The 144,179-nt window shown below is 35.8% G+C and overlaps 8 protein-coding genes and 1 pseudogene across 10 annotated transcripts; 6 read left to right on the plus strand and 3 right to left on the minus strand.

The window, feature by feature from the left end:
• The first annotated feature begins 1,564 nt into the window (after window positions 1-1,564).
• LOC143542429 (WAT1-related protein At5g40240-like) lies at window positions 1,565-21,529 on the plus strand. Its single transcript, XM_077035016.1, has 7 exons — window positions 1,565-1,803; window positions 2,123-2,188; window positions 5,252-5,365; window positions 12,490-12,691; window positions 12,785-12,943; window positions 20,213-20,364; window positions 21,269-21,529. Exons 1-7 carry the CDS (start codon window positions 1,598-1,600, stop codon window positions 21,420-21,422), a joined length of 1,053 nt encoding a protein of 350 aa, XP_076891131.1. The 5' UTR covers window positions 1,565-1,597; the 3' UTR covers window positions 21,423-21,529.
• A 3,912-nt stretch (window positions 21,530-25,441) lies between these two features.
• Window positions 25,442-38,485, plus strand: LOC143542430 (WAT1-related protein At5g40240-like; annotated as a pseudogene). Its single transcript, XR_013136900.1, has 7 exons — window positions 25,442-25,646; window positions 25,722-25,788; window positions 36,230-36,343; window positions 36,480-36,678; window positions 36,760-36,918; window positions 37,179-37,329; window positions 38,284-38,485. The product of XR_013136900.1 is annotated as a WAT1-related protein At5g40240-like (transcript).
• Window positions 38,486-45,445: 6,960 nt separating this feature from the next.
• LOC143542422 (uncharacterized) lies at window positions 45,446-47,567 on the plus strand. The gene is made up of 5 exons (XM_077035010.1): window positions 45,446-45,665; window positions 45,768-45,964; window positions 46,063-46,161; window positions 47,002-47,448; window positions 47,553-47,567. The coding sequence occupies exons 1-5, from the start codon at window positions 45,566-45,568 to the stop codon at window positions 47,565-47,567; spliced, it is 858 nt and encodes a 285-aa protein (XP_076891125.1). The 5' UTR covers window positions 45,446-45,565.
• On the plus strand, window positions 47,498-49,401 carry LOC143542404 (uncharacterized). The gene is made up of 3 exons (XM_077034995.1): window positions 47,498-48,503; window positions 48,883-48,955; window positions 49,232-49,401. The coding sequence occupies exons 1-3, from the start codon at window positions 47,569-47,571 to the stop codon at window positions 49,397-49,399; spliced, it is 1,176 nt and encodes a 391-aa protein (XP_076891110.1). The 5' UTR covers window positions 47,498-47,568; the 3' UTR covers window positions 49,400-49,401.
• An 11,863-nt stretch (window positions 49,402-61,264) lies between these two features.
• Window positions 61,265-64,722, minus strand: LOC143542405 (adenylosuccinate synthetase, chloroplastic-like). Its single transcript, XM_077034996.1, has 4 exons — window positions 64,459-64,722; window positions 63,414-64,106; window positions 62,155-62,466; window positions 61,265-61,531 (listed from the first exon to the last, which is right to left on the minus strand). Exons 1-4 carry the CDS (start codon window positions 64,720-64,722, stop codon window positions 61,361-61,363), a joined length of 1,440 nt encoding a protein of 479 aa, XP_076891111.1. The 3' UTR covers window positions 61,265-61,360.
• Window positions 64,723-67,578: 2,856 nt separating this feature from the next.
• LOC143542431 (uncharacterized) lies at window positions 67,579-70,979 on the minus strand. 2 transcript variants are annotated; one of them, XR_013136901.1, is made up of 6 exons: window positions 70,902-70,979; window positions 70,570-70,821; window positions 70,269-70,349; window positions 69,928-70,159; window positions 68,984-69,082; window positions 67,579-67,648 (listed from the first exon to the last, which is right to left on the minus strand). XR_013136901.1 is itself a non-coding variant. In XM_077035017.1 (4 exons), the coding sequence occupies exons 1-4, from the start codon at window positions 70,961-70,963 to the stop codon at window positions 69,982-69,984; spliced, it is 573 nt and encodes a 190-aa protein (XP_076891132.1). In that variant the 5' UTR covers window positions 70,964-70,979; the 3' UTR covers window positions 69,794-69,981. The 2 variants fall into 2 exon arrangements, 1 of the variants encoding a protein (XP_076891132.1); XM_077035017.1 differs by lacking the exons at window positions 67,579-67,648; window positions 68,984-69,082 and having other exon boundaries at window positions 69,794-70,159.
• A 23,178-nt stretch (window positions 70,980-94,157) lies between these two features.
• On the minus strand, window positions 94,158-106,333 carry LOC143542432 (uncharacterized). The gene is made up of 14 exons (XM_077035018.1): window positions 105,973-106,333; window positions 105,791-105,884; window positions 104,642-104,828; window positions 103,807-104,065; window positions 100,453-100,656; window positions 100,286-100,372; window positions 99,165-99,299; window positions 98,967-99,080; window positions 98,646-98,893; window positions 97,898-97,978; window positions 97,572-97,803; window positions 95,613-95,711; window positions 95,197-95,382; window positions 94,158-94,272 (listed from the first exon to the last, which is right to left on the minus strand). Exons 1-14 carry the CDS (start codon window positions 106,300-106,302, stop codon window positions 94,174-94,176), a joined length of 2,355 nt encoding a protein of 784 aa, XP_076891133.1. The 5' UTR covers window positions 106,303-106,333; the 3' UTR covers window positions 94,158-94,173.
• A 26,608-nt stretch (window positions 106,334-132,941) lies between these two features.
• LOC143542406 (zinc finger A20 and AN1 domain-containing stress-associated protein 4-like) lies at window positions 132,942-136,895 on the plus strand. Its single transcript, XM_077034997.1, has 2 exons — window positions 132,942-133,126; window positions 136,260-136,895. Exon 2 carries the CDS (start codon window positions 136,271-136,273, stop codon window positions 136,754-136,756), a length of 486 nt encoding a protein of 161 aa, XP_076891112.1. The 5' UTR covers window positions 132,942-133,126; window positions 136,260-136,270; the 3' UTR covers window positions 136,757-136,895.
• Window positions 136,896-139,080: 2,185 nt separating this feature from the next.
• Window positions 139,081-142,052, plus strand: LOC143542407 (chaperone protein dnaJ 6-like). Its single transcript, XM_077034998.1, has 7 exons — window positions 139,081-139,142; window positions 139,206-139,304; window positions 140,219-140,323; window positions 141,003-141,062; window positions 141,145-141,334; window positions 141,512-141,602; window positions 141,709-142,052. The coding sequence occupies exons 1-7, from the start codon at window positions 139,086-139,088 to the stop codon at window positions 141,911-141,913; spliced, it is 807 nt and encodes a 268-aa protein (XP_076891113.1). The 5' UTR covers window positions 139,081-139,085; the 3' UTR covers window positions 141,914-142,052.
• The last annotated feature ends 2,127 nt before the right edge of the window (window positions 142,053-144,179 follow it).

Here is a 144,179-nt window from a genome sequence, read left to right on the forward strand (position 1 = left end):
TGACAAAGATTTCAACAGTGAGTGTGTGATTGTGCTGAATAAGAAGTCGACTTTCTATACATGCTCGTACATAACTTTGAGTTTATTTAATTGTAAACTATAATACAGTTGGTCAAAAGAAAATTATTTGCTAATACAAATCGAATGCTCAAAGAATTGTGTATGAGGCTCAAGTTGGAGTGATTAATTCAAATGTAACATCTTGAAATTTTCGGGACAAAAATGTCAATTACAAAAGTCAAGGGATTAAATATGGAAATTCTGAAAATCTGGGCCCTTCGCCCTACGCGAAGGAATCAACACAAAACGCAAGAATGGGTGGTGTTGCGCTACATGAAAATCCCACCCACTCAATCTTCGCACTACGCGAAGTAGTCGCGAAGTCAGCATGACACGTGCCCAACCACGTGTCAACACATGACAGGCCACGTGTTACCACAGGTCTAGGTGTCAACACACTAGGCCTAATGGGAGGCGTCGCGCTACGCGATGGCCAACCTAAGTTTCCGTCGCGATACGCAACAGAATAAAAATATTCAATGGCGGTTAGTTTGTCCTTCACGCTACGCGAAGAAACACAAAATTTGCCTATAAAAGGGCGGCCATGGGTTGAAATCCATTCATCCCAAAACACTTCATTATACTCACACTTAACCTAGAAGTGCGTGCCACGTCCCGACGATCCGACTCACTCGTTTTCTTGAGGTACGTGCAAGTGGTAGAATTTATGTTGGTTTATTCCTTTCTAAATACCCGCCGATAAGTAGGAGTGCTACTCGTGTAAAGCCTAGGCAGTTTTATAAAGTATCCATACAAGATAGGGGTCCTGCCCGATTATTTGATTATATATGGCTTATACTCTAGTCAGGGATATAGCTCATACATTGATCAGATATAAGTTAAATATTGTTTTTATAAGACAATGACACTTTATTAAAAACGATACGCACAGTGTATGGTTTAGTTGTAGGTGAAAACCTATTTTTAAATCCGGAATTTTGTGAAATTTTACCTAAATTTATATATATATGTTCACGCATGTCAAGATGCTATAAAAAATTATAGTTTTTAAAAATTAATATTTTTTAAAATTGCAACCCCACCACGACTACATACATTGCCATCTCCACTGTAATGAACCACCCTAGTGGATCACACAACCGAGGCGTTGGGTTCCACAACGTGGCTGAACACCACCTCAGCCGATGCATAAATCACGCATTCCGCATTCATTGGTATTAGGCCAGTTAGTTCGCAGGGACTGTTAGATTAATTGTGTTATTTGTTCGCAAAATACTATATATAAAGAAAATAAAGTATAAATTTCTTTAAGACAATTGAATTTTTATTTACAAATTTTGTGAATTAATATCATTGTCAAGAGGATAAGATGAAAAATCAATGTAAAAGTTGGTGAGCGATTATACCCTTCTATCATTGTCAAGGTTACAAGTTTGGGTAAGTTCATGCACCGTGTTAATAATGAAGGGCATATATGTAAAATCACAAACATAAGCAAGGTGAGTTGTTATAATTAGTATTTAGTCACTACCATATCATTTTCAGGATACCCAACAGAAACAAACAAAGAGAGAGAATGGGCATGGAAGAGGGAGGTAAATTGATCTATAAAGATGTATTACCATTTGCAGGGATGGTGATGGTGGAGTGCATGCTTGTAGGTGGTAACACACTCTACAAATCAGCAAGCGTCGAAGCCATAATAAACTCTTATGTGTTCACCTTCTATGTCTTCCTCATTGGCTTCATCTTCATCTTGCCCTGCATCTTTATCCTGCATAGGTATTCATCAGATTCAAGCTTATAATAATATTTAATAAACAAACTAAAGGTTTTTGACTGGATTATTGGTTTCAAAGACCATCCCCAGTTGGGGGGGCCGTAGAGTGATGAAAAGGGAAAATCCTTCTAACGGCGGAGGCGGACCTGTCCTTGTGATACGGGTCAACTGCCCATGTGAGAAAAAAACTCGTAATAGTATTATAGTGTAGATCATAACGATAGTTAACAGAGAAAGTTTCTGATCCTTGTGAATATATAGCGATGGTTTGATTGGTGTTTTAAATTTAATTAACATTATTTTTGGCATGTTTGGTTGCAGAAGGACAAGTGTCCCACCCATCAAACTCTCAGTCGCTGGGAAAATATTTGTGCTTAGTGTGGTCATGTAAGTTTTTTCTAATCTTATCTTATCTTATCTTATCTTACTATATATTAAAGCAAAACTACGTGGACACTTGGTACCGTTTTAGCCTGTCTGCATAGGATGGCGTATAGACTCTTATCAATTTTAATAATTATTTAATTATGTAATTTAAATTAGAATTAAAATTACATATATTTTAATATGTTTCTTTGTTTGTCATTCCATCCATAATTAGCTAGCTAATAATATGGATGTAATCTCTATTTTTAATTAGTTATAGCTTACTAATTTATGCTACTAAATAGCCAAATTAGAAAATCGAAAGCTATTTCATCATTAAAACAATCAATATTGATAAGTTATTTCTTCATTTTCAAGCTTCTTCACAAAATATTATCAAACATAATGGGCTTTCATATATTTTTGTAAAATGCAATTTCATATATTACCCGACCAATAACTTCTATTATACTATATGATTCATTATATTTTGTAACTTAATGTTTTTTCAATATTATATTTTAATTGCTTATACAAATTATTACGTCTAACGATTATGTGCTATTCTAATCTTATACGTCTAATATTAAATTTACTATCAAATACGTTAAATTGTTAAATAGTGAACCTGCAATTTTGAATAATTTTCTATCCATCCAACTTATTCTAATTATAAAAAAAAGTCATAATATTTATGTAAAATCGTCTTCACATATATAATTTTATATTTATTCAAATTAACAATCATATATTCTTACTTTTACCTGACGAATTTATTAATTTTCATCCGTGTAGTACACGGCTCACTAACCTAGTTTATTGAATATTTTAGCTTTATTATATATAGTTTTTGATAGACATATTGTTAGTGTATATATATATATATATTTGTTATTTTCCAAATAACTATTGAATACTATAAAGGATTTGGTGGGTGATAAGACATTTTCGCATGTGTTACATAATTTAGTGCCTTCTCTTCATTTTTTTGTCAAATTGATCGTGTTTTATTAATTTGCATCCGCGTGTGATGCTTTGAATATTTGTGTTTTATTATAGACTAGTTTTAGAGTCCGTATCATACATGGGATAATTTAAATTATAAAATTATAAGTAAAATAAATAATTATATAGCGTATATGAAAAAAAAATGTATTACATCTATACTTATATTTATACAATGTGTAAATAAATTGATTTTATTTATATCACAAAATGATTTTTTTAACGAACTTAATAAAAAAAAAATACCTGTGCAAAATCGTACCCGAGAATGCTTCTTTCTATTGAAAAAAATTCATTCTGGGTGTTATATATGTATAATTGAAAGAATTTTGGGAATGAACTAGTTTCGAAAATAAAATTTTCATACGGTAGTAGTTTTAACCACTCAGCCTTAATACAAAAGAGGTGTTACCTTTATTGATATATTTATCAATTTATCATCCATCAAAGGAAAGTATGATATTAAATTGTAGCAATAGATGTTTTTCAAAAACTATGTTTTTCTGAGCTACACCATAAAAAAGATTTTGATAAGTTTCAGAGAGCTTATCGACTTTGTCATAATGACAACATAAAAAATAACATGTTAACCCATTCAATTTTGTGAATATTTTGTTTCATTTGAGCATAGTTTTCCATAACATGGTTCCATGCAACGTTCAGATCACCATTGAAGGAAAAATTATTATTGACATAAATATTTCAAAATTGATAAAAGTTAGAAGTATTGATAGGCATGGGGATGGCAAGTCGAAAGTGTTCGCAATCTTTTCTTAAATTTTAATAGTTGAGGGAAAAATAGTCAACTTGCCAAATCCCGAACATTTAGATTATTTTAAAAAATGCTCTTAAAAATAAAATTGAAACCCGAATCATGTTTAAAATTCTAACTTTCATACTTTTGACATTTTAAAGTTAACACTTTGAATCCATAACAAATTTGACGATAAATCTGTTTTGCATTCTCAAACTTTTAAAAATACTCAAAATTTTCATTTTTGACCCGTAACAAATTTTGACCAAAATGTGTTAACTTGTACTAAACAATTTATTTACCAACTTTTAACCCATAAAATCAAATTTAACGTCCACAAAAAACCCGAAACAATTTTCATTTGAGGAGCATGATTTGTTGTTGATTTTTGGAATTCATCAAGTATTTTGAAATATATAGTAAAATAATATGTTAATATTTATATTTATAAAAATATATAGATATTATATAAATATAGTGTAAAAGGAAAGCGAATAATTATTGGTTTATTACATATATTAGAGTATATTTGTTTTGGAGGGAAAAAAATTGTAAGAATTAATCAAAACATGACAAGTGTTCACATTTATTTTATTTTATTAAAATAGGTAGATTTCAGCAGCTATGTTATTTATTTATTATAAGTTGTGCCAATTGGGGTTGATAAAAGACGTGATTAGTGGGGACACCAATGAAGTGAATTTCTAAATCTGAGTAACTGATCAAAAGATAATCAAATTGACCAAGTTTTTGAAATTTTTTTTATACAAGATGTGTTAATAAATTATGTTGTACTTTCGTTAATAAAGTATTAGATAATGTTTTTGAATTGTGTTTAATCATTAAAATACATATTGTTTTTAATAAAAATACATATAATTTAAAACAAAAAAAGAATTTCGGGTCTAACGGGGTGTTGGGCCTGTGGCCGTCGACCACCCTGCCACCCCAAGGGCCAGCCCTGGTAATAGTCAACCCACAAAGACCTGTATAATGCTTGAGTCATGTGTCTAACACGATTTTCATGTTTGTATTCTAGTTGGACCCACCAGTCCATTAACGTGAAGTCGTGAACTGTTTAACACCTCTAGCGAAGTTCATGAACAGTGACTAGGGTAATTTAGTTGGCCATGAATAAAATATATTTTGGTCAGTTTTTCTTAACTCTTAAAAAAATTTGGGTTTTCGTCTTTTGGTAATTGTTAACCCACTTTGACGTTCCAAAGGGACAAAAAGTTAACTCACATACCATAACAAAATGTCAAAATGTGTTGTCTTCCATGATTGTTAAGATATGAAAATAAGGATGCAATTTCATATGACAGGTACTTATCACAAGTATGCGGATATATTGGTCTCGAGTATGGTTCTCCAACTTTGTCATCGATCATGAGTAACCTATCACCTGCTTTTACCTTCGTGCTTGCATTCTTTTTCAGGTTATCTTCTCAATCATTGTTCTTCAACTAACGGCTAATTGGTTAAGACGTATTTGGGCTCAAATTTGCAATTTAGAATCAAATTCTTTTTTTTAATGGCCAACGAATCTTTCAAATGGGCTATTGACTAAGGGGTGTTTGGGATTGTTTATTTTCATCAACTTATAACTTATAAACTTTTTAAAAAGTAATAAGGTGTTTGGAATTACTTATATTGTGAGAAGAAAAGTTTCATAAGTTACACTTTTGTAACTTATTAACTTAATGAAAAGTTATAAGAAGTTAAAATAAGGAATCCCAAACACCCCCTAAATTCATCATATTGGGATACACTCGTCTTTCGATCCGGGGAAAACCCTCACTTAAAGCAAACGCCTGTGAACACTCGTCCAAAGGCATGATAGTGCGGGAACTAAAATCCGTTCAGTTCAATGATCTGACTAGTGAACGTCACTTGCTCGTCTAGTATCTCATCATCACCTGTGTCATTAAAACTAAATGATTAGGGCAGGAATCGGACCTGGATCACATAAAATATTAAGTGTCTCCCTTACCACTTCACCACTAGCTCAATGACAATTTAGAATCAAATACTAATTTATGATTTTAGATTTGGTTTGAATTCAACTGATATATAAATTCTTTTTATTGTACATTTACTTTTTGAAAGATGTGTTTGTAAACCTATTTTCCTGTGCTTTAGCAATAAGCACGAAGTTACAAACTTACATCTTGTTACCTTATTTTAAATTTTATCGTTTAATTAAGAGGAATTGAAAATAAATAATTTCACCTTTTGTGTATTCGCTGATAATAATCAAACCTTTAAAAAACATTACCAACAGTCCTATCTTTCAATTATTTTTGTCTCAATGGTCCCCTGTTAAAAAATACTTAACGTCGTTAAGTTTTTTTTCCCTAGTTTCAAAACGATGTCTTACGGCTTTTGATCGGAAGAACGATACGAGTCAAATGATGTAAAACTTATCTTAAAATGGTGATTCAAATGGCTTGATTTTTGTTAATTGGAAATTCAAGCTCCCAAAGTGAAACATTGTTTTGTCATTTGGATCACCGTTTCGACATAAGTTTTACATCAGTTGACTCGTATCTTTCTTCCGATCAAAAGCCCTAAAACATCGATTTGAAACTAGGAAAAAACTTAACGATGTTAAGTATTTTTTAACGAATGACCATTGTGACAAAAATAGTTGAAATGTGGATCCATTCGTAGTGATTTTTAAAAATAGAATTATTATCGACTAATACACAAAAGATGAGATTATTTATTTTTAATTTGACTTTAATTAATTGTAACTTGCATGTTGCCTTATAGATTTTGATAATATGAAATGTTTTATTAGTTTCAAATATTTGTTTTGTTAAAAAATAGGACAACTATATATTTCTCTTTCCTAAAATGATTCAGTGGCGGATCCAGAAAATTTTCTTGCAGGGGTCGGAAAACTTTTGTGTCAGTAGTCAGTTGCTTATCGCTATATAAATTTTTCTTCGGTCCGGTTCGGTTGTACGGGTCAGATCAAATCGGTATATAATTTCTTTTTCGATCCACTTTGGTCGTTTAAGTCGGGTTAAATATGGTCAGGTCATATAAAAAAAAAGATAATCACACAACATATTATATTACCATATAACAAAAAAAATACAGGATACGTTAATAGTTATGCATAATTAAAATACAATATATTTATGGTTGTTTTCTATGAGTTTTTATTTTTTGGTATCTAATTATAACATCATTCGTTCAATATTCATATATTAAAAAAAATATAAAAGCAAAACAAATGCTTATTAAAAGTTAATTAATCATATACGAAATAAACGGATAAGTAATTTTGGGCAAAAAAACGTGCTGACTTTTATTATATATTAGGTTATAATTTATAAGTAAACTAACTTAGAAATAATTAAATGTTTTGTTGACATCTTCTTACTAATATATTAAAGCAAAATCATGTGTCCACATGGCATTCATCTAGGTTGTCCACATAGGATGCCACGTAATCAATTGCCTTTTATATTTTATCCATCTCATTAATATTTAAATTAAATTCTAAATTCACAAAATATTATTGAAATCAAATCAATTCTTTACTTGAGACTTTATATCATTATTTAATTATCTTCTTATATTGGAAACACCTGAATGTAACTTATAAATGATTCTAATATATATATATACACATACGTGTGTGTGTGTTGAAATCTCGAATCAGTCTATATTCTATAATAAATTATCATTTTTATATATAATTACAAAAATAACTAAATTGTTATACTTATAAATCAAATTAACATAATTGTAAAACAAATAATGGTTGCAAAAATAAAAATACGTTTTTGCCTTAAGTCCTTAACTTATGCATATTTACTCATAAATTGAAACTGTTGACTCTTATTTTTCTTTAATTTATGCTTATTAGTCTTAAAATCAAATTATGTTTCAAATAATTTCTATGTTTACCAAGTTTAACAAAAATAAACTGCTAATTATATCACTATATAAGATTACACGATCAGAACACATTCTTCATCAATTCCATCATTTCTATTGATGTCAGAAGCTACTAAGTGCAAGTACGTAAGTTCTTCAGCCAATTTTTTAAGCATTTAATGATTAGTTATTCAATATGAAATACCAATTAATTCTTATAGTAATCGTTTCATCATTTTAATAGGTAAATGGAGAATCAAAAACATCATAGTGTTTAATGAAATGGACATACTTTGAATCACACCAAGTTGAAGAAATTTGAAAATTAATGGTTAATCACCATTTAGTGAAAAATAAAGACAATACTTTGTTTTTTTTTGTTGTGTTTTTTAATTTGAGAGTTTCTTTTTTTTCTAGGTGAATGTCATATGTACACATTGTATTGCTTTAATAGATTAGTAAGATTAAATAAAAAATGATATTTTTTACAGTTGTTTGTTTTCATTTATAGCTTTTATAAGTTTGTTAATAATCTTTTGATAGAAAAACAACTTTTGGTTCAATATTATCACAACTTAGTGTAATGTTAATCTTTTAACCCCTAATATTATAAGTCTAAATAAAATGGTTATCATGACTTTAAAATTGTAACCCCTAAACTTTATTATGAGTTTAAACTCCTAACCACAAGTTTACATGTTTAATATTTTAATAAATTTTTTAATTTTTCTTTAATGTTTTTTTGTTAAATAGTGTTTGGAAATTATTTATATAAATTTGAAATTATATAGTGTTAGGGCAGATTTGGGTTCATGTATTTTGTAGGAATTGAAAATGGAATTGATAAACATTCCATCTATAATTGTGTTTGATTGTTAAGTGAAGGTATTTAAATGAGAAATCTTTCCTTCAATTAAAGGAATTCACTTTCCTTCTAATATGTGATGGAATTATAAACATTCTACTGGAACATGGTATGAATGTTTTTATTTCTAAAATAAATCAAACATGAAGGTTTGGTTTGCAACTTCAAATTGATAGTGTATAAATAATTAAATATATCAAAAACTTATAAATATAAGCTATTATATAAAATAATTGAATTTACGTATTACATATAATATTTTTTTTACTTTATTATATTTTATACCGTGTGTAACACGGGCTCTAACCTAGTTATCATTATATTCACATATCCTATTCAATTTTGGTAATATAATGGGCTGTGAAAGAGAGTTAGTAAATGGCCATGACATCCTTAAAATGTTAAATTAGGTTATCTTCTTTCTTTTCTTCTTTAACTGCAACATGAGAATACTTCTTTGCATCGGTTGCTGAAAATTATGGTTGGTTTACTCTTTTCTTTTCATCTCAAGTTCTCTTTGTTGGTGGTCGTTCTCAAATCCATAGGGGTTGGCGTCAAATTTTCATAGGGATCAATCGAAATTTTAACACATATATACCACTAAAAAAATTTTCTCACAAGGGTCAGCCGACCCCCGTACCACTAATGTAGCTACGCCACTGAAATGATTAATTACATATTTATCCAAGCCAAAAATCAATTACATATTTTCTTAATCTCATTTCTTCTTCTTAAAGCATATCTTAAATCTTAGATATATATAAACGAAATCTTTAAAAGCTCTCTGGTTGCTCCTCACATTCTCTCAAGTCACCAGATTGTTTTATTTGTAAATGAAGCATTCTCATGTTTTTGACCCGAATTCACGGGTATGTGTCTCACCAAACCCAGATAGCCCTTAAATGAGTTATAACATCTAATTAAATTAAAAAAAAAATATTCTCACAAAATACTTGATATGAAAATCCTATAAAATAGGGATGTACTAAAACTTAATATCCGCTTAAAAAGATATTATTTATAATTAAGAAACAATTTTATAGTAAAAAAATAAGCGAGTCATAGATCTCACCAAACCCAGATAGCTTTTATACCGGATAATAACATCTCATCTATTTGTGAACCGCTTTCATTATCAAATCCTAAGTATACTATTAACTTCCTTACAATAAATAAAATAAAACCCCATAAAAATATATAAATATTAGGGATATACTAAAACTTAATATCCGGTTAAAAAAAGATATTGTTTATAATTAAGAAACAATTTGTTGTAAAAAAAAATAAACGGTCATGGGTCTCACCAAACCTAGATAGCTTTTAAACCGGATAATAGATCTCATTTATTTGTGAAACCCTTTCATTATCAAATCCTAAGTATATTATTAACTTACTTACAATAAATAAAATAAAAATCTTAAAAAATATTTAAATATTAGAAACGAATAATGTACCCGTAATACGGGGAATAAATGCTAGTATTATATAAAATTAAATTATTAAATGGCTATTATAATTTATACCCTTATTTTTATAACATATTTTTACGGACCTCGAGCACGTTTAATCGGTGCCGGATGCAGCAACCAGTTTCAGATGCGTTACTGGTGCTGGACATGTTTACCGGCTTCGAATGTGTTAACTAGCGTAGAGACATAGCCGGCGTATAACGCATTAATCGGCATAAGACACTTTGCCTGATTCGGACGCATTAATCAGCGTCGGACACGTTAACCAGCATTGGATGCGTTACCATCGTAACCAAACTCGAACATGCATTCAAAGTAGGATGTGTTACTGAACGTATGTTGATGTTGGTTACGCGTCTGGCACCAATAACCGACTAAACGTCCAACACTAGTTAACGTGTTTAACGCCGGTTAATGCGTTCGAATCTGGCAACGTGTCAGACACGGTGTGTCACCCTCAAATTTTGACTAATATGGTTTTACCTTGAGATGCATGAGATACCATGATCTAGCCACGTGCCATATTGAGCAGCCATTTAATAATGAAAAGTTATCATTTAATTTTACCCACTTATAATGAGAAAATACAATTACAATATGATTTGCATTTGCGGAAGCATAAACCAAGCATAAATTTTAAAGCACGAGGGCACAACTAGGTGCCCAAATATAACAATTCATGAAAAATCCTAAGCTATTTTTGGATGCTTAATGGAATCCATGCAACCATGATTCATCCTAACTTCTGATGTGCACCTTAGTGTCTTGAGAAAGACATGAAGTGATAACATAATGGTTGATGAGTTCATAGGTTTATAAATAAAACAGAGTCGTGTCAACATGCAGATATTGTAAACAAAGTTTTATACTAGTTAATTACTCTAGATATCATGATACAATAGCGTGGGGTTTCATCGCGATTGAAGCTGACATGTGTTTGTTTGTGTGCCTCCCACCAAGTCTTACCAGGCAATGTGTGTAGGTCAATGTTACACCTATTCAACCTCGAGTTGAGTTAGCGTGACTAAAGCGGGTGAGGTTTGTCAAACCTAGTATTACTACTCGATAGGGGTGTCCAAAATACCCGAACCCGATTAACCCGACCCGACCCAAACAAGCAAATTCGGGTTGGGTTAAATAGGGTCGAGTTAACCCAAGTTGTTAATAGGGTCGGGTTTCGGGTTCATTTTTGAAAAAAGAAAGTCAAGTTTCGGGTTAACTCGAATAACCCAATTAGCGTTGATACTTAATTTTAAATATAATGATTTAAAGGTGAAATAAACACTATAAAGACAATAATGTAAGCTTTATAGAGGAGTTATTTATTCTATTTGTTCATAAACCGTTCGGCAGAAATTTCATTTAATTAAATGAACGAACATGAACACATGTTCATTCGTTCATGTATGTTTGTGAACGTTCCTTCATGATCGTTCATTTAAGTTTGTTTACGTTCGTTCATGTTCATTTACATATTAATAGAAAATTGTTAAATATTATTTGCATTTAGTAATTATATCACCCTAATATGTTTTATATTTGTTTGTTTGTGCTTATTTAAGTGCGTTCATGTATGCTCGTTAATGTATGTTTGTGTTCGTTAATGTATGTACATATATGTTCCTTCATGCTCGTTTATCTTTGTTTAATTATATTAATTTATGTTCGTGAACTCTTCGTTTGATTTTAAATGAACGAGCATAAACGAACAGGAACATGTTTAGTTTTTAACTAACGAACATGAACACAAATATTTGTTCGATTAAGTGTTCGTGCTCGTTAAAAGTTGGACGTGCCTTAGTTCATGTTCGTTTACAAGTCTATATATGTAATTATAAGATAATTGCTTGTAAAAGAAATTGAAAATTGAGTGGAATGAGAAATTTTGCAACCTACAAATATTTTAGAAGATGGATTAGGAATGCTTTTAGAAAGGGAAAATATTTAATTAACTTTTTAGTTTTGATAAATATGTAATTGATGAGCTTAGCAAGAAGAAATATGTAAAAACCCTTAAAAGTTTGAACATTTTCTAGTAATGGTAACGCATAAGAAATTATAATTTAAGGTTTAATGTATCTTCACTATTAATTTGAATCGAATTAACACGAAATCAAATGGTTTTTTTTTTAATATAGTTTGAATGCAAATCATATTCAGATCTTACTTCAAAATTCAGAATTTGAATAAATTGATTCGATTAACCCGAAATTTTATACAATGAATACTCATTGATATTACTAATGAGTCCAATTATAAAAAAATGATGATATTAAATGCCTTGATAAAAGAATTTAGCAAGCTTGAGGATCATCATATTATTTGCATTTGTTAGGATGGAGAAGGTTCATCTTCGAAGCTATACGAGTCAGGCGAAAGTAATAGGAACAATATTATCGATATCAGGAGCGATTATAGCAACAATTTATACTGGTCCATCACTTTTATCGACGACCTCAGTGAATATGGATTGGATTATTGGAGGGATTTTACTTGCAGGTCAATATTTTCTGCTTTCTTTCGCACTAGTTGCCCAGGTACTTAGTAGACTTGCACCATATATTACGGTTCAAAACGATGAATATTGTATATGTTTTCGGAAAAGATGAGCATTGTTAAAACCTTTGCAGGCAAAGATTTTGGTAGAGTACTCAGTGGACCTCATAGTAGTGTTTGTGTTCGGCGTAAGTGGACTGTTTGTAGCTGGACTTGGAGCGTTAATCATGGCAAGAGATGTAGAAGCTTGGAAACTAAGGCTTGATGTTGTTTTGGTCACTATACTCTACATGGTAAGATATATACCACGTATGTAATCTTCATGAAAAAAAGGAAAGAAAAAAGAAATCTCCAAACCACTAATTTGAAAGAAAATCTCCAAAAATAACCTGACCAAATTCTTCTCAAAATAGTTAATGACTTTTTGTTTATAAAAATAACTAGTTTTAGAGCCCGTGTTACACACGGAATAATTCAAATTATAAGTAAAATAAATAATTAAATAGCGTATATGAAAAAAATGTATTACATTTATGCTTGTATCTATATAATGCGTACATAAATTGATTTTATTTATATCATAAAATGATTTTTTTTAAATGAACTTAATAAAAAAGTCCGTGCAAAATCGTACCCGAGAATGCTTCTTTCTATTGAAAAATTCATTCTCGGTGTCATATATGTATAATTAAAAGAATTTTGGTTATGAACCAATTTCGAAAATAAGACTTTTCATACGATAATAGTTCTAACCACTCAACCTAAATACAAAAGAGGCGTTACAATTATTGATATATTTATCAATTTACCACCCATCAAAGAAAAGTAGGATATTAAATTGTAACAATGGATGTTCTTCAAGAACTATGTTTTTCTGAGCTACACCATAAAAAGGATTTTGATAAGTTTCAGAGGGTTTCTCGACTTTGTCATAATGACAACATAAAAAATAACATGTTAACCCATTCAATTTTGTGAATATTTTGTTTCATTTGAGCATAGTTTTGCGTGACATGCTTCCCATACAACGTTTTGATCACAATTGAAGGAAAAATTAATGCTGACATATATAAATATTTGAAATTTGATAAAAGTTAGAAGCATTGATTAGCATTGGGGTGACATGTCGAAAGTGTTGCAATCTTTTCTTAAGTTTTAATAGTTGAGGGAAAAATAGTCAATTTGCCAAATCCCGAACCTTTTGATTATTTTAAAAAATGCCCTTAAAAATAAACTTGAATCCCGAATCATGTTTAAAATTCTAACTTTCATACTTTTGACATTTTAAATTCAACACTTTGAACCCATAACAAATTTGACGATAAATCTATTTTGCATTCTCAAACTTTTTAAAATACTCAAAATTTTTATTTTTGACCCGTAAATAAATTTTGACCTAAATGTATTTAACTTGTAACAAACAATCAATTTTCCAATTTTTGACCCATAAAATCAAATTTAACTTCCACAAAAAACCCGTAACAATTTTCATTTGAGAAACATGATTTGTTGTTGATTTTTGGAATTCACCAAGTATTTGAAATATATAGTAGAATAATATGTTAATATTTATACTTATAAAAATATATAGATATTATATAAATATAGTGTAAAAGGAAAGTGAATAATTATTGATTTATTATATATATTAAGATATATTAATTTTGGAGGGAAAAAATTGTAAGAATTAATCAAAACATGACAAGTGTCCCAATTTATTTTATTTTATTAGAATAGGTAGATGATATCTAAAATACCTAACCGAAGGTTGAAAAGTAAGTTTGTTTGGTAGAGAAGACACTAGTGTCGTTGGCATAGGATTACAGACAAAAAAAAAAACTTACGTCCACACAATATCCAATTAGCATGTTACACATTACACCTGGACTGACTCTACTATAATGGATGGAGCTGACACACACCCTAGCCGGCCACAAAGGAACTAAAACAGAACCGACCTGTTGGGAATTACCGAACCGGTTTCGGTGAGTCCGGCCAAACCGGGAGTTCGAGTCATAGTCAAACTTGTTCTAATATTAAGGAATAAATAAACATGTTGGTCTATCTATTTAAGTATATTAGATAAAGATAGTTTGTGTTTGAGTTTGAGTAGAATTAGGAGTCATCTAGTTCTTCTAAATACTCACCTCTGTAATCAGTTTTTTGATGTAGATTTTCTGATTAATAATATTGCAAGTTGGCATACGTTCTGTGTTTTCTGCTGCGTTTCTGATTACCGATTCACCACTTGAATTGGTATCAGAGCTTAGTTCTGATCAAGACCTGTTGCTGTGGAGATTCAACAAAGGAGACGTCCGAAGTTGGGTTAAGAGGATAGCTGCGGTGTGACTAGGGTTTATAGTCACGTTCTTGATTCAGAGTCACCAACACCAAAGTCTTTTAATCAGAAGTACAGTCGAACAAGAAGAAGGCCAGACATGGTTCAATTGAGTTCTGGTTCGACATCGAGAGCGGTTAATGACGGTGGGACGTTGGCCCTTCATTGCCCGACGTTAAACTCGATTAATTACACCGTGTGGGCTATGAAGATGAGGGCGATTTTTAATGTACATGGGGGTTTGGGATACGATTGATCCCGGATCTCAAGATGCCAAACAGAATAGTTTGGTTGTTGCTCTCTTATTTCAAGCTATTCCCGAAGATCAAGCTATTCCCGAAGATCAGGTTATGCAAGTCAGGAACATGGCTACAACCAAGGAGATGTGGGCGGCACTTAAAACTTGTCACATGGGTGCTGATCTAGTGAGAGAGGCTAGGTTACAAACCCTAACTCAAGAACTTGACAACATGAGAATGAATGAGACAGGAACTATTGACGAATATTCCAACAGGTTGTCCGGTGTTGCTTCAAGATCTACATCACTTGGTGAGGTTGTGGATGAGACGAAGCTCATCAAGAAGTTTCTTACTAGCCTTCCCCGAAGGTATATTCACATTGTTGCTTCAATTGAACAAACTGTTAATTTGAAGGAAATTGGGTATGAAGATATGGTCGGTCGATTGAAGGCTTACGAGGAACGAATCGGTAACGAAGAACTACATGCGGACGGGAGGCTAATGTTTGGCAGGTCCGACTTGTATAATAACCGAAAAAGTGATAATGTTCGGGGTCGAGGACGAGGTAGTTATGGGAACCGGGGTCGTGGACGTGGTAGGTTGGGTAGTCAAGATCGAGGGCGGGTTAATAACGAGGCAGGTTCAAGCTCAGGAACAACCAAGCCTAAGAAAGATCGGTCCAAGGTGCAATGTTACTGATTCGACCAGCTCGGACACTTCGCGTCAGCGTGTCTGGACCAAAAACCACCAAAAAAATAGGAGGCGAACGTAGTTGAAACCGAAAAAGCCGACGGGGTCGTTTATATGCATGAAACGGTCCACTTGAACGAGGAGCGTTTAAGACTGGATCGATATGAAAACCACACCAAGATGGAAGACGTTTGGTATTTGAATAATGGGGCTAGTAATCATATGACGGGAAATCATGGGTTTTTCTCGGAGTTGAACGAACGGATAACCGGTAAAGTTAGGTTCGGTGACGGGTCGTGTGTTGAGATTAAGGGGAAATGGTCGATACTTTTCCAAGAAAAATTAGGTGAACAAAGGTTAATGACTGAAATATATTACATACCGGAACTGAAAAGTAATATAATCAGTCTTGGACAAGTAAATGAGTCGGGGTGCGATGTTTAGATGAAGAATGAGTTCCTAACGATGCACGACACCGAGGGTCGGTTATTGATGAAAGTAGCAAGAACGAGTAACCGACTTTACAAGATAAAGTTGAAGGCTGGAAGCCCGGTTTGCTTAATGACGGTGATTGAGAAAGATACGTGGAGGTGGCATGCACGTCTTGGTCATATCAGTTTTAACAAACTAAATTCCATGGTGAAAAAGCAGATGGTGCACGGGTTGCCAAATATCCAACATGGAGAGAACTTATGTGAGTCGTGTTTGGTGGGAAAGCAAACGAGAAACGCTTTCCAGAACGCAACCTCGTATCGAGCTACTCGGGTTCTAGAACTAATACACGGTGATTTATGTGGACCGATAACACCAACAACACTCGGAGGTAACAAGTATATTTTTGTTTTAATTGATGATTTTTCACGGTATATATGGATAATCTTGTTGAAGGAAAAGAGTGATGCGTTCGACAAGTTCAAGAAATTTAAGGCGCTTGTCGAAAAAGAAACCGAGAAGACGATCAAAACACTCCGAACCGATAGGGGAGGAGAATTCACTTCACACGAGTTTCGAGGTTTTTGTGAAGATAATGGGGTCATTCGGCATCTCACTGCGCCATATACGCCTCAATAGAATGGCGTGGTGGAGCGTCGAAATCGGACTCTTATGGAGATGACGCGGAGCATAATGAAAGCATTACAGGTTCCTAATTATTTGTGGGGGGAAGCTACCCGTCACGCAACGTACCTAATAAATCGGGTACCAACCCGAGCTTTAATCAATCAAACGCCGTATGAGAAGTTAAATGGAAGAAAACCGAGTGTGAAGCATATAAAAGTATTTGGGTGTATGGCATATGCTAAAGTTGAAGCTACGCATCTAAAGAAGTTAGACGATCGCTCAATATCGCTAGTTCATCTCGGAACCGAACCGGGCTCAAAGGCGTATCGTTTGTACAACCCGAGAACTAGAAAAATTCATGTTAGTCGGGACGTGATTTTTAATGAAGGAGCTGGCTGGAACTGGAATGAACTGGTTGAAAGAAACGAGAGTGATCCGGGTATGTTCACGTATGTGTGGGCAGATTTGGTGCATTCTGGACTTGGATTGATAAATCCTACTAGGAATGAGCCTAGTATTGACAGTAGCCCGTCAAGTTCATAAAGGGGCTCAGAATTTGCTGAGAATGGCAACACAAGTCAGACAATAAATTCTGATTCAAGCCCACAAAGTGCAGCACCTGAAAAAGCCCACTTTGGGCAGCCTACGGACCAAATTGAGCAGTCAACTGGGCAGTCAAAGGACCCGGTAACAGCCTCAAATCAGGTCCGAGCTCAAACCGAAATTCGCAGATCTGAGCGAGTTCACATTTTACCCCGAAAACTAGATGATTATGTACTACACGTTGATATCGACTATGATGAACTTTGGTTTACAACCGATGATGAGCCAAATTGTTATGACGAAGCGAGAAAGAAGAGCGAGTGGATGAAGGCTATGCGAGCTGATATTGACTCCATCGTGAAGAACGAAACTTGGAGGCTTGTTGAGCCACTGAATGGTATTAAAGTTATAAGGGTAAAATGGGTATTCAAGGTTAAAAGAAATTCAGATGGTACAATAAATAAGCACAAGGCCCGTTTGGTGGCGAAAGGGTATGTTCAGCAGCACGGGATTGATTTCGATGAGGTATTTGCACCCGTGGCCCGCATCGAGACCATTCGCTTATTGATTGCTTTATCGACTGCCAACGAATGGGAAATTCATCATCTAGACGTGAAAACTGCGTTTTTACACGGTGAGTTAAAAGAAGATGTGTACGTGTCTCAACCAGAAGGCTTTGAAAAACAGGGTGAGGAATAGAAGGTTTATAAGTTGTTTAAAGCCTTGCACGGGTTAAGACAAGCACCGAGAGCTTGGAATACCAAGTTGGATCAGATTTTAAAGGATATGAAGTTCGTTCGTTGCTCAAAAGAACAGTCGGTGTACCGCAAGATAAGTGGAAAACATTTACTAATCGTTGCTGTTTATGTTGATGATTTATTTGTAACAGGCACGAGCTTGAGCATTATTAACGAGTTCAAGAAAGGAATGGCGTCTAAGTTCGAGATGTCAGACCTCGGAAAATTAACATATTACCTCGGAATCGAGGTTTCACAAGAGCAAGGTGGAATTAAAATTAAGCGAGGAAGATTTTGGCTCAAACCGGGATTGAACCGAGTAACTCGACTCTCGTTCCTATGGAGTCCGGGTTGCAGTTTTCGAAAGCTGAAGATGAAGTCGAGATCGACCCAACCGAATACCGAAAAGTTGTCAGCTGCCTTAGGTATTTACTTCACACCCGAACCGATCTCGCATACTTGGTTGGGGTGGTAAGTTGGTACATGCAAAGTCCACGAGAGCCTCACGGGTCAGTTATAAAACAGATTATGAGGTATGTAAAAGGAACTGTTGGGTTCGGGATTAATTATGAACGAGGAGGAACGAAGAGGTTTGTTGGTTTTTGTGATAGTAGTCGTAATATTGACCCGGATGACGGTCGAAGCACGTCGGGACATATATTTTATTTTAGAAACAAGCCGGTTTCATGGTGTTCGCAGAAGCAAGGAACCGTGGCACTCTCGTCTTGTGAGGCCGAGTATATGGCTGCTACAGAAGCAGCGTGTCAGGCAGTATGGTTTCGCGAGTTACTAAGTGAGCTATTGGGTGAACTGCCTCAAAGAGTAAATCTTTACATTGACAATACCTCGGCTATTGCACTTGTTAAGAATCCCGTGTTCCACAAAAGGACTAAGCATATAAAGTCTCATTATCATTTTATTCGAGAATGTTATGAAGCCGAAGAAGTAGATGTTGTTCACGTCAGCAGAAAAGAACAACGAGCTGATATACTAACAAAGGCACTAGCAAAGATCAAGTTCAAGGAAATGAGAGATTTACTTGGAATTGAAGAACTCCCGAATACGGTTCAGAAATTCAGGGGGTGAATGTTGGGAATTACCGAACCGGTTTCGGTGAGTCGGGCCAAACCGGGAGTTCGAGTCATAGTCAAACTCATTCTAATATTAAGGAATAAATAAACATGTTGGTTTATCTATTTAAGTATATTAGATAAAGATAGTTTGTGTTTGAGTTTGAGTAGTATTATGAGTCGTCTAGTTCTTATAAATACTCATCTCTGTAATCAGTTTTTTGATGTAGATTTTCTGATTAATAATATTGCAAGTTGGCATACGTTCTGTGTTTTCTGCTGCGTTTCTGATTACCGATTCACCACTTGACGACCCTTGTGTAGTCGATAAGTCAACTCTCTCCAACCTATGGCATAGTCAGCTGTCGTGTAGCCGAATAGTTGGTAATCCAACTCTCCCCTAGTCTTGGTGGAGTTGGCTTTTCTCTGTAGTTGAGAATATATATTAGTCTGGTACAAGTAAGTTATTGATAGGATATTGTGGGGACCGATATTTTTTTATGTGCTACTTGGCCTCCTCAGTCAAAAGAGCTTAGTTATCAACATCCATTTGGGTCTTTTGTGTTTTCTTATTTTTTAAATTTTAGAAGGTCATTACCTATTTTGAGAAGAAGATTTTTGATCAACTCTATTGAAATTTTCCCTTACATCAAAATGTTTTGTTTAGTTTCACTGTTCTTTTTATTTTGATTTGTAGTTTAAAAATATATATATATATATATATATATATATATATATATATATATATATATTCTACCATAAAGAAACAAAATTGATCGTGAACATCGCTAAATTGTATCTTTATAAATTATAAGTCACTTTACACATGAGTTATTTGAAGAAAGATGTAAGAATGAATATTACTGTACCTGTAACATGTGTGCAGGGGTTCTCTTCTGGATTCTTTAATGTTGTTTTACAAATTTGGGTGTTGCGATTGAAAGGTCCAGTGTATGTTGCCATGTTCAAGCCGTTAACAATTATTATAGCGGTGATTATGGGTATCTTAATTCTTGGTGATTCACTGCATCTTGGAAGGTTATTCATCTTCATCTTCATCTTATTTTCATTCACTAACGCAAATTTACAACTTATCTGTAAACGTTTTGTGGAGTTGATTATTGGTGGTAGGTGGTGTGTTAAACATAATTGAATGTTTTTTTCAATTCCTTTTTTAAAGGAAAATTATATTTTATTAGTCATATATTTTTATAATTGACCAGTAATAAGTTTACCTTAGAAAATTGTTGTCAATGGTCTCACTTTTCATGCTTCATTGAAGCCTTGTTTGGGCTTAAAATCGAAAGGAGGATACAAGTTGAAAGGAAGATACAAGTCGATTGATGCAAAACTTATCTTGAAACGATGCTTCAAACGACTTATTTTGTTAATTGGAAGTTTAAATACCCAAATTGAAGCACCGTTTCGTCTTTTGAGACACAGTTTCGAGATAAGTTTTGCAGCAATAAACCCGTATCCTACTTTTGATTAAAATCGTAAAACATCTGTTTAAAATTCAAAAAGCCTTAACGAAGTTATGGCTTTTTTTAATGAAGGCTCAATAAAAACAAATAATTGGTGATTCTGTGGTGAAACTATTTTCGACTAACCTAAAAAAGATGAGATCAATAAATTGTAACTGTCACTTTTAAAACGATCACCGACTCACCGTGCTGTTTTTAAGTTATGCATAAATTTGATGAACATATATAATAAAAAATAGATCAATGGGTCAAGATTGGGAAATTGGGAGTTGTACCCACGTGAGAACTGTTAAACATAAATATTCGTTAAATAATACAATAGAATATTTCATATTCACTACAAATATAAAAAGTAATTATTTGAAACTTGACTTAAAAAATCATTTGACAAATAGAACGGGGCCGGGTTTGTGTAACGTGCTGAATTTGTTATATTGTCTTCATGTGGTGTGGTGTAGTGTTTTGGGGGGCTGCATAATCACAATAGGATTTTATGGGGTCGTTTGGGGAAAGGCCAAAGAGGACTACGAAGATGGATTCCCTGCTCGAACCACAACCGAACCCCTGCTCGGACCGCATGATGTTTTGGAAGAAGGTTCACAAATTTCCTAACCCACTTAACCTCATGAAACCGTTGTTTTGAAACATACATTGCAATATAGTTTTTCTTTTTAAATATAGTTATTATAAGCCATGATTTTGAGTACAATCTTTTAACATTGGGTAACTTTGTTTACGAGTGCCACGACGGAAACGTTCTTCACACTATACTAAGGGCGCGATGAGTAGTCTTGGGGTTGGCTCGGGGAGGTCTTGAGATGGCCGAGAACACCACCCCATGTCTCTTGCGCCCGACAAAAAACATCCTGATTCGGGGTCACCGTGTCGATTATCCCGAACCACTAATTTGGATATCAATAGTAATTTGTTCAAGCAGTCATTTAAGAAAAACAAAATATTTTTTTACCTATAAATTTAAGTAAACATTCAACACTTTTTAACACAAAAAATCCAATCATCGCTTCTTTATTCATCCAGAACTCCGACAACTCTATCAAAATTCCATTCTTTCTTTCACCAACAAATGGCTCCTAGAGTATGACCAATAGGGTGGATCGATGATGACGAAGTGGCTTAGGCAACTACTTTGATGGATGTGTCTGATTACAAGGCAATGCTAGAGAACCAGTTTTGGGCAGAAGTTTTAGTGGTGTTTCAACAGAATGTCGGTGGACCAACCGCACGAAGCACAAAATCTTTTCAAAGTGAAAGGATTTGAAATTCAATATTATAAAATTCAACCAACTATACAACAATGCACTTAATGGGCGAACGAGGGCGGAAGCATTTCCTGAGGCACTTTGTGAGTACATAAACCCTATACTAACTACGGATTCAATCACATCGTGGCGTGGGAGGTTCTTAAAAATCTGCATATCTTAAAATCAGTTCAGTATCAATTTTTAGCTTTGTGGTCCCGATCAACATCACGATTCCAACACCGATGACTCAGATACTGATGATTAATTTAACTTTTTGTAAAAGTTCAGTATTTTAATTTATGTTTTATGGTATTTCTGTTAAGTTCTAAATGATAGCAATTGTTTTATTTGGTTTATGAATCTTAAAGCTTCGAAAATAGTGTTAATTTAGTTTTTATTTTACTTTTTTGTAAATTTAATTACATAAAATGGGTGAATTTGGGTGAAAAAATAATCATCACTGGGCTAGAAAGAATGAAAGATGGAGTGGGGTGGATTGAAAAATTTGATGTGACGTCCACATGAAGGAGAGAGATGATGAAAGATGGTTTAAGGTGCATTGATACTCTCACCGCTTGTTATTTGCTAACAAAATTATTGTTTTGGTTAAATCAATGGCCCCTTACGAGTGACGAATCATCGACAAACACCAGCAATTCCGAGTTTCTTAGTTTTTGAGAACATGCATCCGTAACCAACGAACTAAAAATGAAGCACTAGATCAATAATTGGTTAAACTGGAAAGAATTTTGTGATGGATTGAAAACGCCTAAGCACGACATGAAAGCATCGATAAATGTTCTACAAGGTTAAAAATTGCGTATGGACTTAATAGCCGGGTTCAGCGTGGTACGTATAAATCAAGTGATATTTTGATAAAGAAGGGGATAAGTTGGATATAATATGTCATGCATTTATCAAAATTTCAATCTTAAAAGTTCATATAATCACAGTTTACAGTGATAATGTACACATCGTTGAGAGAAACTGCAGAACTTTTAGAAGAAGAATTTTTGAAATACCTTGGCATGATGTGATTATTACTCGACCTATAGTTTGAGTATATGTGTAATTATATGTTTATCAATCCATCAAATTACATATAAAAGAAGTTGAGACATTTTACTAAATAAAAGATTCATTCTTTAAGAACGTTAAAGGATGCCCAGCAATGCGCTCTAATATCATTTCCTACCTGAATATGAACTATTATTAGTTCTGAAATACCACAATTAAATGCAGAAGTGCATTATATCGTATTGTTAGCTATATATAATTATTATTTTCTTTATTTATATTTATCCGCACGTGTCCGGTTAGGAGACATCGGAATGCGTTAAAACATATATTTCAGGTATGAAAGATATGTGTTTATATTTTACTAACCCATCAAAACGAGTTTTGTTAGTCTTGTCATGTAGAGAAAAACAATAGGGTATCAATAAAATAGTATATGGTTACGAGATGACACAAAAGAAGTTTTCACGTGAATGGACAAAGATCATGCAACATTATTCAACTTAACAATTCGTATGTCAAGAGACGAAGACACAAATGATTGAGTACAAAAGTTTTGAAGCTTTCACAGAAGATCGATATTTACCATTTTAGTGGTATATAAATCAGGGAGAGACAATACACGCTGCACTCTTTTTCCCTTAGGTTTTGTCCCATTTGGTTTTCCTAGCAAGGCTTTTAATGAGGCAGCATATCCAAGCGTATTAAGTTGATAACTAAGGGAGGAGTGTTATAAATATATTAAATATTATTATTATCAACACCTAATATAAATTAGATTCCTCCTCAAATTTTCCCTTCCTGTAAATACCTCATTGTATCTCATGGTGATATACACATAATCAATGAAGTTTCTCTCTTTCTCATATTCTTTGGCTATTAGGCTTGTTTCACAACATTTAGATTTTTTAAATATTTTTATATAAGTAAAAAGTTATTCTTATAGACTAGTGTGTATATATGTTGACCCTCCATTTAAATGTTTCTGGTTCCATCACCTATTACACTCAGCAAACATGTCGTATTAGTCATGCGTTTGGTTATGATTTGGGTAAGGGAATGTCATATTTTCAGAATTTTAAATTTCGTGTATAAGAAAATGATTATCTTTCAGAAAGTACTCAAGTAGATAGATCATGATTAATTGATTACCAATCAGAGACACCCGGATGGATAAACTCTGTTGAAAACAAAAGCATACGTGGAGATGGACACAAACGTAAAACATTAAAGCCAAAAATGCACGACAAAATACAATATATAAAGTTAATAGAAGAAATAGTAACATGTAACATGATTTCACCAATAACCAATTGTCAAAACTCAAAAGTATAAAGCTACATAGTCAGCATTAAGGAGTTGGTGAGCTATTATCTTAATATATCCCCTTCAGAAGCAAATATTATTATATTTGTCACATTTTAGAGAAAAGAGGCAAGCTCATGCACTATCATGTGGTGGTAGGTGGACTCACACAGCAATCCTTGATGTACGAAAGTCAAACGTTTCCAACTTCCTCAATGGCTTCATCTTTGACTGCTTAGCCTTTTCGTGCTATACGTATACCATTAAGCTACTAATTCCATATTAAACCCTTCAAACTTGAACCCACCAAATTATATATACGCACTGAAACATATCGATCGGTTTGAAATCTATACGTTTTCAGTGCAAACTGAGAGTCGAATACATAACCGGTTCATCAGGGCTGGAACCCTTTGATATCATCATATAAAATGGCTGGATTTTGGGGAGTGATCTGACATTCAATTTTAAGAAAAAGAAATAATAACGTTCATTCATTAAATTGAATTTTAATGAAATTTGGCTCAATCTTTTTAATAAAAGATTGGGCCAAAAAATTGTGAAAATATTTAACTTGAGACCTTTCATATGCATTTTCAACTGATTTATAAAAATGCTGGTGTTGATTTAAATTGATTTTCAATACAAAGGGTCTATTTATTATTTTTATTTATGTAATTATTTATTTATTCTGTAAGAAGTTATTATATGTTTTCAATAGAACTTTAACTTTCTTTTTGAACCATTTATTTTCTTACAATTAACCTATATATATTATGGTTATGAGTCTGTTTAAGGTGTGGAACTAGTAAACACAATAAAAGGCAAGTTCAAGTCGTTTTAGGTTGTCCACATGGCCCACCAAGCCAGGCTTGCTGCACATAACTCCAAAGGGGACCATAACACTATTCGGAACACGTAGTCTAAGTTGAAGGACTGGTTTTGCAATTTCACCGAAATTGAATTGTCGTTGTAAACCAATAAATCACCAACATAATAAGAATAAAATAGGTGGGTTCTTCCAATATAATAAAGAGAGACAAGAGAATGGGAGTTGAAGAGGGAAGGAACTTAATTTATAAAGATGTATTGCCATTTGCAGGGATGTTGATGATTGAATTCATGCTTGTAGGTGGTAACACTCTTTACAAATCAGCAAGTGCTGAAGTCATAATAAACTCTTATGTTTTCACCTTCTATGTCTTCCTCGTTGGCTTCGTCTTCCTCCTGCCATGCCTCTTTGTCCTGCACAGGTACGTATTTCTTCGGATTGATTAATGCTAATTTCTTATATTATATTTGTCTGATTTTTGGTTGTTTGATTGCTGAAGCACAAGCATCCCACCCATCAAGATCTCTTTTGCTGGGAAAATATTTATCCTTAGTTTCCTCATGTAAGTCAATTACTAATATTTTCAAACTAAGAGTCGGGTTGATGGGTTCAAATCAGTAGCACGCTTAAATGCTTTACCTGAACAATACCAATACTTTTTACTTTGGTAAAACCCGTCACTCTTAATTAGTTACCCGCAAATTAAAAAATTGTGTACCCTGAAAACAATCCATTGTGCTATATTTTGCGATCTTTTGTATCTTTTTTTATATATCAATGCGTTTTTTGTTTATTTTCGTCATTGTGTCTTTTTTTCTTTGTGTCTTTTTTTTAACAAGAAAGACGTGAAAGACATTTTAGTCTTTTTTACCTTTTTCGTTTTTAATTTATATTTTTAATTTTGCTTCTTTTTATCGTTTTTCTTGAATTTCTTTTAAGGTTTTTTATAGACTACAAATCCATTTCATACTTTTTTTATTTTTATCTTCATTTGTATTTCAATCTTTTTCTTTTTATGATAAATTCAAGCTTCCGTCGTTCATTTTTATTTTATACTGAAGAGGTATGTACCCGCCTCAACACCGAGCAAGGCGGGTCAACCCACAAGATATAGACAAGAGGCTTGAAATCAAGACATTACGAAGGCACAAAGCAAAAACCTATGCGCATGGCGCATATCACATACGCTCAGGCATCATATGCCCAGGCACCACACATGCTCAGGCATCATATGCCCAGGCACCACATATGCTCACGCATCACATATGCTCACGCATCACATATGCTCACGCACATCACATCTGCGCGTGGCGCATCCGCGCGTGGCGCATATCACATGCTTGTGCATATCACATCTGCGCATGAAACATCTGCGCGTGAGAATAAAGAGAAGACCTCGCGCATCCTCAGGATAGGCGCATATCATACATGCACATAATCAACCTCGCCCTTATCCAAATCAGGATTAGGGCAACCTTGATTGTGCACGTCAGACAACCTTCCAGAAGGTATCTTTTTAAGGAATAAGAATATGCTGATGTTGACAGCTGCCAAATGAAAGGTGGACAACTCAGCATAACCCATGTGCTACCACGTGATTATAACCAATGAGAAAGCACCAGGTGTCCCAGAGGACACGTGGCGCAGAGCAATTGGAGGAGGCCAACAAGGCTGAGCCCAATCAGTGGAAACCCTAGCACTATAAATACAGCATCAACACCACAAGGAGAGACATTCATTCACATTCAATCATATTCAATTACATTCACTCACAGATAGTTACAGTCAGTAACATACACAATCACATCCAATTACAGAGTATTCAGCTATTAAGCAATACTCTCCAGATTTCCTTACTCTGATAACATTATTATCTTCTCCCACAAATACTTATTCTCACACCGGAGTGTTACCCCAAAGAGGACCCCTCTGTCCCTTTCTGAGGGGTAAGTTGACGGTGCTGTTCATTTTGTAGGTGGAAGAACACAGATCCAAGAAAACCATCGGTGAAATAGTATAATCACACCCGAGGAAAGTAGATCGTCTACCAGCGAGTCGATCCACGTCTCTTCATATACCAACTTGTAGCTTTTGAACTTAAATTATTAAATTACAATAATTATCTATTATTTATAATATATTTTTCTCTCTCTATCTTTCTTTTGTGTCGTTTTCTTTTAATCTTTTTATCTTATACTTCTTTAAATTCAAGTAAAAGTAACTAAGATCATTCATAAAGGGTATGTCACTAAGTTCTCAATACTATAAATGGTTAAGAGCGGTAAAAAGATAGAATAATACTGTTTATAAGTAAATTAGAGAACCATTGTTTATCATTTATAGGACAGAATTACAGGAATGGTTTTTTATCTTTCATCCAAATTTCACTCGTTGTCCTTGATTTTCAAAATTGATCTTTTTTGTCCTTTACGTTTCAAAATCATTTAGCATTTGTCCTTTTCGGCTAACCCAGTTAAAAATCCTCGTTAAGACAGATTATGTGCCTTGCACATGAGGGCAAATTAGTTATTTTACCTATTAAATTAAAAAATGTTTTAATAAATAAACAAAAACAATAAAAAAACTAAAAATATATATTTAATTAATTTATCTCTCTCCTCCTTCTTCTTCCTCCTCAACCAATCTTCGGCAGCTACCACCGCCACCGTCCCCACCTGCTACCACCACCAGCCCCCACCAATCACCACCACACCGTCACTGTCGTTTAGCATCGCACCCACCAAACTTCCCGTCTCCAAATCCAAAATCGTACAACCACCGTCACAACTTTAAACCATCGGTGCCGCCACTCATGAAACCACCCATTAGATGTTACCATCGTTGACAATTTCCTAAAATCCCGCCGGACCAATCATCTCCATTTCTCTCTTTACTCTTTGCCCGGAATCATGGCTGCCGGAAATCATAGGTCTACGAGTAGTGAGTTCCGACGAAACCTCCGGCTCCGGTGACGAGTACGGAGAAGCCGTTGGGTCTACGTGGCATTGAGGAGAGGCGGACTTGTTTTTCCCAGGAGGCGGCGGTGCCGTAGAAGGCGAACGAGAGGATGTTGGAGGTGAGGGGGGCGGTGGTTGGTGGAACCGGTGGTGACGTAGGCGGGCGGAGGGTGGTGGTTGAAGGTGAAGAATATGAAGAGGAGGGCGAATAAGAGGGTGAAGCTTGGCTAATTACAAAATATGTTGCTATATTAAGATTATAGATCGTTGTTTTCCCGGCGGGAGACGGGCTGATGGTGGCTGTCAGTTTTGTCGGAGAAGACGGCGGCGGTGGTCGTCGGAGAACTTGGTGGTGGCCGGAAAGCTTGGCTATAGAGGAAGAAGAAGAAGAAGGGGGAGAAGAGAGAGAGAGAGAGTATAATTATATATTAAATTTTATATTGTTTTTGTTTATTTATTAAAATATTATTTTAATTTAATAGGTAAAATAACCAGTTTGCCCTCATGTGCAAGGCACGTGACCTGACTTAACGAGAAAATCTAACCGGGTTAGGCGAAAAGGACAAACACTGTTGGATTTTGAAACATAAAGAACAAAAAAGATCAATTTCGAAGATCAGAGACAGCGAGTGAAATTTGGGTGAAAGATAAAGAACAATTTCTGTAATTCTGTCTCATTTATAGTTTTTTAATATTTGTTGAAATTGGTTATGAGTGGTGAAAGAAAAAACGTAATAATAAAAATATAAAAAAGTATTATTTAATTAAAGATAAGGGAGAAAAGGTTAGGGGTGTTCAAGGTCTGGTTTTCTTGGTTTTTCGACCAAACCGTGAACCAAACCGTTAGGAACGGTTTTATTTTTTGTAAACCAAAACCAAACCGTTGAACTCTTAAACCAAACCAAACCAAACCGTTAGTAACGGTTTGGTTTCACGGTTTAGCCTCGTTAGGCTTTTATACAAGATGTCCAAAATAACCTATACTTAATGAATTCAAAAGGAACATAGATGATTTCAACATTGATCACATAAAACAAAATCTATGACCATAAACAATTTACAAGGATTCTATAATATAAACATATGAGATTACTATGTTGGAAACCTGCAAATTAAAAAAAAAACAGAAAAGGTCTATTTACTAGTACATTAAGAATTGAGAATGTGAAACTAAGTTCACTTATTTTGATTTACTAAAACTTATAAGAGAGTCAAAGCAATTTTAACTTAACTGTTCTAACATATTTTATATGAAATATCTCAAAATTTTATTATAATAATTTCTTATTGTCCGATCCGGTTTTATACGGTTGGTTTTCGGTATAAACCGTAAACCAAACTGTTCATTACGGTTTAAAAATATTTAAACCAACCGACCAAAAGTTAGTTTAAAAAACCGACCGTGAAACCAAACCGATAACCGGTTTGGACGGTTTCACGGTTTAAACCCGAACCGTAAACACCCCTAGAAAAGATAATGATTTTTAATGTAATTATACATATAAAGATATAGAAGCTAATAAAAATGCTCTAACTAATCAACTTAGTTTACAAAAATACTTCTTAAATTCTTTTTATTTATTTGTGTGATTAAAATTTTTTTATCTATCATTTTCTTATTATTATGATTTAAGTTTTTTTTATCATCATCATCATCATACAAATTAATTAACATTTTAAATAGACTCACAGCCTCAAAACACAGGATTGACAAATGATCAGGTTTTACCAATGCTCGAATTTTTTAGTTTTATTTTTGGTTGTGGTTACGGTATAATAATGCACGTAACCGAAACTGACCGAATTCGTGTCGACTTACCGCCTCAACCATTAGGACCTACAACGCTTGGGTTTTACCATGGTCTGAGTTTTATCAACCTGCCCCAGCGCAATACGCCGGGCAAAACTCTAGTTAATTAACATTTTAGATATGTAAGAGCATTCTCATCCAACCCCTTATATTATGTGAGGGGTGTTCTATAACTAAGAGAGTGATTTAAGGTGTTGTGAGTGAAGAGTTTTTATATTTTAGAAAAAGTAGTGATTTTTCTGTATATTTGAAAAGTTACTGTTCATCCCATATAAATTTTTAATATATTTTGAAAGTGGTTGTGAGTGAAGGAAAGAGAAAATGTAATGATAAAAGGTATAAAAAGTATTATTTAATTGGAATGATGAAAGAAAATAAAGGAAGTTTTATTGTAATTTTTGGTTTGGAGATAGGAGGTGGGATGAGAATGCTCTAAATAAGAGCATTTTATCACTTTCTGTATCCTCAAATTCAAAACTAAATTAAAAATCATTGTATTTTATCTTTCATGTTCAATTAAATAATATTTTTTTATATTTATCATTATATATTTTTTTTCTCCACTACTCACAACCACTCTAAAAAAAATATTAAAAAATTTATAGGGTGTTATAGGAACTTTTCAAATATACAGAAAATCACAACATTTTCTATTCCTTCACTCACAACACCTTAAATAACTCTCTATATTATAAAAATGTCATGCACATAATATGGTGGATGGATTAAAAATGCTCTGAGCCTTGTTGAGCTGGTACCCAGCTCCTTAAAAACTTTTCTTTCCTGCTCACAAGCTAGGTTTGACTTTTAAGTTAATTAAGCAAAGATCAAGCTTATGCGAGTTCCCGCTCTCGTTTGGTTCATTTAGAGCATTCACATCCTTTCCTCGTCTCCTGATCTAAAATTACACTAAAAATCACTGCATTTTCTCTTTCCTTTACTCGTTTACAATTAAACTAGGTTAGTTACTCGTGTCACACACCATAGAAAATAAAGAAAGCGTAATATCTATGTGTGTGTTATATGTTTTAATGAATTGCAAATGTCATATTTATAAGAACAGATAATTTTACATAATCATTTAATTACAAACAAAATAATTATTTGAGTTTGGTCAATAAGAATAAGAAAAAAAAAAGATATCACTTGTTTGAATATTATACAATTTGTATGGTGTGAAATATGGAAACACTAACAATTAAATATAATTTTGGTTTATACACGAAGCGAGAAGACATATGTATATATGTTAAATCAAAAAATCTAACACAATTATCACTTAAGTGAAATGAAACTACATGGACAAAAATCACAACTTTAAAAACTATTAGACTAAAACCGTAGATTTAAAAAAACCACAGGGACAACGAAAACCACATTTCACTTTAAATTAAAAGAAAAGTATAAGTTAATCAAAGAAAACATTATCCAAACACCTCTTGTTGGACTTCATCCACATCTCCGTGCTCATTTGATTGCAGAAAAGGGACCACTACGTCTGCGTCCACATTTAATCTAAAACCCTTCATATCCATTTCAACATCACACATTCCATTTTCCTCATTAACAATGAAAGTATTGCAATGATTCTTGTCGAAGCACGAAATGAATCTTACCTGATCCATGAAGATGTTTCCACGGATTTTCGAGATGAACGAACCACGTCTTGATCTTCTTCTTCTCCGGCTGCGCCTGCGACCTGCAATGCTGGGCACCTGCAATGGTTTCGGGAGTGTGGAGGTGACTGCTAAGATATCCTAAGGATTTCTTGTTTACAGACACAAAAAGTGATGGTGGCTCTTATTGAGCATGACCCATGATAAGGAAGTGGAGACCTCCTTATATAGAGTCTCATGGCCACCATCATGGTACCCTAATGGGCCTAGCCCAGTTAGGGTTACCTCCACAAAACCCCCTCGGCCCAATAACATTGTATTAGTCCATGCGATAAAATAAGCCAAACATAATAGATTTAGGGTCGTAGAACCGGGTTTTAGTACCATACCCCTACAAGCCCCCCAAGTCCAACGTTGCTCCTGGGCGCGCAAGCGTCTAGGTGGAGCGCTGGACTTTATAAGGTGTGAGGCGGTTTTTCCCCTTTTCTTTGGCCTTGTCTTTATTGTCTTTTGAGTTTTGGGAGGTTTTCTTCATGATGGTGACATGTTGTAATAAAAGCCTGCGCGCGAGGCGACTTACGAGCTATAATAATAATGAAGCTTGCGCGTGAGGCGACTTACGAGCTATAATAATAACAGCTTGCGCGCGAGGCGTCTTATGAGCTGTAATAATAATGAAGCTTGCGCGTGAGGCGACTTACGAGCTATAATAATGAAGCTGGCGCGAGAGGCGACTTACGAGCTATAAGAATAATGACAGCTTGCGCTCGAGGCGTCTTATGAGCTGTATGAATAATAAAGCTTGCGCGCGAGGCGTCTTATGAGCTAAAAGAATAATAATGAAGCTTGCGCGTGAGGCGACTCACGAGCTATAATAATAATGGAGCCTGCGCGCATGGCGACTTATGAGCTGTAATAATAATGAAGCTGGCGCGAGAGGCGACTTACGAGCTATAATAATAACAGCTTGCGCGCGAGGCGTCTTATGAGCTGTAATAATAATGAAGCTGGCGCGAGAGGCGACTTACGAACTATAATAATAATGAAGCTGGCGCGAGAGGCGACTTACGAGCTATAATAGTAATAAAGTCTGCGCGTAAGGCAACTTACGAGCTATAAGAATAATGAAGCCTGCGCGCATGGCGACTTATGAGCTATAATAATAACAGCTTGCGCGCGAGGCGTCTTATGAGCTGTAATAATAATGAAGCTTTCGCGTGAGGCGACTTACGAGCTATAATAATGAAGCTTGCGCGTGAGGCGACTCACGAGCTATAATAATAATGGAGCCTGCGCGCATGGCGACTTATGAGCTGTAATAATAATGAAGCTGGCGCGAGAGGCGACTTACGAGCTATAATAATAACAGCTTGCGCGCGAGGCGTCTTATGAGCTGTAATAATAATGAAGCTGGCGCGAGAGGCGACTTACGAACTATAATAATAATGAAGCTGGCGCGAGAGGCGACTTACGAGCTATAATAGTAATAAAGCCTGCGCGTAAGGCGACTTACGAGCTATAAGAATAATGAAGCCTGCGCGCATGGCGACTTATGAGCTATAATAATAACAGCTTGCGCGCGAGGCGTCTTATGAGCTGTAATAATAATGAAGCTTGCGCGTGAGGCGACTTACGAGCTATAATAATGAAGCTGGCGCGAGAGGCGACTTACGAGCTATAAGAATAATGACAGCTTGCGCGCGAGGCGTCTTATGAGCTGTATGAATAATAAAGCTTGCGCGTGAGGCGTCTTACGAGCTAGGAATAATAAAAGCCTGCGCGCGAGAGGCGTCTTACGAGCTGTGAATAATAAAGCCTGCGCGTGAGGCGACTTACGAGCTATAATAATAACAGCTTGCGCGCGAGGCGTCTTACGAGCTGAGAATAATAAAGCCTGCGCCCGAGGGGCGTCTTACGAGCTGTAGCATAATAAAGCTTGCGCGTGAGGCGCCTACGAGCTAAGAATAATAAAGCCTGCACGTGAGGCGACTTACGGGCTGTAAGAATAATAACAGCTTGCGCGCGAGGCGTCTTATGAGCTGTGAATAATAAAGCCTGCGCGTGAGGCGACTTACGGGCTGTAAGAATAATAACAGCTTGCGCGCGAGGCGTCTTATGAGCTGTGAATAATAAAGCCTGCGCGTGAGGCGACTTACGGGCTGTAAGAATAATAACAGCTTGCGCGCGAGGCGTCTTATGAGCTGTGAATAATAAAGCCTGCGCGTGAGGCGACTTCCGGGTTGTAAGAATAATAACAGCTTACGCGCGAGGCGTCTTATGAGCTGTAATAATAGTGGAGCTTGCGCGTGAGGCGGGTTACGAGACACTTTATGTCACGTGCCACGTGCAGATGTTGCATGCACGTGCGCGTAGACTTTGGTTTTGTGTTATGCGCCACGCGCAGATGTTGAGTGCGCGTGCGTGTAGACTGTGACATGTGCGAGCATGTGATGCGTAAGCATGTGTAATATACGTGAGCATATGTGATGCGTGAACATATGGTATGAGGATTCCCAACCCCTAAGTTTGGCGTGTAGCCATATGGGATCTTAGGAGGATTCCCAACCTTGCAGTTTGGCGCGTAGCCATATGGGATATTAGGAGGATTCCCAACCTTGAAGTTTGGCGCGTAGCCATATGGGATATTAGGAGAATTCCCAACCTTGGCGCGTAGCCATATTGGATATTAGGAGGATTCCCAACCTTGAAGTTTGGCGCGTAGCCATATGGGATATTAGGAGGATTCCCAACCTTGAAGTTTGGCGCGTAGCCATATGAGATATTAGGAGAATTCCCAACCTTGGCGCGTAGCCATATGGGATATTAGGAGGATTCCCAACCTTGAAGTTTGGCGCGTAGCCATATGGGATATTAGGAGAATTCCCAAACCTTGGCGCGTAGCCATATGGGATATTAGGAGGATTCCCAACCTTGAAGTTTGGCGCGTAGCCATATGGGATATTAGGAGGATTCCCAACCTTGAAGTTTGGCGCGTAGCCATATGGGATATTAGGAGGATTCACAACCTTGAAGTTTGGCGCGTAGCCATATGGGATATTAGGAGGATTCCCAACCTTGGCGCGTAGCCATATGGGATATTAGGAGAATTCCCAACATTGAAGTTTGGCGCGTAGCCTTATGGGATATTAGGAGGATTCCTAACCTTGGCGCGTAGCCATATGGGATATTAGGAGGATTCCCAACCTTGCAGTTTGGCGCGTAGCCATATGGGATATTATGAGGATTCCCAACCTTGGCGCGTAGCCATATAGGATATTAGGAGGATTCCCAACCTTGAAGTTTTGGCGCGTAGCCTGATGCGCGCATGCACGGCGATAGAGTGGTGACTCGCAAGTGCGTGTGCATGGCGGAGGTCTCTTGCGCAAAACCCAGATGGTGGTTTCCGCGGCGGCACATGCACGGCTGCGGAGTGAGAACCCCCGGGCGTGCGTACATGGCGGCGGAAGTCTAGTAACTTCTGGATCTGCAATTTAAGAGTCAGATCTGCAACTTTAGACCTAAAATCAAGGTCTGTAATCTAGACCTAGATCTGTAAATCAGATCTGGACAGATCTGAAGCCCGGAGCAGATTTAAAACCATCACAGATTCGGAGATCCTGAATCACAGATTCACAGATTCGGAGATCTGATCATTCGAATCACGGATTTTCCTTCTTGCCCAGATCTGGAAGCCTCTTTTTAGATCTATGGATCTTTTTGAGCTTTAATAGAACAAGCTTTGAAGCCTTTTTCTGTAAACTTCCAAATCTGTGTTTTTCTTGGGAGAGATCTGACAGCCGAGATGAAGATCGAAGGGCAGTTCGTTGCCGTCCCACGGATGGCGCCAATGTCGAAGCACGAAATGAATCTTACCTGATCCATGACGATGTTTCCACGGATTTTCGAGATGAACGAACCACGTCTTGATCTTCTTCTTCTCCGGCTGCGCCTGCGACCTGCAATGCTGGGCACCTGCAATGGTTTCGGGAGTGTGGAGGTGACTGCTAAGATATCCTAAGGATTTCTTGTTTACAGACACAAAAAGTGATGGTGGCTCTTATTGAGCATGACCCATGATAAGGAAGTGGAGACCTCCTTATATAGAGTCTCATGGCCACCATCATGGTACCCTAATGGGCCTAGCCCAGTTAGGGTTACCTCCACAAAACCCCCTCGGCCCAATAACATTGTATTAGTCCATGCGATAAAATAAGCCAAACATAATAGATTTAGGGTCGTAGAACCGGGTTTTAGTACCATACCCCTACAATTCTCATAGGCAACATTCTCATTGACAATGTCATCCACGTTGGATGCATTTTAATTTACTTCATCGTTTTCATAAGCAATTTTCTCAATGACATTGGCTTCGAGTTTCTCGTTCTCTTTATCATCAAAGAATTAAGGCTCAAAATCACCAAGGTCATCAATTTTTAAGACAAAAGCGAACTTGATCTTGTGATACGCCATCCATGATCCTGTTGCGCACCGTCACTTCATGATTCTCCAATTTCATTTACTTGCTCATGCCAACCCAACACTAAATAACCCATGATAATACATTATACGTTTTCCCATGATGAACATATAGTAACTACGGTATATATAATCATATGACAGGTACTTGTCACAAATATTTGGTTATATTGGTCTAAAGTATGGTTCTCCGACCCTATCATCGATCATGAGCAACCTTTCACCGGCGTTTACCTTTGTGCTTGCATTCATTTTCAGGTTATCTTTCCAATCACCGATTGTTTTACCAAGAATATCTTTCGAGTTACAAGCAAGTGACGACTTTAAATAATGTATTTAGTTTAATATTTACATGGCCTAAGGTTCAAAGAACAAACTCACTTGCATTTGATAGGATGGAAAAGGTACGGTTGCAAAGCTATAAAAGTCAAGCCAAAATTATAGGAACATTAGTGTCGATATCAGGAGCAATTATAGCAACAGTTTATAGCGGGCCGACACTTTTATCGACTTCAATGAACACGAACTGGATTATTGGAGGTATTTTACTTGCAGGTCAATATTTTCTTCTTTCCTTCGCTCTAGTTGCCCAGGTACTTACTACACCTACGGTTCAAAACGATGAATATTGTATACGTTCTCGAAAAACATGAGCACTGTTAAAACTGTTGCAGGCCAAGATATTGATGGAGTATTCGGTGGACCTCATTGTAGTGCTTGTGTTCAGCATAAGTGGACTGCTTGTAGCTGGACTTGCAGCATTAATCATGGCTAGAGATTTAGAAGCTTGGAAACTAAGGCTTGATGTTGTTTTGGCCACTATATTGTACATGGTAAGCTGTGATAAGTGGTATATATCTAGGGCATTTGTAGTTGTTTTAAGTATGAATTTGTATGTTTCATATGAGAATAAAAAAGATAATGCAAATAATGATCTTGAAAAACTGGTAGCCCAAGAATTCCATTGTCGAAGCGGAATATGAAAACCACTAAATTAATGATATAAGTATAATTAGTCAAATTAGGTACACATGATTATAAAACTTAAGAAAAGATGCATGTAAGAATTGATGTAGTGTTGTGTTGTGTGTAGGGGTTTTCATCAGGATTCTTTAATGTGGGGGTACAAATTTGGTGCTCCGGTTGAAAGGTCCGGTATATGTAGCCATGTTCAAGCCGTTAACTATTGTCATAGCGGTGTTCATGGGTGTCACGATTCTTGGTGATTCGCTACATCTTGGAAGGTTATTTATCTTCACCTCAATTTCATTATTTCCTGCACGCAATACCCCATGCGTTTGTCTAAGACTATGTGTTGTGAAGGGGCTTTACCGCCCCTTCACGTCATCGTCACGTAGGAAATTAAGCTTTAAAGCCCTTCTCAATAAAGCTCCATAGTTTAAAGCTTTAATTACCACATTATATTCTATACATATATGTGTGTGTTTGTCTTAGAGAGAGAAAGTTACGATTGACCTCACGTTCCCTTAATACCGTCACGGTATGTGTTTAAAGCCCCTTCTTTAAAGCATTGACGTGGTGTTTGGGGCTTTAAAACCCCTCATGTTGCCCTCTATACCACCCACAACAAGTGGTCTTATGAATTTGGTCGATTAATGATGGGTGTTAGGCCGTAGGTTGCATTATCTCTAAACATAATTAATTGAATTTTTTTAGTGATCATATACTTTAAAAAAGTTAAGATAAATTCATGTACAATGCAAACAGTATTTTCTTTTGTTATTATATTATCGGCTTTTTTAAATCCAAGTTATTGTGGTCCTAAAAATTATGATAATAAATCGATTTTAGAAAATAACGGTGCATGCTAAACCTCTTAGTTATTTTATTAAGATACATAAAGGTAAGTCACGTACATTACATAAATATTCATAGTTAATATTATTAAAGAAAATATATAGAGAACTAAACCTACAAAGGTATTATAGAAATTTACGTATTTGGTCTCGAGTGAAACTCATAAAATTTGTGATAGTTATATGTGCTAGATTGTTTTCGCGACGAAAGTAAAAGTTAAGAGTGTCATTGGCTATATTGCGAATATAAGTTATTATTATTGGCCAATAAGCTATAATTTGAATGATTAAAATCCAATTTGTCTTTAAATATTGGTATTTGTTCAATGATATAAACAATAAGGTTTGTCTATTGGGTTGACTTGTATTTGCATGGTGTAGTGTTCTAGGTGGCATCATAATAACAATAGGATTTTATGGGGTGGTTTGGGGGAAAGCTAAAGAGGACCACGAAGGTGCATTGTTCACTCAGGCCACCACCGACCCTCTACTTGAACCTCATGATGCTCTAGAACATGGTTCATAAATTTCCTACCGACAGCCCCTCTGCTGGAAGCCTGGAACCACATGATGCGTATGTTTATTTATCAGACATATTTTTTTTTTTATTTTACAAGATTAATTCATATCATTCCATTTCTTTTGAAAGTTTTAACAAAATTATTGTGAAAGCATATTTATATTAAATATTTTGCTCTAAATTTGTACATAGGATATGTTATGTAGGGTAAGCATTATCCGACTCATAACCTCTAAACCAACCAAAACACTAGCTTTTACGAGCTTCTATCTTCAAGCTTTTAATAAAAAACTCATATTCAATAAAAAACTTTGTTTGGTAGAAGAAGCTTCAGAAAAATCTAGAAGCATTTACAATTGCATTTATAAGTTTGGTACTTGAACTTTTATCAAATTTTGTTAATTTTTATAATAGTTACATATTTTACCATTATTCAAAACTAACTACCCCATGACTCTTTAAAAGACTATAACTTTTTCACACGTTAATATTTTTTTAAACAAATTACATCATAAAAAATAGCATTTTATTCTCTTTAATTTGAGTATCATATTGCTATACTTTTTTAACTTTAAAAAATTAGTATACTACGTAATTACCGGTTTATGAATGACAACAAGTCGAGTCAGACGAGCTTGGGTCATTTGTAAGACCAAATTAAGTTCGGAACGAGTCGACACAAAAAGGGTTAATTTAGTTCGGTTCGTGTCGGTATGGTTTTGAGTCGAAAGGGGCCAGGTCATAACATGATTTAGATTAAAACGGTGTCGGGTCGGAAAGGGTTTCAGATCAAAAGAGGTTGGTTTAAAAAATTATCTATTTGAAATTACTGTATATTTCAGTTTTGTTTCTTGATTTTCGCCATCGGTTACACGCTTACTGCCTTTGCACGAATTAAGCGTCTGCATTCGGGTTATGTGTGCACTATTATCAAGTGAATCACATACCGACACTGATTATGCGGTTGATCTCAACTTGCGCGCGCACTCGGCTGCACCGCGTGGGCGCCTAACTAGTTTTATTAAAAGCTCCAGTTACTCTGCCAAACACCTAAATATATCTAAAAGCTACCAGCCACCAGCTTCCAGCTAACAGCCACCAGCTCGTTTGCCAAACATACCCTATCTCTTCTTTGTATCTCTTCCCTTCGCTCACTTGTTTGAGTGTGTTCTTTCACAAAACCGACCGCCCTCGTCTACCCTCCACATTAAGTCCTCTCTTATTAGTAGCACCTCAATACCAACTATTAAGATGCTCTTGTATGTTAATTTCTCCTTTAAACACACTCTAAAAATCGAATCAATTTTTGTAATCTTTTATGAATTAGAGAAGTGAAACTATCATTACTACTAGAATATGTCACGGCACGTTGCACATGGAGTTGTTTAACGGTAGCACCTTTTATTAGTTTGCTTAAGTTATAGACCTCTAATGTTCCAACCGAGCAACACCTGCCATTATTCATTAATATTTACACGTTATGCATCTACTATGAATTGGTACACCAAAATTCCTTAGTTTCTATGAAAGCCTCGCGTTCCCACTCATAGGGCCCCTAGCATACCTTACGCCCATTTGCTTTTTTTAACACCAAGCTGCAGCTGGAAATTTGTCAGGGGCGTCGTAGGGTATGTCTGTACAACTTTTCTTCGCCTATTTTGTTGTGTGTGGTTCGATTTTGATGCATATCTTTTGCTATGATTCGTATATATTATAATAATATCTTGGGGGGGGGGGGCTATTTTGCCCTACATAATGTTCATGGACAAGAATGTGGATGATGATCAAGCGCTTAGAACAATGTGCGGACACATATCACAAAGATTTCGTTTACAACTTGCAAATGTATTAAAAAGATTTTTAATTAACAATTTGCTTCAAACACAGCTATCATGATACTTAGGGTGTGTTTGGGATTGCTTAAAAATGACATTTTGTTAAAAGGACTTATTAACTTATGAATTTTTTAAAAGAAGTTTTTAAAATTAAAAATGTTTGGATTAGCTTAGAACATTCTTAATCCGTTCCCTAAAATTATGTGAGGAGGATTTGTAAATTATATGGTATGGTTATGAGTAGTTGTAGGTAGAATAGAGAAGAGAGAAAATTTATATGTGAAAATTAAATTTGAGGTTTTACTGTAGATATTGTATAATTTTTTAATATTTTCATAAAGTAGTTGTGAGTGAAAGAAAGAGAAAATATGATGATAAAGGTATAAAAATTATTATTTAATTAAACAGGAGAGGGAAAATACAATGTTTTTTAGTGTAATTATATGATATATATGGATATAGGGTAGAAAACAGGCTGGGAATGCTCTTATATGTTTTGGCAAATCAAAATGACTATAAAGGACACTCTTTTTTAAAAGGAGTGTAATGAGTTTTGAGGGTTATAAGGGTGTAATAGGTAAATCAAACCCATTAAGTTAATAAGTTACATATTTATAACTTTTCAATACCCCTTTATTTTGCCTTCTCCATAAGTTAAAATCCACAAGGCCTTATGGTTTGTCAAACACCTTATACACCTTATAACTTTTCAAAAAATTTATAAGTTATAAGTTGATGAAAATAAGGAATCCCAAGCACCCCTTAGTGATTAAAGTATTGTATGGTTGTAAAAAAAAAATTGGGACCAAATTTCCACGTGATTAACATTGTATTGAGTCGTTTTGAATCTTGTTTTTGGTGTTTTTCAAATTAGGGTGTTACAATACCGTAGCAAATCGTTTTCCAATTATATATAGTATATTATTAAAATGATTAAAAATTAACTGTGTTTACAAAAATTATTAGAACTACTATATTAATAACTATTTCAAATTTTTAAAGGGTAGTTAATGTTTAGTACGGGTTAAATTTAGGTGAAAATAAAGTGGGTACGACTTGCAAAACCCACAAGACCTGTCACACCCACATCCGTCAAACCCGTTTATTGTTAAATAGGGTCGGTTCCTAGGCATAACATAGGGACACATTTGGGTATTGGATTGGGTTCGGGTCTGGTAACGGCCAACGTGCATGAAGAGAAGACTCGTGAAATCCCGAAGTATTTTAATTTAAATAAAAAAACCTAGTTTTATACTGAGAAGATCATGAGAAGTATGGACGCCTAGTATTGGAGATCAAACCTACAAAGTATTGACGCTTGTGCAGACTACCAAATTGGATGCCAATTCATTGAATCATCAATAATCACAAAGATCATCATTGCTTTTGTCTCGATCGGCTACACAATGTTCATCACAATTGGTGCGTATGGTTTGATGGAGTCGTACGCAATGATCGTTAAGAACCATATGTACGATTAATCAATTATGCCGTTAGTGTTCTCAATTGAAGGCCTAAATACATAATCATGTCCAATTATTCTAAATGATACGCTGTGACATTTACCAGTAAACAAGTATGGGTCTAGTTCGTTTCCCGTTCGGTTTTGGAGGGCAGGAACCACACATCCCAAGTTATTTTGGATGATTGAATGACACATTGTAGCTGGGGTCAAAGTTTGAGTATGCTAAAAAATGACTAAAAAGAAGTACGTGATTTTGGTGCACTTGGTGAAAGCTAGTGCATGTAGTCATATGTTAGTAGGCGTGTGCTAGAGTAAAATAAATGCTTTGTATTGCTTGCTTCTTCTAATTATTTACTATGAAGTAATCAGCTGGTTCTTCGTATCTCCTATTAAAAGCTAATGAATCATGTTGACGAGTCTTCTCCATCACCGTCTGCCACCATTATTGTTAACTACAAAGAAGTTGCAAATACTACTTATTCATCATGGTTTGACATTGATTAACGAACAACAATTCTCCTTTTTTTCTTCTTACTCCTAACAGGTTTGTGCTTATTAATGTCTTCGCAGATTTGGATAGCCCTCCAAAATGACTAAAATAACTTTTATGTTGAACAAGTTCAAAGTTTACGTGATAAACTTCATCAACTGATAAAGATACTTCCACTATTTATGAATATGGTCGTAACATATGTGGTCAACTCTCTAGATTCGGCCAACTGGTAAAAGATATGGATAAGACACACCGGTTTTTATGTGGTTTAGGCACCTCGATCGTTTGAAACCTTTTTCTACAACATGGGATTCTAAACACGGACTTGTGCTTCATGATCTTCTTTCATAGACTGAAAGTCATGGACTAATTCTGCAATCTCTACAGTACTCGACTCCACCTTCGAGGCTCTAATTATATTCGGGGGTGGTCGGGGTCGCGGACGTAAATCATCGCATATTGTCAATATGTAGGAATTATGTTCTTATACCAATCAATGTCCTATTTTATGCCATGATTTTGTTGGAAACCTCTATGGATTAAACCATACTTATTAAATTTAATAATTTAATAAGGAACTTTATTTATCATTCTTTTAATTAACTTTTAACTTTTTTGTACTCATATTACTTAGATTGTTCGATATATGTTGTACATTGGTACCTAACTTATACAATATAAAGAAAATGTTTTAGGTTTACCTTATAGGATTTATTAAAGGATTGATCTCAGAGATGAACAAATCGATGGGCAGGCAGAAGGCGGTCGCCAGAGATGGAAGTTCGATGAACACGGTGATTGGTTAAGGCCGGTGGTACTCAGAAGTGCTACTACCTTGTGCGAATGTACTAGGTGAAGAACGAAAGAGGGTTGTCTATCTGGTAAACCTTAAGTCCATATTTAAAAAAAGAATAACTTTAAAAAGGTGCACACGAAATTCAAACCGGGGTTTTTTCCCCAAACAAGGGTTAATTAGACAAGACTGCTACCACTGCACCAACATTAAACTTGTTGGTATGGGTGAACACCTCTAAAATTCTTATGGGTTTATATTATTCTATATTGTTTGTGTGAAAATTACAAAAGTCATTAGGTGCCCGTAAACCAATGTTCCTACATAAGTGCGGGCGAGGGGTTAGAGTGGAGGGGCAGAACCCTAAGATTTTCAAACTACCTTAAGACCTGATCAATTTTACACTACCACATTATTTTTACTCTTAACTAACTTGGACTACCCCAAAGGGTGGCACCACTTATTTCAAATTTCAATCACCCTTCTTCTATTGAGACCTTTTGTTGAAAATAAACTTTCTAAATTATATAATTGGACAAGTTAAAAGGATTCCATGAAAATTGAAAAAGTTGGGAAATCTTTTTCAAGTTGTTTCATTAGGAAATGGTTATTTGGGTGAAGTCACGGTGGTGTTCCGGTTATACCCGAACTACCTAACCCCCTTAGTGTTCAAAGGCTACATTGACTGTTCTAAATAAATATACTCTCACTTTTAAACCTATTTCCAGATGCACCTTTTAATGAGCCTCAACGAAGGTCATTTCCATATTTTAATGGAGTGGTAAGGTAGTAAGAATATAAAATAGGAGGTCACTTATTTAATGACTCAATACTTGTATAACGTATGGTTGAGTATGGTTCGGTTCAGTCCGGTGTTTAGGTGAAACTGAAACTGAAAAGTCGGTTTTTCAAATACACAACCGATCATTTTTCAGTTTTTGGCCTTTTCGGTTTCGGTTCGGCTATAATCAAGTTTTTTTTTTTTAGACATTGCAAAAAAATTCCTAAAAAACGAAAATGCATATTAGATTCAAAAAACACAAAAATAGGCATTTGTTACGTGGAACCAAACAAATACAAACTTGCAAGAGTGGCAGTGCTAGAGTTTAAAATTTAACAAAGTTCTTAATCAAAAAACACTAAAAATTTAGTTTCAATTCATTCTTCATCTTATTCATCTTCAAAGTTTACTCCCAATCTTCATCATCTTCATAATCTTCGTCACCATCAATGGTAGGTCTTTTGGTGTTTTGTTTCGGGTCATAACATTTAAAAAAAACACATATAATTGTATTAACATTTAAGTAAAAACACATATCTGTTCGGTTCGGTTCCCTTTTTTTCGGTTTTTAGAAATGAAAACCGAACCGAAACCAAAAATTCGGTTTTTCAAAAAAAACAAAAAATTAAACATCAGTTAACGCTTCGGTTCGGTTTTTTCTGTTAATTAAATTTCAATTTGGTTAATTTAGTTTCCTATTCACTCCTAGAATAACTTACATTTGGCTTGCTGTTTAAAAAAAGAAAAAAAAAAAGAAAAGGAGCATGTTTAATTTTTGAAGCTGTGTAGGCTGGCTTGCCATAGAAGCCTCGCATCCTCAGTTGTTTAATATTTGGAACTCAAATAATTAATTAATTAATTAATTATTACCTAATTCTCCTCACCATTGTTAATCGTCTTCGATTCAATTCTCTAACAGGTTCGATTTTAAACCCTATTATTATTAATCTTCTTCATTTCACTAGCGTTTATTAGGTTTTAATCTGCCTTTTCTGCATATTATTTGGAAAGTTACATTCGATTGATCAAACCTAGGGTTTTGTTTCAAGATGTGGAATCATGTTGTTATTATTATTCAGGTTTATGGCACTAATAATTAGTTGTTAGATGAATAAGTGTGCCAATTATCTAGCTTTATGGCCTTCAATTGCATAGATAGCTTTGGTATAATCTACTTCGGTTTCATTTAGTTCACCAGTCTTGTTTAGGTCCTAAAAATCAATGAGTCATGCTCTATGTACAGCCAAATAAGCTTTATTAACAACGAGAATGCACACATCAATAGCGCATAATGTGTGCATCACATGATGTCATCTAACGTGGCACCTAACGCAGTTGACCGGCATTTGAACAAATTAGGCCATCGATTGCCACGAGTGCGAGTTTTTTAAATCTGATTGAACAAATGTGACCATTGATTGAGCAAGTATTTTGAGTAATTGGACAAATTAGACCATTTATTGAAAAAAATCTTACCAGAGATGAAGATAATATTATCTGGAAATAACGTTTAGTGTTTAAAAGTTAACTAGTTCAAACATTATCTATGAATAACTTTTTAGTACGCCTTTAATAACAAACGCCTAGCGTACGCGCATATTGATATTTTATATTTCGCTTTGTATTTTGACCCATATTGTATTGTATATCTTATGTTTGGGGCTACTTGTGCAGTCATGACTTTGAATTTGGTCAACCAATCCTATAGCAAGAACACATATGAACAGATGATGTAACTATTATTATAGCTTTTGAAACATTGGAACAGTGATCTTTATGTTCGCCACATCATCATCTGATGCAACAGCCATGGCATGGAATTGGGTCATTCAATCCATTTCAAAGTTTAAGCAAGTAGATTCACCTACTTTAGCTGGTAATTAGTTATGCTTTATGTTCCTTTTTATCTGTTATTTAAACTTTATTTGTTGTACTTTTTTATTTTTAAATAACAAATGGATATATATGCATGTTTTAGGTTTGGTAGATAAAGCTCCTGAAATATCAGTTGATATAGGAAAGGATGCAAAGGAAATGGTCTCGTTGCGAATGTTACAGAGATTGTTTCCACATGGAAATGATGCTACGGTTGACTTGGATTCTAGTCAAAATACTGAAATCATGTTTGATTCGTCAGAGCACGGTGAAGACATTTTGAACAAGATTTTGAAAGAGGTAACGCAGTTATTTTGCTAAAAGTAAAAATAATGAGTTTAATAATGTTTATTAGAACTTATAATTTTTACTTTATTTTATTTTAATAAATGTAACAGACATCTGAATCGATGACGGAGCTAAAAAGGCGAAAATGGAATATTCACCCTCTCATAATTCATAAAAGTGCTTCTTTGCCCGAAACCCCTATGCAAAAGGTTGATAATTGTTTTGTTTTCTACACATTTACACACACACACAACACACACAGTTACAGTCACAGATACACACACACACAGTTCTTTTGCAAGAACAGAAAGCAAGCTAAATCATTCATATTTTCAATCTTATTATTTTTAAAATATAAGAAAATGGTTGAAATGTGATGTTTATTCGTCTATCTTTAAACTGAAAACAAAATATGAACAAATTTTGTTTATTTATGAAACCTACACATGTGCAAATCATTTAAAAATTAAAAGCGCATATGAACAAATTGATTTAATGGTTTTTGTGTACATTATATACGCATTTGTATGTAAGTAGTATTTTTTTAAATATCAATCATTGGTAAAAAAAAGTTATAACCTTTTAGGTTTGTTCTTTTGTTCTGTCAATAATTTTGTGCTTTGTAATGAACCTCTTCATATATACACAAACTGATACAACCCCATCATACAAGAAGGGCCAGGTTGACCCATCTGAGTCCAACCCTTCTCGGTTTAGTTATTTCCTAGACCCAGTCAAACGACTGGACCTAGTCAAACAGGAGCAAAGGTTTAGGGGTAAATTAGTGGGAGTCTGAATTTTAGGGGAGTGAAAGTCAAGAGGCTGAATTTTAGAAAGTAGTAATTACCAAATTTATCTCTAAATATTCCTTTTCCAGTTCTAGTTTGTATTGTCTTGTTTATTTTGATTATCAAGTGTCTTGTATTAGAGATTATCGCCTCTCGAATCTGGTAAAGTATCTTAGTTTTTCAATAAATCAAACTTTGATTTTCTAGTATCTATCACGCACACCCTTTATTTACATCTTGCTGCATTGCTTGATCAAACAGTTTAAGGAAGCACTTATTGAAGGCAATCACCTGATTCTTGAATCATTGAAAGAAATGAGTAAAGCTGCAAATGTATGTGAAAATACAGTTCTGAAAACTGAGAAGGAAAGCAGAAAGTTACAAGAATGCCCCTTGCAGAAGCCACATCATGTAGAAGATTCTAATGAAGGATTTACAAAGGATACTGGAAGAAATGATGATGATGGTAATATTGACCATGCTCAACAGCTGCCTTGTGATGAGAATGATGATTTGCTATTTATGAAAAATGAAAACGAAAACAGCAAATTACAAATAAGCCCCTTGCAGAAGCCGGATCATGTAGAAGATTCTAATAAAGGGTGTATAGAAGCTATTGGAAGAGAAGAACATGAAATGACTATAAAGCCCCCGGAAAAAGACTTATTGGGTGATGATGATGACGATGATAAGGCTGATGATGATTTGGTATTTCTGAAAAAGGAAAGCGTAAACAGCAAATTAAAAGAACGCCCCTTGCAGAAGCCGGATCATGTAGAAGATTCTAATAAAAGGTGTATAGAAGATATCAGAAGAAGAGAACATGAAATGACTATAGAGCCCCCAGAAAACGACTTTTTGGGTGATGGTGATGATGTTGACCGTGGTCAGCGGGTGTCTCGTGGTGTAAATGATGAGGCTGATGATGATTTGGTATTTCTGAAAAAGGAAAACGCTAACGGCAAATTACAAGAATGCCCCTTGCAGAAGCCTGTTCATGTAGAAGATACAAATAAAGGGATTACACAGGAGACTGGAAGAAAAGAACATGAAATGACTACATTACCCCTGGAGAATGACGATGATGATGATGATAATGTTGACCATGGTCAACAGCCACCTCGTGAGGATGATGATGATAATATTGACCATGGTCAACAGCCACCTTGTGAGGCTGATGATGAGAATATTGACCATGGTCAACAGCCTCCTAATGATGATGATGAGATGATTGATATTGCAGCAAAAAAAGAAGCTTTTTTGAGCTCTCAATTTACACTAAGTCAAGATTTCGTGTCAACGGTTGACTTCACTGAAACATATCTTTGTATGAAGTGTAACAAAGGCGGTCAGTTATTAGTTTGTAATTCTGAAGCGTGTCCGTTTAGGGTTCACAAGAGGTGTTTGGGCTCGGCTGCCACATTTGAGGAAAACGAGGTTTTTTTCTGCCCGTTTTGCTCGTACTCTCACGCGATATCTAAATATATGGAAGTTAAGAAAAAGGCTTCTTTAGCTAGAAAAGACTTGCAGGTGTTTTTAACCTCGGGAGTTAAACATAGACCATCCTCTAAAACAAATGAACATATTAAGTTAAATGGTGGTGAATGTGTTATGAGTAGAGGCAAAAATCGTGCATCGGTTGACTCGGATCACCAGTCAACAGGCCTGGCTGGCGTGGCTAAACAGCCGCTCGAAGATAAAGAAAGTCCAGTGTCATCTACTTCTAGTCACTCGAAACGAGCCCGTAAACGAGAGCCACAGTAGTAAGTTCTTAACCTTGAAAACTGTATTGTTTTTAGGGGTTTGAATGTCTGACACGAACCAAACATGAAGCCCGTGGGATTTGATTGGGTGTTTTATACCAGCATTTAGAACTTAATAGAAAAATTGACATACGGTTTTATAATTAAAATGTAACACTATTGTGTACATTTGCAATTTTTTGTTGTAAAATTGTACTTTTAAAATATTAATTTCTTAACAAAACGTAGAAAATTAAAATAATTTGGGTTAAACTGGTCGCTTTCGTGTCTTGTTACTGTTTATGACATATTAATACCGTTACATTTTGATTACAACCTGTCAACTAGTTCTGCTCGTGTGTGTTTTATGTATTTTGATGAATCCACAATTGATTTATAGCACATCAAGCACCATTATTTTACTGCGGCGGAAGAATCTTTTTTGGGAGAAATCAGAGGAGGAGAAGTTAAAGGTACTTGAGTTTCTACATTTTAAAATCTTATTAAATAATCTAATTATTTACTTGAATATAAAAACATTTATGGTTATCAAATCATCTTGTGCAAAGAACATGTTATGCATATACCATGTTGGTTACTTATGAATCATTTTATTCAAAGTGTGTTTTAATAACGCATATAACCTAATGAACCATTTCATTCGAAAAATAGAAAATTATTGTAATAGATATATGTATATATACATATATTGTTAGTTAATTACTGTTTTCATGTTGCAACTTCGTTAGGAAGGGATGGAGAAATTTTCTAGTGAAGATTATAAAAGAATTCCATGGAAGAAAATTCTAGATTTCGGTCAGGACGTATTCGATAAAAGTCGGACGACTATAGACTTGAAAGATAAATGGAGAAACATGTGTAAAGAAGGCCCAGCCGTCAAGAAACAAAAACTGTAGAACTTCTGTGTGCAAAGGCTCTTCATGTTTGAGTGTTTCAAGCGTGTATATTCTTGTAAAGATTATTTTCTTGCAAATGCTATTCATGTTTTAGAGTTTCATTAAGTAATAGACTAAATAGGTTTTGAAGATTCAAGATTTATTGCTTACAGTGTTAGCACTTTACGTATTGAAAAGTTTCTTTTATTAAGATCAAAAGACAATGGCTTCGCTTTTTATTATTACCCAAGCCCTAAAAATGAAGCATAAGCCAAAAAAGCATATGTATTTGCCACATTTCAAACTTTATGTTGTTATTGTTACACACGAGATAATTCAAATTATAAAATAATAAGTAAAATAAATAATTACATGACGTATATAAAAAAAATGTATTATATCTATGCTTTGTATCTATACAACGTGTACATAAATTAATTTTATTTATATCACAAAATGGTTTTTTAAATGAATTTAATAAAAAATGTCTGTGCAAAATCGTACTCGAGAATGCTTCTTTCTATTGAAAAATTCATTCTCGGTGTCATATATATATATATATATATATGTATAATTGAAAGAATTTTGGTTATGAACCAATTTCGAAAATAAGACTCCTCATACGATAGTAGTTCTAACCACTCAGCATAAATACAAAAGAGGCATTACCTTTATTGATATATTTATCAATTTACCACCCATCAAAAGAAAGTATGATATTAAATTGTAACAATGGATGTTCTTCAAGAACTATGTTTTTCTAAGCTACATTATAAAAAAGATTTTGATAAGTTTCAAAGGGCTTCTCGACTTTGTCATAATGACAACATAAAAAATAACATGTTAACCCATTCAATTTTGTGAATATTTTGTTTCATTTGAGCATAGTTTTGCATAACATGCTTCCCATACAACGTTTTGATCATCATTGAAGGAAAAAATAATGTTCACATATATATTTGAAATTTGATAAAAGTTAGAAGCATTGATAGGCATGGGTGTAACAACTCGGGTTTTCCAACGAACGAACTTATATCCATAACCCGACTCGTTTTATGATTCGAGAAGTTTTAACATTGAAAAGTAAACGCGTTTATTGAAACATTTTTATATAAAATTTTAATTGTTTATATATTTATATATAACTTTGGAAAAAGAACGTTTTTAACCCAAAATACAAACTCTAACCCTCTTTTGTATCCACATCAAAGCTTCAAGGACTAAAAAGCAAATTCTGCTTATTATCTTCTTAACCCGTTTACCAGATCCAAAATCCGTAACCCATTAACCCGAAGTCTTGACCCATTTAGTTAACTTGTACCACAATTATCGTTCTAATTCAGGAATTGAATCATGCTTATGATTTCCCGTATCATAATCGGCCTAATTAAGAAACAAGATCGTTTATAATAAGAATTGATTTATAAACCCAAACCGTCCTACCCTAATTTGATTATATAACCGACGCTTGTTCATAACTCAATTCCTCGTGCCTGCACCTCTCTCATACCAGCACAAGTCAAAGCCCCATGGTTAATTGTATTATCGACACCCCGTGATACCTGTTCGTTGTCCTTGGTTCGCCGCCCCTGTTAACTCGTATTAACCCCTGTTTAATCAATGATTCAGGTAATTGTTATGTGCAGTAGGTTCGTTATGATATGCTTCACATTAACCCTAATCTTAATTCAACGAACATTACGTCGATTGGGCGATTGCATAATCTAGGGTTTATAAGCAAGGAGGGTTTACTTGGTTTCTGCATAAATGAATTTGTTTACAAACTATAAATAACTGACACATCAGCACGCATGGCTCGTGTGTGTGTTCTAAACCTGCTCCGGCAGGAGGTCGCGAGTTCGTGTCCTGCCAGTGGTTTTGTTTTTGGTTTATTTTTTGTTTTAAGGATTTTAAAAGCTTGTTTTTATATATAATATGTTATAATTAATATTAATTATTAAATAAACAATATTTTAGTTAAACCGACATCATAAGTTAACGTTTCGTGTCAAATAGCTCGTTACAAGTTTTCGTGTATATATATATATATATTATTAATAATAAATCATTATTATTTTATTAAAACCCACACTAATGTTAAGGCTTCTAGTTGTTAAAATGTTTTTATAAATTTGCTTATATATATTATATATCTGTGTGTGTGTGTGTATACATGTATTATTTATTTTAAAATCATAATAAACATATTAACGTATTTAAAAATGTTAATTATATTTTCTAAAATAAAAATTTTATGTTAATTATATATTTAAATGTTCATCATTATATATTTAGACTAATTGTTTGTAGATTCGATTATATAATAAACAATGACTTTTATAATTAAGTAATAACTAATAGTAATGCTTTTACAGTAACAATAATTCGTAGTGATCAATCGTTCAATCCATAACGTACCCAACTATAAATATAACTCAAATCATATCGAAATTCTAAATTCGTTATATGTATTATCTCATTTATAGTTCACTCATAACATTATTTAATTAGGATCCTTGTCGGTAACCCTCGAAGAGCGTGATTATCGTTCTTGTCATAAACATTTCCGTTTGGCTTATTCGATCAGGTGAGTTTTATCATTCCCCTATTTTACTCTATTTTCATAAACGTTATGGGGACATATGCGTATATAATACTATACATACATATCTATATATACATAAATATCAAATATAACAAACGTGTAATTGTGTGTGATTAATCAAATCTACTTGTTATGTGCTTATGTGTTATTGTATTCATTCGTTTGACATATCCCCTTGGAGATTATTCTCATTCTATTGGCCACCGCCCGATTCACTTTCATTCGTTTGACATATCCCCTTGGAGATGGTTCTCATTCTATTGGCCACCGCCCGATTCGCTTGGCAACGGTCTTATTCTTATTTGCTTATGGTTGATTTATCGGCGCCCGATTCGCTTGGCAATGGTTTAGTCAACAACTTACTTGCTTATGGTTTGATTTCACTTTCGCATTTATTACGTTTTGCTTATTTATCATATTAACATTATTTTGGTGTCAAAACTTGGTGGTAAACTCACTCAACATGTTTGTTGACAAAACTCCATTTTCTACATATATGCAGGTTGCCTGAGTTGAAGGATGGACACTTAGAAAGACCTTAGGATTATAATGAAGACATACATGGATTTAGAGTTGTTGTATTTATTTATTTGAATTGTTTGGTTGTATTTGATTATTGTTTGTATTATTTGAACAAAATAATTAATTAGATATTGTCATTTATATTTATGATAATATCTTCGAGCTGTGAGCAATCGGATCACGCCCCGACATTTCCGCATTAGGTTGGGGTGTGACAATGGGGGTGAAATGTCGAAAGTGTTCGCAATCTTTTCTTAAGTTTTAATAGTTGAGTGAAAAATAGTCAATTTGCCAAATCCCGAACCTTTTGATTATTTCAAAAAATGCCCTTAAAAATAAACTTGAAACCCGAATCATGTTTAAAATTCTAACTTTCATACTTTTGACATTTTAAAGTCAACACTTTGAACCCTTAAAAAATTTTATGATAAATCTATTTTGCATTCTCAAAATTTTAAAAATACTCAAAATTTCATTTTTGACCCGTAACAAAATTTGATCTAAATGTAGTTAACTTGTACCAAACAATCTATTTATTAACTTTTGACCCATAAAATCAAATTTAACTTCCACAAAAAACCCAAAACAATTTTCATTTGAGAAACATGATTTGTTGTTGATATTTGGAATTCACCAGGTATTTTGAAATATATAGTAAAATAATATGTTAATATTTATATTTATAAAAATATATAGATATTATATAAATATAGTGTAAAAGGAAAGTGAATAATTATTGATTTATTACATATACTAGGATAATAACCCGTGTTGCACACGGGTGGAAAACATATCAAGAAATAATATAAAATGTAAAAAACATATTCAATCACCACAAATTATTTGACATAAGTTTTTTACCAGCAGATATTACAAAAGATGTTAAGTTATGTCTATAAGATAAAAATAAAATACTTTATAAATAAATAATTCAGTAAATAAGGAATAATATAACATAAATGAACCATTATACCTGAAAAAAATAAAGACAGAATTACAAATTTTGTCCTTTAAAATAAGACCAATTACGGTTCGTGTCCTTTTCTAAGTTTCCTTGCAGGCGGTGTACTTTAAACTTTTTTTTCCTACAAGTTTTGTCCTTTACGCTAACTGGGTTATAAAAAGTCAGTTAAATCCCATCACGTGAGGCGCATGTGAGGGTAGTTTTGTCCTTTCATATATCTCTGCAACTAAACCCTTTATCAGTCTTCCCCCTCCCTTTCAATCGATTCAATTCCCCGGCGATTAAAAACCCGACAGTTAAACCCTAAACCCTCGTATCCGACTCGACTCAACAACCCGACATTTAATACCTTAAATTGCACATCATTCTCAAAACTTAAAAACGTAAGATGGATGATCCTCCTCCTCATCGATTCTACATTCGTGAAGCTGATGAACAATCAAATGCTGATGCGTTTTATGGTAAGTTAAAACTTTAGGGTTTATAATTGGGTTTATTTAACTAACAGCTGTTTAATCTTGTTTGTGTAGTAAATAATCCACATTTGTTCACGATCAAGATGCACCATGGTGGCAGTTTCACTAAATTTCCTGGACGGGTTTATAAAAGAGCCGTTGTCCATTTTGTTGACATGCTAGATATTGACAAGTTTTCAGTTCACGAGCTTGATCGAATCTTGCTTGAATTATCCTATCCTACAGATAAGGTTAGATTCTACCATTATGTAGTACCGGGTTCAGAATTGGATTGGGGGCTTAGAGCTTTGGGAAGTGATGATGATGTTAGGGGATTTGCTAAGTATATTGGAGCTTTTAATCAGTTAATGAATGTGTATGTTGAGCATGAGTTCACCTCTGTAAACACATACTTCTGCTCACCCTCAAAGTTTACCATTGAAGAGATAACAAATGAGGAGTTTCTTGCAAGTGAGGTCGTACTAGATAAAGCAAACTCAGTTAAGAAAAGGTTGTTGTTGGAATGGCAAGATAGCACAAATGAGGTTGTTGTTCAAAAGGTAGTTGTGGAACAAGACAAACAGGATGCAAATGTGAATGTTCAAGAAGAGAATAATGTTGGTGTTGTTGAACAACAAGACCAGATTGATATATGTCATGAGGATCCAGAATTTGACCCTATGTTTGGAGAGGATGCTTTTGGTGTGCAACCTACAAATGAGGTGGAGATTGATTACAATGGTGATGTAGATGGAGGTGGGGATGGAGGTGGATATGGTGTGCAGCCTACAAATGAGGTGGATATGGATTACAATGGAGGTGGGGATGGAGGTGGATATGGTGTGCAGCCTACAAATGAGGTGGATATGGATTACAATGGAGGTGGGGATGGAGGTGGGGATGGAGGTGGATATGGTGTGCAGCCTACAAATGAGGTGGATATGGATTACAATGGAGGTGAGGATGAAGATAGTGAAGATTCTTCAATTTCAGATGAAGAAAGTGGAGATGAGTCTTCAGGTTCAGATGAAAGTGGAACTGATGATAGTAGGGATTCTACCTATGAAATGAGAGATGAGAGTTCTGATGATGATGAACATCTAGAGGGTTGTCCAGTTAAGAAACCAAAGAATGTGAAGAAATCTAAGAACAAAAAGAAATCTAAAAATGTTAAGAAAACTAGGGATGGTGATGAAGATTCAGAAAGTGATTCAGATAGTGACTTCAACTATGAAGATGGTGAAACACATGATGTAGATGTAGATATGAGGGATTTCAGACTGCATACTGATTTTGAAGTTGAACAGCAGGATGCAAATTGTAGTTTAGAGGTTTTGGACATAGAAATGGATGATGTGATGTTGGATAATGATAGGATGTATAATGAGAAACAAAGAAATGAGGGGGGCATGGATTATCTTTTCCATGTGGGACAAGTTTTTGGTACAAAAGCAGAGGTGAAGGATATGATCAAGGCACATGTAGTTGAAACAATAAGACAAATTAGGATAAGAAAAGATGATTTGGTAAGGGTCAGGGCTGTGTGTGAAGGAGATATGGAAGATGGGTCCCACATGCAGGGGGTTGGATCTAGCAGTGCTAATAAAGATGAGGGACCAGTCCAGAAAAGTATTGGGGGTAGGGGAAAAAGGAAAGACCCACTTGCTATTAGATGCCCTTGGGTACTGTTGTTGTCATACCAAAAGAGAACAGCTTCATGGAAAATTACAAGGTTGATAAATGAACATAAATGCCTTCAATCTAGGGAAATTTATGCTTGCACAGCCGGGTTCATCTCAAACCATTTGGTTACTGATCTTCAACATGACCCAAAGCTGAAAGTTAAATCCATCAAAGAAAGGTTTCAAAGGAGGTTTGAAGTTGGTGTGTCTGAGATGAAAGCTTATAGGGCAAAGATGTTGGCCAGGGAACATATAATGGGAAACTTCAGAGGCCAATATGGGTTACTGAGGGATTATATTGAAGAGTTGAAGAGGACTAATCCAGATACAACAGTGAAGCTTGAATTAGAAGAATGCTCAGATCCAACATCTAAGACAAGACAATTCAAGAGGATATACATCTGTTTGGGGTCTTTGAAAAAGGGGTTCAAAGCAATAGGTAGGGATCTGTTGGGACTGGATGGGGCTTTCCTTAAAAGTGCTTGGCCTGGTCAACTTTTAACAGCAGTTGCTCTAGATCCAAACAATGGATACTACCCTGTTGCATATGCTGTAGTTGAAGCTGAAACATTGAATTCTTGGGAATGGTTCTTGGAATGCCTTGGTGATGACTTGGATATAAACAACAGATCTAAGTTTACCTTTATGAGTGACAGGCAAAAGGGTCTTATACAGGCTGTAGATAAGTTGTTTCCTTCTGCAGAGCATAGGTTTTGTGTGAGGCACATTGAAGATAACCTAAGATCACTCTTCAAAGGAAAGCTTTTAAGGGATGCTCTTTGGAAGCTGGCTAGATGTCCATCACCTACACAATATGAGAGAGAGATGAACAACCTAAAAAACTTGAACAAAAGGTGTCATCTTTGGGTATCTAAGATCCCACCAGAAACATGGTCAATGTCACACTTCTCTGGTAAGTTTTTAATTTTGTATCCTTTATTCTCTCATAACTTTCAAGTTTTGTCCTTTATCTGTTGTGTTTTGTTATAATAGGTAGAGCAATGTCTGATGTGTTGACCAACAACATGTGTGAATGTTTCAATTTAAAGCTGGTAGATGGAAGGGACAAGCCTATTATCACATTGCTGGAATACATCAGAGAATATGTGATGAGGAAGATTGTTACTGTGTTGAAGGTAATTGATAGGTCATCAGGGTTACTAACACCATATGCTACACAAATTATGGAGTCAGTGAAGAAGGAAGCAAGCAAGTGAGTTGTATGTGAATATTTACTTGTCTTGTAAATGATGTGAATGGTTTACATATTTGGATGATAGGTACTCTGTGCATTGGAATGGTGAGGATCATTATCAGGTAACAGGTCCATATGGTGATCAGTGTGTAGTGAACATGAGCACAAGTACATGTGCATGTAGGAGATGGGAGATAACTGGGATACCTTGTAGACATGTGGTGGCATGTATTTGGGTGAAGGGTGCACATGACAGATCTGTTGGCAGGCCAGAAACATTTGTCAAACCAATTTACACAATGGATAGGTGGAAGGCAGTGTATAGCTACAAGGTGTATCCCATCAATGGTATGAGTATGTGGCCCACATCACAAGTCCCAATCCAGATCACAGCTCCTAAATTAAAAAAGCAAACTGGAAGGCCAAAGAAATCAAGGAAAAAGTTAGCAGTGGAAAGGGAAGATGGTGGTTCAAGGAAAAAGTCAAAGGTTGATGCAAAGGGCAAGGGAAAGGCTGTGGAGGGTGAAGGTCAGAAAGTGAAGGCAGTGAGAAAGACAAAGCCAAAAGGATCAAACACTTGTGGGACATGTGGTCAAAAGGGTCACAACAAGAGATCATGCATGAAAAATCTTGCTGATTAATGTGCCTACTGTTTGACTGTTTTTGTAGTTTTTATGACTTTATGGTATGGATATTTTTAAGTTGTTAGACTTTTTTTGAAGTTTTTCATGGTATGGATGTATTAAGTTGTTGTCTGGACTAATGTTGCTTTATTTTGTTGACTTTAATATGGTTGATTAATGTTTAGTAGTTATTAAATGACAAGTAGCTTTTAATATGGTTGTTCATTATTTAACTTGGTTGTTGTTTGCATTTATGGTTGTTGGTAATGGTTGTGTAGAACTGCAGATGGATCAGATGTTACTTATTTTAAGGGTTTGGGGCATATTTGCCCTTGGATCAGATTTTACATAATTTAATGGTTTGGCAGATGGATGTTTGTGCAGATGACTCATTCGTCTTTTTGTGCATATGGATCTGCAGATGGATGGATCAGATGTTACTTATTTTAAGGGTTTGGACATATTTGCCCTTGGATCAGATTTTACATAATTTAATGGTTTGGCAGATGGATGTTTGTGCAGATGACTCATTCATCTTTTTGTGCATATGGATCTGCAGATGGATGGATCAGATGTTACTTATTTTAAGGGTTTGGACATATTTGCCCTTGGATCAGATTTTACATAATTTAATGGTTTGGCAGATGGATGTTTGTGCAGATGACTCGTTCATCTTTTTGTGCATATGGATCTGCAGATGGATGGATCAGATGTTACTTATTTTAAGGGTTTGGACATATTTGCCCTTGGATCAGATTTTACATAATTTAATGGTTTGGCAGATGGATGTTTGTGCAGATGACTCATTCATCTTTTTGTGCATATGGATCTGCAGATGGATGGATCAGATGTTACTTATTTTAAGGGTTTGGACATATTTGCCCTTGGATCAGATTTTACATAATTTAATGGTTTGGCAAATGGATGTTTGTGCAGATGACTCGTTCATCTTTTTGTGCATATGGATCTGCAGATGGATGGATCAGATGTTACTTATTTTAAGGGTTTGGACATATTTGCCCTTGGATCAGATTTTACATAATTTAATGGTTTGGCAGTTTTTACTTATTTGCCCTTGGATCAGATCAGATCATATTATGCAGTATTCATCTCTTGGTTTATGGTTTATGGATGTTGTAGATGGATGTGTAGATAGTGCACAATGTGCAGATTGTGCATGATGTGCAGATTCTGCATAATGTGTAGATAGTGCACAATGTGTAGATAGTGCACAATGTGCAGATTGTGTATAGAATCCATCCAAAAGTCCAAAATAAACTAACCAAAGATCCAAATTAAATCCAAAATAAACTGATGATACATTGCTTAAAAGGGATCCAAAATTACATCCAAAATAAAGTCAAAATACATAATACTTAAACTGCATAAAGTCCTAAATTAACTAATAAAGTCAAAATACAAATAGTCAACAACTTCAAATTCAGTCAACTAGTTACATTTTCATGGCAATTACAATTGCAATGAAAATGATCCAACTAATGACCAATCTGTTCTTCATCTTCCTTGCTTGTTCTTTATAACTCTCTAAACTTTGTTCAACCATGTTTTTCGACTTCAATAAACCCGGGATAATCTCCAATGCCCGTTCACACATTGGTGGGTCACGCCATCCAAGAAAGGGGCAATCCGATGTCTGGAAAAGAGGAGAAACATGAAGTATAAACAATTGACTGGAACTTAAATCGAATTACACACTTACCATGTCCGGACAAGAGAAAAACCGACGACCTGGATTTCTATCAGTCCATGAAGTTCGAACAACTGCTACCTTGCCACAAACACAGTAAGCCATCATCAATTGAGCCCTGGTATTTGAATTTCGCATCGAGCCCTAATTGATTGAAGCCCTAATCGTACCCTGATCGATTGGAGGTGGGGTTGGGTTAAAAAGAGGGGGAAGACTGATAAAGGGTTTAGTTGCAGAGATATATGAAAGGACAAAACTATCCTCACATGCGCCTCACGTGATGGGATTTAACTGACTTTTTATAACCCAGTTAGCGTAAAGGACAAAACTTGTAGAAAAAAAAAGTTTAAAGTACACCGCCTGCAAGGAAACTTAGAAAAGGACACGAACCGTAATTCGTCTTATTTTAAAGGACAAAATTTGTAATTCTGTCAAAAATAAAAAAAAAACACATTAGTAACAGATTTTGTAATATTATTTGAAAACTAAGCTTACAAATAAATATTAGGTTTAAACTTATATTTTCACCAGTGTAGAGTGTTCATTCAAAAACCTTTTGAAACAAAAAATGTCGGGTTTAAAAACCGTAGCGTGCATTTGATTCTCCTGTCATGAAATAATAATAATAATAATAATAATAATAATAATAATAATAATAATAATAATAATAATACGAAGAAACATGTGTAGATAATTAATGAATAGAGTAGCATAGAGATAGGAAAATATAAAACAATAAAAAACTTACAGATTGATCCATGAGGACCATCTCCATCAAGAAGTCCTCGTTTAGAGTGTTTATTATCCTTGACGGTTCATACTCTCAAAACTCTAACCTTAACTGTGGATGGAGATGTTTTGAGAACATCAATTTCATCCAACATTGTAAAGCTTTGAACCTCCATTGTAATCTGTGTTAAATCAAACGATAAAAGACTTTATTTAAATAATTCGTTTAAATATAAAATTTATAATTAACAGTTGAAGAACTTACTTTGTAAAAGCTTCAAAGGCAGAAGATTGTTTTAATGTGGAGAATGCATCTATGAACGGATATTGTTTGGATTATGAAACCGAAAAATCATGAAGAACCGGCTATAGATGAGGCGAAGAATCTAGTTACAAACGATAGGGAGCGTTATGATTTTAGAACAAAGCATGTGCCTTTCAAAGAAGAAACAATGAACAATTTAAACCTAGTAAATTTAATAGGTTTTATAATTCTAACAATAATTAGTATAATTAATATCATAATTACATTAATAAGTTACAAAAATATAAAAGTCAATATCATTTATTAAAATTTTATTGTGAATATGTGGAAAATAGATTTATGAAAGGTTGATGACATGGAAGCCTATGTAGACAACCAGGTGAAAGACATGTGGACAAAATTGTGTTGCTTTAATATATTAGTTAGATTAGATGTTGTTATTCACAAAAATCGATTAAACACTAAAATATAAATCATATATGATAATGGCAAACGATAAACATATTTAATATTGTTTGGATTATGAAACCGGCAAATCATGAAGAACCGGTTATAGATGAGGCGAAGAATCTAGTTACAAACGATGTGGAGCATTATGATTTTTGAACAAAGCATGCGTCTTTTAAAGAAGAAATGATGAACAATTTAAACGTAGTAAATTTAATAAGTTTTATAATTCTAACAATAATTAGAATAATTAATATCATAATTACATTAATAAGTTACAAAAATATAAAAGTCAATATCATTGGTTAAAATTTTATTGTGAATATGTGGAAAATAGATTTATAGAAGGTTGATGACATGGAAGCATATGTTGACAACCTAGGTGAAGGACATGTGGACAAAATTGTTTTACTTTAATATATTAGTTAGATTAGGGTATATTAGTTTTGGAGGGAAAAAGTTGTAAGAATTAACCAAAACATGACAAGTGTCTCTATTTTACTTTATTAGAATAGGTAGATTTAATAAACCGATATACATCATTAACCCACACATCAGATATAAAGTAAAACCACTAGTTCCTTGAATATTTTGACTAAAAAATGTTTTCCATTACTTTTAAATTTATTTTGCTATTTAACAAACAAAAAAACCAGTCATAGCATTATTATCCCATCTTTCCCACATGAGTTATGTAAAATTCAAAATACATCTCACTGAGAACGAATGCATTGAAACTGAAATAAGTGGCAATGAATACTTTACAAATCTCTGCTGCATATTGTGATCACTTGTAAATAAGAGCATCACGTCCCGGCCCGACACCAATGTAATGGATTGGCACGCCGATGAGTTCTTCTATTCTTTCAACATACTCGCGTGCAGCTTTTGGCAGATCAGAGTAGTTCCTTATAGAAGAGATATCACTCTTCCACCCCGGCATTGTTTCATATTCCACCTGAAACACACAAAATAATAAAATTATCATCATATACCCATATTATATGTTGAAAATTATACTTCGTTAGTTCGTCCTTTAGGCATATATCTATTTGCAGGTTGTGTCCCTAAACAAAAGAAACATCATTTACGCCCTTTTTCCACTAATCGGTGTTAAAAAATTATGTTAATTAAAATAACTATTTTGTCCTTAAACCGACAGGACAAAATGTTAAAATTACACAATTTGCCATATATGTAGCTTGCTAACTACATAAATTATTTATCTAATTTTTTTGGGCAAAAACTAATAAGATATATCAAATAATGAAAAAAATACCTTTGTTTATAAGTATTTTCCCGAAGTGTCCCATACCTTTTAAGTTTTCTCATGATCTCCCCCCCCCCCTCTCTCTCTCTCTCTCATAATGCGATTCTCTACTTAAATTTAGTTGTGCATTTATAGAAGCACACTCATTTCAAACCGGGTAATATTTTGACAACTGCAAGAACACACATGCACTTATACATAGTGCATAAAAGATGATCAGAAGTACTGTTAGAAACAAGGTTACATAACCGTCTTACATGTCACATATATTATTGGTTATCAACATATTATTGTTCTAAAACGAAACTTACCTTTGACTGCTCAAGAAGATGTAAATCAGCAGGGAATGAATTAATAGGAGTCCCATTAGAATGTTTATAACAAACACCCAACTGAATCTCATCAAGATCAGAAAGAACATCAAGTTTGGTCAGATTCAAAGAAGAAAACCCATTTATCTGGCAAACATATTTCAGTGCAACTATATCAAGCCAACCGCATCTACGAGGACGGCCTGTTGTTGTGCCAAATTCTTGCCCTGAAAACCTTAAAAGATCACCAGTTTTATCCAACAATTCGGTTGGAAACGGGCCCGATCCAACCCTAGTAGTATACGCCTTTACCTGCACCAAAAAGCTGATTATTATTATTATAAGCTTAACATCAGAGTGAATAACTTGATGTAATAATAATAATAATAATAATCAGCCCGTTTAACTCTTGTATAAAAATAAAGTAAAAAAGATCCGCTATTTTTAAACAGGTCAAAACAGGTCTAAAATGGATTTTGGTCAAAATGGGTCGGGCACGGTTGACCAGCACACAAGTTTTTGGGACTTTTAACTTGTTTTTATAAATAACTAATAAACTGATTGTAATTACAAAAAAACAACATTATTATAATGGTCAGGTAGGGTTTACCAGCAAACATTTTGGACAAAGTTAATGCGTTCAACCCATTTGACCCCTTTCAAATATTGTTTTCCGTTTGACCCGTTTGTGGAGCAGTAAATGAACTGAACGAACATGAACGAGGCGTGCTTGTGTTTTTGTTTAACTTTGACCAAACGAACGATCGAACACAAAAAATTAAACGAACCAAGTGTCTTGTTTGTGTTTGTTCGTTAAGAAAATGAACATGTTCGTTTATGTTAATTCAATAATAGTATAAACGAACGGTTCACAAACATAACAAACAAATATAACTTTACATAGACGAACGAATATCCATATGCTAGATCTGTAAGCTTAATAAAACTAGACTAAGTTATAACTGGTAATATTTTAAATTCAAAAACAATAATAATGATATGTAAACAAACAAAAATGAACATAAACAAACACAAATGAACGTGAGTGAATGTTCAAGATTCAAGAACATAAATAACCGAACAAGAAACGTGTTCATGTCGGTTCGTTTAACTAAATGAACAAAGAAATTTGTTCATGTTCATGTTCATGTATTTATTACATAAAAGAGCTTCACGCCAAACAGTCCACTGAACACTCATTTACAATATGAACACAAGCACAATATAAATAAAAGTTGGATTAATGTTAAATAACTTACCACTCCAATAATATCTCCAAGGGCTCGAGGAGCGATCCCTAACCCTGTGCATATTCCACCAGCAGACGGGCTAGAAGACGTTACAAATGGATACGTTCCAAAATCAATATCTAACATAGTCGCTTGACCACCTTCCACCAATATTTTCTTTTTTTGCAATATCGACTCATTCATAAAACAAACCGTATCACATATAAACGGTTCCAACCTCTCTGCAAACCGTTTATACCTTTCAACTTCCTCGCGAAGCATCTCAGGCGTATATTTAAAATCTTTAAATCTCGAAGCCGCGTCCGATAACAAAAGATCAAGCTTTTGAGGAAACGTGTCCATATGCCTTAAGTCACTCACCCGTATACCGTTTCGGTTGACTTTGCTAGAATAACATGGTCCGATTCCTCGTTTAGTGGTGCCGATTAACGATTTAGCTAACTCGGCTTCTCTAAGGCCGTCAACTTCTTGATGGAAGTCAAATAATAAGTGAGCGCGGTCGGAAACAAGAATCCGACCTTTGCAAGAAACACCGTTGGATTCGAGGCCGTCGATTTCTTTAAAAAAACCAGGAAGGTGCACGACAACTCCGTTTCCAACGACACATGTTGTTTCACTGTTAAGAATACCTGAGGGAACAAGATGAAGTGAAAATTTATTGCCTTCGGAGTTGTATATTGTGTGACCGGCATTTGCTCCACCCTGAAAAAGAGAAGTGAAAAGACTAAAACACCCTCGATTTTATAAAATGCGAGTGAAACTTACTCCAAATCTTTAAAATCGACATAAATTAGCATAGCATTATAACTTTATCAGCAAGTTTAACCAGGCTTCCAAACGAACCGAACGGATAGTCGGGCATGCCTGTGTTTGTTGATTTAAATCTAACAATTAAACAAGTGTTTTCAGTTTAAGAAAAGTAGAAATCATAAGTAAAGTAAAGATATAGAATTATAGTGTTCCATTCTCAGACATCTAAATGATCAACATTTGACATTAAGAAACCCTAGGAAAGAGAGTGATAATAATAATAATAATAATAAGTTAAAGATACCTGACAACGAGCAACAATATGAAAATGCTTGGCTAAGATATCAACAAGCTTTCCTTTACCTTCATCGCCCCACTGGCAGCCTAACACGCCCGAAACCTGACTCAATTCTCCGATTCGACTCAGCGTCTGTTGCTCGACGGTCACCGGCGAAGACGCGGAACACGAAATGGAACCGGTTTTACGGCATTGATGGCGAGTAATGACGGATTTGTGTGGAGCGGTGTAAATAGGGTTTGCGTCTAGCCGGAGACAAGTGATGTTCATGACTCAGGGTTTCGGGAAACAAAAGAAAAAAAGCCAAACGCTATCAGTGAGGATTTTATATGGAGAATGGATTATTTTCTTTTCCTTTTCTTAATTGCCAAAAGTGAATTGACTTTACCTTTTCAATTAAAAAACGGTGTTTTGTATAAGATTATGAACACATGTTGCCATTTCATATAGGGAAATTCCCAAACTAACCCATTTTTTTTTAAGAGAGAAATTAAAAATAACCTGATTTTTGTTTAAAATCCGAAAATAGCCCTCCAAATCTCGTTTGGGGCGACACATTGATTCAACGAGATTTAATATGATTTGAATTTCGTCAGCTTCGTCCAAATGTTAAGTAATCTCGTCTTCTCCGACCAAATTTTAGGAAATCCCGTTTGCTTCATCTATTTTTAAGAAAAAAAGTTGTCTTTTTCCTTAACACTATTTCTCTCTCTTATAACCTCTCTCTTCTCAATTCTCCGTATCATCTTTCTTAAAATAAACCTCCAATTATGTAAACTAGATTGGACTTCGGCAACGTTTGAACCGTTCCGGCGAGCACAAATCGAAGCCAATGGATGGATTTATGGGGCTTTGATTTGTGCTCGCCGGAAACAGTTCAAACGTTGCCGGAGCTCAATCCGGTTTTTTTTTAAGATGGTTATTTATAAAGGAGAAAAAAGAAAAAAAATAAAAGTCTAGCCGTTCAACGACCAGATAACAGTCAAATTAAACATAAGTGTTCGAGGATACTACCCTTAGGGCTATACCCACCGGCGACAATCTTAGGGGTGGCGGTGGTGTTCCCCGCAAGGTAGTACCCCTTGAGGGTACCGGTCACCCCCACACCCTACACCCTTATGAAAATAATAACCGGTACCTTTATACTTATAGTAAGTTGACTTTCCAATTTTAGAAATTTGGCGGTTAACCTTTTTTAATTGGAAAATTGACAATAAATAATCCCAACTTTTATGTATTGGCCGATATAATCTCATCTTTAAAAATCACTAGCAACGGTCCCACCTTTTAACTATTTTTGTCTCACTGGTCCTCCGTTAAAAAATACTTAACGTCGTTATGTCTTTTCCCTAGTTTCAAACCGATGTTTTAGGGCTTTTGATCGGAAGAACAATATGAGTCGATTGATGTAAAACTTATTTTGAAACGGTAATTCAAATGGCTTGATTTTTGTTAATTAGAAATTCAAGCACCCGAATTGAAACATTGTTTCGTCGTTTGGATCACCATTTCGAGATAAGTTTTACATCGGTCGACTCGTATCCTTCTTCCGATCAAAAGCCCTAAAACATCGATTTGAAACTAGGAAAAGACTTAACGACGTTAAGTATTTTTTAACGAATGACCATTGTGACAAAAATAGTTGAAATGTGAGACCATTGGTAGTGATTTTTAAAGGTGGAATTATTATCGGCCAATACATAAAAGATGGGATTATTTATTTCCAATTTTCCCTTTTAATTTAAACTAAAATTTGTTATTCATGTTTCCTTTTTTTTAATTTAGGGTATTACAACTCTTTATTCTAACTCGTTTTTTGTTGTCTCCTTTCGTCATTTGTGATTACATCTATGAAGTCACCGCGCAACATTTTTGCATCGCCATAGATTGTCTACTTTTTACTTGTTCTTCCTGATCTTGTCTCCTTTTGTTTCATCCATGATGTCACTGTCCAACATTCTTACACCACCATAGATTGTCTGCTTTGTCCTCGATGATAACCCATCTAGGAACTAACGGATTTATTTTTGGTTGCCTAAATGGAGACTTCCAGATGGTCACTCATCATAACTGTGGAGTTCTTCTTTCACCCATTAACATTAAGCCCAAAACAAGTCGGTGATTTAAGAGACATGATTTTTCTTATGAATCAAGAATCTCTCATGTCCAGGATCGATGTAGGATTTGCCCAAAGTGATGCATTGATCCATGTTAATCTTATCTGTATTACATGGTGCGACAACACATTACACCAAACACAATGCTACATAAAGTTGTAGTCTATATACACTTCAAGTCTTCAATCTATTTTATATCTTATGGGTTACCGATAATTTCATAAGCAATACAATTTAATTACTGCGATGCTGTTGTTTAATCAATTACCACGAGCTATTATGATACCATCACTTATTTGATTGTTGTATCGTTCATAATATCGCTATTCTGGTTACATGCTACTCAGTGTTTGGCTTAATCGTATTTCTCTTTGTGCACAAAAAGGACTTTTGGCAGGTAACAACAGGAGAAGATTTAGAATATGAGATTATTTGAATCGTACATAAGAAAAAGCAAAACTAAAAGGAACCTAAAAAAAAGGATATGATTTTACAATTGTCTTAGTGGGCCTGTGATAGGTTCTAAAGCTCGGTTTAATGGATATTGTATGTTTGTCGCTATACTTTGACTAAGCATTCTTCAGGTAAACCGGTTTCCTTTGTTACGTTCGTGTTTTGTATTCTCCAAGCGTCGTTATATAACTTGTAATGCAATGCCTAGCAACAAAATACATTCATCAAAATTCAAGTTGCTTACATAGGGGTGCCAGTTATGTTGGGTTGATACTTGATAGGTTAATTTAGAACCCATACATGCCCCATATATATTTCTGTCAATGACATCTGCCCAAAACCGACCCAAATGAACCTATGCAAACCCCTAATAAATAATGATTGTTTTCCTAAAAAAACATTTTATTTAATTTCCTAAGATATGAAATATGAAATTATGCATACTTGTATAAATGTTGAGAAAACGTCGTCTTCACTTAACTTGGACAATTGTTCCGCCCAGTCTTTAACGAACCCGAACGCCAATTTCTGTCTTTTTGCTTCGAGTAAAATAGAATGTACAAGAATCTTTGCCAAATGCTCCTTACATTCGCCAACTTGGATTCTACTTCTGTCTCATTGAAACCCTACATGAACATAAAATTTAGAGAGGGTAATATTTCATGATGATCATGTTAGTTAGAAATGGTAGAATATGCACCTCTATTTAAAATATTTAAAATAGGGAAATTGACCAAAATAGCCAATTTTAACTAAGGGTTTCCATTTATAGCCATAGTTATCAAAGAATTCCTAAGAGCCAAAATTTAACGTCGGATCCGACGTAAACAAAAGCTGACACGACGTATTAATGTGGCTTATCATAAGTCGTCACGTGTTCCATTTTTTTAGCGAATCCGACTGATTTTGAGTTTTTCCGACGCATTCGTGAAGGAGCCGATGTAAAAATAAACAGCTGGGGCCGACGGTTTAATTCATGTTACCATCGGATCCGATGGATTAATCTTCCATCGGATTTCTCTAAATTGAACTCATGGGTTTGTCACTTTCTTGTGCGGATTTCTGATAAAAAAAACAAATGTCATTCGTGGAAAATCAAGACTAAGGGTGTGTTTGGGATTGCTTATTTAAGAGAAAAAGGACTTATTAACTTATGAATATTTTAAAAGAAGTTTTGAAAAAAATGTTTGGATTAACTTATGTGTAGGGGAAAACCAAAATGACTAAAAAGGACACTCTTTTTTAAAATGAGTGTAATGGGTTTGAGGGTTAGAGGGGTGTAATAGGTAAATCAAACCCATTAAATTAATAAGTTACAAATTCCTAACTTTTCAAAACCCCTTTATTTTGCCTTCTCCATAAGTTAAAATCCATAAGGCCTTATGATTTGCCAAACAACTTATACACCTTATTAACTTTTCAAAAAGTTTATAAGTTATAAGTTGGTGAAAATAAGGAATCCCAAACACCCCCTAAGATTGTGTATTTCTTGAAAAATTAAGCGATTTACACTATGGATTTACTTGATTATGTGAAGAAATAAGAAAGATGGAGATGCGGCTTAGTTATGTAGGTTTATGGTTTTAGATGTAGAAGATGAAAATGAAAAAAATTTCGTCGGAAGACGACAAATTACGTTGAACGACGGAAAAACTTCTTTTTTCGTCGGAAGACTAGACATCAGGACACGTGACAACTTCTGATATGGAAGATTAATCCGTCAGACCAGAAACGGTTAACGTCAGATCCGACTGAATTTGATAGCCATTTTGGGAATTTTTTTAAAACTATGGCTATTTTTGGAAAGAGTTTATCAACATTGACTATTTTGAGAATTTTCTCTTTATAATAATCTAGTTACATTAAAAATAACTAACACTAGATTTGTTAGTCATGTATTAGAAAAGAAAACAAAGTCAGCATATAGTCAACCTAGTTACTATTTGATGTAGACAAATTACCCGAAGGATCTTTACAAGGTTCGGTATTTCATCTTCCCATAATCGAACAGCAAAGCTCTCATAGTTGAACAAGTTCTCCCATGGCAAAAAGATACCGTCCTGGAAATAAAACTCTTAGAGATAGTTTTCTATATAATGCAATGTAAATGTTAACACTCTGGTTATTGTTAAGTAAATTTTATCGAGTAAAAAAAATATGAGTAAATTGTCAAAATCGTTTATGTGGTTTGATCACTTTTGTCATTACTATCCAAAAAGAATTTTCTTTTAAGCAATTTCATCGTCATGGTCTTTAAAACTCGCTATTTCTATCTAATCACCTAATGTCATTCACATTGGCCATTTATAAATGAATGACGTTACGTGATTGGACAAAAATAACGAGTTACCATGATGACGAAAATGTTTAAAAGAAAAAAATTTTGAACCCAAATGACAAAAGTGACCAAACCACATGGACGATTTTTGTAGTTTACATTTTTTTTAAGTTGTAATTACTTGAACTTTTAAAATTATATAAATATACTTTTTTGTCATCCTTATATGTATTATAATACAGCATGTGTAATCTAAAACGGATAAAAACATACATTTTCTTAAAGAAATACCTCAACATGGTATTTCTTGATGTTTTACCAGAATGACTAGTTGAGTATCAAACATGTTTTTACATTAATGTAAGGCCTAAGGTTTTCATGTTTTATTTGTTTGCATCCTTTTGATTAACTAAGTTAGATTTTTCAGTTTAAGTAGAACAGTATTTTAGTCATTAAGTACATGAATAAATTAATAACAATAAATGAACTAAGCTCGAGCTCAAGCCCTGTTAAGTTTCATCTCGGCTCAACTAAGCTCGTTTAGACCCATAGACCTAACCCTGTGCATGGCCTTAAATCATAAACCATAAACAAACAAATAAAAAATTGTTTTGAGGTTGAAATTACCTGGATAATAACGGGAATGCAACCTTGCAAAATGCTATCTTCCATTCTACCACTTCATCCATCTCCTGGCATAACTCCACAAAACACAGAGCTTGCCAGATCATTATGGTAACTTGCAGTAGGACTCGCAATCATAATCACATCATCAACATGTTGTCTCCCAAAATTCCCGTCTTTGTTCGGGGAAGATCCAAATTCTTCAGCTACTTTTTGCCTTACACCCATACTATATCTGCATCATGACAGGATATACAATCAAATTTTATATATGCAAAAAAAGAACTGGAACATGCACAATTTTAAGAAAAACAATAAATAAATTTAATAAACGCGCTACTTACGTAGGTTGAGGTCGTCCATATGTGTAAGCTTGCCCCAAATTTCCATTGAAGTAAAACAATGTTTTCCGATCCTCACGAGGCCTGCACATATGAACATATAACATATATTGTCACAAATACAATACAGGCCGGTAACATGTAAATTTCAACACGGGGCTCAAACTTCAAACAAGCCAAGTAGCTTGTGAGCTACTAGAGATCAGCTGTTATTATATAACACGATAAACATTAATAAATGATATGTATTGTGTTATTTATAAAATTTATAATTATGCATGTATGCATGTGTGTGTGTGTATACCTAGCCCAAAACTTTTGGCTTATTGAGGTGGCGTCGGGCCATTTCCACGCAGGAATGACGAGATCTTTTTGTGGGTCAAAACAAGAATGATTCCCCCTATCATTGAAAGAAATAGCATCCCAGTCGTCGCCCCAGTAAGCGGTTGTTGAATGGTTGTGCTTTGTCATTGTGTTGCCCCAATGGACCAACATTATGCTGCTCCATATCTCCTTTGGGGCATAGCATGCACCTTCATCCCATGAAAATGACTGCCTTACCATATAAAATATTAAGCATCATTACATGTATGCATGCACTTCTTAATTTCTTGTAAATTATACGGACCGACATACCCAAATGTGATCTCTTCCTGATGAACGGTTCCAGTACGGGTATTGTTGAACGATGTGGTCATGTGCTTTTTTGTAGATCTCTAGAGCGAAAGAGCTTCTCAAGTACCTATGTTTCTGAGAAATTAGCCATGAAAATTAAAACATGAATGAATATCAGTTAAAAAGAAGTGGTCTCTATAGGACTTGGTTATATGATGCAATACATCTATGCTCAAATGGGGTGAATCACCAGCACGTCTTATGATGCATGAATCAAGAACCGGCACAAAATAATAATCTGCTTCTTCACCATTTAGTGTGCGATGCGAGCTCGCTAGCATGCTTTCATATATTGCTATCTGTAGAAGTATTTAACTGAATTATACATGTAATTATAATGAAAGGGAACCCTTGGTTTATAGGAAACCATAAGCCTTAAACAAACCAGTACCCAAACAAACCTACTGTGTGTGTGGGAGGGGGTTTTAAATTTACACTACGTATAAAAAATTTCGGACAAAAACACGTAAATTTGTACTACTGAGCAAAACGGGTGGGGGCACTAAGCAAGTTTCGTCAGTGCCTGCTGGTAAATAGCATTCCCAACTAACAAAATACCTGTTGACGGTCCTATCTTTTAACATAATTGCTATCAACGATTCGCAACTAACAAAATCCTAACGCTGTTAGTCACCAGAAAAACATTTTGGCTAGAAAACTCCCTTTTGCCAAGAAAAATAAGCATTTTCATCCCAAACCTCTATGCAACCTTAGATCGGCCTTCAGAAACATGTTTCTAGTAAAACCGCTGAGGTCGCCAAAACTCAAGAATCATCGTCAGAGTCATTTGGTGGTCCTCAACTAGTGGTGGTGGTGTTGTTTAGGTGGTGGGCGTTAGCAGTGGTGGTAGTCAACGGTGGTTGGTTGGTGGTGGTGTGGTGTTCAGGTGGTGGTTGTCGGCGATGGTGGTGTGGTGTTCAGGTGGTGGTGCTTAGGTTCAGTTTTCTGGCCAAAAACATTTTTTCCGACGACTAACACCATTAGGATTATGTTAGTTGTGGATCGTTGGGAGTATATATGTTAAAAGATGAAACCGCCGGCGGCTATTCTGTTAGTTAGACTTGATATTTGTCAATAATTAATAGTTTGGATTATTTAAATCCAATTTTCCTCATTTATATTTAGCTTATGGGCTTAAGATTGATTTCAGTATCACTTGTATATATATTGAAGGAGTTGTACATTTTAGTAGGGTTATCCCCAAGAATTGTTAAAAGTTCTTAGGCCGTGAGGCGTGAGCGAGTAAAATTATGGACCCTAAGTAAAAATACATATATAAAAAGATAAAACGGCTTCATATTTTATTAGGTTAAACAATTAAAAGTTTCCTATGTCCTAGTCACACGATTCAATTAAACATGTAGCCATTTTTAAAATATCGAAAGTATTTTTTATTTAAAAAAAAAAGATAAATAAGTCTTGACATGTCAACCTGACCCATTTGATCCACATATAAATGTTATTTGTTTTGACCAGTCACCAAATCTGTTCATTTTCCAACGTATATTAAACATCAAAATCACATGATATTATGATACCTGAGAACCGTATAGTTCATCTGTCCACACTGTAGCATTTTCATGGTCATAAATCCTATTAACACACTCGTACTTAAAATGACGACCCTGCAACCAATCGAGTATAAATAAATAAATAAATAAAAACCATGTTTACAAGTTGTGTAAATTAACATTCTAACCTCAAGTAGCAGACTGTTAAACTCGGGTGGTAAATCATATACATAAATTAGCGGCCTTTTCTTTTCCACCACCACTTTTATTCCGGCCATATTCCCCACAACATGTCCGTCATCGGGGATACTAATTTGGGCTGGACTAAGCCACTGAGGCCAATCTTTAATTGATGAATAAACAGATGGAATGCTACAATCCACTCCTGAAGAGGTAGGTCCCAGCAGAGCCCAGTTGGACCCGCAAGACTCACCTTGAACAGGGACGTCTGCGCACTGACCAACTGCTCCAGCAGGACACCATGCTCAAAGAACCTTACGCGCAGTACGCCAGCTGTACCCGCAGGGAAAGCCTCCCAATGGTGAAGTACCCCGCCTGTTCCCGCAGCTGCGGATACAAGCCATCAGGGAAGGCTACACGCACTAACAGTAAGGCTACACGCACAAGGCATTCGTTCAGTAGTCACATGAAGGAATGAGCAAGGCGGGAACACTCCCGCCTAAATGAGCCAGTCCGTATGCTTCTGGAAGGTCTTTCGTACTATACCTACTAAGGTATGGGCGGAACAGACAGTTTGACCAGAGCAGCCCATGAACTAATCACAGGGTGACAGCTCACCGACAACAATACGAGGAGGAGCACCCTCTAGTACTGTTTCACTATTAGCCGCTGCCTACTCACCAACCCTTACGATGGGACGCGCGCAGCCTACAGTTGGTGGAACAGTACGTAGCCGGCAGTAAAGGAACAGTATACAGCCGACCTTATTACTGTTGGCCGTAACCTATCCACCAACCAGCATGGCCTGTGCGTGGTCCACTGTTGGTAGAACAGGAATACTATTCAGCCGGCTGTACCTGCTTGGAAACCTACCTTCGGCTATAAATACTCCAACACCTTGGAATGGTAAGGACATCATCTGATATCTCAATCTTATCTAGCAATCTCTTAATATACACATATTCAGAGCAATCTAGTCTGATTCTCACGCCGGAGGGTGGTCACAAGGAGGAACCCCCCCTTCTCAGTGACGAGCTTACGGTGTCTGTTTTGCAGGTCCCCTGAAGAACAACCTTCTCTGCTGGACCTCATCCGTGGGAAACATTACTTAACTCCCAGATTATCTATAATCTGTCCAGGGTTCACTTAGTGTTTCTTCATTGGCGCCATCCGTGCATAAAAGCTAGAACTAATTTAGTTTTTTCAAAATTTCAGAAGAAATGGTTAACGTTACTCCGGTCCCAAGGCCAGTAACCGACCAAGAAACCCCGGTAACCACAACCCCAGCAACTGGGGGGAACACCGGTGGTTATACAAATCTTACGAACACTACCCCGACTACCCAAGCCGGGGCAAGTGCAGTAAATATTCCACTGGGGTTCACTGATGCCCAGTTGGAAAAACGAACGAGGGTCCCTCGCCAAACACTAGATCAAGTGAAGGCGTGGGCCGAAGCGCGTCAAAGAGAGTTCCAAGCTGAATTGGATGAACGCTTGCGTTCAGTTCAACAGGCTGACGAATTCGGCAGTACTCGCCAACACCTCAATATGAGCAGTGAATGCGAGTACTCAGACGACGAGAGGGAAGAGTCCGATACCGACGCAAACCCTCGCCATAAGGCGAAAGGGAAGCGTAAGGAAACGGACTTCCAACCAAAAAGGAATTTTGGGGAAGCTTTTAAACCAACTGCGGAGAGAAACCCGCGTGACTTCTCCAAAACCTTTAGACCAACTGCTACAAATGCAGGAAAGTCAAAATTCGCAAGGGACATTGCGGAAGCAATCGCCCGAGAAGTGCCAAACAGATGTCCAACATTGGCACTTATGATGGTCTATCCGACCCAGACGACCATTTGAACAGGTTCATTGCGGGGGCTACCGTCAGCAACTGGACGGAACCCACGTGGTGTTACATGTTCCAGATGACTCTGGTCGGAGCGGCCAGGGCATGGTTCGATCGTTTACCGGTCCACCACATATATGACTGGGCGGACTTTCAGAACAAGTTCAGCCAGCACTTCAGCCAACAGAGGAAATACACTGAAGAACAGTGGACGATCCTCAACTGCGTTAGAGAGGAGGATGAATCTTTACTAGACTTCATCACCCGCTTCAACTCCAAAAAGCTAAGTCTCGGCAACATAAGTGAAGATCTGGTTCGCTCCGCTTTCATCCAAGGCGCCGAATACCCAGAACTTATCCGCACATTGACGGGTAAGGATGGCATGCCATCAACATGGGATGCCATCATGACGGCGGCAAAGCGCTTTGCCGAGACGGAAAAGCAACTGGGAAGGGATCTTCCCCAGAGTACACACCTCTACACGCAGAGGACAAGAGAGAACAATGTTCGGATCGCCCGGCAGAACAAAAAGAGGAAGCTAGGTATCTGGCAGTCAAGGGTAAACTTTGACACCGCATCAAACTCTCACCCTCTTGTTGGCGGAAGAAATCACACACACCCTTCAAGCCAAAAGCACCGGTGGATGCCACTCACCAAAAGCGTCACGGAGATATTTGCCACTGAAAAGCTACCATGGCCAAAAGCTCCAGTGATCCGGCACCGACCTAATGCGGATCAGAGCAAATCCTGTGACTTCCACGGGACAAAAGGTCATGGTACGGAAGAGTGTACATCCTTGAAGGATATTATTGAAGCATTCGTCAATGATGGAAGACTGGCACACCTGGTGGCATCAATCAAGAAGGGAGGACGGAACGACAACCGGTACCGAGGCAACGGACGAAAGCCCGTTGACATCAGCATCAACATGGTTCATGGTAACATCAGAGGAAGAAAAAGGCGAACGCCAGAACCATGTGCGTGGAAGGAAGCTGAGGTGCGCTTCCCGCGAGTGCCAGGAGGACCTAGCAAAGAAGGCCCTATCGTCATCAAAAGCCAGCTGGGGCACTACATCACCTCCCGCACTCTTGCTAACAACGGCGCATCGTCGACGGTGATGTACAGGCAGTTCTTCGACAAGTTAGATGACGAAGACAAGGAACGCCTGGAAACGATCTGCGCATCGATGGAAGGGTTTGATGGCAGCACAAACACCCCCCTGGGTATCCTATCTTTCCCTGTCACTCTTACGGATGGGAAACACACTCGCACAAAAGATGTGGACTTTGTCGTGATGAGGAAGCCACACCACACATACGACATTCTCTTCGGGAGAGACGGGATGGCAAGATTCAACGCCGTGGTATCCTCAGTCCACGACATGATGGGATGGCCAACAGCTGAGGGTGTAGCGATGATCACCGGCATTCCCCAGAATTTGGTGAGCGATAACGGCACCAACTTTGCTGACAAGAAGCTACAACAGTGGCTGAAAGAACTTCAAATCACCCATACCTTTACCTCAGTGGCACACCCGCAAGGTAATGGTGAGGTGGAAAGAGCAAATAAGAGCATCGTCGAAGGCATCAAGAAAAGACTATTGGAACACAGATCCGGCTGGGTGGACGAGCTTCCGCACGTCCTTTGGGCAAACAGAACGCTGAAGAAGGCCAGTACGGGAGAAACCCCGTTCAGCCTCACTTATGGCACTGAAGCCATGGTCCCGGTCGAAATTGGTCTACCCTCACCAAGGGTCTTGATTCAGCCAGAAGACAATGATGCGGAAAGACGGTTGGATCTTATGCTAACCGAGGAACGCAGAGACTTAGCCGCAGTGCGTGAAGAGAACTACAAGCGACAAATGCAAAAGTACTACAACACGCGGGTAAAACTCTGCAACTTCAATATAGGAGACTACATACTGCGTAACAACGAGGCTTCGAACCAAGAACGCCCGGGAAAGTTGGCCCCGGTCTGGGAAGGGCCATACATTATCAAAGAAGTCCTGGGAAAGGGCGCATACCGGCTCGAAAGGCTCGATGGCACTCCCATCCCAAGAACATGGAATGGAGCTCAATTACGCAAATGTTATATGTAGATCAATTCCAAAACTTGTAAAGAAAAGGCCTAGAGCCACTTCTAATGGAAATGATTCTCCTTTCATAATGTGTTAACTTTACCTTTATACTTATGAACTTCCCACACTGGTGCCGGTATTCACCGCATAAATGGGGAAGAAGTAAGTCGTTACGTGTGGAAGGCGGCAAAACCTGCATAAACACAACGTTAAAAATAAGGAAAACCTACACGCAGGTCAGATGTAAGTAAAGTTTAGCCATCCTTGTAAGTGCAAGTGACGGTCTTACCCGCACAATCACGAACAAGGAAGCAAAACTTCAACCTATCATCTACCACGTTCAAAGGTTATCCTAAAAAAAAAAAAAAAAAAAAAAAAAAAAAAAAAAAGGATAAGGAAAACCTACACGCAGGTCAGATATGGGTAAAGTTTAGCCATCCTACTAAGTGCAAGTGACGGTCATACCCGCACAATCACGAAAGAGGAAGCAAAACTTCACACCTATTATCTACCACGTTCAAAGGTTAACTTATCCTCAAAAGATGAGGAAAACCTACACGCAGGTCAGATGGTAAAGTTTAGCCATCCTACTACGTGCAAGTGACGGTCCTACCCGCACAATCACGGAAGAGGAAGCAAAACTTCACACCTATCTACCACGTTCAAAGGTTAACTTATTCTAAACACTTGGAAAATTGCTAATTTAAACTAAAGTATGCAAGTCATATAACGTTTATAAAGCAAGGAATCCAATGAAAGAAGCGGTCTTAGCCGCACAAAGATTTACATTTCATAAATATTCGTTACAAGAATGGCCGGGTAACTACCCGCCTACAAGAAAGTAAATCTATACAAACAATCTATCCTAGCAGCGGGAAGGGATCTTCAGGATCAGGCTTCAGGGCCACTTCCACTTGGACCAGCGCCGTCAGTAGAGCGTGGCTGTTCAAGGAAAGCCTTAAGGATAGCTAGCCCATCATCAGCAGCAGCAACTTCATTCACCTTCTCCACCACCGGATGCGGGAAGGCAGCATACTGATTCACTGCTTGGTCGTAAATAGCTTCAGTATCCACATTATACAAAGGGAAGTTGGAAGGCGGGACGCCTTTCTCAACGAACCCTAGACCAAGCAGGAAGCCGACCCGTTCCCCATCCTCGTGAGAAGCGTTGAGGGCTGCGCTCATAGCATCGTCGTAAGATGTCTCTGAGAAGACCCGATGCACAACCTACATAAGAAAATATACAAGTGTCAACACCCTTTCTATTTACAAAGAAGAGCGTAAAGACATGAAAGTTTACCTGAGACAACGCTTCTCGAAGAAGCCATTCCTTGGCAACCAGAGCTTCTTGGAGGGCAGCTTGAGCTTCGTTACGGGCGCGTTCTGCTTCACTCTTGTTAAGGTTGGCAAGCAACACTTCTTTAGCCGCAGCCTCTTCGACGCCCTTTAGCTTCCGCTCAGTATGGTCAAGCACCCCCCTCTGGTCCAAGATCTCCTGGAGCTTTTTGGCGTCTTCCATTGCCAAGGCATCATGAGCCTGCTGGAGAGCCTCTAATTTGGCTTTAAGTTCTTCATTCTCCACGCGCAGAGGCTCAGCAACAGCTTCAGCCTTGGTGGCCCTCTCGGTTGCGTTCCTCGCAGTTTCCTTAGCCAGCCGAAGCTGTTCATTAACAGCTTGGGCAGCCTTGGAACGGGCCTCGAGTCGAGCCTGAACTTCAACCTCGAGGGCCTTGAAGGCCTTCTCCTTCTCCGCAGCCACTGCGGCAAGTTTTTGGTTCTCCTCCCGGACAGCCCGCGCCTGAGCTACTTCCTTGAGGCGAGCTGCTTTTAACTTGTCGTTTTCACGACAAAGCAGCTCGACGCGCGGCTGCATCCGGGCCAGGAGAACCCGAAGCTCATTGGTTAGCCTACCCTCCTGGTAGCTAGCCATGGCTTCCCCCAACGCACCACTGGGAGCAGCGTGACGACCCATTCCACGCACTCCACAGGGGTACGAAGGGTTGTTCCTCGGCGAATGTTCCATCGTGGAACATACACTTCATTGGAATCCGACACTGCAAAAAACACAAAGCAGTTAGGAAAAGATGATAAAATATATATATAAAATGGGCCAGAAGAACCATACGCACCTGTAGGGTCAATAACAGGCCGATAGCCGCCGAACCCATCACCTGAACCCAAAGGAAATCCATCCAAGAGGTCAGGCAGATGGGAAGGTAGCAAAGATTGGCGGGAAGCCCCATGCGTACCTGATGGACCGGCCGTCGTTGCCGATGGCGGGGGCATGGTAGCAGCCGCCGTGGTCGCCGCCGCAGAATCCGCAGCAATAGTAACCGCCGGCTCTGTGAAGGATGCTGTAAAAATCGCACTCACAGCCGGCGGTGACGTCATCTCGGCTGGAACAGTCGGCTCAAAGGAGTGAGCAACTGATCCAGCGGAAGCAGGCGCAGGCGCCTGGGTCGACGCCTCAGGTAGGCTGACCAAGCCTACCGTCATTGGCGGAGAGGTACTACTCGGCGCTTCACCCTGGAATGCGCCAACATCCACGCCTGCGTAAAGAAGAAAAGTGTTAAAAGACAAGATTAACCTATGAAGATAAAAGCTAAAGGAAAATTGTACTTACGGGTTTTTCTTGAGCCTAAAGGTACGGAGAGGCGGGGACGGACCAGATGGAGCCGGCCTTTTCGCGCCGGTCACCGTCGTCTTCTTTGGCTCTCCGGAGGTGACAGTTGCAACCTCCGGAGCGGTGGTCTTATCACCACAGGGATTCCCCGCCACCTCTTCGCTCTCGGTCTCCGAATCAGACCGAGGCGCTGGATCGGCAGTGGAGGCCTTCTCTTTCCCCTTCCCGCCGGCAGCCTTCTTCTTCCGCACCAACGGAGGACCATCTGCGGATTCCTCATCAGAACATACGATTAGAGGAATTCCAGCAGAGGTTTCAACATTGAGGGGTCGAGGGTCGAATAACGCCTTACCTGGCCGACGGGCACTAAGGATCTCATGGCCTAGCGGATAGACCTCCACGAACCGATCCGCCGTTTGTTCCAGGATGGGCAACTCGTTCTCATCTAGAGCGCGAGTACCCATCCGTGCGGGACCGTCAGCCTCCCGCGGGTTCAGGAGCGACTGCAGGTCGTTCCCCTCTGAAATAAACAAGAAAAAAGTTAGAAGAAATTTCAAAGTCAACAAAAGGAAACATGGCATACCGTAAGGAACAGAGTTCGAACCGTATTCAAGGACGATCGGAATCTTGCACGCATCAGCCTCTTTCCACACCCGGCTCATCCCCAGCATCACCATCCCGGACTCCGCAAACCGGTAAACCGGAGATTGGACCCGAGATATCTTCGCAAACCATTCCGCCTCCTGGTAGCTGGAGGCGTGAAGGCTGGGAAGTGCTTGCCCGTTCTTGAATTTCATGGCAATGGGGATGGCGCGAGCGGATATGAAGAAGAACTCCCGCTTCCACGAGCGAAGGCTGCGCTCGGTCGCACAAATCTTCAAACCCTTAATCCGGGTTGTCAACGTGTACCACCCCTGGATGCACCTCCAAGTGTAGAAGGTCATCAGGAGGTCAACGTAGGGTTCAACGCCCAAAATCCGGCACACCCACTCGAAGTGGCGAATCTTGGCGATCGCCATGGGGTGCAACTCGGTCAAATGAACACCGAGCCTCTCAAGGACACGGTAAACAAACTTTGTCAATGGGAACCTAAGATTCCCATAAACAAAGAATGCTGCATAAACCCCGATCTTGCCTCTGGGGGCATCGTACACAGTATGTTGGTGCATGTTTTGTGGCCGTCGCTTGGCGAATAGTTTAGAATGTTTATGTTGTATGTTGTACACCTAGATAGTGGTCCACGCCGAAAGTCATCCATTCGAAATAGCATTTTCAAATGGATACTAATTCGATCGAACCAGTCTCTGATTCGATCGAATGAGTCTGCTATTCGATCGAATAGGACTCATTCGATCGAATGAGTCCTGATCGAATAGCAGTGGGTATAAATACCCAGCTTTCAGGCGTGGTTTGTTAAGGATTTGCGTGCCCGGAGCCCAGGTGCTGTCCGGATGAGGGGGGAGGCCATGCTCGACCTCCCCCTGCCATAGATCGTGATTTCAGTGTTTAACAAGCATGTAATCTTTCGTTTTTATCAATGAAATCGTTTGTTTCGTGTTTGTTTCTATCCGTCTTTGGTTATCAAACCTTCCGTCTCGAACCGGCTCGGATCGTCTCGGTCCCGGCTGAACCAACACAGTATGATGGGGTTCAGGAAACTCAGGCTCGAGAGACTCGAGCATGAACTTCCTGATGACATACCGGTACAGATCGCCGGGCAGAGCACACTGGCACTCGCCAGCAGTACTCTTGTCATCGGCTGTGGATTCAACATCACAAGACATCTTGTGAAGGAAAGAAGAAAACGATTTCGGGAGAATGCTTGCCTGAAAAGGTGAGTATTCGCCGGAAATCGCAAAGAAGATGAAGAGAAGAGTGAAAGTGTGGATTACAAATAACCCTCTCCCCCTTTATATACTAATCGCAATTAATGCGATGAAATTAATGCGGAAGAGAGAGAAAACGAAGGTGCAATGAAACTATGACACGTGGCAAAAAGCAAGCTGGCAACAGCTGTTGACAGGACGCATACCATTAATTTCGCGGCCACGCGCCCGAAAAATCGCGCCCACGCGCCTGAAAAAGCGTCTGGAATGACCATGTACTGTCACGTCACCATAACTTCCTGCACGTCCTGACACAGTCAGAAGAAACCGTCGCACGACGTTTCAGATGTTTGGACAGTTCCTATCTTTCCACCAACTCTTCGAATTTCAAAAAGATTCAAAAGTGAGCGGGAAAATACCCCTTACCTTGGCAACCAAGTAACCGTAAGACGGATGCGGGTACAGTGTTAAGGCAAAACCCTTCACATACCTAGCACCCGCAGGGAATTGAAGCCAAGAATAACTTGGCAACCAAGTAACCGTCAGACGGATGCGGGTACAGTGTTAAGGCAAAACCCTTCACATACCTAGCACCCGCAGGGAATTGAAGCCAAGAATAACTTGGCAACCAAGTAACCGTCAGACGGATGCGGGTACAGTGTTGAGGCAAAACCCTTCACATACTTAGCACCCGCAGGGAATTGACGCCAGGAATACCTTGGAAGTGAAGTAACCGTAAGACGAGTGCGGGTACAGTGTCAAGGCAAAACCCTTCACGTACTTAGCACTCTGCAGGGAATTCAAACCAAGAAGGATCTTCTGGGCCATGCTTGCGGAAACGTGAATAACATTCCCGCACGACGGGAACGTCGAGAACTATATTGTTTGAAACTCCAAGATGGAATTGATGGTTTTAACATAAATGATCACTATGTCGAAAACCACCAAGACCCCATGGAGAATCCACACAAGTGGGACTCAACGCTCCTGACGCGCGAGGAGGTTACAAACCTACCCGCTTCACACCCAAAGATCAAGCAGAAAAGTCGGGAATTTCTGCGTGACATCAGGAAAACCGCGGGATGAATCACCACGGAAAACCGAAAAACTAAACCTTTTTCAAAACCCCTTGCTAAGTCCAAAAGTTCACCTCACTTATTAATAATTCATGAGAAGAACATTGGACTGGGGGGACTTGAAGAGGTAGGTCCCAGCAGAGCCCAGTTGGACCCGCAAGACTCACCTTGAACAGGGACGTCTGCGCACTGACCAACTGCTCCAGCAGGACACCATGCTCAAAGAACCTTACGCGCAGTACGCCAGCTGTACCCGCAGGGAAAGCCTCCCAATGGTGAAGTACCCCGCCTGTTCCCGCAGCTGCGGATACAAGCCATCAGGGAAGGCTACCCGCACTAACAGTAAGGCTACACGCACAAGGCATTCGTTCAGTAGTCACGTGAAGGAATGAGCAAGGCGGGAACACTCCCGCCTAAATGAGCCAGTCCGTATGCTTCTGGAAGGTCTTTCGTACTATACCTACTAAGGTATGGGCGGAACAGACAGTTTGACCAGAGCAGCCCATGAACTAATCACAGGGTGACAGCTCACCGACAACAATACGAGGAGGAGCACCCTCTAGTACTGTTTCACTATTAGCCGCTGCCTACTCACCAACCCTTACGATGGGACGCGCGCAGCCTACAGTTGGTGGAACAGTACGTAGCCGGCAGTAAAGGAACAGTATACAGCCGACCTTATTACTGTTGGCCGTAACCTATCCACCAACCAGCATGGCCTGTGCGTGGTCCACTGTTGGTAGAACAGGAATACTATTCAGCCGGCTGTACCTGCTTGGAAACCTACCTTCGGCTATAAATACTCCAACACCTTGGAATGGTAAGGACATCATCTGATATCTCAATCTTATCTAGCAATCTCTTAATATACACATATTCAGAGCAATCTAGTCTGATTCTCACGCCGGAGGGTGGTCACAAGGAGGAACCCCCCCCCCCTTCTCAGTGACGAGCTTACGGTGTCTGTTTTGCAGGTCCCCTGAAGAACAACCTTCTCTGCTGGACCTCATCCGTGGGAAACATTACTTAACTCCCAGATTATCTATAATCTGTCCAGGGTTCACTATGTGTTTCTTCAACTCCATACCAGGCATTATCACACTGCATACATGCATGATACATCCAAAATTATTAAAATATATTAGATTTAATTATTTAAAGCATACGTTTCTATAAACTGGTGTGCCACGTGTTGGCTTTTGGCTTATTCAGTTTGAAAATTTTTTGAGCTCAAATCAAAACTGAACTGAATCAAATTCGAAAAGTAAATAATTGAATAAACCGAATAAATTTTTATTGTTTTTATTTTTCTTTTACTATTATTTGCTAGTAGATTGGGTTGGGCTAAAGCTGTAATTAAATTGGGCTAAATGACCTTAAAAATACCATTATTTGATATTTCTTTATTTCGTTAATTCATTTTGTTGTGTTCGAATGGAATTCAAATTCTGAAACCGAAAAATTATTTTGGTTATATTGTTTTGGAATATATTGTCTATGACCAGATATCTTTTTGAATCATGTGTAGTTCGTTTTCAAATTAAAGTATTTCGTCTACTACGAAATCAATCATCTGATAACACAGAAAAGTTCACAAGATCGAGAAGTTCTAATATGTGAAATGAACATTCACAACCCTTCATGAAGGCATCACGACAAATAGCCGTTATAACTGCCTCAATCGATGCGGTTACATAAATTGTTGCTTCAGTTGATTCTAATCATCAACTTTGGTTTTGAATAACAAAGTTAGTACTAAACAACAATGTTGCTACATATTTTCATTTGGTGCTGAAGATCACTTTAATACTAAATATCGTAGTTAATAATAATTATCAAATTCAAGCAACTTTTAACAACTTTGCAATCCTGAAATAGTTTCCAACTTTCATGTATGTTTAACCCTCGCTAGGGGCTTTGCCACTTGAACTTCACCAGGACCCCACAACTAGGGGCGCTACTCCTAGAACCTCATTTGGTTTAAGGGCTTTGCCTCTATCAAACTTAAACGTTGGTTCCACAAATATTAAGGTAAATATTCTTTGTTGACGTGCACTCCGCACCTCTTAATTAACCCAAGCCAATACATATTCTAACTTTTGAATTGGTCTTACACTCTTACCTAAATTCAATTATCTAAAATAACATTAATGAAACTAAAATCATCCAACATCCGTTTCGACCAGAAACCAATGTGCAATGCGGTTTGGTTCAAATTTTAGTCTAGTAGGTTTTGCTCGATCTATTCTAAGTCTAACGATATGCACAAAAACATCTGACAGTACATCCAGATGAAGAAATGATGATCCAGACGAATAAACATTGTTCGGGACGAAGTCTCATTATATATTCCGGATGAGTTAAAGTTGTCACGGATGTGCATGTTGTGGTTGATAAACAAGTCAAGTCAAATGAGTTTGACCTAGGAGCTTAATTGTTTATTCTCTTATGATCGTATGGGACTATAAATAGAGATCTAGGCTTGTTTAGTTGGTGTGAGTACTTCATTTGGGGGGGGGGGGGGGGGGGTGATTCTTTGAGAGGTCGAGTCCTTCATTGCAATCAAACAACCAATCTGGAATGAGCATTTGAATATTTTTTACATCATCATGTTCTAGATTGTTATTGTTAATCTTAGACGGATGAATTCAACGTCGATCTAACTGCATCCCCAGTTAGATTGACTTGAACAGATTTGTAAGTTTTTAGATTTAATGGAGTTCATACCGGGATCCTACATGTTTGAATATTAATATTAAAAGTAAGTTTAGTATACCTGACAAAAGCCCCCACGACAATGACCTTGACCCGAACATTGGTTAAAGCAAGTAGATAACACAGGAGTCTCACAAAACCGCCGGTAAAAACCATCATATTTGCAATCACACTCTTCTTTAAATTTCACTTTTGATTGATAAGCTTCAACTGGATCTACATTACACCATCCGGGCACGCTTCTGTTTGTTGAGAAAATATTTTCATGGTCGGCTTTTGACCGGTTGATGCCTTTCGGTCCACCAGGTTCAGAAGGTAAGCTGGTTAAGATCGATGGTTGGTTTTATGAGTTAGGAAAGGTGATACTTTTGACTTATTTCCTTATGAGTGAATGAAACAAAATATTAAGTAAAAAGAGCTGATCAACTTGGTTGAAAGTAGCAATACTATAATTTTAACGCATATAACTTACTAGGTCACATCTTTAAGGTCACATCTTTAAGATGTTCACACTATAATAAGAGCATGCACAACAAGCTCTATCTTCCTATGTCTGGATCTACGTGGGGACGGCAAACTAGAGAATAGCCAAGTCCATCATTGTGGAGAGAGATCTTTGAGAGAAAAGTTTGCTCCAGCAAACTTGAAACAAACCTTAGGTGGCACATTCACACACACTCTCTCTCTCTCTCTATATATATATATATCACATACATATGTATGCACATTATATTTATATAACTTTAATACCTTTTTAATAGGTTTATAAAGGTTTGTTGTTATGAAAAAAAGTAAGATTTTTAGAAAATATTTAGAATCTTATGTGACAATGATGTGACGGTTTGTGAAGGTTTGTTGTTGTTGATGCTCTAACATGGTAGTTTACTTAAAACATTTTTCGCATATTAGTTAATTACGTGGAAAAGTGTTTATGGGTCAACCCAACCCGATTTTGATCGCCACCCAACTTACTACGAATACAAAATCCGTAGGTGACAATCATTACCCATTCTTTTGAAATGGATTGGTTTTGGCAAAAGTTTTTGCATTTGTTCATCGGGTCAACTCAAATTAGACAACGTGTCAATTTCATTCTACTTACCGGTGAAAACATACATTTTATAATTTATAAACTTGTTAGTTTAAATGGGTGAATTTCGTTCTACTTCAATCTCTGCCACCAACTCCAACGTTGACACCACAAGCGGCACTACCGACACCTCCGCTGACACCACAGTGGCCACCCACATGCCACCATCCACACTGGTGACACCACGTACCCTAACAGGTGCCGCCGCCATGGACACCACCAAAGCCCACCACCTTCGCCTCTTACTAGCTCCACTCCCATCCTTTCCTCTGACACCACCGTTGACATCACCACCTCGTCACCAGTGCCCACCTCCTACGTTTGCGACTAACCACCATATACCACTAATAGAGTTAATCTATTCTTACATTTTTTTTTCTAAAACGACTCATTTTATCTCTGGTCCACTTTGTTAGAACTTGTTCTTACTAGTCACCCGGCCCCACTCGGTTGAAATCTATAATTTATAGGCTTACATCATTTGAAACCCGCATGACCCTGCTACATGACGATTCGGGTATTTGGTTCCTTCACCACAGAAGCACATAGCCCGTGTTGTGTCACAGTGTGCAGAGCAAATGGACGCAACCCATCGACCGTATGGTAGCTCCTCCGTTGCAGGGTAATTGCAACTAAACTCTTCTCTCTCAGTGCAGCCATCTCCTGTATGTTTCATATATTCACAAATTGTTACACAATATATACATTTGCTTTGTTTTAAGATAGTTGTTATGCAAGACAAAATATCGTAAACATGGAAAGGATTTTACATATATGAGAGGGTTTTCAATCGGAATTACATAGTTTTGATTGGTTTGAGTGTAAGCTTACACGCCTAACAGCGTTGTATTCATAAGTTTATACCCAAACCTGTTTTGACAAGTTACCTGTTCATTTACTACCAAACATTGAAACAATACTAACCTTTGAATCCGTGGAAGCAACGACATTGACCCAACTCATGATTACAAACGCCTTGACCACTGCACCCATCTTTACATTTCTTCCCGGCGATTTCCTGTTAAATGAGACACAAAACATGATCAACACAACACATTTCAAACCGACATTATTCCAATATATGCACTTTAACTATCACCTCAACAACTTTTATTGAACCGGCAAGTGAATGGCAACCAGATAACCATCGACCAATCTCAGCTTCCACGGTGCACCATGATACGCAACTGCCTTATGCAAGTCAGCTGGAAACCGGGATTCCAAAGATTGATGTTGTTTTTGCAAACTATTGGTGTTTTGAGGTTCAATTGTCCGGACAGACGAGTATATGACTTGACTGTATCTCAAGTAATCAAAAGAAGGCACCGCAAGAAACATGAACAATTGAATTACCAAAACTAATGCTATAGTCGAATAAATGGTTGTCGCAAGTGATAACGAGCCATTCAACTTTTGAAGGGAGAACATGATCAATATGCTAAATATACTTTTCAAGTAATCCTTTTACACCTACAGATCAAGAAACACGTAGACATGGTTAATTAGATTGAGGATTCACTCTAGAAAAATGTATGATATTGTAAAAGAGAGTGAAATAATATATCAGAATACTGTAAGTTTGTAACTACAATAACTATACCCTGAATATATACAGAATTAGAAACTCTAGTCTCTGGAGATATCTATTTCGGGCACGTAGGCTAAAGGCAACTCATTTATTTATTTATTTATTTATTCGCACGAATTTTGTGAGTTTAAATTTAGTGTAACGGGTTTGGCTCAGTTTTGAGTACGTCGAACTACAACCACATCTAAGCTAGGTGTATGAATCGTATTCACGTTGACCCAAAGGGTAAATCATTTAACTCGTTTATTTATTTTTCTAAATGTTCTTTATATAATGTACAAATAATATACCAACAATATTAAGTATATTTTTTGATTAAAAACGTCACGTTCGTGCCAACCCGTTAACACAACCATTTAGCAGCCCTACTAGCAGTGAAAATTTTAGCTAATATTTTCTTAAAGAGAAAATTATTATTTAGAAAAAAGATCTGATTCATAAATCATAAAACTAAAAGATGAAATTGTCATTGTTAAAATAGTATTAAAAAAATGCATAATATTTAAAAGGTCACACTTTTAAAAATTTCATCAAACGTAAATACAAGATACTGATTTAAAATTCTAAAAAATGTCAGATAAATGAAATATTTTGCTTTTAAAAATTAAAGTATTGTCTTGATATTTTTATTGGAGAACTAAAGCTAAACATTATTATAATTATAAAAATTTCTAAGAAATTGGCATGAATTAAGAACAAACACTGCAACTTACCAACTGAGTGAAGAATTAAAGTAATTTTAGACGAGAAAAAGAGGTCTGCCTGCCGGAGAAGAAATTAGGAAACTAATTAATATACAGTAATGGTGACAGGACAAAATTTCTGAAATACCCCTCACGGTGATAGACAGATTTCTATGTTTACTGTTTAGGGGTATGTTTGTCAAATGACAGCCAGTTATATACGGATTTGTATACTAGAAGTTGACCCGATGGCAAGTTACTACAACCGCATGTAAAATTAGCCAATTGATTATAATATAAGTTTTTAAATGAATTTCTACTTTTTAATCATAAATAAAAGAAATTTTGTTTTGAGGTAGCCAATACATAATACAAAGAAGTGAAAAAAATGCACTAAAAGTGTACGGGGAACGTTGTGAACTTTCACCCACACTAACTTGTTCATCAAGTTTCGTAGAAGAAGATACCGAAATGACTAGGCGTAGCTTAATTTGTAATGGTATCTTTACAAATTAAATTCCAAGACATTGCTAGTTCATCAAGAGTACATGTGCATAGAGACTGCCAAGCTACACTTGATTGACTCTTTAAAGATTACTTCATCGAGTCAGGTATATGACTATTACCATACGCGAATGCACCCTACACGTTTGGTGAGTACCTGAATATGAGCGAGAACGTTTATCATGAAAGTCTACACAAACATTTTGTGATTGTGTTATCCGTTTAATTATATGAAAAACAGTTTCTTCGCAAACCAACATACACCCTCGGATGTTAGGGAGCATAGATTGGACGCACTACATATAGGGAAACTAATTTCCCAACAAAATGGCTCAAACTATACATGAGGAGATTTTCATATACTTGATCAACTGTTATGACAAACACATGCATCCTTCCAAAATCAGAAGGATTATGTACACATTTCACATAATATGATTCAAAAAAAAAAAATATATGTGGCTCTATCTCCCGAAGACGAAATTAATCCTCCAACAGAAGAAGTGTCGAGGACATCATTCTTGATCAGTTAGGATCTCAAGAAATTCACAACTTCAGACTTAATCTTGTAGATCATATTCCACACACACATGTTCCGCATTTCAACTGTGGTAATATTTTAACTTATACAATGCTATTTTTTATTGTAGTTATACCATCTACCTAAATTACTGTCTGAAAATTACGAAAAATTTGTTGCATGAGGAAACTCGTGATATTAAAAAAGTTTGATCATTTTATGTACATTTAAAGTTAACGGTTTAGAAATGTAAAGTTTTTAAATGTCAACAGTTTTACATTTATACTTTCCTTTAATTCTTTTTATTGTTATAAATTGTATTAAATTAAATTTGATTTTCACAACACCCCTTAATTAGTCAATTATGACGAGTTTAACTTAGACTAGACGTAGAGGTTGTATAATAGGGCGTTAAAATGATGAATAGGCATGTCAAATCACTACTAAATCATTGCTACAGAATTTCACCGTCAAACCTTTCAAAATTTAAATGAGCCTTTTGAATTCCAAATAAAACAGTTATTGGTGTTTAAACTTTAAACTTCAAAATACAAATAATAAAAAATTGAATTCTAAATTCTTTGATCCTTTACTTGTTTCTGAAAATTAAATAAATAAATTAAAACTATTACACTATATAGATCAATAATTTAAGCCATTTTCACGTAATAAAAAATACCAAACTCTATATTTTCTGCGTCTCTGTATTGTAATCATGAACCCGAACAACTAAGAAATCCCCGCAACGAAAGCTTACAACCCAAATGACCCATTTTACTAAACATACGTGCTGTGAATATTGTGCCAACGAATAGTCGTTTTTTTTTTAAATGTCCTGATATCTTTTTCTATTTAAGTATCTTTGTTTTTTGTTTTTTAAATTTCAATTAACGCTTGTTTTTTATCTTCTTATTTCAAGTATCTTTTTTCTATTACTATGTGCTTGTAACTTTTATATTATTAAAATGTTTTGCTATTTTATTGTTTGGTTTTATTTTTTAAATATTTTTGTTTATAGAATAATAAATATTAAGTAAAACATAATTGAGTAATAATTACAATTAGTTAAAACCACTACACGTAATTTTAAAAGGGTTTTAATGAATTCATTTTAACTATGTGACATTTTAACTAAAAAATTAGTTAAAACCAATTCACATGGTCTTAAGGCAATTGAAACTGAGTTTATTTTCTTCCCTCTCTAAGGTGTTGGCTCTTCTTGTCCAGGAATAAAATAAACTGGAATGTGAGTTGCTTGTATATATGGCAGAATCTTGTATTGTGTTAAATAATTAACGGAATCATGTATCATGTCAAATAGATGTCAGGATCTTGTATTATGATCAGATCATGTATCGTGTCAAATAATTGTCTGGTCAGTATATTGCTGAGAATCTTGAATGGTATGCAACTATACGCCTATACAAGTCGTATAGTGAATGGCATGCAACTATACGTCTATACGAGTCGTATAGTGACCTAGTCAACACCAGATCTGACACCTTTGCCAACTTGTCGTGTGCAAAAAAGTTGCTCGTGTCGTATAGTCTTGAAAATCAAAAAAACTATTCGAAAAATATATTGCCTTCTGGGAAAACTATTGATATGTCTGAATTTACTGATTTCATAATATGTGATTTAAATCAAGTTTCAGTAAGGGTCTGTTTGGTATGACATAATGGAATGAATGAGGGAATGGAATAGACAAATGAATGAAATAAATCATTGTCATTCATTGTCGTGTTTGGTTACTATGTAGGAATGGAATGATTATCCTTTAATTATTATTATTACTACTATTAGTAATAATAATAATAATAATAATAAGTATTAATAATATGAATATTCATAATAACTCATTTTTAAGACTTGCGCGTTTCAACGTGACCATTAAACGAATAAAAACAATTATAAAAATATGAGTTAAGCGCCATTTTGGTACCTGTGGTTTGACCAACTATGCAACTTTAGTACCTATACTTTATTTTATGCAAATGACTACCCCGGTTTGAAAAAACTTGCATTTTTAGTACTTTTTTTAATTACGTCTATTTTATCAGTTAAGTCAAGGGTACTTTAATAATTTTGTAATTTTCTTAATTTTTTCTTTTCTTTTAAATGCCGACGGCATTCATCCCCACCGGAGGTCCACTGCCGGAAACTACTTCGGCTCGTCAGCGAACGCACCAGGTTTCCCGGAAATGTTCGTGAACTCCATCGTCGTCGTCGCTTCGTACTGAGCCATCATAAGCCTAATTCGTCGCTGCTCGTTCTTCTCCACCGTTGTCAGATACTGTGGCGGAACCCTAGCCGCCATCATCATCGTCATGGTCATTGTCATCGCCACCAATTGAATCAGTAGCAGCGGCGGCGACAAACCTGGTATCCGACACAGTATCCGACAATGGTGGAGAAGAACGACCATGGTGGTTCAACTGATAGTATCCGACAATGGTATCCGACAATTGAACCACCAGATTGTCGCCGCCGCTGCTGCTGGTTCAATTGGTGGCGATGACGATGACGATGGCGATGACTATAGCGGCTAGGGTTCCACCACATTATCCGACAACGGTGGAGAAGAACGAGTAGCGACGGATTAGGCTTATGATGGTTCAGTACGAAGCGATGACGACGACGGAGTTCACAAACATTTCCGGCAAACCTGGTGCGTTCGCTGACGAGCTGAAGTAGTTTCCGGCAGTGGACTTCCAGTGGGGTTGAATGTCGCCGGCATTTAAAAGGAGAGGGGGGGAAGGCATTTAAAAGAAAAGAAAAAATTAAGAAAATTACAAAATTACCAAAGTACACTTGACTTAACTGATAAAATAGACGGAGTTAAAAAAAAGTACTAAAAATGCAAGTTTTATGAAACTGGAGTAATCATTTGTATAAAATAAAGTATAGGTACTAAAGTTGCATAGTTGGTCAAACCACAGGTACCAAAATGGCACTTAACTCTAAAAATATTGAATCATGTCTGCGTGTCATGAAGCGTTGAGTCGCCAATAATAATACTAATATTGTTAACACGATAGTAAGTCTAATATAATAATTTAGATATTATAATATACAAAAATAATGATAATATAATAAAATTAATAATAATAATAATAATATAACCTTGATAATTAATAATCATTATAATATAATAATAATCCTAATATAATAATAAACCATAATATATTATTATTGATTCCATTCCTTAAAAGGAATGAAAAAAAAAACACCTAGGTAGCGTTTGGTATGCAGGAATGACAGTGGGAATGGAATGATTCATTACGTGGGAATGGAAAAAATGGTGTTTGGTTGCTTAATGAAATGAAATCATTCGTTATACATGGAATTCGATTCCATCAAAACCATTCCTTCCCACCCCCCTTCTTTTTTTTCATTTCATTCCTCCTTCACCATACTTTCTCAACAACACCACCACCTAACAATGACCACCACCTGACCGCCACCGTCACCGTTGCCACCACCTTCGTCACCACCGCCGCCATCACCGCAGCCCTCACACCGCCATCACCGCAGCCCTCACACCGCCACCACCGTCGTTGCCGCCCTACCATCGCCATCACTACCAATGATACCACCGCTTGACCACCCCCACCCCCACCCCCACCACCACAACCACCATCGCCACCGACACCACCATTTTTGTCGCCGGAGCTACCACCACCATCGCCATTGCGGGTTTTTTTTTTTTTTGAAAAAAAAAATATATTTTTAGATAAGAGTGTTTTTATTATTTCTATTTCATTCCTACAATTTTTTTTTTGATACCAAACAATATAAAGTAATAATTCATTTCATTCTTATAGGTTAACCAAACATAAAGTAATGATCCATTTCATTCCCTTGTCCATTCCATTCCTTCTCCTATTCTATTCCCTATTCATTCCATTACCTCCAACCAAACATAACCCAAACCATTCCATTCCATCTTTTATTCCTTTATACCAAACGCTACCTAAGTTTGAATAAATTGAGTTATGAATCTATAAGGCGTGCGTGTATGGCCGTCCAAACCGCTCGACGCTCGAACTCGCTCGCCGCTCGCTCGGAATTTGCTTGGAAAATGCTCGCTCGTTTTTCGCTCGATTGTAAACGAGCCGCTCTGCTAGGTTCGGTTTGTAAACGAGCCAAGCAAGGAGCAAAGGTCTGCTCGGTTCTGTTCGGCTCGAATATTTTTAATTTATTTTATATATAATTATATATGAACAAATATGTAAATATATAGACAACACACATAAAATATAAGTATACAATTTTTTAAACCTTTTTAAAATTTTCCTACTCCGTCAATTTTATAGTTTTATTAGTTCGATTCAAGCTTTCAGAATACTAAAAGTTTGTTTACATGTTTATTATATCTTACTTCAAACTTCTTTCTTCTAAAAATTTACAACCAATTATACATTTGTCTAAAAACTACCAATTTGTTTACAAAGTATTATTTATAGTTTTCAAACTTGTTTCTTATTGAAAATTTTAAAGTGAAAAAGAAATAAAAAATGCTCGAAATCGCTCGATGTTTGATCGAAAAATGCTCAGTTCGATTTTTGCTCGTTTCGTTTTACGTTCGGTTCGAATTTCAGCCGTTCGGTTTGGTTCGGTTGTAAACGAGCCAAGCAACGAGCAAGCCTTCGCTCGGTTCGGCTCGTGAACAGCCCTACGTGCATGTGGTGGGTGTGAGCTGCGTCACGTAGGCTTTATATGTGTTGTGTAGGACTAGGAGAGTATTACCACATTATTAATTTAATTATATATTTTTTAATTATTTACTCTTTTTTTCACAATACACATTATTAAAAAAAAAACAATCATTAAAATGAATAATATAATTTGAGTATATCATATTACCTTTAACCTTTCAAATGTTTTCTATCAAAATTCAAAACAAAAAAATTAACCTATGCATTTACTCAAAACTATAAAACAAGAAGCAAAACCAAAAGGAACCCCAAAAAAGATATGTGTATTGTATGTTCTCCACTATACTTTGAGTATGCATTCTTTAGGTAAGCAGGTTTCCTTTGTCACGCTCGTGTTTTGTATTCTCCAAGGGTCGTTATATAGCTTGTAGTGCAATGTCTGCCAAGAAAAATACATTAATTAGAACTCAAGTTGCTCACATAGGGATGCCAATCGTGTCTGGTTGGCTCTGGCTGAATTGTAGAATCCGAACACGACCCATGTGCCAAAATATCAACTCTAACTAGCGCACACTTAAACTTGTGTGACCCGAACACGACCCGTTGAACCCATTTTTAATTATTCATACAGGTTGACGAGTTATAAATGGGTTGTTAATTGAAATCAAGTCATAAGCGTTTTAAATGGTTGTAAACGATTGCCATGTTTACATAAACTAGTTAAGCAGGTCAACCCCCAGATACGATATATTTAATAGATAATGTTGGGGTGTGCATGAAATCGAAATAACCTAACGCAACCCAAAACTAACGTTTTGGTTTATGTTTTCTTAAAACTGACTTTTTGATTCAGTTTTGGTTTTGCATTTACTAAAAAAACCAAACCAGTAAAAACCGAATTTTGTTATTGAATTTATGGATTAGAATTTCTTTTTTTTGAATCTTAAGCAATGTCTAAAAAATTAATAAATGGTGTAACCAAAATATTTTAGGCCCAAAAGTGTAATAATCAATCAACCATTAATTAACAAAAAAAATTTAGGTCAAAGTTCATTATTTTTATTTTGGGCCATTTTTTAAGCCCCAAAAATTTCAAGCCCAAGTTACAAAACCTATAAACCAAAACCAAAACCAAACCCAAACCATTGTGAAGAAACCTGAAACCTGAACTGTTTCCCAAAAATCAAATTCTCGGTTTCTAGTTCGAGCCCAAAACGACCCAAACCGACCATGCACACCCCTAACATATATAATAACTGAAAACCTTATTATTTTTGTGTCTACTTAAAATAAATAAATAAATAAAAAAAGCTTAACCCTTTAAATTATTTATCTACGATACAAAGCATGAAAGTGTGCATACCTGTATAAATGTTGAGAAAACATCATCCTCGCTTAACTCGGACAACTGTTCAGCCCAATCATTAACGAACCCAAACGCCGATTTCTGTCGTTTGGCTTCGAGTAAAATAGAATCCCGGTACAAGAATCTCTGCCAAATGCTCTTCACATTCGCCAACATGAATTCTACTTCGGTCTCATTAAAACCCTACAAGATCAGTTGTATGTTTAGACAGAGAAAGTAGAGAGAGAGAGATTGAGTAATATTTCATTATGATAAAGTTAGTTACAAGCGGTACACTATGCACCTCTATTTATAATGCAATAGTTACACAACTACACAAGATTTAACTAACACTAGCTTTGTTTGTTAGTTATGTAACAGAAAAGCTAACTAACAAAGTCAACACTAGTTAATATTTGGTGTAGAGGAATTACCCGAAGGATCTTTACGAGGTTCGGTATTTCATCTTCACGTAACCGAACAGCAAAACTCTCATAGTTGAATATGTTCTCCCATGGCAAAAAGATACCATCCTGAAAAATGTAATACAGATGTAACTTTCTGATTATTGTTAACTTATTTGTTCATGTAACGTAAATGTAGATTTGTATACTTGAAAGCTTTATAATTCTACTTTGAGTTATTCCTTTAAGAAAATGTATATTTTTATCCTTTTTAAGAAAATAAAACAGTTAACAGAATATAATTATCTTTAATTTAAACGTTTTGGTAATTATAGTTTACATATGTACCTTTTAATAATAAACAAATAAAAACAGAAAACGAAATTTAAGCTATTTGAGATTGAGCTCACTAAAATCTCAAATCAAGCCCATCTTAAACGAGACCGAGCTCGAGCCTAAATTAAAGCTAGTTTGGTAAATAAGCGGGCTTTATAATTTATATACCAAGCTTGATTAGGCTTGTGACTTGTAGTCTAAACCAGTATGTTATTCTTATAATATAAGAATTCTTATTTAATATAGTAAATATTAATTACGCAATAAGTATTATTATAAATTATTATTATTAAAAAAAATATATATCTTCTATATTACGTTATATCTTATCTTAAATATATATAAACGAAACTTGTAAAAGCTATGGTTGCTTCCTACATTCTCTCAAGCCACCATATTGCTTTATTTGTAAATACAGGCTTCTCATGCATTTGACCCGAATTCACAGGTACGGGTCTAACCAAACCCAGATAGGCCTTAAGCGGGTTATAGCATCTCATTATATTTAAAAAAAAATTAATCTTACCAAACATTCGATATGAAAATCCTATAAATAGGGATATACTTGAAATTAATATTCGATTTAAAAAAAATATATATGTATCTTAAATATATATAAATGAAACCTTTAAAAGCTCTTTGGTTGCTCCTCACCTCTTCTCAAGCCACCAAATTGCTTTATTTGTAAATTGAGGCTTCTCATGCATTTAACCCGAATTCATGGGTATGAGTCTCACCAAACACATATATCATTTAAACGGGTTATAACATCTCATTAAATTAATAATTAATCTTACCAAATAGTTGATATGAAAATCCTATAATCTAGGATATACTAAAAATTAATATCTGATTTTAAAAAAGTATTATTTATAATTAAGAAACAATTTTATAGTAAAAAATTAAGCGGGTCATGGGTCTCACCAAACCCATATAGCTTTTAAACGGGTTATAACATCTCATTTATTTGTGAAACCCTTTCATCATCAAACCCTAAGTATATTATTAACTTCTTTACAATAAATAAAACTAAAATCCAAAAAATATATATGAATGTTATAAACAAAAATGTAAAACAACCCCGGTAATACAGGGGATAAAACCTAGTTATTTATAATTTAGAAACAATTTTATAGTAGAAATAAATAAATAAAGAAGAGTGTCATGGGTCTCACCAAACACAGATAACTTTTAAACCGGGCTAACATCTTATTTGTTTGTGAAATCCTTTCATCATCAAACCCTAAGTATATTATTAATTCCTTACAATAAAAAAATTAAAAGCCAAAAAAAGATATAAATATTATAAACGAATGATGTAAAACAACCCCCATAATACGGGGGATAAAAGACTAGTATATATATAAAGTTATAATTTTAAATATATATAAAAGCAATATAAACACATGTACAATAAAATACTTAAATAATTAATAATAATAGACGAGATCAAATGGATTCTTAAAATTTACTCACAAGCCGAGCTCAACTTTGGATATAGAGCACGAACGGAGCCAAGCTTGAGCTCAAACCCTGTTAAGTTAAACTAGTCGAGCTCGAGTTTAGCTTGTTAACCCCCCTAGGCCTAACCTTGTGCATCTTTGCTAAACTCTAAACCCTAAACAACAATAAAAATTTTGAGCTAGAATTAACCTGGATAACAACCGGAATGCAACCTTGCAAAATACTATCTTCCATCCTACCACTCCATCCATCTCCGGGCATAACTCCACAAAAGACGGAGCTTGCCAGGTCATCATGGTAACTTTCAGTATGCCTCGTGATCACAATCACATCTTCAACATGTTGTCTTCCAAGCTTCCCCTCTTTGTTTGGGGACGATCCAAATTCGTCTGCTAGCTTTTGCCTTATACCCATACTGTATCTGCATGATGACATGATATACAATCTATTACAATAGGAAAATAAATGGAATAAATTTGACAAAAACCAATATATAAATAAACAAGCTCACTTACATAGATTCAGGTCGTCCGTGTTCATAAGCGGGGCCCAAATTACCATTGAAGTAAAATAATGTCTTCCGGTCCTCTCGAGGCCTGTGCATATGTAAATTAAGCGTGTTTAATAAACAAGCCCTGGCTCATGAGCCTAAACGAGCCCATTATTTATAAATTTTTTAGTTAATGTATAAAAATATATTTATATGATAATTATTGTTATATATAAATTATAATAAAAATAACTAAACAATGTATATTATGATATGTATAAAAATTATAACTATTAATAATTTAAAAATAAGTATAAATATATTTACAACATAATTATAAATGTAAATAAATCAACTATCATAGATAATATATGAGTTGAGCGCCTGAGCCGATCTCGAGCTCCACCTATCGAACTCTAACTGGCTTGCAAGCCTATTATTTATATACTTTTTATTTATGTAGTACATATACAAAAGTAACAAAATGTATATACATTAATTAATATCTAGGCAAGCATGGGCTCGGCTCGGTTCCTTTACACCCTTAGTGTTGACCCACCAACACATTTTGCCCAACTAAATATAACTAGGTTAATATCTAATTGCTTTGAATAAATCAATTTATGAAGTTGAAAACATTTGAGCACCATTTTGGGAGACTTTCAACCTATTTTACTTTTAGCTAATCTATAAATTTGACCCGCTTGGGTTAAAACTTAAAGCATAAAACAGATCGACCCGTTTTAAGTATATTTTGTTGGAAATATGTATACCTAGCCCAAAGCTTTTGGCTTAGAGAGGTGACATCAGGCCGTTTCCATGCAGGAATCACAAGATCTTTTTGAGGGTCAAAACAGGAATGATTCCCCCGATCATCCGAAGAAATATCATCCCAATTGTCGGCCCAATAAGCTGTTGTTGAATGGTTGTGTTTCGAGTTTGTGTTTCCCCAATGGACCAACATCATGCTGCTCCATATCTCTTTCGGGGCATAACAAGCGCCTTCATCCCACGAAAATGACTGCCTTAACGTATAAAAAGTTCGTTAATTGTGTGAATAATTTCATATATAATCGAATTTTGTAGAGTCATACCCAAACGTGATCTCTTCCCGATGAACGGTTCCAGTAAGGGTATTGCTGAACGATATGGTCATGTGCTCTCTTGTAAAACTCAAGAGTGAAAGAGCTTCTCAAGCCTCTATGTTTCTGGAAAAATGTTAAAACAGGAACATAAATACTAACAAAAAAATTAAAAAGAAGTTTAAAGTTCCATGATGCATGTTGTTTTACCTCCATGCTCAAATGAGGAGCATCATCTGCACGAGTTATGATGCATGAGTCAAGAACCGGGACAAAATAATAATCTGCTTCTTCTCCGTTTAATGTCCGATGTGGGCTAGCTAACATGCTTTCATACAATGCTATCTATAAAAAAAAATTTAAAAAAAAACATCACAAAATGGCTTAAGTTTGTTTTAGTTACTCACAAATCACAATTCATCTTGATAGTAACGGGTCAAATGTAGAAATTTAGATTAATGTACCGTGTCAAAATATGTCTAATGTGTATTAAATACTTGCATTGGTCTAAAAGTGTATTATCTTATTATTTAAAAGATATAGCTTTGACATTTTGTAGTCATGTTTAAAACATTAATTATATACAAAAGGTAAAAAAGATGGACATAAAAGTGTTGGGAGGTCGACCCAAACCGTTTTGACCCACATATAAATGCTATCTTTTATACGCAAATCCATTTTGACCCGTCACTGAACCAGCCATCTGCTAGGGGTGCGCACGAAGCTGAAGTAACCAAATCGTAAGTGGAATAACCATCGTAACTGAACCCAATAGAAAACCAAACAATGTTGTTTTATACTTTCTTAAAACCGACGTTTTGGTTCAATTTTGGTTTTGCTAGCAGCCAAAAACTAAAAAGACAAAAAAACTAACTGAAATAACCAAACCATAACCAAAAAACTGATTTTAAGTAATTTACAAGACATTTGAATGGTGGAGCCCAAAAAAATTAAAATCCAAATTGTAATAAACAATTCATTATTAATCAACAAAACAATTTAGAACCAAATTCATTGCTTTGAGAACCCCTTAAACCGAAAAAACCAAAATCAAATGGTTTTCAAAAACCCATAAACAAAAAATCAAAAAAGCCCCAAGACCGAACGTTTTTTGGAACCCCAAAAACTGAAACCAAACGCTCTTAAAAACCCAAAAACCAAAACTGAACGGCTTTTAAAATCCCAAACACCGAAACCGAATGGTTTTCAGAAACCCCAAAACCAAAACTGAACGGTTTGCAAAAACCCATATTTTCGGTTTTTAGTTCGGTTTTAGCCCAAAACCGCCACATGTCACCTATAAAGATCACTATCATAGGATATTATAATACCTGGGAACCGTATAGTTGTTCCGTCCATACAGTAGCATTGTCCTGATCATAAATCCTGTTAACACACTCGAACTTAAAATGACGACCCTGCAACCAAACGAATTACAATCCATAAATAAATAAAATCGAAAAAAAACACGTTTACAATTTGATATAAACATTCTAACCTCGAGTAGCAGGCTATTAAACTCAGCTGGTAAATCATAAACATAAATTAAAGGTCTTCTCTTTTCCACCACGGTTCTTAACTCGACAATTCGTCTACCATCGGGAATACTAATTTTGGCGGGACTTAGCCAAAGTGGCCAATCTTTAATTGATGAATAAACAGATGGAATGCTACAATCCACCCCATACCAGCCATTGTCGCACTGCATACACAAGATACATTCAAAAATATAATCAGGCATTTTATTTAACTAGAAGAGTGCCCGCGCGATGCAGTGGGAAACACATACTTTGGTAATCATGTAACAAATTTATGGGTGTTCGTTATTCCGTAAACTGTGAGGCCGTTCATCGGTTTGGTTTCACAGTTGAAGCCGAGGCTGACCGTATATATTGAAATGCTAATTATTTACTTATTTAGTATTAGATATGTTTTATAATATATATTAGATATAGTTAAACAAAGTTTTATTTAATATGAGTAAACTCGTCTATTACAACTTTATAATTTAACCCGATTTTCAGTATGATTTTTTTTGTAATCTTTGTTCTTGTTGTGAATTCACCATCTATTTATTTTAATAAGGTTTATCATTTATGTGACCAAAGTTATCTTTGTTCATATTATGATTCTCTTAAGTAGCGTATAGTTGGTGCCTAGTTTGAAGTGAAGGTATAGACAGATTAATAATTCTTATTTTAAACTCAATTTATTATCGAAGTACAAACTATATCAGAAGCTATGAAGCTATGGGAAAGAGTTATCGAGGTTAGAGTTAGACGGGAAACTCAAGTCACGGTTAACCAATTTGGTTTCATGCCAGGGCGGTCTACTACAGAGGCAATACACATCTTAAGAAGGCTGATGGAAAAGTATAGAGAGAAGAAATGTGATCTGCATATGGTTTTCATAGATCTAGAAAAGGCATATGACAGTGTGCCACGGCGACTGCTTTGGGAAAGCCTAGAGGGTAGAGGGATCCCGGGGAAATACATAGAGATAATCATGGATATGTATGCCAACACTGCAACTAGTGCTCATGTGCCCGTGGGGGATACTGATTTCTTCCCGGTGGAGGTAGGCCTTCATCAAGGCTCAGCGTTGAGCCCTTTTCTTTTTGCAGTAGTCTTAGACGAGTTTTCAAAGTCGATTCAAGAGCCAGTCCCGTGGTGCATGATGTTTGCAGACAATATTGTGTTAGTTGGTGAGAGCAAACAAGATTTGAACATGAGGCTAGAGGAATGGCGATCTGCTTTAGGGATGAAAGGTTTAAGGATTAGTCGTGCAAAGACCGAGTATCTCCACTGTGACTTCGGTGGAGTAATCGACGATGAAGAGGTGCAGATCACCATTGAAGGCCAAGTGGTGCCGCAGATAACGAAGTTCAAGTACCTAGGTTCGTTTGTCCGGAGCGATAGGGAAATAGATAGTGATGTGGCCCACTGCATTCAGGTAGGTTGGTCCAGATGGAGAGCAGCTACAGGAGTTTTATGCAACAAAAGATTCCCAGCTAAACTAAAAAGAAGATTTTACAGGGTTGCAGTTAAACCATCCATGCTATATGGAACAGATTATTGGGCCATCAAGAAGGTGCATTCACGAAAGTTGGAGGTAGCAGAGATGAGAATGCTAAGATGGATGTGTGGGTACACAAGGTTGGACTGAATAAAAAATGACATGGTTCGGGAGAGATTAGGGGTGACTTGCATATCAAATAAGATAAGGGAGGGGAGATTGAGATGGTTTGGACATGTGGAGAGAAGACAGATGACGACTCCTATTAGATTGGTAGAAAATATTACTATTGAGGGGAGGAGGGGTAGAGGTAGACCCAAACTGACTTGAGATGAGAGGATTAGACATGATTTGATAGATATGCACCTCTCCGAGGACATGGTTGAGGATAGAGATTCTTGGAGACGTAGGATTAAGGTTAAAGACCTCTAGGGCAATGCATAGTTCCTGGTTAGAAATGTATTTTAGGGTCTTTCTTTCCCTTTTTGTTTGGTGTTGGTCATATATTCTTCTTGCTTTTAATTCAACCTAATGTAATATGTTTAAGTATTTATCTATTTATTTGCAAGGTCCAAATGATATACTATTATAATATTTTATTTTTTCACGTTATTTTCTAGTATTTAGTATCTATCACTATTATCAACGTTTTCATGTATCTATTTAATACTAGACTACTATTATTAGCATTATTATAACATATATGTTTCCTTTTATACGGCTTCACACATTTACTTTTAGAGTTGGGGGTCTCTCTGGAAGCACCCTCTCTATTCTTTGGATAGAGGTACGGTTTGCCTACATCCCACCCTCCCCAAACCCTGTTAATAGCTTGGCTATTGACGGGATTTTTTACCAGGTACGATTGTTGTTGTTGTTGTAAACTATATCAGAACCTAATCGTTGGTAATGGTTCGGCTTAGTTGGGTTTTAATTTTAAACAGCTTAGTTTTGGTTTCCAACAACGAAAAAAAACGTGTAAAGTTGGCTCATGATTTAATTTAAAGTGATCAAAACCGAACCTCAAACACTTCTGCATAAAATATTTTTTTTACTTCCAAAACTATAGCAATATCATACTCAAATTAAAGATAATAAAATGCTTGTTTTTATGATGCCATTTATTTTAAAAATATTAACGTATGAAAAAGTTATGACCGTTTAAAAAACGTGAGGGTAATTGGGTTAAAAGTAAAAATTAAAGTATATATAAGTAAAAGATTAAGGACCAATGTTGTAGCTTTAAAAGATGAAAATTGTAATTATTTTGAAAAAAAATAAAATGCACTTGAGAATTTGATGTAACAATGACATTTTTGTCCCTATTGAATGTTGTACATTATGCATTAAATGTTGTAAATTACTTAAATAAGCGTCTTAATTTGCCCATTTGTGGTATATTATATATAGTATAGATTATTAAAGCACACATTTCTTCTTTACGGATTGATTCGGTTTTGAAAATTTTCCGGGTGAAACTGAAAGCCTGACTGAACCAAATTGAACGGATCACCCATGAACCTACTGGGTTGACCCGTCTATCTAAACGGGTTCACGGGCTCGACCCCACACTAACCCGAACCCATTTATATCAAATTCAGTTCATGTCATGTCAGAAATTCACACCCTTATGAATAATTGTTTCACTTTATGTATTTATTTATTTTTATTTTTATTTTTTTTACTATTATCTCATATTCGGTTTGCTCAGGTTGGTTCGGTTCCAACTGAATTTAGAATCCTGAAACATAAGCCGAAAACCAAATATGTAACTGGGTTCGGTTTCAAACGATTTTGGTTTCGGATTAATCAGTTTGAAGCCAGATAATGAATATACCTGACAAAACCCACCGCGACAATGGCCATGACCCGAACATTGGTTAACGCAAGTCGATAACACAGGTGTCTCACAAAACCGCCCGAAAAGACCATCATATTTGCAATCACACTCTTCTTTAAATTTCACCTTTGAATCATAAGCTTCAACCGGGTCCACATTACACCATCCGGGCACACTTCCGTTTGTTGAGAAAATGTTTCCGTGGTCGGCTTTTGACAAGTTCGCCACTTTCGGTCCACCCGGTTCGGTAGGTAAACTGGTCAAGAATCGAGCGTTGGCTTCATAAATCAGTATACGAACGAATATGAACAAAAAAAATGTTAATTTATTTAAACAAACGGACATGAACACGCGTCTCACTCGTTCATTTATGCTCATGAACATTGGTTCAATTTAATTCGATTATGTTCTCTAGTTTACAAAGGTTTTCGTTCGTTACTGTATACATTCAAATTTATGGCCCATTACAACTTAGTGTAGTTTTAATAACTTTTTTGTGTCAACACATTGTTCTTCACGTTACTTTTAACTAGTTTTAGGCTTTTAGCTCAGGAGCCAAGCTCGAGCTTTAGAAAAGAGCTAAAAATGAGCCAACCTTGAGCTGTCATAAGTCGAAAAGAGCTGAGCTGAGCTCGAGCCTAGTCAAGCTTCATCAGGGTTATGCTCGTTTGCACACATAGAACCCATTTCTAGACCGAACCAATATGTTACTCTCAGCCCGTTTTACCTAACTCATTTTGCCCAAAACCTATGTTGACCCGAACCCATTCTAAATGTTTCCCAACCCACCCGATTTGGCATGCTTAAAGAAATTTATAACTCGTAGGCTTACATCATTTGAAACCCGCATGACTCGGCAACAGGACGATTTGGGTATTTGGTTCCTTCACCACAAAAACACATGGCCCGTGTTGTGTCACAGTGTGCAGAGCAAATGGACACGACCCATCGACCGTATGGTAGCTCCTCCGTTGCAGGGTAATTGCAACTTAATTCTTGTCTCTCAGAGCATCCATCTCCTATTTTACAGAATTACAAATTGTTATGCATACATTTTTAAACAAATGCTTAAAAAACTCTGATTAATTGTTGCAGTACAAATCATTATGCTAAATAATTATGTTTGGGGGGGGGGGTGCAATTTCAACCTATTTATTTACGAATGACTCTATTCTAATTATAATTTATCTCTAACGGGTCAAACAAGTAAAAATAAAATGTTTTAGAGAGGAAATGGGTCGAAGGTGTAAATTATTTAGTTTTGTTAATCATATTTTATACACTATATTTTTACCATATTATAAAGAATTAAAGGGAAAATAGATTTGTTTTGTTTTTGCCAAAAAAAAATTCAAATCAAGAAACCAGAATAGCATATGGAGTTTATTCATAAAAGAGGGAAAATCCTAAAAAGTATGAGAAGCAACCAGGAGATGCCACGTGTACAAAGGATGAGGGTAAAAAAGTCCCAACTTTTTGAAAAACTAAAAAATTGGGCAAATCTCGAGTTCTCGATTCAGTATTCACCGTTTTAATTTGGACTCACTGTTAAAAATCTTGAGTCTGCGTTGTAAGAAATCTCGATTCACAGTTGTAGTTTTTATTTTAAATTTTAATACAGCAATACTATACTCAAATTGAAGATAAAGAAAATGCTTGACTTCATGTGTAATTCTTTTAAACAATAGCGTAGGAAAACATTATTAACGTTTAAAAAAGGAAGGAACTTGATCAACCATGGTAGGGGAATTTCAAAAATACCCTTCCAAGCCTTTATAAAAACTGTGTCAGCCCTCATTCATCTCAACCATCGATTTCTCTTAATCAATGGTCCGCACTCATTCTCATACTTTTTACGAATTTCAAAGTTTTTACTTTATCCGCTCCCTACACACACACACATATAAGTTTTTTTGACCCCCCCCCCACTTTTTCCATTGACCCTCTACATTATGGAATGAAACATTGAAATAATACCAACCGTTGAATCCATGAAAGCAACGGCATTGACCAAACTCATGATTGCAAACGCCTTGACCGCTACACCCGTCTTTACATTTCTTCCCATTGATTTCCTAACAAGACACAAAACATGATCAACACAACACATTTCAAATTTCAAACACAAGACGATAATATTCTAATATGCACTTTAATTATCACCTCAACCACGTTTATTGGACTGGCAACCGAATCGCAGCCAGATAACCATCGACCAATCTCAGCTTTCCACGGTGCACCACGGTATACAACCGCCTTATGCAAGTCAGCTGGAAACCGGGATTTTAAAGATTGAGGTTGTTTTTGCAACCCATTGGTGTTTTGAGGTTCGGTTGTTGGGATGCATGAGTTTTTGACTTGCTTGTATCCCAAGTAATCAAAAGAAGGGACCGCAGGGAACACGAATAATTGGATTACCGAAACTAATGCTATGGTTGAAGCGATGGTTGCTACTAGCGACCATGAGCAAGTCCACTTTTGAAGCGAGAACATGGCCAATTTGTTGGTTGACTTTTCAAGTGATTCTCATTTACCTAGTAATCAAGATTGTTTGACCTGGTTAAAGTCAAACATGAAGATCATGGTTAGATTGAGGGTTCACTTCAACAAATATATGTGAAATCAATCGAAAACTGTTAAAAGTCAATTCACGGATAAAATTTTAGAGCTGTTCAAAAATTATGTGGAATCAAGAAGTCAATCTAAAAGCTTGTGGGTCGCTAGAAATTTAGCCAAGCTGGCTCGGTTTGTAAACAAACCGAGCGCAAGCCAAAGTCGGCTCGTGGCTTGCTCATTAGCTGACTCATTGGCTCGTTTAAATTAATGCCCAAATTTCAACTTGTTAAGATAAACGAGTCAAACCGACTCGACTCGGTTTGTAAACGAGCTGACCCCGGCTTGGATCGTTTACATCTTTAGTTAAATCTAAAAAAATAATGAAGTCAAAGTTCATATAACTAAAACAAAAGTCAAAATAAACAAATTTGACTATTTGTTTCAATTGTATGAACTTTGATCTAATTCATTTGTTTTGTTTGATTTAGCTAATGTTATAATCGAACCACGCCAGAGCCTGCCCTGGGCAGGCTCAGCTCGGTCCGTAGCTAAATCTAACAAAACAAAATGATATAGGTCAAAGTTCATACAGTTGATACAAAAAGTCAAATCTACTTATTTTGACTTTTTGTTTCAAAGTTATGAACTTTGACCTAATCATAATAGGGTCGTAAACGAGCTCGGCTCTGCTCGTTTACAGCCTTGGCTAAATCTAAATCTAACAAAACCAAAATAATAAGGTCAACTTCATGTATTTAAACAACAAGATTTGAATAATAATTAGCAACCATTAGTCCTAAAGAACACCAGAGAATAATGGGAATGATTACCAACTCAAAAAGGGATTACCTTTTAAACCAATACAATCAATCATCATCAATTAAATCAAAATTCACCAAAACCCTTTTCAGTTCCTTCAAAACCCACATGAAAAAACCCATAAAATATTTAAATTTTTATTTTTTTTAAATTTAATGAGTACCCACCAACACAGTAATTAAAAAGAATAATCAGAACAACTTACTTACCAATTAAATGAAAAAAATTAAATACAGAAAGTACAAAGATGAAGAGGTGGAAGACGTCTGTGTCTGCCGGAGAAGAAATTAGAAAAATAAATAGTAATGACGACTGGACAAAATTACCGATAATACCCCTTTACTATATATGGTTCGATGTGTAGGGGTAATTTTGTCAAATGACAGCCTGTTATATTGCAATTTGTATACTAGAAGTTGACCACGATTGTAAGTTGCAACTACTACATGTAGAATTAGCCAATTAATTGTCGTTCCAAATAAAAGAATTAACAAAATTAATTAAAATTTCTTTTTTTAATAAGTAATAGTTAGCATATGAGAATACTGAGTTTGCTTTAGTATAATTGAGTTGTGATTAGTTTTTGGTTGGTTAAAATTTAAAAAACGTTTATTTATATAGGTTTGGTTGGTTTTAATGAAAGATTCAAAGGTGATCTTTTAAAATGTTTAATTAAGCTATTGGTTGATTCATCTCTACAATAAAGTATAGTTTGATTATATCTTGCACAGAATCGTTCATTAATGATTGATATTGAATTTTTCATATAAAGAAAGAATTTTGATATTAATTGACAGTATTGAATTTTGTTGCTATTCATCAAAGAAAATCTGATTCATCTTTTAAGTAATTTTAGTCTCACATGTGTCGAGTTTCTTTCTGAGAGTGAAATGAAGATGGTTGTGTGAATCACTAATCTATCGGTCATCCAAATAGTTCAAATAAATCTATAAAAAGATTGGATAACAAATGCTAACATTAGATAAATTAATAGTCATTAAACTTTTCGTCCATAAATAGATGGGCATGTATAATGTTTTTTTTTAATGTTAGAAATTGGTTGAAATTTTTAAGTTTTACAAAGATAACGGTGAAAAAGTAATTTTTAATTGGTTTTTTTGCAATAAGTATATAAGATTTTTCATTAGTTTGTAAGCACGTCTATGATATTTTAAATTTGGCCTAGGTATATATATAAATAATATTTAATAAATTTATAAAAGTACATATGAAGTTTATCTTAAACAAAAGTCAGATTTCATAACAAGCTTAATTAACAATTATGACGAGTTTAGTTAAAGCCTCTTTGTTTTAATAATTACTTTAATTTAGTAGAAATCGAGTTATTTTCCTCCATCTCTAGATCTAGGAATAAAATGGAGCTGGAACGTGGGTTGCTTGAAGGATTTTAGTATTTTATTGCATTGAAATAAACCCAAATCTATAAACAGCTACACATTTTATATGCATATAATGTGAATCTAAAATTTGTAGCACAAGTAAATTTATATTACAATCAGTGGCGAAGTTTGAATGAAAACATGTAAAAGAAAAGACCCATGGCTTTGAAAAGCTACGCCCTTGTTTACAATTCAATAATAATGTTTTAAGGGAAAAAAAATACATTCGATAAAGAGTAAGAAATTTGGACCTAATCAGGTAAAATTATTAAAGTGAATGGTGTTACTTTTTAATAATAACTTTTTACGCTTAAATACCAGTTAACCTTCAACATGTAAGAATTTAAACTCGCATCACTTATATAGAGGGGAACCATCATACCCCTAGAGTGTTAATTCATAATTCTATTGCTTAATCACATGTATCGAAATGGACATTATTTATGGCTAGGAAAACAAAATGAGAAATTATTATGATTGTGGTCAACTAAATAAATTTTAAAAAGATTATTATAAAGTCAAGATTTTTTTTTAATTCGAATATGATATTGCTACAACAGTTTACTATAATATTTTTAGTTGGGTGTATTTACCCCTCAAACCTTTAAGGCTATGTGTAGTGGAGGAGCTACAAAATGAGGGAGATTTTTAACGCGTGACAAGAGTGAGGACATGTAGCCTAGGGGGTGATGTTGTAGCCCACAAATCCCCCCCCCCCCAATACTTGATCGCCACTTCATTAGCCTCATACACAAGCCGGCAACAAATACATATCCCCCCCGGTCGCCCCACTTATCGCCCCCAGGGGGTGTATCGCCCTTGTCGCCCAACATTTTCCACACACTGCGCTTTGTCTAATACACACAACATTTCTTTATTGCTTCACGAACTTCTCACAAATTAGCAGTAATTTTTTATATCCAAACAAAAAAAAATAAATAAAAAAAAATAATATCAAAACTACTCGTATACCTTTAAAATGCTCAAATATCATTAAGGCTGAGGGGTGTGGGGGGCTTTAATGGGGGCTCCAACCAATAATATTATGACGTGTGACAGAGAGAGAAACTGGATAAGGGGGGTGTTGGAGCCCCCGTTAGAGCCCCTGGCCCTGGTGTGGAGGGGCTCCAGCAGGGGCTCCAGCGAATTTTTTTTTTTAATTTAATAAGAGCCCAACGGCTCTTTTTCTAAAATTCAACAAGCTCCTCTCTCTCTTCTCCCGCTAACAGGCTCACGCCTGCATGTTTTTTCGCGCTAGCGCCCCGTTAGCGCCCCGGTGGTGTGGTGTTAGCGCCTGGGGGCGCGAGCGGAGAGGCTCTAGCGCCCCCGTTGAAGCCCCACACCCCTCAGCCTAAGAATCAAGAGGCAGTAATAAATTTAGCAATCATGACCCATTATATATATTATATATATATAGATAAATCAAATGTTGGTGCCACAACTCCTTCTTTAGGAACCAAATGTTTTGATATTTAGAATTTTAGTTTCATCATTGAAGCAGGTTAGTTAGTGATAGTATGTTGGTTGATGTGTGTTTTGCTAACTTCTTTGGTATCAAGTAGCAGGGTTTGATTCCTTGTGGCTGCACATATGCATCATTTTTTTAATCCATTTATTGTTTTAATTTGGTGGGATTGGACATCATCCTGCATCAAGAAAGTCTCCAAATGAAGAAAGATGACAGCTTTATCCTGTAAAATCATATGTGCATATATACATATAGAGAAAGAGAGAGATTACAAGCAGAGCAGATTAAGCAGCCATTTACATTGGACCCAAAGAAAGGGTTTTCATTTATGTATGAGTCACAGACAGGGGTTCTTGAATGGCGTAGACAAATTTCCCACTGCCTGAAGATAATTGTCACTGTAAACTAAACTTCATCCATTAGACATTGACGCATCCAGTTGGGAGTTTCTTCTTACATCACATGTGTTTTAATTAGCCTTCATAAACAAGATTAATTAGCTTTATTTATACTGTGAGTTTCTATTTTAAATTGGGAGTGATGGGAAAGGAATTGTTTTAGACAACCAACCACTGCATAACTCAATACCACATGTATGCGATATATCATGCTACACATGATACATGATATTATTATTACATATATACTGCAGCATACTACATATATGTAGTATGAAGTTCTCTAAGGTGGTGTTTGTTTTTTGCCGGAAGATCTTCCTGGCCTCTTATGTCTGCGCCGCGCAGATCACGCGACCTTTAGGCTTGAAGACTGTTTGTTTTTCTGAAGACATTTCATTAAAAAACGTCTCCGCGCCCTCTTCTCCTTGAAGACATGGACCAACTCTTTTCACATCTTCTGCATCTTATTCCAAACCCTAGCGTTAGGTATTAAATAGTAGAGGGACTAAAGTGTGATTGTCTAATAGTTTAGGGTTATAACATGTAATATGTTAATATACATATATAGAGGTCGTGAATGTGAATGGTATCGATGATTTGAGAGTTTAACTCCTTCTTCTTTGTACTTCTTCTTTCTCCTTATCGATCATACACTTGATTACCAAATTGATAAGTAATATTAAATAGTAGAGGGACTAAAGTGTAATTGTCTAATAGTTTAGGGTTATAACATGTAATAGGTTAATATACATATACAGGGGTCGTGAATGTGAATGGTATCGATGATTTAAGAGTTTAACTCCTTCTCTGTACTTCTTCTTTCTCCTTATCGATCATACACTTGATTATCAAATTGATATGTAACAAGTGGTATCAGAGCGGTTCGAACCTCTCGGACGCTCTTCCAACAATCAGTTCACGGCGGCAATGAATTCAATTCAAGCTAGCAATCATATCCTACTCAATAGTTAGGGATTAATTGAATTCATACGTAATAAATTCCAGCACAGCTGACAACCAACAATTTACAGTCAATTAGAGGTCAACAATTTACAACAGCGATCAATTAGGGGTCAATTCGTTCTGGGCGGCGATTCAAGAACAACAGGCACCAATTGATTGAGCAACCATTGATTGTTGACGATTCAACAATTGAAAGGGTAATTCAGGCGACAATTTAACAAGTAATTCAACAATCAACATCACCGGTTCATAGTGGGTGACTCGTTAACCAACAATTAGGGCAAAACAGATTCTTTACGGCAACAATCAAGGTAACAATGGTGTTCTTGTGTTCGTGTGGGGGTTTGATATGGGAGAACAAGGTCCACGTTTGTGCAACTCGTAGGTGTTCTTACGGTTGGTTACAATATGAAGGCAGGGGCCATTGTTGTGGTTACATTCCAGATTATTCAAAACCACCAACTGATTGGGACTTTACAGTGGTTACAGATGTGTTGATGAATGGATGGGATCATCAACATGGGGAAAACCAAGTCCTCGCTTGTTCGAAACCAAATATGAAGAAACGAGAATTCTAAATGCAGCATCATCCATGGAAGGCGTCAAGAACTTACAGCAAACAGGTTTGTTTCAAGAATATTGCAATACTTTTGATTTTCTCCTCAATAAAGTAATTCTAAATGAGGATTATGCTACAAGTTTATTTGTGGGGGGTCTCAAATCTGAAATTAAGTGGTGGGTTATGTTTTTGAGTCCAAAAACACTTAAGGAGGCTTATGAAGCGGCAATGAAACAAGATAATTTGCTTACCACTTGCTTTGGCAATAAAGAATTCAAGAAGGTAGGAAGTGGATCTTTTTGTGTAAACCATGATGATGAATTTGGTGAAATGCCTAGTAGGTTTGGAAATGTGATTCAAGAAACAAATGGTGATAGGGTGTTTGAAATCCAAAGTGAATCGATGGTTGATGTCAAAGATTCATCGGATGTAATGGAAGGTGATGTTAGTGAATTAGAAAAGGAATTTAAAAGAAATGTAAATGGAGTGTATGAGAGTGACATTGGTGTCACTTTAGATGAAGATTTAAAGGAAGATGGAAATAATCATGTTCACGTTGATTTTTATAATGATGTACAAGAAGAAGAGTTTGTACCAAATCTTAGAAATGATGTTCAAGAAACCTTCAAGGAATATGAAAATGAAGATCAGACTCATGAATCGTTTAGTGATAATGTTTCGAAAGAAAACAAAAACAGTAATGAAATAGCTGTTAATTTTGGACGTGAAAAGAATATGAGTATGCATGAAAATGTCGGGATTGAGGGTAATCTAGTAGAAACAATTGAGGGTAATGTAACACTAGATGAAGTGCTTGCGGGAGTTAACAATGAGATGAATTCTTGTGTAGGTTTTAAACCACTTTACTTTTCTTAAAACTGCCATGTACATGAGTCTACTTTGTTTAGGAGTATTGGAGCTTTTGTTTATGAGAATCAATCAAAGTGGTCAAGAAACTCTGGTATTCCTAAGGAACTTGGTGTTAGATCTCTTCATTATGAAAAGCGAATTAAGTGGATCGATACCGGCTGGGTTTTTAATATGGAATGTAAAGGTGGAGATATTATGGAGTTCAAAATTGTTAAAAAACTTGGTGATAAAAACAGAGTTTGGAAAGTTGGATTAATTGCGGAGACAGGGGGTCAATTGTACCGAAAGATGTTAGAGATTTGGGATGGTTTTAAGCCATCAACACATCATATGTTGGTTCTGGATTTTGAGCAGCCTATAAACTCAAAAAATAAATCTATAAGGGCATATATCTTGAAGAGAAGTGCACTCATTCAGTTAGAAAAGTTTGATTTAGCTCATAATGTAATTCTTACATGTCTTCAAGGTAACAGTACAAGCAATGCTTTACTGAAAATAGAAAGGTTCATAGCTTTTGAACAAAATGTGCAGATTCAAGTAGTTGCTACAACAGTTGTTAACAACAAATCCATTGCACCTTCAAATACTGTTATTGATCCGTTTGGCATGAGAAAGCTATCATCATTGTTGCAAACTATTAGTAATCAGGGGATGGAAGAATTCCAAATAGGGTACACATTCTTTACTGTTGACACAAGAGTGATGGTATGGCACAAAGGGAAAATCAAATTGTTGGAGTTAAAATGTAAGTTGGCACAAAAACTTGGTGATCTGAGAAGTTGTGTATCAAAAAATATTATTGCTGGCAACCATTATTGTTTTCTGCCCAGTGCAACTACCAGCAATTGAATGTTTTCTATCAGATGAGGTTAAAATTGGAAATTAATTCACCAAGTATAAAGGCCCATTTTGTTTGGGTGGCTGGTGTAATTAAAGATCGAGCAAAAAGTGTGATTATGATGGAGTACCGACACACGTTTGGTGATTTGAAAGAATCTCATTCAGATAATGTTGCACGAGACTTTTCTCAATTTGGTTTTGATAGTTTTGATTAGAAAATTTTTTATTAGGATTTTTTAGGACAAAAATCTTTTGAGTGTTGAGTAATGTTAGGTATTAAATAGTAGAGGGACAAAAGTGTAATTGTCTAATAGTTTAGGGTTATAACATGTAATAGGTTAATATACATATACAGGGGTCGTGAATGTGAATGGTATCGATGATTTGAGAGTTTAACTCCTTCTTCTCTGTACTTCTTCTTTCTCCTTATCGATCATACACTTGATTACCAAATTGATACGTAACACCTTGCCTCCTTTCATTCTACCTTCTCCTTCCATTCATCTCCTCCCCGATGTGTCATTCAGAAATACTCATGTGCACGTTGCTAATGAAGACGAGGTTGAAACGCATGACACTGCATCAGATTGTGAATATATGACGCGGTTACGAGAGTTAGTGCAAAGTACCGAATAGATTATTTGAAAAAAATGTTCTTGTTGTTTTATGAATATTATTGCACTGTTTTTGACTATTATTTAAATTTCGATGTTGAATGACTTTTTTATTTAAATTTCGGCTTATTTAAATATTTCTGTTTTATTTTAGCAGTCTGCAGACATTAAAAAACAAACAGTCTTCTTCTTGGAGACTGCAGAGGTTTGGTCCACCTCTTCTGCTACAGATGACTATAGACATTTTACATATGAAAAAACAAACAGCACCAAATTCTCTCATCATCCCACCCCTACTTATATAGTAACGATTATTTTATGTAAAATTTTGATAAAAGTAACTATATAATATATAAAATTTCAATTATAAGTATATATTAAAATTATTTGATAGCATATATAAATTCATTTATAAGTAATAAGTGATTCGGGCCCGAGCTTGAGAATACTATTGACGAGCCGAGCTCGAGCTTTGGAAATAAAAATCTAGACAGAAATTGAGTTTTATATTTAGTTTTGGTATCGTGACGCCAACTAAAAACGCAACGCGTCGTCACTGCAAAACCCGTGTTATTGTTTATTTAGTTTTTGTACCGTAATAAACCTAGCCAATAATGGAATTATTTTTTATGTTTACTTCTGGCACGATAACGAACCTAATCGTTACCGACTAAATGTATGTCGACTCACCGCAATGCCCGTGTTTGTTTTGTTTTGTTTTAAATATGTTAATTTTTCGAAATTATTTTTTGGGTTCAGTTCCAGTGTTGTGGCGAACCTATGGATACCGATCGAATTTTCATCACAATGCCTGTAATTTGTCAACCGAATAAAAGTCGTTTTACTTATATTAGTTTTTATATCATAAGTTATACGTTTACTAATTTATTTTTCTATCAGATACCGATCGTATATATGACGCTTTCATCATAAGTGTTATGTATGCTGACACTATTTTGGGCGTTCACATATAATTTTTTGATTTAGTGTAGGTGTCGTGACAAACTTAATTGATACCGACTAAATTTGCGTCAAACCGTCGCCGCAACGCGGTGGGTTTCAAACCCAGTATATAGTATAAAAGAGAAGTTTGGTGCCACAAAGTTTCTATTTTGATGAACTTTTATTTTGGTATATAATAGATAGTTTCCGTTTAAAAAACAACTTGACTTCTAGCATGTTGGTTGTGTGGAAATGTTCTTATGTCTAATGTGGTTTGCCACCGAAGTTCAAATATTTGCAAGGGGGATATTGTTGTTATTGTTCGCTAGCTTCTTTTTTTTTTTTGCTAAATTCAATTTGGTGTGTTGTGTATACCTTATTTTTTTTTTGTTTTAGTTATGGTAACGTAACGAACATGACGGAAACCAACCAAATTTGTTTAGACTCACCGTCTCGCTCCTGGGTTTTACAAAGACCGAGTTTTACCGACCGACACTACGCCCATAACGCACGTAACCGAAATCACCTGAATTCGCGTCGACTTACAAATTCAACGCCCGGGATTGACAACACTTAAGTTTTACCACCATCCGAGTTTGCCCGGCGCAACGCTCCGGTAAAACACTAGTTCTTTAATAAATGTGCTAACTTGAGTAAAGAGATTTGTGCCAACCGGTGTTTTGAAACCCGGACTGACCGGTTGGTCCGGGACCCGGAAAGCATACCGGTCTGGTCTGCAGTAGTTAACTCGTTTTCTAATAGCCCGGACTGTTGACAGGTGATGGTCGGACCGGACCTAGTGAACCGGTAAAAACATTTTTTAATTATTTTTTCAAGTTTTCAATTAAGAAAATATCAAAATTATCAAACTCAAAGCCTAAATCGTGGCTTCATCCCATCTGCATGTCATCTTCAGTCTCTAAAACTCAATCATCGACCAGAATAGCGGAAGAAGATGCCTAGATCTTTGAATTGAGAACAAAATAGAAGAAAAAGATGTTGCGAGCTATGATAGTTGTAGATCTAAGGTTGTTATTATCATTAGTGGTGGTAAACAATGGTGGATGTGAGAAGTAGAAGATGGCGGCTCTGTGTATTTTTAGGGTTGAGGGATAAAGTCGTGCAGAGAGAGAGAGAGAGAGAGAGAGCATTAAAAGGGTTAATGGCAGTAAAAAGCAAAAATTCATAAAATAGCTTAGTATAGAGAGAGAATTTTTAAAATAGCCCAAAAATCTTGAGTATTCCCAAATAATTTGGACTGAGGAGACACATTGGGAGAAGATCTTTATTATGAGGGAGCAGTTCAAACTTTTAAAAATATTGAGAGAATAGACCAATTATGGAATAATGTTGATGAATAAGGCCAAATTTTTGAAAATGTTGAGGGAGCAAGCCATGTTTCTTTCTTAACTTCTATTCTCAAAAAAACAGTCTACCCGGACGGTATTTTTATGTTTCCTACTTGGTCTGTATAAATTTTCAAATTCTTGAAAAATGTTCCTTTTAATTTCATCTTGGGAGACGCATTTTAGAGAAATTTGTTTTAAAGGGACAAGATTTTTCCAACGAAAAATGTACCTGATGAGGTTAGGATATATGTAATGTCAAGTCAACCTGTGTGTTTACAGCCCACTAGCCCAGACGCTCTGATCACATGATTGTATACGAGGCCAGCCCAAACCCATTAACGGCTTGTCTCTAAATTTTTAAGGCCCTATGATTTTTTAGGCTAAGCTAAAGTTTATTCTAGATTACTAGAGGCAGGAGCAAATCTACTAAGCCTGGGTTGCCTCTCAACTTTATGACATGTGCAAATATTTTAGGTTTTTAACATTAATTGTTATAACATGAATATTATTTTAGCGGTTTGAAAACATCAAGTAAATGTGCTAAGAGTGACTATCAGGTGTGAATAACAGTTATGAGGGTGTGTTTGTCCAAGTTCGAATCCTATTTACAAAATTAGTCCTCAATTATCGTTTGCACATATTTTCAATCTTCAAAAACTAGATTGATCAATTAACTATAAATTGTTTTGAAAATTTGGATACCCTTAGCTCCCAAAAATAATAATAATAATAATAATAAAAAATAGGCTACCTCTTAACAATAAATTGTTTTCAAAATTAGGATACCTTTAGCTTCAATTTTTTTTAAGATACCCCATTTCTAGATCCGCAACTGACTAGTAGATTTACCGGGAACTGAACCCGGTTCTACCCAACCCACGGGTACGAACAAGGTTTCCGTTTCTTCCCGGCATCATATACTCGGATCTGGACCTGCTAGAACCGGCTCCACCTCTACCTTGTCAAAACCCGGACCTGAACCGGTCAAAACTCAATAAAAACCCAGCAAAACCGATCAAAAACCTTACCATACCTGGAACCGGTTTCTACCCAACCCGGCTCTTGACTTTTGTTGACCAAACCCTGAACAGGGTCCTACCCGGTTTCGGTTCCTAAAATAAACAGTTTACCCGCCTCTAGTTTATACCGGACTAAATTTTGTTTGTTTTATTAGACAATCAATCTCAAATTCGCAATTGCCAATCCGTATTATAAACAAAAAATAGTCGCTCCCCATATCTAATTGGAGGCCATGAATTTAAATGTTTAGTCCTTGGTCATGATTATTTTTCCAAGAAATAAATACCTAAAACCTTTTTCGTATGATACTAGGTCAAGATCCTTTTACAGGGCACATTGAAGGTGATTTGTAATTTCCTCTTTCAAGTATAATGATTATTGATAGTTTTTTATGGGTTCTTGTTTTACGTAGTTTATTGTTACAACGCTAATTATGAGATTCAAGCAAGTGTTTTAGTATGATCAAACAAGTGTGTAATTGTGATTATTGATTTGTGTAGGAAAACCGCTCATAAATTAAAATAACACTTTATTAATTAATAATTTGAATTATTACAATACAATAAAGAAAATAAGCAAAAGAGGAAGGGGGTTCGGTATTCGAATCAGACCGAGATTCGATCTGACTCGCATTCGTTTTGAAGGTTCAAATTCGGTTTTCAATCATTCAAATTGGATTCGCTTTGAATTCGATTTACTAATTGAATTTCAAATTAAATACGAATTTACGATTTTAAATTTGATTTGAAATTCAAATTCAAATTATAAATTTTATTTTTATTATAAACATAAATATTTATAAAAGACAGATTAGAAGTCATTTAAGTTCTAAAAACATAAAAATTGAAAGTTCATCATTTTAATTATTACTTCATTTAATAGAACGTTGCCACTTTAATATTTAGAACGTATAGGTTTGAATGATTTATTTGTTTTACAGACTTGTTATTTTTGTTGTTAAAATCTAAGGTTTGTAGTTATTTTTAAAATTTTAATAGATTATTTTAACGTAGTTAAAATTGAATCCATTCGAATTCAACTTGAGTTTCATTCTCGAATCGAAACGAGCTTCGAATTGGCTATATTGATTTGTCGAATCTATTTCGAATTTGAATTCAGCTTTAAAATTTCAAAATTTGAATAATTCTATTTGAATAAATCGAATATGGGAAATTCGATTCGTTGAACACCCCTACAAAAGAGAAAATGAATTACAATAAAGCAGAACAAGAAAAGTAGAAAAGAATTCAGGTGGTGTGGCTGAGGATTTGTTCAGCAGGATTCCTTTGAATTAGATTTCGGGCCACCTGGGCGAAAGTCGTATGTCTTCCAGGGTACAACAGTCGGAGCAGATGTACTGTCAAGACTAACCAAGCACCGAAAACATTACCTAAAGCGAGCGTGTAAAAGGCATACAACGCTATAAATTCTTCTTCCTGTATATGTTTTTTTTAAAACATGCAGGTGTTCAAGTACTAACTCTAGGTTAAATTAAGGAAATTAAGACTGTGACTTTAATTAGAAGACATGAAGAGTCTAACAAAAGTTTTTACACTTGAATTAGGGATATTAAGAGTCATTCACCAACATTTACAACAATCACTCACATGAATGAGATACCAATTCATACACTCAAGTGTAGGGCTGTAAGCGAACTGAACATCTGATGTCCGGTGCCCGTTTGGTAGGAAGTTTATTTATGTTCGTCCATTTAATAAACGAACCTGACACAAACAACAAAAAATTGTTCGGTAAGCTTAACGGACGAATAAGGACAAAGACCGCGTTCGTTCAATAGTGTTCATGAACATCTGGTAATGTCCGCCCGATTACATCCTGTAACGCTCGTCCAATAACGCCCGCTTAATTGTAACATCCCGAAATTTCAAGTTAATATTAATTATATTACTTAATAATAGAGGGAAAGTTTACTCGGGTTATCAGGAAATAAATAAAAGAATAGGAGTTGGTATGGGTCGGGCTAGTGTCGGGTAATGGATGTGGGTTATGGACTTGGATTAATAGAGACGGGTTAAATGAGAATGGGCCTTAGGTCCATGGGATTTCAGGGATATAAATATCCCCTAAACCCAAAATATCTTTCATTTTTTCACCAAACTCCCTAACACACACACCACACACTAACTTCGCCGGAACCGGGCCGAGCCAAGGGAAGAATCGGGCAGGTCCAAGAGAAAAAGATTAGTGTGCTAGCAGGTTAACGAGATCCAACAAGCTCAAAGGTATGATTCTTGATCTTTGAAGTTTAAAGATCCAAGCTTTTTAGTGTATAAGCGACCGAAAATGGTCGGGAAGCGTAGTGGGTGAGATTGAACCATAGCAAGGGTGTTTAAATCGCTCAAAATGCTGGAAAGAAACCGAACAGCGGCTGTCTGGGCAACTTCGCCTTCATCTGGGCAACTTCGCCTTCATCTGGGCAACTTCGCCTTCAACGCGACGAACTTCGCCTGCAAGCTAAGTTCGCCTGATGAACTTCGCCTGCAAGCTAAGTTCGTCGGATGGCAACTTCGCTGTAAAGTTAAGTTCGCCTGATGATAACTTCGCCTGAAGCCAAGTTCGCCTAAGGTTTAACTTCGCCTGAAGCTAAGTTCGCCTGAGGTTTAACTTCGCCTAAAGCCAAGTTCGCCTGAGGTTTAACTTCGCCTAAAGCTAAGTTCGCCTAAGGTTTAACTTCGCCTAAAGTTAAGTTCGCTTAGAAAATAAATTAAAAACCTAATGGAAAATGTGTTAAGACAGTTAATGTAAATAAAATTTTTCCAAGCTGACCTGGCAGCTCGACCCCAGCCAGGGGCTCTGCCCCTTGGACCCTGCTAGGGGCTGCCGCCCCTAGACCCCGCTGCCAGGGGCGCTGCCCCCGGACCCCCGTTCGTTGTTGGTAGTAGTTAAGACTGGCAAGATGATATGAGTAGTGATAGTTGTTTGATACGTGTACTTGTTATACAGTCAGCCGTGCACAGCTGAAGAAAGGGATTACGATTAACGGTGAACGTAACCGTGTTCAGGTGAGTTTCTAGCCCCATTCCTTGTTATGTTTTCAGGGCTGTGTGCATACTCGATGTGTTGTTAATACATTTATCCTAAGTGATAAGTGTATGTCATATGTGATATGTGTGATAGATATGAATGATTGTTTGTCGGTACGCGAACGATCTTCGGATATTGCGCGTACTGTCAGGTTAAAAATAAAGGTACGAATATTATATATCGAAGATGTATGAATATTTCAAATGAATACTTGTCGGGGCGTGAACGATCTTCGGATATTGCACGTAACGACAAGGGGTATGGTTGTTAAATGAATGAGGTAAAGAATGCCTAGAGTGTTCTTATGTTATAATGTAAGTATGTGTATTTAGGTACACGAATGGCATGTGAGTTCTACGTTCGACATAGTAAGTTAGGATGGAAAATCCCTCTAGCTTCTCATAGACTCGGTTGGTGATGGCGTAGTTAACGACTGCGAGCCTTATACGTGAAGTAGATGATATATGTAAACGTAGATAAGGACTGCGAACCTTATACGTAATGTAGATAGGTGTCAGCATAGGAAAGGACTGTGAACCTTATACGTGCTGATTTTATAGCATAGGGGAGGACTGCGAACCTCGTACGTGCTATGAATTAGGTTGCAACATAGGGAAGGACTGCGAACCTTGTACGTGTTGTGGATGTATTTCAGCATAGGAAAGGACTGTGAACCTTATACGTGCTGATTTTGTAGCATAGGGGAGGACTGCGAACCTCGTACGTGCTATGAATTAGGTTGCAACATAGGGAAGGACTGCGAACCTTGTACGTGTTGTGGATGTATTTCAGCATAGGAAAGGACTGTGAACCTTATACGTGCTGATTTTGTAGCATAGGGGAGGACTGCGAACCTCGTACGTGCTATGAATTAGATTGCAACATAGGGAAGGACTGCGAACCTTGTACGTGTTGTGGATGTACTATGGTATAGGGAAGGACCGCGATCCTTGTACGTACCATAAATGGTGAACATAGGTAAGGACTGCGAACCTTGTACGTGTTCACGACCTTGAGTACAGGTATAGACGGTGAACTATGAACGTACTCTCGGTAGACTGAGGTTAGTGATTGTAGATATGTATGTATGTATGGTAGCAAGTATGTATGTAGAACAGAAGGGTAACTAGTGAAGTATGGATATGTATCTACAGATATGTATGTATGTGTATGTATTGTATGGCGTTCGATTAACTAGAACTCACTCAGCGTAGCTGACTTTTAGTATGCACGCAGGTGAGCCGATTATAGAGTTAGCATGAGGATGACACACGACATGGATTGAACGGCTGGCATCTGAAGAAAGAAGTAAAGATGTGTTAAATATAAAGTTTTGTGTTATGGTATCAAAGAAAAGATTTAATGTTTTGTAACAAATGATTGATGTTTTATATTCCGCGAAAAGTTTTAATAAACTCTGATTTGAAGGACTGTGTTTATGAGTAAATCCGACGCTAAAGTAGGGCCACCGGGTTCGGGGCCTTACATTAATAGTGTTGTGTATGTTGAAATCACTTGAAGAATGAAAATTTTGAAGTTTGTTTCTCTTGAAACACTAGAAGTTTGTGGATTTTGAACACTAAAACATTATTTTGATATGATTATGTATTTGGTTACTATGTTAAGTGTTAAGTATTTTTAGATATCATACTGTGTAATGTTCATTGGTGTTTATGTTAACTATTTTGATATGTTTATGTTTGTTTGTCCATTAACGTTCATTAGTAACAATGATATTTGTTTGCCCATTAGTGTCCGTTAGTGTTCGGTTGTCCATTAGTGTCAGTTAGCGTTCGTTTACAATACTAACGAATGGACACAAACGGGCACGGACAAACTCAATACCTTAATGAACGGACATGGACACTAATTTTCGTTCGGTAGGGAGTTCGAGAACCGTTCGTTTGTCCGATAAAAGCCTAACGTGCGAATACGGACAAGGTCTCATCTGGTTCAGTTCAGTCCGCTTACGGCCCTAATCAAGTGTTAGGATACAATTTCAGCGTTTGATGTTGCATGAGAAACATATGTTCCCTTTGAACCTTTTTTGTGAAGTGTACTTGATCTCCTAGCGGTTAAGACACGGTGTTCTTGAACCAACCCCTTTTGACGCAGACGTTATTACATTTCACATAATACTTTCTAGATCTGGTTAACCCATGATTGTCTTGTCGTTATGATCATGGAACACTATCCTAGTTATGCGAGAAGTTTAGAATTTGCACACCCCACAACCCCCCCCCCCTCCTCTCTCTCTCTCTCATGTGATTTTACGTAAATCATTAAAAAGTCATTTGCAAAACCTCTTTTGATGTCATTGATTTGATATAGAAATGGACTAAGAAGTATGAAACTCACTTTGCGTGTTGGGGTAATCCTTCATAGTGTCACCATAGTTTGTACAAGTAGGCTATCCTATTGAGTGTAAAACATAAGATCTCCAGTCTTTTAGGATATGTTTTCCCTTGAACAAACATGCTTCAAAGGATTTAGTCCCATTCATGTCAAAAACTTACGTGCTACCTCTATGCTTAAGGCTCAAGCCTTTTGTAAGCGGGTTCACAATGTTATCATTTGACTTTACACAGTCAACAACGATAACTCTCATTGAGAATAGTTGTCGTATCGTATTATCTCTATGTCGAATATGTATTGATTTGTCATTATACCTTGCACTTTGAGCTATTCCAATCACCAGTTGGCGATCTCAATGCATGCAAATAGCCGTCACCGGCTTTGGCCATTCTGGAATATATTTCAAAAATTGGCGTAGCCATTTGGCTCTTCTTTAAGTTTTAAATACAGATTATATTAAATGTTTAGATTACATCGAAACAGAAGGCAAGCGGGCTAACAAGCTGCTCTTCTTTAGCTTTATCTAACACGATAAGCTCAAATTCCATAGCTTGGCCGACTTTTTAAAAATTACCCTTTCATATAAATTCTATTTTTTTTCTCTCTCACAAATATGGCTTCTGTATCACAAAAGTTTTTTATAATCAGATAATTGTCTTTTTTATCACAAAGATATCTTTTTATTATAATTGTTTTCATAAAAGTATCTTTTTTACTAAATATTCTTTTCTTTTTCTAAAAATGTCTTTTCTTTCAAAAAAATGTCTTTTTTCATAAAACTTTCATTCTTTTTACAAAAATGTCTGTTTTATCCACAGATATTTTCTTATCACCACATTTGCTTTACTTTGGCCACAAATGCCTTTTTTTTTCCATAACAATCTCTACTTAACAGTATCACAGAAAAATCTGTTCTTTCTCTAAAAAATGTCCTTTTTATCAACAAAGATGTCTTCTTTGTTATAAAAATATCTTTTCCATCACAATTTTCTTTACAGAATTGTATCTTTCTTCTTTACAAAAATATATATTTTTTATCCCCTTAATCATAACTAAAGCACACCAAAAAGCAATCTTATTATCTTTAACAGCCTATGATTAATTATTTAATATCAGATAATTACTATTTTCATATTTTCAGGTAGTTATGCCTTTTTTGTCTTTGGGAAATTAAAATTCTTCCAATGGTCTAATCTTCAAATTTGCCTGATAGTTGTTACACTTCTAAAGTTCTAAGGCTGGTGGGGGTTATAGCGTGGCCATCACGCGTGATGGTCATGGGAACACCGCCACCGGTCCTCCCATCACGCGTGATGGGGGGCCGGCCGTGATGGCCATCACAATCACACACTCAATTCCGACCGTTGGAGCATGTGACCGTTGAGGAGATAAAAAAAAAAACTTAATTAATCTATATAAATATAATCAAATCCATCTTCAAATCCAACTCAAATCTAGATAAAAAAAAAAACTTAATTAACCTATATAAATATAATCAAATCCATCTTCAAATCCAACTCAAATCTAACTCAAATCCTCTACTACAAACAACATTCTAACATCACACAAATGGAGGGTTCAAAGAAACGTGGCTCGGGTTCAAAGGAAACCCAATCCCGACCAAAGGTTCGACAAAATCTTGGCGAGCCGGCGAGATTCCGATTACAAGATGAACCCGACACAACCCAACCATTCCAACAACAACCTTTTCAACCACAACCGTTCCAAAACCAACCATTTCAATCTCAAACATTTAATTCACCGTTTTCATCGACACCGTATCAAAACCAACCGTTTATTCCACCATTTTCTAGCCAAATATTTCAAAATAATCTTTTTGAAACGTTTCAATCTCAACTGTCACAAACGTCCGTTAATCCTTTAGAGGATAACAATGTTATATATCAATTTGCACGTGCTTTTCGTGATGAAGACGACGATGTGGATGAAGATGAACCCGCTGAGGAGCCCGCGGAGGAGGATGCCATCGTTCGTAGACCTTGGTCGTCCGCGGAGGAGGTCGCCTTGACCAAGGCTTATTTACACGCCTCCGAAACAAAAAAACACGGAAACCAACAAAAACGAAAGTTGTTATTGAGATGTGTTATTGCACATTTCGAAAAACTTCCCGGTGCAACAGATCGAAACATGGATAAACTGACTTCCAAGTGGGGAGATTTGAATAGAAAAATGTCAAAATTTAATGCTTGCTACATCCAGTTGGTAATTATTTTTTTAAATTTATTAGTTAAATTTTTTTTATAATTTATTACTTTATTTTTACAATTTTGATATATATATATTTTTCGAAATGTTTTGTAGAGCCGAGCTTCACAAAGTGGAGCGAGCGAGACGACTATCATAAAGAACGCCTTGAGCAATTATATCAAGATTTTCCGACATAAATCTTTTCCCCAATTGGATGCGTGGGAGATTGCGAGACACCACCCGAAGTGGGAACCGGTTACCGTGGTCAACATGGACGGACCGACGGCTCCAAGGAAAAAAGGATCTTCTTTAAAAAGATCAAAAACTTCCGATTCCGGGAACTACACAACGTCTACCGACGGCTTGTCAAGCAACACGCCGAACATAAACTTGAACGATCAACCCGGAGACGATCCCGACGAAGACACACCCACACCCACACGGCCGCATCGCAAGAAAAGTGGGGAATCGTCAAGATTAGGAAAGGAAACGGTGGTCGAGGACTTCAACGAATACAAGTCGGCTAAGTTGCCGGAAATGGTCGAGACGAAGGAGCGAAAGCAACTAGCTCTTGCTTCAAAATTAAAACGTGACGAGGCGTATATCAACCATTTGAATGAAAACCAAAAAAACGCCGATTTAACATTCATCGTACAACCGCACGAACATCTTATCGAACCCTTTAGATCGATCATACTTCAACGCAAACGCGAGCTATGCGAGAAGTGGGGTTGGGAAGCGCCGTAGGTTTTTTTTTTTGTCGGTTTTTTAATTTATTTATCTTTGTAATATTTATTTAATCTTGTTTTATTTTTTATTTAATTTAACCTTGTTTTAGTATTTATTGTAAAAAAATAAAAAAATAAAAAAAAATTCCGTCACACCACCACCCCCACCAAAATTCCATCACTAGTGATGGAAAGTGGTGGGGTGAGGTGGCACACCGTGATTGGTGATTGCAAGTTATGGTTTTTAAACCACCCCCACCCCCCTAATGCTAGTTATGATACAATTCTCCCAATCAGAGCGTCCAACGATGGCGGAGGATCACGTACTAATGTACATAACAAAAGGTATTGAGTACAAGTGTATGTTTATTGAATAGAGTAATATGAAAAGCAACTAAAATAGGTGGTTTGTTTTGAGTGTTGGTGAGTTTTTCTAACAAATAAATGGAAGAATTGAAACTTGTTTTACGTTATGTTTTGATTCGTGTTGAATCTTATGCTTATGTTTACACTATATTTCACTGTCAAAAAAAAGCCGCATGCTAGATTAAAATAACTAGAGGCAATAATAGTGGTAGAGACTAGAGACACGATCATCATGTATGATGTGTGAGAGGTTGATGTTACAAATATACTCCTATTAGTGCCGCGGTTGGTGATGCATTGATAGAATCAAAATTCAGATTGGATTGGAACATAAAATCAGTTAAATCAAATTTGTTAATTCCAATCTTTATAGTAGATTTTAATATCGACCTTGATGATACAAACGTGTTGACCCAGTATAGGATCTATGTATGACAGTATGAATACGATCGTTGTTGAAAATACATACACAATAAGATCACAAGTCAAATTGCTTAGCGTGAACTAGTAAATTTAGAAACTCCAAAAGTGTTAACTTCGTTTAAAAGAATAAGATACAAATAATAAAATTAACAAATAATTGTTTCGTTAGAGCTATAAAGATAAAAGGAATTTGTTGTTATGGTAATTCATAAAAATGCTTGGAATCAAATTTTTGTTTGATGCGTCTAATAAATTAATCAATAAATTAATCTGTAACTGCATAAATCAGTAACTACTCGAATTTCAAAAAAGCAGAAAACGCTATTTTCTTATTGACTGAATAGTATTATAGTAATTTGTTACACAAATACAATACTGAATTGCATTTCCTATATCGTCTAGAGTCTAATGAGTAAGTAATTAGTTAAGATTCACTATATCGTATCACCGTATAATTACTATCTTTAAAACGACCTACAATTAATTATTCAATATCACATAATTACTATTTTCATATTTACAGGTAGTTACTTCATGGGCATGCCTTCTTGTTTTGGGTACATTAAACTTCTTCCAATGGTCTAATCTTTTACCTTCATGTAAGGGTTTAATGATCACAACAACTTGTCTCATAGTTGTTAACTCTACTTCTAATGCAAATTGTGATACAATTCTCCCAATCGGAATGTTCCACCGGCCACCAATGGCAGAGGATCACATAGTGATGCACATGCCGAAAAGCAGTGAGTAGCTGAGTACACGTACATGTTTATCGAACTGAGTACACGTACATGTTTATCGAATAGAGTTATACGGAAGAGTTGAAGAATGAATTTATGTTTTGTTGTTTAGATATGTTTTATTGTTTTAATTTGTGTCGAATCTTATGTTTATGTTTACACTATATTTGACTATAAAACAGAAAAAAACAATTGTGCATGTTAGATTAAAATAACCATGCCAATTATGGTGGTAGAGACACATTATTGTGTGTGACGTGTGAGAGGTCGGATATTACAAATACACTTACGGCGACTAATATTGACTCATTCAAAGCCCATGTTCAATGTAGCCACACTCCTATTAATGCCATAACTGGTGATGCACCGATAGAATAAATATTCAGAATGGGACATAAAATCAATTAAATCAAAGTTAAAATCCTAATCTTTATTGTAAATTTTAATATCGACCTTAATGATACAAATGTGTTGACCCAATATAGGATCTATGTATGGCATCGCTGTTAGGAATACATACACAATAAGATCACAGGCCGAATTGCTTAGCATGAACTAGTAATTTCAAAAACATCTCTAAGGGGGTGTTTGATAAAGGGAATTGAGGGGTGAGAAATGGAATTGGAAAGAATTCTCTTGTTTGTTTATGAAATAAAGAGGTGAGAAATGGAAATAAACCATTTCCATTTCTCTGATTTTGTTTCTCTAAAAAAAGCGGAGAATTGGATTTCTAGGGTTTCATTTCTCAGCCTCACTCTCTCACGCCTCTCCCTGCTGTTCGATCGACTTGCAGCCTCTAATCACCCACAAATCATCTCCAATCCAAGAACCGAGTTCGTATTCGCGATCCTTGCTTCGATTCCAACGATCCTAGGTATGAAACTTTCATTTTTTCGACTTTCTTATGCCCGACCAGACCTAAACCTCGATCCAAACTCAGCTGCTGATGTCGATTGTTATCGTGGGATGTTTGTATGTTGTTGGTAAACGATTTAGATATGTTAGATTTCAATAGTTTATGTTTAATTCGACTCTTGATGAAATCTTTGATGTCTAGGTTGGGAATTGAACATTGTATGGTATGAAATTGATGAGTTTGAATCATGAATTTTATGTTAGAATGATATTTAGATGCTAGGTTGAATGTTGGAACCGATAAATTGAATGTTTACATGAGTTGCTTGAATGCTGTTGCTGATGAAATCTGTAATGCTGTTTTGTTCAAACAATATTTTGATCATAACAGATGCAAATTGATAGTTTCTTGAGTCTAACATTAAGTTCAAAGAGTCTAGTTTCAAACCCCACTGGTTTCGTAATTTTTAGAGAAGTTTTGATTACCCAAACGTGAAAAATAAAACCGAAGGTCAAATCTGTTTTTGACTGACAGATTTTAGGTCCGCTTCTAAAGAGCATAACTCTCTTGTTTTTGAAGTTTTAGACTTCATTCCTCTTTCTAATGAACATTTTAAGTGTTTAGAATATTTCCCAATTGGCCTTGTATGCAAATCCTGAGTAGTCAATTTTTGAGAAATTTTGACATTTACAAACTCTGAACAGTAAGTTTTAGATACCTTTGATAATTAGCATTTTAGTTGAAAACCTTATGCATACTTTAAAAATTTGAGAAAAATATATAAACACCTAGAGATGTTGAAGTTTCTGTGAAAATATTTTCATAATTTATTTCAATTGTTTTGTTGATAAATAAATCTATATTTACAAACTCAAATCTGACCAAAAAACTCAGATTTCTACATATCAACAAATCATCACTTTTTACACCATTTTTATCTAGAAATTGACTTGTAACTCACATGGAAACCTTAGGGATCTTGTATAACATTGACTTGTAACTCACATGGAAACTTGGATGTTCAATTTCATCCAAAATAACATATATATTGATGTAAACATTGGCAATTAAACAACATTCAACAAGTCAGTGAATAAAGTAGCCTGTAATCATTTTTCTTGCTTTCATGATCACTTTGTTGCTAATATTTGGATTATATTTTGGAGTTATTTGCTTTTCTTGAATTTTCTTATATTTTTATGTGTAGATGGCAAGATCACCTTCCAGACAAAGAATAGTTGCCATAGGTGCATTTTATGTCATTTATGTTACGATTCGTTGGTGGATGTTGTGTACTTATCATTTGCGTCGGTCGATTGAGTCAATAACTTTACGTACAAAATATTTAATGAGTTACCATAATAGGCGTGAAAACATGGTGAGGATGGTTTATGAAAGTGATGTTACGAGTGTTGTTAACATAAGAATGAATATACATGCATTTACAACACTTTGTGATATGCTATAAACTAGAGGGGGACTAAAGAATAGTAAAAACAGCTAGTCGATGAGCAAGTTGCTATGTTTTTACATACCCTTGCTCATAATGCAAAGAATAGGATACTAGTCAACAGATTTCATCGGTCCGAGGAAATGGTAAGTCGGTATTTCAAGTTAGTCTTAAATGCTATATGTCGATTACACAAAGAACTCTACAAGTCACCCGTGCCAGTGCCAGATAATGAAACTGATGAAAGATGGAAATGGTTTAAGGTTAGTCAAACACATTTTTTATTAAAAATATTTTTTGCTAACATAAATTAGTAAGTAATGTTTTCTTTTAACTCAGGGTTGCTTAGGAGCATTAGATGGAACATACATTAAAGTTAAAGTCCCTGCTATTGATAGAAAACCTTATAGGACAAGAAAAAGGGCAGATTTGTACTAACGTACTCGGAGTATGTACGAGAGACCTTTTATTTACGTATGTCTTAGCGGGATGGGAGGGTTCTGCAGCTGATAGTAGAGTTTTGCGTGATACAATCAGTAGACCCAATGGTCTTAAAATAACTCCGGGTATGTGATAGACAATTTTCAAAGAATATACATAGATTTAAGTATGATAATTAACATAGAGTTTATGGTTAATTGTAGGAACATACTACCTTTGTGATGCCGGTTATACAAATGGTGAAGGATTTTTAACTCCATATCGAGGTCAACGTTATCATCTTAACGATTGGTCTCGTCCTCCTACGAATGCTAAGGAGTTCTTTAATATGAGACATTCATCGGCCAGGAATGTTATAGAAAGATGTTTCGGAATGATTAAAGATAGATGGGCTATTTTGCGTGATAACTCATATCATCCCATAGAGTCCATGCCACGTATCATCATTGCTTGTTGTTTATTGCACAATTTCATACGAACAACAATGAGTGAAGACCCTCTTGATAACGAAATCCCAGTAAATCACACACAACCTGCAAATGACCATGACAATGTTATTTCTATGATCGAGCCCTCACAAGAATGGACCGATCGTAGAGACCTTCTTGCTAATTAAATGTTTAATAGTTGGACTGCGATGCGTACGCAGCGTGCCAACAATGTTTCTTAATTATGTTTGACAATTATGTATTTTTTATTTGTAGAACCAATGATGTTTCTTATTAATGTTTATTTATGCACTTTATTTGTTTCTTATTAATGTTTCTTGTTATATTTGTATTTGTAGTTACATGAATTATGATTTTTAATTGTATAATTATGCATTTGTACGTAGACATGGCAGATTCAAATATAGTGAGAGGAGTTACTCGGAGCAAGCATACCTGGACAAATGATGAAGATGCAAAGCTAATTGATGCATTAATGGAGATACATGCATCCGGAAAGTATGCTGGTGCTGACAATGGATTCAAACCAGGTTATTTAAATGGTGTTCAACAATTGCTAGATGTAAGTCTTCCTAACTCTGGCCTCAAAGCAGAACCACATATAAAGTCTAGGATGAAGACATGGAAGACACACTTTAGCATTGTATATGATATGGTGCATACAAGTGGGTTTGGTTGGGATGAACAAAAATGTTGTATTATTGCCGATGATAGTGTTTGGAATGAATACGTGAAGGTATATTCTAAAAAATATATTTTTTAGATTTTAAAATTTTAGTCTAATTTATTTGTAATTGTCTTGTAGTCTCACAAAGGTGCTGTGAATTTTCGTGACAAGTCATTTCCTTTCTATGACAAATTGTGTACCATATTCGGTAAGGATAGAGCTACTGGTAGTAAAGCAGTTGACCTTGGAGAAGAAGATGTTGTTCAAGAGACGCAAAAAAACTCACCTGTTGATATTGAAGACTTTGATTTTGTTGATGAAGCCGTTCCAAATGTTGATAGATCTGAAAGACAAACAGGAAGTGTAACAAGCAAGCGCAAAAGAGGTAGAAGCACGGATGCAGATGAGATATATCGAGAGTCTTGCAAAGATATCAAGGAAGTTTTGCTTCGATTTGGGGAGATGGTGGGTGAACAACTTAGCAAAGAAGGTATGGAGGCTCGTGAAATCTATGAAAAGGTTAGTGATGAGTTGAAAGCTTTACCAGGTATCACTACGAAAAAACGGTTCAAAGCAGCTCATTTGATTGGTAAAGATGTGGATCTAGGACGTTCTTTTCTTGCGTTGACAATAGAAGAGAAAATTGAGATGGTCGAGTTGTATACCGATGGTTCAATGGGATAGTTGTGTATGGTTGAAGTATGTTTTGTATGTGAATTGGTTTTAACTATGGTTGATGTTTTTTGCTTAAAAACTATGTTTTGTATGTGAATTGGTTTGATCAATGCATATTTTGGTTGGAATTTATGCATCTTTTTATATGTTTTTTATTTTTTAATAAATATTTGTTAAGAAAAAAATGCTTGTGCTAATGATAAAGTTGATATAATTCTCTGTTTATTTCCTATGTACCAAACAAGAGAAATGATTCTCAGCTATATTTCTCTACTGAAATCTCTGTACTACCAAACAGAACAGTCAATTCTCATTCTCCAGACCAATTCCCTTTCTCTGCAATTCCATTTCTCTACAATTCCATTCTTTGTACTAAACACCCCCTAAATGTTTGACTAGAATATTAAAAATTATATACATGAATTATGAGACAAGAGACAATTGTTTCATTAACTATAAAGAAAAAAGGAAGTTGTCATAGTAACTTTTAAAAATAAAAATGCTTGGAATTAAATTTTTGTTCGATGCATCGAATAAATTACAACCATATAAATCGGCAATTACTCGAGTTTCCAAAACCATAAAACCCTCTTTTCTTATTCTCTAAATAGTATTATAGTAAATAGTCATGCACCGTTTAAAGCCCGTTGAGTAAGTAATCAGTTAAAATTCACTGTATCGTATCAAAGTATAACTGGCAGCTTGTCAGAATACAATTTTTTCATTTTGTTTGTTTGCTTGATTTTTTAGTCTCCCAAAACATTTTTGGAAAACAATGTAGCATAGGTGTATATCCATATCCTAATTTTAACAAGTTTTAAACATTTTAATTGTATAATTTAAATTTTAAATTTGAAAAAAAAAAAAAGATAATGGCAAAGAGGTAATAAATTAGTGGCTGGGAGAAGGCCAATTTGGGCCTCACCAGAAAACAAGCGTTTTGTTTTGTTGACACGGAGAAGGCAATTCTTAAATACTCCTCCAACTACATCACAATATTAAAATTAATAATATTATTATCAAATCAATTCAATTCAATCTTCTTTCTTCTTCGATTTCGATACCAAATTCTCTCGATTCCTTCCACCATCCATCGTTTAATCGGCTCAATTTCAGGTCAATCGATTTCTTTTTCCTTAATTATTCCTTTTTTTGATTCAATTGGGGGAATTTAATTCACATGGAGATCGGTGCAATTGGTGTATGTGTGTATTTGTTTTTGTGGGTTAGATCTGTTTAATCGATTGATGATTGGTTGTTGTGGTGAATTTGGAAGCTAATTTTGGTTATTTTGAAATTAGGGTTTTGTTTAATTTTGGGGTATGAATTAGGCGTTTGCTTATGGGCTGTTTTGAAATCTGTATATGATGATGAATTGACAATTATATGTGGGTTTATCTTTTGTTCTTTGTTAGATTGGGGATTTGTATCCAATTATGAAAATTGATGGATTTTAGATGCATAATTTGAATTATATGAGTTGATAAATTCACAAACTTGTCTTTTTTATATATATTTTTATTGAAGTGTTTGATAAATTTTGAAGCTTTAAAAGCAACAAATTCATGATTTTTACTGTGCGTATGCTATTTTCTTGACTTTTTCAATGTGAAATGCTTAAAAACTGTATCAAACCTTTCGATATAGATCACAATTTTATAAAAGTCAACTTGTATGTTTTAAATTCATAGTTTTGATTAGTTCTTATGGTTCTTACCGTTGTATTCGATAAATAGAATCTACTGTATCTGTTCGTTTAAGACACGGTTATAAGCAAATTTGAAATAAGATTGCTTGTATCTGATTCGTTTGTCTTGTTTTCTTGGCAATCATTGGTATACTTTTGTGTGATGCACATTTAAAGGAGTTTGACATGTACAAACGTTAACCTTTTCATGATATTTTCTATAAAAAACTCACTGGGTTAGTTTCTTTCAGCTGCTGAGTGAGTATGTGTAGGATTGTCGTCTTATATAATCTTGTTTCTTTAATTAGTGAGGAATTATGGTGGTTTAACTAAAGCTGTGTGGTCAAAAGTGAGTCGGTTTGAACATTGCCTATTTGGGCCTTTTTGTTTTGTTCGGACTTTATTTTTTCTTGTTTGGCCCATAGTCAGATAGATCGCTCAAGATGCCGCGATTTTCGTATTGGTACGCTTTGTACCCAATTTCAAAACGCAAATGTACCAGTCGCCGGGGAAATCGCGATCCAAATCGCCGGAACATTGCTCTGAAGAAACCCTAAATCGTGAACAAGAAATCGCCGGAACGTCGCTCCGACTGAACAAAAATCGCTAATCAGATGCGATGGTATGTCGATTGAACGTCGCTTCGATTGGCCGCCTTCCAGATTTGGCTGGATTTGTGGAATCGTGGCTACAAAACCCTAAATCTGAAACGTCGACTCCTTTTCTTTTCACTCTTTTCTTCCAAAACAACTTCATTTTTCACCCTAAACTTTCTATCTTTATAAGACTTAACACTTAACTTTACTACACAAATATATATTTTACAAGGTAATCTTCATAAAATTACATATATACATATATATATGTATATATATACAATAGCCTGAAAATTGTTTTTTAAGATATATAACTTTTATATTTAATTTTAATTCCACCTTGAACCGAACTACATGGTACACCGTACCGGTTCGTTCCGAAATGAACCTACCCCCCTACGTAGTTTTTACCGAATACATTATCTTTAGCGAATTGCGTACCCGAACCGCGTACCCGTACCGAGCGTACCACGATTTAGGTGACTACGGTTTGGCCTTTATTAACATGATAAATGCTTAGTTGGGTAGAATAAGTATAGTATTTAACTGGTTCATTACTTGGATAACCTAGGTTTTGTGGTTGTTTGCTTATTATATCATTTTCTTTCTAATTGGATACTATAAATGGTTTTAAATTTTTTGGTATTAATCAGATGTTTTAATGACTAAATATAGATAAGGTTTTACTATATATGTGGAGTAGTATCAAAATTATCGCGCGTTTTCGCTCTTTTTTTACTTGGCTGTGCATGTACTTTTTTTTTCCTTTCTGCTTACGTGACATGCAATTCCTTTGCGTCTCGAGTCTGCTTTGTTGTTGTCCCTTTGACTACCTAGAACTAAAACTTTTTGTATAGATTGGATGCCATGCTGTTCTAAAGCTTGAGTTAACTACTGATCACAAAGTTTTATTTTTGATTCATTTTTATTTTATATTTTCGACATTGTTGGGGAAGGGGAGCTATCTTGTTTGCTTTTTTCTATTGTACTTGAGCTTGAATGTGGTTGCAAAGTATTTGCTAATGTCTTCTGATAAATCTCATATTTTTCAATTCATGCAACTCCCAGACTCAAAATAGATTTTGTTTTGCTTTATTACGTTTTTCTTATATGTTTCTAAAAACTTTTACTTCTTACATACAAATGCCTGTGTTCACATAAAAAATCATTGGGCTAATTTTTTAATGCGTCTTTTTTACTTTTAAACGTCTGCCTACACGTGTGCATGGTATGCCTAGGTTATCTGTAGGAAATATATCTACGCGTGATACACATAACCTACAAATGTGTATGTTCTATAAATAAACAAATTTTGTTGTATATATTTAGAATGTTTGAAGAGGTCAAGAACCATTTTTTTTACGTATAACCCTCTCCTTGTGTGCGTGTGCGTGTGCGTGTGTATATTTACATGTACATGTATATGTGTGTGTATATGTACATATGCATATATCTAGTGGAGGGTTTTGCTACCTTAACATATTACTGGTTTTTATAGGGACGTGCCCTTACACACACACACACACACACACACACACACACACACACATCTGTCTTGTTTTTTCTCTTTTCTGTGTGATAAGGCATATATTAGATAAGTAGGTATAGAGGCATAGAGCTACCAGTATGGGTCAGTATCGATACTTATAGATGATATTCAATTACTTAACAGTAGAAGTGCTACACTAGATGTTATCTTGAAGAATAGAGGCTTTAAATTATTCATTAATCTTAATGGTGGACTCCTTATAGTGCTTGTAAATGCTACATTTTTAAGCCGGTGCTTGCGATCACATTTGCAAACTAATCATCCTATTGTTACATTTCGTAATGGAAAGTGCTCGCTTTTAGAAATTGTGTTTGCAAACCAATTATCTGATTATTGTAGGGCCAAATTTGATATTTAGTTATTTATTATCTGATTATTACAAATGGTTCCCCCATTTTAACGAATCATCTTATACAGAAAGTCAACTGATGGAATCCACCAAAGAGACCGCAGCTCCGGAAGGCCCGATCCTTTGCATCAACAACTGCGGGTTTTTCGGGAGTGCAGCCACCATGAACATGTGCTCCAAATGCCACAAAGAGATGATACTGAAACAGGAAAACGCCAAACTTGCAGCTTCATCTTTCGATGACATCATCAATGGCGGTTCAGGGAGTGCTGATGTCGTCAAGACTGCCAAGTCGGCAGAACCAGTGGAGTTGATTGTGGGCCCAATTCAAGCACCAGAGTCATCGACTCAAGTCCCCGAGGTGAAAGTGGGGCCCAACAGATGCGCCATGTGTCGCAAGCGGGTTGGTTTAACAGGGTTCAACTGCAAATGTGGTGATCTTTTCTGCTCGGTTCATCGTTACTCGGATAAGCACGAGTGCACGTTTGATTACCGTGGCGCAGGTCGTGATGCGATAGCTAAGGCTAACCCTGTGGTCAAGGCTGAAAAGCTTGATAAGATATGAATAAGGGGGTTTGGTCAAAGTCAAAGTATTAATATGAATGCTTGTGAAATTGCCAATTTAGGTGCCCTTGGTTATAGATTGTTTGAAATTTGATTTGGAAGAAAAGGGTGCATTTGTGTGTGTGGGTGGGTGGGGGTGGGGGTGGTTAGTAATGTGTTGATAGATGGATTGATGGATCTTGTTTGTGTTTTGAACTGTAATTTGTTCTCATTATTAATGTCTTGATCTTGTGCTACTAATGAAATGTTGTGTACACAGGGCATGCTTGGGATTTGCTTATTTTAAGCTTCTTTTGACTTTGCAAAAATGTTAAAAGGAGTTTTGAGAAGTAAGTTTCCCCTTACTAAACTTACTTCTCAAAACTCATTTTCCTCCCTTTAAGAAGTTAAAAGGAGTAGCAAAAGTTACCTTCCCCTAACACCTTTTAACTTATAAAATCTAATAAGTAGTTTCAATAAGCAATCCCAAACACCCTCACTACTTTACATAGAATGTATGAAAGAAATAATAAGATTTTGATAACTTTAAAAGTTGCAATATGTTAAAAGCAACAAATAAGTGATTATTTGAATTACTTTATTTAGAAAGTTTTAATGAGTTGAGCAGATATGATTTGCTATTTTGCTCATTAAGAGTTTTAAGTCGGCCGAGCATATTTAAACTTCAACTATGTGTGATATGATATCATCTTTTTTTTTTGAAAGATAAATTTCATTTAAAAAACACCACTAACGAGTTCTCAAAACAAGAACCACTATGTGTGATAGGATATCATCTATAGATTGAAATTATCTTTTCATAAATTGTCAATCTTTACAAAACTCATTTTACCTATCATCAACTCTACTCTCTCCTCTTCAAACACAATGATCTCTCTCACAAGTATCAGAAATGGTAGGGGTGGTGTTGTCGCACATTAAACACTACCCGAAGGGGTACCAACCCTAATATGTGTTTAGTATATATATTTCAATATTTCAACCGTATGAACTATACATTATAAATTATTTATGGTTTGAAGATAATTTGAATCCAGTCGACGAGTTTTAAGAAGACAAAAAAGCACCTAACAATGGGTATGAATGTTTTATGGTTCTGGTCAATTTCTTAATTGTATATATACTAAATATGAATTGTGAAGTAGTTGTTATCTCAGAGACTGCTACTGTTGATAACATTTAATATATTTTAATTGAATTGTTAGTTTTCCATCTACAGATAATTTATGTTTTCTTGCACAAAAGAGATCACCCTCCTCCACATTCATACTAGGGTTTACGATTAGTTGTTAGAGAGTTCGGTTTGTTACCAGAAAGTTACCTTCGCCGTCTAAAATACCAACTACCGGTCGCCACCCCTATTCCATCTTCGGCCGTTCCATCATTGATGACCCATTGAATCTTTATCCTACCTGTTTACCTAGCAACTAGCTATGGTTCAAGGGCGTGGAGTCTTCACCAACGAGCCAAGATGCCAACATTCCACGACTTGATTGCCGCTGTGCAACCACATGACATCGATTGTTCCTAATTGCACAATATATAAATAACTTTATGTTCCTAAAATTTAAAAACTATTAAGTGATCATTGTAAATAATTGGTTTTAAGTTTTCAAATCATTAACTGAACTACAAATTGTAAATAACTAAACCGCATGTATTTCAACCAGCCGATTTGTTTTGTTTTAGATAATTCGATCGGTTTCAACTATTTATCAACACACCTACTAAATATATATGATAACGGATATATTATACCGATGGAAATAAGTTGCATATGAGATTAAAGCTACTTCACTCTTTACAAAAAAAAAAAAAGATTAATAATCTATAATTTATTAAACGTGTCATTATTGATATTGACCTTTATTCAAGTAATAAAAAACAATGTTTTCTAAAACATTCAATTATGCTATTGAAGACAGTCTTTAACGGACGGCCAGAAACTTATAGGTGTTTGAAGGTAAAGAAGTTAAAAAAGGTGATATAACTGGATATGTCAAGTCTCTAGGTTTTTTTTGGTTTAAAATTGATCGAAATGTAAACCAAGAGAGTGGTGTAAATTCAAAGTAATGGTTTTGGTCGTTAGTTTATAAAAGTTCACAATTTGAAGAAAAAAAGAAAGAAAAACTCTTCGGTTAATGTATAAAAATAAAAAAATATTTAAATTCAGGGGAGCGTCATGTATTGCTGCAATGGCGGGAATACTTGGCGGGAATCAAACCCAATTTCGATTCGTTTTGCTTTCACTATATATGTCTTGTCTCGCTTTGATTCAATTCAATTCAATCGGTGGTAGTATAGTATTGTAATCCGCATCAACAATTAAAATGGGCAAGAAGACAAACGATCAACAAAATGAAATCGATCCTTCGAGCTTGTATGAGGTATGATGAATCGAACTAAATTCCTATTGATTTCAATTACGATTTAACCATCTCCAAATTCAGATTCTTGGGGTAGAGAAAACGGCGTCGCATCAGGAGATTAAGAAGGCATACCACAAATTGGCACTACGTTTACATCCCGATAAGAATCCCGATGATCAGGTCTATTTCGTCTGCTTTAACATCTTCAAATATATATTCACATAATAATAGTTGATTTGTTTAAACCATGAAATAAAAAAAAAAAAGACCAAAATTTGAAATAAAACAAAAGAAAATTGGATTTTAATAATCATAACTTTTTGTTATTGGTCAATAATAATTCTAATTTTGTTTATTTTCACCGGTGGTCCTAAATTTAAAAAAATAAGCTCTCAATGGTCCTCTTTAAAAAAACCTAACGACGTTAAGTTTTTTCTGAATTTCAAACTTATTTTTAGGGCTTTTGATCGGAAAAAGGATACGAGTCGATTAACATAAAACTTAGCTCGAAATGATGCTTCAAATGGCTTGATTAGTCCTTCAAATCGGGTGTTTGCACTTCAAATTAACAAAAATTAAGCTATTTGGAGTATCGTTTTGAGCTAAGTTTTACATCAATTGACTCGTATCTTTCTTCCGATCAAAAGCCCTAAAATATCAGTTTGAAATTCGGAAAAAACTTAACGCCGTTAGGTTTTTTTTAACATGGGAACATTGAGAGACAACTTTTTTAAATTTGAGACCACTGGTGGGAATAAACAAAGTTGAGATTATTATTTGTTGATAACAGAAAGTTGGGGATTATTAAAATCAAATTTTCCTAAAAAAATAATCAAAGTTTGACTAAAATTGAAGAAATTTATTGAATTTTAATGTTTTTCATCTATTTTGAAATAAAAAAATGATCAAAATCTGTTTATTTCATGAACCTACAAATAAACATATGAACAAGTTAGTTTAATGGTTACATAATAATAATATAATATCTACACATTTGTAGGTAAAAAGAAATATATATTTTCTTTTTGAAAATTTCAATGATTTATTTCAACAATTTATTTATGTGTTTATAATTTGTTGTTTTGTACATGTAGAATGCAAAAGAAAAGTTTCAACAACTGCAAAAAGTTGTATCAATACTTGGCGATGAGGAAAAACGGACACTTTATGACCAGACCGGCTGTGTTGATGATGATGTTGTGAGTCGACTTCACAACTTTGAATTCATACAAATTTTTATCAATTTCAAACACCTGTTGATTTGGGTTATTTTAAATCTAAACAAGTGTCTAGTTGTAGTTTAACTAAATAGGAAATTGGTCAAACGGGTCAGTTTTATACTAAAATCGAACCAAAACTCGGTTAAAAAAATCGTTTGGATTTTGGTTTACCATTTGGGCTTACAATTTTTGGGCTGAAAACATATTGAATTTGAGATCAATTATATTTGTTAATTAATGATTAATTTACTATTTTACATTTAGGCCAATATTTACACTACTTATTAATTTTTACAAATTACTTAGCATTTAAAATAAAAAAGAAAATCACAAAACCTGTTTGGATCGAGTTTTCCTTTTTAATTGCACTTAAAACTGAAACCGCACTGAAGTTTCGTTTAGGTAAACATAAGACCAAATCATTGGCTTTTTTGTTAATTCATTTTTCCGGTTTCTAGATTAGTTTTTCAGTTTCATGCACACCACTAGTTTACAGGTAAGCTAACCCGGCCCTCATTTCTATCTTTTAGTACTAAAAGTAGTCTGTTTTGATCAGTTACCTAACACGTCAAACCATCCTTCACACGTCTAGTGACTATAATAATATTATTTTGAATTTAGAGCATAATTGCATTGTTATTTTCTTTTGATCAAACAGGATCTTGCAGGCGATGTAGTTCAAAATCTGAAGGACTTCTTCAGATCCATGTACAAAAAGGTTTCTTTCTATTACTAAACATTGGTTATGTTATTTGTTATATTATTAAAAGGTGAAAAACGAATAAAAATCATGAGTGTAGGTCACTGAGGCTGATATCGAAGAGTTTGAAGTTAGTTACCGAGGATCTGAATCAGAGAAAACCGATTTAATTGATCTTTACAAGAAATGCAAAGGCCATATGAGCATGCTTTTCTGTTCCATGTTGTGCTCGGATCCTAAACTCGACTCGCATAGGTTTAAGGATATCCTTGATGATGCAATTTCTGCAGGTAACTATTATTACAGAACTTTGTATCATTTCAGTAATAATCTTTCGCAGCTTATTCTTAAACTTGTGATCGTTTAAGCTCGGGTTGATTCAAGCTTTTAGCGAGCCGATCTCGAGTAGCTAATAAACAGTTTGACTCGTTTACACCCATAATTTTTATACTCTTTGTTAATTGCAGGCGAGTTGAAGTCAACCAAAGCATATCAAAAGTGGGCTAAACAGGTGTCAGACACAAACCCGCCCACAAACCCTTTACGCCGTAAAGAGACGTGAGTTATATATGATCTCCAATGTTTTCAGTTACGTTGTTTTATACAGTACTTAGAAACTTGTTACAAAAGCAAACTAATGATGGTAATCAACACTAATTAACAGATCAAAGAAAGAGTCGAATGATTTATATGCCATTATTTCACAAAGGCAAAGTGAGAGGAAAACACGTCTAGATTCGATGTTTTCATCTCTAGTTAGCAAATATGGTGGAGAGCAACAAAGTTCTGAACCTACTGAAGAAGAGTTTGAAGCTGCTAGGCAAAAGATTGAGGGCCGCAAGGGTTCAAGGAAATCCAACCGCAAGTAACCTAGTTTCTAGTGTGTGTGTTTCTGAATTGTGTCATCTTTATAAGCTATATAACTTGTAACTAGTTTTATAGGGCAATATGCATTCTTGTGTGGATTATGCTTGGTTTATTAAGTTTTACTTATTATGTTTTGCTGGATTGAAGGTGGAAATGAAAGTATTGTTGACAAACGTGTGCACACGAACAAATATCTAAATGTGAGTTGTGACAACATTATTGTATCAAAATTATTCTTGTTAAAATGTAACACAAAATGCCAAAGACTATGACAATAATAATTCATAATATAGTTTTAAATCGCTTATAAGTTATAATTTTCTAAGATACAATTGTTACATGACGCAGGTATAAATTATTAGCTTTCAACATTCACATCTTAACCAAAAGATTATTTGACAAGAAATACTAAATACATCACATGACTACCGATTTTTTCCATGACTTTTCTTTCAATCACCATAAGCCACAATTCCACATTTATTTATTATTTAAGGAAAATTTTCAAAAATAAACATTTTATAAAGAGAGATTCCGTTTATATTAACAAATCAAGAGTTTCATATGTCCTTCCAAACATGTCTTCGTTGCCAATTTTTTTCCGGTTGCCAACGAAGTTTTTAATTTTAAAAATATATTCCAAGTAGATAACAAAGTTTTAAATATTTCAGTTAAGTCAAATATGACTAGAATTTTATGTATTTTTTTAAATATAATTAACATCTATTTTTTATTAATATAATTACATATACAGGAAATTCTGACTTATTATCTTTTTCATTCTTGACACAAAAATATTTCAATGATGACTCAATTTGCAGGTTTATTGACCGAATTTGGACAAAATGATACACAAGTAGCCTAATTTTAGTTACCATTACGTCGGTTTTCTTCAAATACAAATATCAGCAACAATTATTACTTTTGATGCCTCAGCTTAACTAAAATCAAAACTGTAAATAACAAACTGATCACACAAAAACTAAATTAAAATCCATACTCATTTATTCATCATATAATATAACCTCCTCGGGTGATACAATAATACGGCAAAAGAATCCATCCAATACGCACATTGGATCATACCACAACCCCAATAAATCCGTATATAAATCAACACACAATCACTCTATCTCATCAGTTTCTGAAAGCTACAATCAAAGACAGAACCAAAGAAGCCCCAATCATCACACCAGAAGCCGAAACAGAACCCGCCGCACCGGCATCAGGAGCCGGTGCCGGAGCCTGAGCGGAGACGGTGGCAGCGGCGGCAAGCGCCACCAATGCAACGGCTGATGCTCTCTTCATGATGCTAACCTTTGCCATTTTAATCAGGGTTTTGGTTTTGGTGAAGAAATGAAAGTTGAGGGGTTTGTATTTATAGGGTTTTGGGAAACGGTAACGTGACGATTTTGCCGGTCGCCTAAACTATAGTTTTTAAATGTGAGCCGGTCAGGCCGGTGAGGGACAAACTTCAACGGTCGGGTTTAGGAACCAGTAGGTTGTTGAAACGTGTTACTTGTTTTGGACGGCTAGACAATACTACACGCCACGTTTTAAATTGGGTGAAGTAGAAAAAATATATGAGTTATTATTTTATTTGTAAAATAACATAATGATAGGAATTTTATATTTAGTAAATTTTAAACATTTGCGGTATTGTTTTCTTATTAAATTGATTTTATTATAAAAGAGAGTTGATTATTATTCTATATATGCAGTGTGATTTAAAGATACGGCGAATTCATAAGAAATTGTTAGGGGTATTCTAAAAATTTTTTGGATTTAGGCATCAAGATGTTTGTGTAGAGGTATCTCGGGATACCCATGCTCGAGATACCTCTGCTTCTATGCTAGATCTGTCTATGATTGAATATGTTTTAGTTTTGTATTTGAGAGTATCTTGTAATTACCTTTTCCTAGTGCTAGTAGATCAAGATCCAAGTCATTGTGTGGGATCTTTATATTGTAGCATGTTGGTTCTACATCTACATATGTATCCTAACTTCTAAGAGCATTCTCATTCAACCCCTCATATTATGTAAGGGGTGTTTTTATAATTTAGAAAGTGATTTAGGGTGTTGTGAGTGAAGAGTTTTTATATTTTAGAAAAAGTAGTGATTTTTCTGTATATTTGAAAAGTTACTTTTCATCCCCTATAATTTTTTAATATATTTTGAAAGTGGTTGTGAGTGAAGGAAAGAGAAAAAGTAATGATAAAAGGTATAAAAAGTATTATTTAATTGAAATAGAGAGAAAATAAAGTGA

Source organism: Bidens hawaiensis, unplaced genomic scaffold (genome assembly GCF_021521415.1).
Source record: "Bidens hawaiensis isolate Kalapana, Puna unplaced genomic scaffold, B.hawaiensis_p1.1 tig00012838_1, whole genome shotgun sequence".
In the NCBI taxonomy this organism is placed as follows: domain Eukaryota; kingdom Viridiplantae; phylum Streptophyta; class Magnoliopsida; order Asterales; family Asteraceae; genus Bidens; species Bidens hawaiensis.

Coding starts and splice junctions, on each gene's coding strand:
- LOC143542432 (XM_077035018.1), bottom strand. CDS start 106,302: ATGTTCTCGCTTCAAAAGTGGACTTGCTCATGGTCGCTAGTAGCAACC. Junction 99,081..99,164: donor CTCCTCATTTGAGCATGGAG/GTAAAACAACAT, acceptor ACATTTTTCCAG/AAACATAGAGGCTTGAGAAG. Junction 98,894..98,966: donor CGGGAAGAGATCACGTTTGG/GTATGACTCTAC, acceptor ACGTTAAGGCAG/TCATTTTCGTGGGATGAAGG.
- LOC143542431 (XM_077035017.1), bottom strand. CDS start 70,963: ATGACCACATCGTTCAACAATACCCGTACTGGAACCGTTCATCAGGAA. Junction 70,822..70,901: donor CAGGAAGAGATCACATTTGG/GTATGTCGGTCC, acceptor TTATATGGTAAG/GCAGTCATTTTCATGGGATG. Junction 70,350..70,569: donor AGCCAAAAGTTTTGGGCTAG/GTATACACACAC, acceptor TCATATGTGCAG/GCCTCGTGAGGATCGGAAAA.
- LOC143542429 (XM_077035016.1), top strand. CDS start 1,598: ATGGGCATGGAAGAGGGAGGTAAATTGATCTATAAAGATGTATTACCA. Junction 12,944..20,212: donor TGGTCACTATACTCTACATG/GTAAGATATATA, acceptor ACATGTGTGCAG/GGGTTCTCTTCTGGATTCTT. Junction 20,365..21,268: donor GATTCACTGCATCTTGGAAG/GTTATTCATCTT, acceptor GGTGTGGTGTAG/TGTTTTGGGGGGCTGCATAA.
- LOC143542406 (XM_077034997.1), top strand. CDS start 136,271: ATGGAATCCACCAAAGAGACCGCAGCTCCGGAAGGCCCGATCCTTTGC.
- LOC143542405 (XM_077034996.1), bottom strand. CDS start 64,722: ATGAACATCACTTGTCTCCGGCTAGACGCAAACCCTATTTACACCGCT. Junction 64,107..64,458: donor ATATTGTTGCTCGTTGTCAG/GTATCTTTAACT, acceptor TCTCTTTTTCAG/GGTGGAGCAAATGCCGGTCA. Junction 62,467..63,413: donor TTGGAGATATTATTGGAGTG/GTAAGTTATTTA, acceptor TTTTTGGTGCAG/GTAAAGGCGTATACTACTAG.
- LOC143542407 (XM_077034998.1), top strand. CDS start 139,086: ATGGGCAAGAAGACAAACGATCAACAAAATGAAATCGATCCTTCGAGC. Junction 141,063..141,144: donor TCAGATCCATGTACAAAAAG/GTTTCTTTCTAT, acceptor TCATGAGTGTAG/GTCACTGAGGCTGATATCGA. Junction 141,603..141,708: donor CCTTTACGCCGTAAAGAGAC/GTGAGTTATATA, acceptor ACTAATTAACAG/ATCAAAGAAAGAGTCGAATG.
- LOC143542422 (XM_077035010.1), top strand. CDS start 45,566: ATGTTCGCCACATCATCATCTGATGCAACAGCCATGGCATGGAATTGG. Junction 45,666..45,767: donor AGATTCACCTACTTTAGCTG/GTAATTAGTTAT, acceptor TGCATGTTTTAG/GTTTGGTAGATAAAGCTCCT. Junction 45,965..46,062: donor TGAACAAGATTTTGAAAGAG/GTAACGCAGTTA, acceptor TAAATGTAACAG/ACATCTGAATCGATGACGGA.
- LOC143542404 (XM_077034995.1), top strand. CDS start 47,569: ATGACTATAGAGCCCCCAGAAAACGACTTTTTGGGTGATGGTGATGAT. Junction 48,504..48,882: donor CGTAAACGAGAGCCACAGTA/GTAAGTTCTTAA, acceptor ATTGATTTATAG/CACATCAAGCACCATTATTT. Junction 48,956..49,231: donor CAGAGGAGGAGAAGTTAAAG/GTACTTGAGTTT, acceptor CAACTTCGTTAG/GAAGGGATGGAGAAATTTTC.